The 104485-nt window shown below is 48.0% G+C and overlaps 5 protein-coding genes across 5 annotated transcripts; all 5 read left to right on the top strand.

The window, feature by feature from the left end:
• Positions 1 to 7065: 7065 nt before the first annotated feature.
• Positions 7066 to 7837, top strand: LOC308418165 (oligosaccharyltransferase complex subunit OSTC-like). The gene has a single exon (XM_080913525.1). It carries the CDS (start codon positions 7136 to 7138, stop codon positions 7586 to 7588), a length of 453 nt encoding a protein of 150 aa, XP_080769651.1. The 5' UTR covers positions 7066 to 7135; the 3' UTR covers positions 7589 to 7837.
• Positions 7838 to 12223: 4386 nt separating this feature from the next.
• CAPN1 (calpain 1) lies at positions 12224 to 34702 on the top strand. Its single transcript, XM_080913531.1, has 21 exons — positions 12224 to 12340; positions 13209 to 13476; positions 13611 to 13680; positions 13969 to 14087; positions 15746 to 15879; positions 15992 to 16160; positions 17783 to 17866; positions 18182 to 18267; positions 19251 to 19325; positions 19412 to 19572; positions 25306 to 25491; positions 28266 to 28503; positions 28582 to 28621; positions 29105 to 29170; positions 29259 to 29316; positions 30726 to 30790; positions 31179 to 31247; positions 31527 to 31605; positions 32888 to 33004; positions 33286 to 33344; positions 33943 to 34702. Exons 2-21 carry the CDS (start codon positions 13210 to 13212, stop codon positions 33967 to 33969), a joined length of 2169 nt encoding a protein of 722 aa, XP_080769657.1. The 5' UTR covers positions 12224 to 12340; position 13209; the 3' UTR covers positions 33970 to 34702.
• Positions 34703 to 36564: 1862 nt separating this feature from the next.
• Positions 36565 to 50897, top strand: LOC308418147 (solute carrier family 22 member 20; the record flags this gene model as incomplete). Its single annotated transcript, XM_080913504.1, has 10 exons — positions 36565 to 36939; positions 37023 to 37126; positions 37944 to 38098; positions 39648 to 39816; positions 40691 to 40814; positions 41922 to 42037; positions 48516 to 48730; positions 49617 to 49725; positions 49832 to 50038; positions 50801 to 50897. 10 exons carry the CDS (start codon positions 36565 to 36567, stop codon positions 50895 to 50897), a joined length of 1671 nt encoding a protein of 556 aa, XP_080769630.1.
• A 6497-nt stretch (positions 50898 to 57394) lies between these two features.
• POLA2 (DNA polymerase alpha 2, accessory subunit) lies at positions 57395 to 79803 on the top strand. Its single transcript, XM_080913501.1, has 18 exons — positions 57395 to 57615; positions 59754 to 59878; positions 61391 to 61482; positions 61635 to 61692; positions 64208 to 64314; positions 66855 to 67048; positions 67542 to 67630; positions 68936 to 69091; positions 69477 to 69539; positions 70140 to 70182; positions 72690 to 72814; positions 73442 to 73480; positions 74279 to 74352; positions 77057 to 77165; positions 77392 to 77498; positions 78273 to 78332; positions 78555 to 78681; positions 79315 to 79803. Exons 1-18 carry the CDS (start codon positions 57537 to 57539, stop codon positions 79468 to 79470), a joined length of 1803 nt encoding a protein of 600 aa, XP_080769627.1. The 5' UTR covers positions 57395 to 57536; the 3' UTR covers positions 79471 to 79803.
• A 13355-nt stretch (positions 79804 to 93158) lies between these two features.
• CDC42EP2 (CDC42 effector protein 2) lies at positions 93159 to 102026 on the top strand. The gene is made up of 2 exons (XM_080913521.1): positions 93159 to 93251; positions 100662 to 102026. The coding sequence occupies exon 2, from the start codon at positions 100978 to 100980 to the stop codon at positions 101620 to 101622; it is 645 nt and encodes a 214-aa protein (XP_080769647.1). The 5' UTR covers positions 93159 to 93251; positions 100662 to 100977; the 3' UTR covers positions 101623 to 102026.
• The last annotated feature ends 2459 nt before the right edge of the window (positions 102027 to 104485 follow it).

A 104485-nucleotide genomic window follows, 5' to 3' on the forward strand; every position in this document is an offset into this window, starting at 1 on the left:
GTGTATACCTGCAAACCAAGTGCTCAGGAGGCAGAGGCAGGAGGATCAAAAGTTCAGAGTACCCTGTGCTACATAGTGAACTTGAGGAACAGCCTGGACTATAAGGCACCTTGTACAAAAACCAACCACCGTTAACTGTTACAGTACAGTTCCTGCTCCAGAGACTCAATGAGAACCCCAAAGAGTGAGCAACCCACTGGGGGATAATGTCAGTGGCACAGCCCGTGCTGCACAGAGTCAACCCCAAAAGTAAATGTATTGTTAACGGGGAGGGAAAGGCTGCCTAGAGGGGGTGGCATTTAAGCTGAACATGGACACTCATGGAAAGATGCTCCCATGCCAGGTGTAGAAGCACCGCCTGCAATCCCTGCACTTGGAGGTGGCTTCTAGGAGTGAGTCCCAAGGTGCAGAGGTCAGAAAGCTTGGAAGGCTGGGACATTAGATGCCAAGATAAGGACCTTAAAGTATTTATTTTTGTCATTCCCTCCTTTTCCACTTCCCTTCCCCTCTCTCCCTTCTTTCCTCTTCCTTCTTCTCTTGCTCCTTTTCTTTCTCTTTTGTTTTGAGACAAGAGTCTTGTTATGCACACACTGGCCTAAAACTCACTATATAGCCCAGGCTGACCTTAAATTTACATCAATGCTGAAGGCTCCCAAGTGCTGAGATTACAGGTGTGTGTGTGTGTGTGTGTGTGCTACTGGGGCTGAGCCCAGGACCTTATGCATGCTAGACATGGTCTCTTACTGCTTATTTATGCAGCCAGCTTCACATGTACATTTTGAAGAGTCCTTTTTTAAAATATTTGTTTGTTTGATGTATGTGAGTACACTCTTGCTCTCTTCAGACACTTGCTGGGAATTGAACTCAGGACCTCTGGAAGAGTAGTCAGTGCACTTAACCACTGAACCATCTCTCCAGCCCCTGCCCCCACCCCCTGTGTGTGTGTGTGTGTGTGTGTACAGATCAGAGGGTAACTTTAGGTACTTGGTTCTCTATCTCCATCATTGGCTCCAGATCTCTAACACATTGTAAGACTTTTACAGCAATGTACCCAATTGGGAGGGGGTCACAGTGGCCCCTCATGAGTTTCTTATAACATCCTCTAGGGGAAAAAAAACCCTTAAAGATAAACAGCCACATATGTGTGTGTATCAGATATTGGTATGAGTGTAGTATATATATGTTATTCTCTGACTTTGTTCCTAACACACAGCTCCTAAAATTCACACAATTTTCTGTGTGATAGAATTTGTCCCTCAAGGAAGTCCTTGGATTATTCAAGGAGAGCATGTGGAATTCACACTAATGAGGTTACAGGGCCAGGGCTGCTTGTTTTAGAAAGGCCCATCTTGGGACTGGAGAGATGACTTAGTAGTTAAAGTGCACTTGCCCGGAAATTGAAAAGACCAGAGTTTAAATTCTCAAGGTAATAGGGCATGGTACCTTGCCTACAATTCCAGTTTTGGAAGGCAGAGATGGGATCACCAAAGCAAATTTCCTAAGGAAACTTGCCAGCCATTTGGTGAATGCTGAGTTTGACTGAGACCCTGCCTCAGTGGATGATAAGCTGGAAGAGGATTTAGAATGATTCTTTACATCAACCTCTGGCCTCCACATGCCCACAGTGAGATAAGCCCTCCCACATCAACCATCAGTCAAGACAATATCCCACAGAACAGTCTTTTAAAAATTATTTTTAATTTATTTTTCTCTCACACAATACATCCTATTGCAGTTTTCCCTCCCTATACTCTCCCAGTCCCCTCAGCCCTTGCAGGAGAGTCTTAATGAGGCATTTTCATAGTCAAGATACCCTCTTCCCAGTTGTCTCGGTTTGTATCAACTTGACAGAAACAGTCAGTCTAAGCAGACAGCAATTTGAGAAAGAATTGATTTCCTATATGTTTGAATAGTTGTTCCCCAGTTGGTGGAACTGTTTGGGAAGGATTAAGAGGTGAGACCCTGTTGGAAGAGGAGTGTCAAAAACCTGTTCTATTCTCAGCCACTGCTTCTGTGCCTTGCCTTCCTGCCTAAAACCGTATTCTCCACCATGACAGTCACAGACTCATCCTCTGAAGCCATAGCCCCCATAACTGCTTCTTGTCTAAGTTGGCTTGGCCACGGTATCTAATACAATAAAAAAGCAACTTTAGACATCTGTCCTTTGTTTTCCCCTCCCATTCTTCCTGCCTGGGATCAAGCCCAGAGCCTCATCTGTGCTAGTTTTTGCTGTTGTTGAGATAGGATCCTGAAGTTTCAAACTTGTTATATAGCTGAAGATAACTTGAATTCCTGATGCTTCTACCTCTGCCTCCCTGGTGTTGGAGCAAAAGAACACACCACCATAAAATTTAAGCAATTCTGAGCACTGGATGGAGGGTTTGAATAGTAGTTTGAATAAGCTTGGCCCATGGGGAGGTGCACTATTAGGAGGTGTAAGCAAGCACCAAATAAATGCCTTATTAAGAGTTGCCTTGGGGGGCTGGAGAGATGGCTCAGTGGTTAAGTGCCCCGACCCACAGGACAGTCAACGGGAACCCGGAATCACCTAGGAGAGAATTGGGTAACAAGAGGTGCAAAGAAGGCCTCCAAGTCAAATGGTCTGATCAAGCTGACAAATTTTTATTTTTTCATATGCTAGTTTTATACAGGTAGAAGAAGGAAGTAAGGCATGGGACTAAGGGAACTTCCTGATTAAAGGGTTTCTCACAATACCCTTTGTGAAGAATTACTTGAGGAGGGGGACAACCTAGGTGCAGGAGGGAATGTTCTTCCAAGCAGGATCCGTTTCCTGGGTGACCGTTCTACTCACCTAGCTACCTGGCCAAAGTGAGATCACCTAATTTCTGGAAAGCTGCCTTTACTGTGGGAAACAGGAACCTAGGCTGAGATCTGTGTAAAATGGTGTTACTCAGGCTAAGGGAATTTCTTAATTCTGTCAGCTCCCAGCATATCCTCCCTTTTTATTTGTTTTCATGACCCATGTGGATGTAGGTGAGTGGATATATATCCGTCTGGAGACGGTGGGCTTTAACCTGGGAGGGGAAGCATTGACCTGATCCTCCTAGATGTGTTTACATGGGGTCTTTTTGAGGAGGAGAGGGTCTAAGTATTCTTATCAGAGATTTGAGAATGGTCAAGGAGCACCTCTGAACACCAACCTCTGAGCAACCAGGTTTGCTTCCCAGGGGACTCAGAGACAGGATGCATGGTCCTCCCCTTACGGTGCTGTGCCTCGCACCTCTCACTGGTGCCCACGCTGCTCGCCATCAAGAGTGCACAGATCTGAGTTCTATGCATATCTGGTAGGAATCTTACTCACGGGCTCATCAAGACCACAATCTGCTAGGTCAAGTTGGTGGTAATGATCTTGTAGAGGTTTGGATGGCAGGAAGTCAGTTTTCTGACAGATGAACTTCATGAGCCTGTTAAAGGTCCAGGGTATCAGAAAACCTGCTAATGGGCCAAGAATGGAGGGGAGAAGGGTAGTAAGCTATGAAGAAATGGAAAACCAAGTTTTAAACCATTTTTCTTCTTGTTTTCTATGCTTTTTGCTTCATTCTAACCTTTCTCTCACATTGGACATACTATCTCTAGCAACTCTATTTGATCAGTGTAAAAGTAACATCCCTCTTTTAATTCTGCACAAAGGCCCCCCTGCTAAAGTGATATTGAGTGGCTGATGAGTGTTTCTTCTGTCTGGCTCACCACATGCCTGGAGTATTGTGGCCATAAGCAGCAATTGAGGCATCTTTGTTTCCTGTAAGAAAAGAAAATTTCTTCTCAGGGGCATTTGGTCCCCTGGCTAGATAAGGGTGAATTTAAAATAGGAGAATCTGCATATTTTACTAATCTTTCTGAGAGCCATCTGGTGGCACCTTCCTTGGCCCCATATGAGAGCTGGGTCAGGGCCATTCCATTTAAGGGGATCTTTCCATAAGACCGTGGCAAAATCTTTATTAGTCTCTGGGTGCCAAGAGTGATCTGCAGCTGATTTTCCATCTTTATCCAGGGTCAGAAAATTGAGTACAAACATTGCATGGATTAGGATGTTTCTGGGAGATTCTTTGATGGGGTATAATTCACCTTTTCTTTTTCTTTTATTTATTATTTTTAAAGCATTTTTTTAAAGATTTGATGTGCATGCTCAACAATGTCTTGGCCCTGGGGATTATAAGGAGTACCTGTGACGTGTTTAATTTGGAGTTGTGCACAAAATTATTGGAATTTTTTTTCAGTGTAACCAGGTCCATTATTGGTCTTAATTATTTTGGGCTTACCCATAACAGAAAGGCAAGTCAGTACATGAGCTATTACATTTTAGAGGCCTTTCCGGCTTGTAGGGAGGCAAAGATAAATCTATTAAAGGTATCAATTATAACGTGAATATATTTAAGCTTGCCAAATTCTGTAAGATGTGTAACATCCATTTGCCAGATCTCATTAGGGACCAGACCTTGGGGATTAACTCCAAGATAAGGCCTGGGCAACAGGGTTATACAAGCTGGGCAGACATGTAGAGGAACTGAACAGACATAACTTGACCATCTATAATATAGGCTGAAATCTCACTAAAGGAACCACCTGTAAATACCAAGCAGGCTTCAAGTAATGGACAGAGAGAAGTTATTTTGGGGAAAAAAAGGGGGAGGATGTATTTTGGCAAATTGAAGCAGTTTATCAGCAGGGTAATGGTTATCAGTTATCTCAGAAAAGAAAAAGCAGGCTACAGGCCATTCATTTGTAGTCTGGAAAAGCCAGTTTAACTGTTCCTTGGAATAGGAAACAATTGGTATATTTGGATCTTTACCAAAAAATTGGCGACTCTGTTCTTGTCTCAACATAATAAGTTTAACTACTAAGGAAGGGTAAGAGGCAAGAACTTCAGAAGGAGAGGCTGAAAGGTGGACCTGAAGAAAAGAGCCATCCTGCCAAAGCAATCCTGTGGAAATATGAACTGTAGCACATATAACAAACAAAAGCAGTTTATCATATGAAAAAAACTCCTGGATTTTAGATAGCTTTTTCAACCAATTTTAAAGTTTCTCTGGCTGTAGGGGGTCAAGATTCTCAGGGAAGAGGGACTAGGGTCACCTTTAAGAATATCGAAGAGTGGCTTAAGTTCCCCTGTAGTAAGTTTATGATAAGGCCTAATCCAATTAATATCTCCTAAAAATTTCTGAATATCATTTAAAATTCATAAGTGGCCTTTTTTTTTTTATTGAACCTCTTGAGTAATTATGGTTTAATGGCAAAATTCAAATCCTAAATAAAAATAAGGGTCTTTCAACTGAATTTTGTCTGGGACTATCTGGAGCCCACAATCTGTCAATCTATGTAACAAATTAGCATTCTCAAAAGCTAGAGGTTTTATGAAAATAAATGCTTTCTACAGCTCAACAAGCCTCTCTGCAGCATCAGTAAGGCAGATGATGAATTGCTATAAGGGTCATTAGGTCTTTGGAGCTGGGCCAAAAGACTTTGGGTTTTTCCCTTTTAGTTAGTTTTTTGTTTTTTTGTTTTGTTTTGTTTTGTTTTCCTCTCCTGTTCTTGGAGGAAAATCCAGGAGTAAAACTCAGATCAGCTAATTGTGAGTCTAACTCTTTGAGAGCCTGGAGAAGTTGTATTTGTTCTTGCCTAGTGGTGACCATGCAACGGAGTGAAACCAAATCTGTTGTTAATTGCCAATGGGTGGCAGAAATAGGCAGAGATCCAAAAATAATATCAAGAGTCCCATATCGGAGAGGTGGATTGAATGACGGAAAGGAAAAACCATCCCTGACTGGAGGAGCTGTAGCAAGGGCAATTATAGTCACTTTGGGCGGGTCTGGACCACCAGACTGACAGGCTGCAGCCTTTTCCTCCAGGTCTGTCTCACCCTCTGGAGAGAAATCACTGGGCCCTGGACCCAGTGTATTGTTTTCAACTGAAGGGTACAATCAATCGTCTTGGAGATGGCTTGGAGTGATTAGTCACGTGAGTGGGGGCTGAGCAGGGTCTGTCAGGCTGTGTATCTAGCATTCCCTCCTCCATCTCAATAATTACAGAGGTAGGAGGAGTCTCGGTTTTGCCTAGTCACTGAAGGGGGACTGGGAAGCAGTTTCTCTAACAGACTTTTCCCCTTCTGACACTAACTGTTATAAATCCGGTTACTCTGGGATAGTCCTAAGTATGTCATTAATAAGGTTCCAATAACTAAAAATGGTGACCAGAATCTTTTTTGGGACCAAAAGTTGAATAATGATCCTTAAAGCGTTGCCAACTCTCTGCCAAGCCTTTTCATCAATGGTGCCGTCTTATGGAAACCAAGGACATATGTTACCAACAAAGTCTAGAAATTTTTTGAGATCTTTTTTCTTAACCCTAATTCCTGGAGTCTTGACTTAAGTCCTGAAATAAAGAGGGACTTTTGAGAGAATGCTTGTCCCATCACCTTACCTTTAAGGATCTGTGCCGAGAATGCTTTTCCCTCCGAGCTGAGCTGAGAAGGGTAAATCATGTAATTGCTCTGTTATTCCCTGGAGAAACACAGAAGGCCTTCCTAACTGGTTGTGTGGCGTTCCCTCCTTAGAGATCACCGAAGGCCCCAAATTGGGCACCAGTTTGCCTGGACCCGAAGGACACAGTCAACAGGAACCCGGGATCACCTAGGAGAGAATGGGGGAACAAGAGGCATGAAGAAGGCCTGCAAGTCAAGTGGTCTGATCAAGCTGACAAATTTTTATTTTTTCATATGCTAGTTTTATACAGGTAGAAGAAGGAAATAAGGCATGGAAAAGTAAGGCATGGAACTAAGGGAACTTTCTGGTTAAAGGGTTTCTCACAATACCTTTTGTGAAGAATTCTTGAGAAGGGGGACAACTTAGGTACAGGGGAGAATGTTTTGCAGAGCAGGATCCATTTCCTGGGTGACTGTTCTACTCAGCTAGCTACCTGACCAAAGTGAGATCACCTAATTTCTGGGAAAAGGCCTTTACTGTGGGAAACAGGAACCTAGGCTGAAATCTGTGTAAAATGGCGTTACTCAGACTAAGGGAATTTCTTAATTCTGTCAGCTCCTGGCAGTTAAGATCACTGACTTCCCCGGGCGGTACAGGGGGCTGAAGGCCAGAGAGCTGGCCCTACTGCTGGGGACATGGAGACTGTGTACCGAGTCCCGTTCTTAGTGCTCGAATGCCCCAACCTGAAGCTGAAGAAACTGCCTTGGATGCACATGCTGTCGGCTATGGCGGTGTTCGCCCTGGTGGTGGTATCTCATTTCCTCATTACCAGAGGAATAATCTACGATGTTATCCTTGAACCTCCAAGTGTTGGCTCAATGACGGATGAACATGAGCATCAGAGACCAGTAGCTTTCTTGGCTTACAGAGTAAATGGACAGTATATTATGGAAGGACTTGCATCTAGCTTTCTGTTTACAATGGGAGGTTTAGCTTTCATCATCCTGAATCGATCCAATGCACCAAATATACCAAAACTCAATAGGTTTCTTCTTCTTTTCATTGGCTTCGTCGTCTGTGTTCTGTTGAGTTTCTTCACGGATAGAGTATTCATGAGAATGAAATTGCTGGGCTACCTCATGGGCTAGTACCTTTTGAGAAGAAATCAGTGAATCCCGGATTTGCTCCTGTTAATAAAGTTTTCAAGGCTGAACCACTCCCTGTGCAATGTGGAAAAGAATGAAGAGTAAACATTGCATTGAGCGACACCCGAGCAAGCACAGCAAAGCTTGGACTGGAAGTCATGGTATCAGAGACAAGTTCATTACAGTATTTTTCTGATGACCTTTCCCAGTGTACCAGCTATGTTAAATGGCATTTTTTCTTAATTTTTTTATTTTTTAAAGAAAATATACTCCTCCTAAAACTTTGATATTGAACAAAGTGATTATTTTTTACAAACCCGTCATCAGTTTTTGGACTTGATATTTCTGATTTTCAGAAATTAATGCAAATCGAGAAGTACATGATGAGAGCTGAGACGTCTGGACGACTGGCCAGTTCCTGCGGCGGTGCTTTGCCTTCAGACGGTGTGTGTGGTGCTCTGCCGTTTCAGACGCATATGGGAGACTTGTTTCCTGGACAACGTGATGTATGAAAGGAGCAGAAATAAATGATTTTTCTAATTAAAAAAAAAAGATCACTGACTGCTCTTCTAGAGGTCCTAAGTTCAATTCCCAATAATTACATGGTGGCTCACAGCCATCTGTAATGGGCTCTAATACATTCATCTGGTGTTTCTGAAGACAGCTACAGTGTATTCATATACATTAAATAAATAAATAAATAAATAAATAAATAAATAAATAAATAAATAAATCTTAAAAAAAAAAAAAGGATTGCCTAGGTCATGGTGTCTTTTCACAGCAATAAAACCCTAAGGCTTTGTGCATGCTAGGCAAGAGCTCTACTCCACTGAGCTACATCCCCAGCTCCATTTATTTACAGATTTGTTTTCATTTTATGTTTATGATTGTTTGTATATGTGTATGTGTGTGCACCATTTCAGGCAATGCTCAGAGGCCAGAAGAGGGAGCTAGAATCCCTGGAATTAGAGCTACAGATGGTTGCAATTACTCATGTGGGTGCTGGGAACTGAAGCACTGACTTGCTGCTCTTGCAAGAGAACCATGAATTCAAGACAAGTTAAAGCTACACAACAAAGCTGTGTCTCAAACTAAGAAAACTTGCCATTTTCCATCTTTTGTGCTCTGCTTGTTACAATTGTTGAAGCTGTATAGACACAATGTATTCCCTGATGTGCACAGTTCGCCAGCAGGCTCCTCCTTACTGTTGCTGATCTGGGGTTTACAGATGCAGTGCCATGTCGGGTATCCATCATGACTGTAACCTCTTGGCCTTGGAAATGTCCTGTGATCCATCCAGTCAGCCCTTTCTTCCCACATTCTGGTAAACACTTTTCTCTTCATTTTGTCTCCCTCCCCCCATCTTTTCCAGAAAGTCTAATGCTCAGAATCATTCAAGACACCACTTTCTTAAGAGGGTCTGTAAGATGGCTCAATGGACAAAGGTGCTTGATGCCAAACTCAATAACCTGAGTTTGATATCCGGAACACTCATAGTAGAAAGAGAACAGAAACATGGATACTGTGGCTTGTATGTGTAAATAAAATTACTTTGACTTTGCTTCTTTCACTTACCAAGATACATTTAAGATCCAATAACATCTTCTATAGCTTTCAGCCCATTCCCTCCTTTCTTTATCTTTCGTTTTTCCCTGGGGATTGAATTTAGGGCTTCATGCATACAAAGTAGTGACCTGGCATTGAGCTACAGCTCTTCCTGGCCTTCTAGATAGGGTTTTACTGTGTAGCCCTGTCTGACTTGCAACTTGATATGTAGACAAGACTGGCCTTGAACTTGGCTCTGCTCTAAATACTGATCATAAAGGGATGTGTCACCATGCTCCTCTGCAACTCAAGTTTTTAGGGCAGGGTCTAGCTAAGTGACTCAGGTTGGTCTGAAGTCCACTGATGCCTCTGACATGCTGGAGAAAGCTGGGTGTTGATTCCCCATGTGTATGACAGTCATGAACCATGAAATGGGAATTTCCTTAAATGGACAGCAATGCTTCAAGTCCCTGTAAAGGTCATCCATATTAGCTGGCACTGAGAAAGGCTTCAGGACCACAGCCTATGCCATTTCTCCCACCCCGAAGAAATGGGCAGCCTCTCTGAGAATGTCATCTGATGGCCATGGGGAAATCCAGAACATCATCTCTCACAGGCTGACACTGACAAGACCACAGTCGAGGCTAGCCCTGAACTGAATGAATGGGAAGCTCTCTGGGTGTCCCTCCTGTGTCCAACCACAGTATCGGGACCCTATCTGCTATCAAGAAAAAGTTGCGGAGTACGGTGACATCAGGAAAGTGGTAAGGAGCCAGGTGTGGTGACACCCACCTTTGATCCCAACACTTGGGAGGTAGATGCAGCCTGGTCTACATACTGAGTTCCAGGATGGTTGGGGCTATGTAGAGTAAAACCTTATTTCCAAAAAAAGAGAAAAAAAAGAGGGGGGGTGAATCAGTCCAGAGGGCAGTTCCTGTGGACCAGTTTGTTCCTGCAGCTTAAAAGACTTCTTACTCCACCTTTCATGCTGAGGCTGGCACTACCCTCTCTGACCATCTTGTCAAGTTCATTTCCTGGTGTGACAATGAATATGGGCACAGCACCAAGTGGTGGCACTTAGGGTCTACATGGCTTCAAAAGAGTAAGATCTTCTGGGGCTACCAGGTCAAGTAGGATCAGGAAAGGAAGAGAGAGCTTTATCTGCTGGGGTGTCCCTGCCTTGACTCAGCACCCCCCAAACACACAGAACCTCCTCTCCTTATAATACTGCACCATGGATCATAAATAACGTTCTGTTCCCATCCCTCCAAAAGGGACATCTGCCACCTTATTGGCTTGAGCCATCCTCTTCTGTCCCTGGATTTTAAATTTTTATTTATTTATTTTGGTTTTTCAAGACAAGGTTTTTCTGTGTAGCCCCTTTGCTGTCCTGGAACTCTCTCTGTAGACCAGGCTGGCTTCAAATTCGCAGAGATCGTCTGCCTCTGTTTCCAGAGTACTGGGATTAAAGGTGTGTGCCACCACTGCCTGGCTACAACATTCTTTGGTCTGGTTGCCCATTTCTCTTGTCCCCACCCTTATTTAACCTTTGCTTGTACAACTCTGAGCCACTTCCAATAGAATGAAATCTAAATTAGCAGGGCTTAGTAGGAAATTCTGCAATCACAGCAGTTGTGAGTCAGAAGGATTGGGAGCTGAAGGCCAGTCTCAGCTACATGTGTAAGAGTTCAGAACCAGCCTAGGCTACGTGGAACCTTATGTCAGGGGGAAAAAGAGCTGGAGAGATGGCAGTTCAGAAGAGCGCTTGCTCCTCTTCTAGAGGTGCTGGGTTCAGTTCGCAGCATCCATATCAGGCAGCTTTTGATTGCCTGTAACTCTAGCTCATGAGGGTCTGAAACCCTCTTCTGCCCTCTTGTGGTTACTTGCTTGCATGTGCACACATAAATAAAACAAATCTGAACCCCTGTATCTACCTAACCCTGTCACCCCCCCCCCCATTAAGCAATACTTGCTGCACCCCAGTTCCTCTACCTGCCAAGGCTTTTTTCAGGCACCACCCTACCCCCAGGCACGTACATCTCCCCATCCCTGCCATAGTTCCTGTGTTTGGTCAGAGCTTTTACTGACACCTGCATTAGATTAGGCTTCAGTCAGGAAAGTGTGTGGACCAACTCTTCCTCTCCACTGAAGGCAGAAGCCTTCACCATCTTATGCCCAGCTGAGCACAAAGCCTAGGTGGGAAAGTCAGATGCAGCCAACTCTTAACTTTTGGAGTGTCGAGGTGCCTAGAATCCCAGAAAAGGTAGACACCATCTATTCAGCGAATATTTGTCCATCTTATGTAGCCTGCATCGGCCATGCTGTGACCTCCATAGCTGTGAAGAGCCCTGAGCCTTGGGACCGTCCCAATCCTTCTGCATCCTTGGCGCTCCAAACTCTTGCTTGTAGTGCGCCCAGGGGAATCGGCAGGTCCTGGGTGGGCCTGCCCTAGTGTCCAGGGCCTCTGCTGCCCTCTCCCGGGTCAGGTGATCCCCACAAGGGCGCTGATCCCAGGTGGGTAGACCGAGAACTTGAGAGAGAATGCCAGAATGCTATACAAAGATTTGCTGAAGTCATTGTCCCTCTTTTTCTTCTGCATGTTTGGGGAAATCAAGGCACGGATTTACCTAAGGCCATGCAGGGAATGCGCAAAGACCGCTAGGGCGGAGTGCTAGCTCTGCAGGCCTGCTCCCTAAGGTGAGGGGGTGGGGAGCTGGCTCAGCCCTTACAGCGGGGCTGCGGCAGGGACCGGCCGGGGTGGGGCTACCGTTTGTCTAGCGTCCGGCAGAAGTCCGCTCTCCTACAGTCAGGGGCGGCTCCAGCAAGCAGCTGCGGCCGCTGGAGGTAATCTCTGCTTCGCGCCGGCTGGGCTGGAGGACAGCTGCGACCCAGGAGGCATGCGGGGGTGCAGGAGGCGGGTCGAGGGCTGTGGTGGCGGCGTCACCGAGCCCCATCGTCCCCAGTACCTTCCCGGAGGGCGACTTAGGGTGGGGCCCGCGGCTCTGCAACTCGAGCTGCGGCACTAGTTAAAAATACCCCTTGCCCTACCCTCTCTTTGGCCGGCGGTGCCCTTCTATCCCAGTCCAACCCTTCTCACCCGGATCAGCGACGGACTCCCTTGGGAGACAACCCTGCCTTTTACCAGTTTGTCCTCGCGCAGAGCTGGCTTAGAGCCTGCGGAGGAAGGGAGGGACTGAAAGACACCCCTAAGTAAGAGATAGTAAAAAATGTTGCGGGGAAGATAAGGGAAAGCCTAGAGGGAGCCGGGTAAGAGCCTCCGGAGTAGGTGGAGGACCACGGAGGGAGGGACCAGGGCCGAGGGGCGGTGGAGGAGGGCGGGGAGGAGGGCAGGGAGGAGCGCTCTTCCTGGTTGGGCCCTGCCCTGAGCTGCCACCAAGGAAGCCAGCCCCAGGGACCGCAGCAATCTCCCAAACTCCCCTTCCCCAGGTAAGAAGTTGGGTGTCCAGACTACGACTGTCTGACCCAGGCCACTGCTGTGTAGCTAGGGGGCTGTCGCTGATCGGTCCCCGTTTCAGGTCTTCTGCGTGCTTGCATGAGGGGTAGGGAGGGGTAAGGAAGCAGCTCAGCCCAGGCGCACAGCTCAACCTGTCCGCCTGGAGCTGGGCCAATGCCCAGTGCTCTGATGTTCAGCTTGTGGAAGGACATCAATGCCTGGACTTTTCAGTTCCTAAGCCAAGGAAAGGGGCAAGTGAACTCGATGCTTAGCAGCTTTGTGGAGGGGGCTCCGGCAAAGCTCAGAGATCTTACCTGGAGTACCTTTGCTCTCTGGTGCTGTGTCGGGCCTCCACCCAACACTGCCTGCCTGGACGGCTAACACCAAACTGTCATCTCTGGATGGTAGGAATGGGGGAAAGAGGGGTGGTGACCAGGATATCTAGAAACTGAACGCCCTTTTCCAGACTCTGGGAGCCTAACAAGATGGCTGAGAGTCCCAGGCTCTGTAAAGGGAGGCAGTGAACCATGTTTGGGGAGAAATGAGTCCAGGAGAATGCTACCAGGCAGTTGTGCTTTATCCCTGGGAAGGCCTGTATTTCTACCAGGCCCATGTGTCCCCCAGGATGACGGAGGAGTTAATCACACCTGTGTACTGCACCGGGGTGTCAGCCCAAGTGCAGAAGCAACGGGACAAAGAGCTGGGCTTGGGCCGCCATGAAAATGCCATCAAGTACCTGGGCCAGGATTATGAAAAGCTGAGGGCAAGATGCCTGCAGAATGGGGTCCTCTTTGAAGACGAGACCTTCCCTCCGGTTTCTCATAGCTTGGGCTTCAAGGAACTGGGTCCCAATTCCTCTAAAACCTATGGTATCAAATGGAAGCGTCCTACGGTAAGAGGCTGCTCTAGATGAAACTTGGTTCTGATGATGGGTGGGCAATGGGACTGGGGCCCCCATTATTAGTGGTGTCTGGGTGCCAGTTTCTAGGAGGGACTGGCCCAGGAACAGAACTGTGGGTCTTGTAGGAGCTGCTGTCAAACCCCCAGTTCATCGTGGATGGAGCCACCCGAACAGACATCTGCCAGGGAGCACTGGGTAGGCCCCCAGGGGTGGGGTTCTGGGTGTTTTCCCCATTGTGGTTCCCTGTTCCCGTTCCATTGGGCACTGCCCCAACTCCTCCCTCCTGCGGGCCCAGACAGGCTTTGACTATCAGCATAGGTGCTGGTTCACCCAGATTCCTGGGTCTTTTCTGTAAGTGAAGGGGAGATGAAGGGTACCCCACCCAGGGGATCCAAGGTGGTCCCCAGCATTCCGCATACACAGAACCTCCCTCCCCTGGGCAGATCCGAAGAGCAAGCCTGATGAGGGTCTTTCCTATCCCAGGGGACTGTTGGCTCCTGGCTGCCATTGCCTCCCTCACTCTCAACGAGACTATCCTGCACCGAGTGGTCCCCTACGGCCAGAGCTTTCAGGATGGCTACGCTGGCATCTTTCATTTTCAGGTGAAGGTCCCTGCATCCTCCCTGGGCCAGAGGCATAGCTGGCATTAGGGAGACAGGAAAGGATGGCCCACAGCACTGAGGCTGAGATGGCCAAGGCCACGCCCTATGGGGGAAGCACTCACTCTGGAAGGTATTTGGCCTCTCTGTGCCGCCTCTGGTCAGTCATGTGTGAACGGTTAGGCAGGTATTTCAGCTTGCGGCTTTCCTAGGTAAGGTTGTGCTAAGCAGAGAAAGTGTGGAAGGGGTGCTTTGGAGTTTCTTCACCCAGCCTCAGTTTCCTTATCTTCGCGGGTCAGTTCTCTCTTGTCCTAGTTTTCCAGCTTTGGCAAGCCTGACAGAGTGTAGGAGAAAAGACAGACTCAGCGCTTAAACCACCCCGTTCCTGATGATTCCAACATGACCCACTTTTTTCAGTTACGTTAGTGAATTCTCCAGGAGCTGGTGTTGAGAGAGGTACACCCCAAAAGTCTTGGTTGAGGCTTTCCTACCATGATGCTCCCAGCCTTGCCTGAGGGTCTTTGTGTTCATTCCTTCTGCCCAATTAGGCCCCACTAGCTCACTCTGCCCTGGCCTAGAGGAAATGGTGGCTGTTACTCTATGCTGAGCACCCCACACCTAGCCAGCTCTGGTCAGCTGGGGTGTAGACTCATTATCCTTTTCCCTCCTCCTTCCCTCAAATCTCCAATCTATTCCTCTTCCAGCTTCTAATTGACCCATTCAATACCTCTTCCCAAATCCTTCAATGGGCCTCTTCTTACCTCATTATTCTGGGCTTCCCCCTGCAACAATGTTTTTGTGCTTTCAGAAGCTTCTGTCCCTGGGCAGCCTAGGCCTGCATCCCTGGGGTAAATCCAGCGATTTTGGGAACCAGCCTGCCCATCTGTGGTTGAGGGTCTGAGTACAACATTTCATTCCACATCTCCCACTCACTTCCATACTGAGGCTTAAAATAGAGAGGCAGGGGGCTGGAGTGGCTCAGTGGTTAAGAGTACTAATTGCTCTTCCAGAGATCCTGAGTTCAAATCTCAGCAACCACATGGTGGCTCACAACCATCTGTAATGGGATCTGATGCCCTCTTCTGTCGTGCAGACTTAACAGAAAGACAGAGGACTTATATGTGTACATAAAAAAACATAGGAAGGCAACTAAGGGGGCAGGACCTAGGGTTGCTTTGAGGAAGAACACGGGCTGGAGGCCTTCTTGCCCTCACCCTCTCCCATATCTGAATGCAAGCCTTGTTCTGTACTTTTTCATATAAATTTGCTGTCAGGTTTAGAGGCTAACACCTATACCTCCAGAACCGTTTACATAGTCCAGATCTGTTTTTGTGAAATTGTTTTGTTTTTGAGACCTAGTCTTACTACTATGTCACACTACCTGTCCTGGAACTTACTGTGTAGACCAGGTTACCCTTGAACTCACAGAGATTACCTCCTGAGTGCTGAGACATCTTTAGGTACCTGGAGCTGAGGAGGGCTGATTGACTGCATTCTCTAGTAGACAAAAGGCATGCCTGTGTGAATATGTGATACATGTATGTGTTACACATGTACCTAGCTTACGGACCTAGACTCATGCATTTAGTAAGGCCAACTAAAACTAGAACTGAGGCCTGGGGGACCCCAGCGCAGGTGCTCACTTTGTTCCTTGCCAACAGCTGTGGCAGTTTGGGGAGTGGGTAGACGTGGTCGTGGATGACTTGCTACCCACCAAGGACGGGAAGCTGGTGTTTGTGCACTCTGCCCAGGGCAACGAATTTTGGAGTGCTCTGCTTGAGAAAGCCTATGCTAAGTGAGTAGGATCCCCAGGGCACATCTTCAGTCTCCCGGGGTGGAGGGGTTGCTCCCGGCCCCTCTTACCTGGTCCTGCTTGATGCTACTAACTGACCTGGAGCTGCCCACAGAGTGAATGGCAGCTACGAGGCCCTTTCGGGAGGCTGCACCTCAGAGGCCTTCGAGGACTTTACCGGTGGGGTCACTGAGTGGTACGATCTGCAGAAGGCACCCAGCGACCTCTACCAGATCATTCTGAAGGCCCTGGAACGAGGCTCCTTGCTGGGATGCTCCATTAACGTGAGTGATATCCAACTTCCTCTGGCAAGCCCTAATCTCATCCTCAGCCCAGGTTCAGCCTCAGACACACCCCTTCCTTACCTCATTTCCGGCTTCGAATGAGCCCTGCCCATCACCTCCTCCCTACCATCTACCTCCATGTGCACTCCCTGTCCCCCATTTCTCCCTTCAAACCTCTGGCCTCATCTGTGCCCCAACTTGTTCCCCAGCTTCCTCCTGCTTCCTTCCCTTCTCATTCTTTGTTTTTGTTTCATGTGTATTGGTGTTTTCCCTGCATGTATATCTGTGTGAAGGTGTCAAGTCCCTAGAACTGGAGGTACAGTCAGTTGTGAGCTACCATGTGGTTGCTGGGACTTGAACCTGGGTCTTCTGGGAGAGCAGCCAGTGCTCTTACCATTGAGCCATTTCTGCAGCAGCACATATTGGAACAACACAGAGTAGATTAGCAAGGCCCTTCGTTCTTAACGACTGTCCCATGTTCGGAGGCTACCACGGTCCAGTGCTTCAGCTTTCTGATGCAATCTCATTCCAATTCTCTGACTTCACCCATGCCTGGCTCCTCCTCCTTTCCCTTCTCCTTGCTTACCCTTGTCTGCCCCACGATTCCCACAGCCACTTCTAGATCTCCCTAGTCCTGTCCTTGATCATTCCACACCAGTATCATGGCTATCCTTGGCCATAAGCTGCTATGGAGCCCAACATGAAATCTCCAAATCTTACTTAAACCATTGTGATTTTAAAATCTGTGAATTGAATGAGCCACCCCCAAGTGTGAACTTTGTGAATGGCAATGCCATGCCACAATGTCTTAGGGTTGGAGAGATGGCTTAGAGGTTAAGAGTATGTACTGCTCTTGAAGAAGACCCAGGTCCGGTTCCCAGCGCCCACATCAGGTAACTGATACTTGCCTTTGACGCCCACTCCAGGAGGACCTGATGCCTCTGGCCGCTGAGAGCATCTGCACTCACATGCATATAGCAACCCAGAGTCACATGCAGAGAAAGTTACAGTTAACTAGAAAAGAAACCTTTAAAATAACTTACTTATGTTTATTTTATGAGCATTGGTTGACGTTTCACCTGCACACGTCTGTCCCCTGGAACAGGAGCTACAGACTGTTGTGAGCTGCCATGTGGGTGCTGGGACTTGAACCCAGGTCCTCTGGAAGAGCAGTCAATGTTCTTAACTTAGCCATCTCTCCAGCTCCTAAACTAAGCTTTTTTTTTAAAGAGCTATATGATTCTGCAAGTTCAGCCACACTGGATCTGTCCTTCTCCCTCCCCCATCCCCATTTGTCCCCTTGCTGAGTCCCTCTGGGGGTGCTCTTGATTATAAGTGTGTATATATATATATACACAGTCACAGTCTCTCCAGCCCTGGCCATCAGTACCATAGTGAGAGAGCATCCGTGAGGTATCTAAGCTCAGCCCTGCTCCCCAGGAGGAATAGCATTTGTGTGTAACAATGGAGCAGACAGGCGAGGAGTCTCTAACAGTTTCTCCCATCAGCTTTTGTGGGGGTTGGGTGTGCAAGGGAGTGAGGGGTGCTGCCTGAACCTCATGAATACTCCAAGAAGGGGTGATACTTTAACTTCTGACCACACTGCATGTTTCCTTCTGTAGATCTCTGACATCCGTGATTTGGAAGCTATTACTTTTAAGAACCTGGTGAGGGGCCATGCATACTCTGTGACGGGTGCCAAGCAGGTACTTACCTTGATGGGACCTGCCCTGTAGCGTGGTTCTTATCCCCATGCCTCCCTGACATGTGACCTGGGCTGTGGGAAGTGATTTCTCATCTTTTGACCCGGAATAACCATCTTGCGTACACACTGATGCTTATGCTTAGTGACTCCAGTTCATTTGTGCAGCTGCCTCACTGGGCTGTGAGTTGCTGGAGGTGTGACTGGCTTTAGAGTGTGTGGACTATGCTGCCCTGGTGTTTCTGGGTGAGGCTGTAAAGACAGAGGTCCCGGAAGGGATGCCCCAGGGCATGACACTGATGCACGCTCTGGGGAACAGGTAACTTACCAGGGCCAGCGGGTGAACCTAATCCGGATGCGGAACCCCTGGGGTGAAGTGGAGTGGAAAGGACCCTGGAGTGACAGGTAAGCCACGGGACAGTGGGCACTAGTTAGGGAGGTTTGGGGATCTCTGGAGATGTCCTTGACATTTCTGCCTGGCTCCCAGCATGCTGGATGTGGATTCTGAGTTGAGAAAGGGAGTCACATCTTGGGAGTTTGCCCTGACAGAGCCCACCCAGGCTGTGGGCACTAGGACAGTCTGTGGATACAACCAGGGCATCTGACTTGACCTTGATAAAAATATAAACCTGGCTGGATGTGGTAGTTTCTGCTTGTAATTCCAATGTTCAGGAAGCTGAGGCAGGAAGATCAATACAAATTTGGGGTCACCCTGGGCTGCACAGTGAGTTCCAGTTCAACCTACGCTACCTAGTCTTAAAGGAGGTGGGAATATGGTGGCATATACCTTTAATCTCAGCAGAGGTAGGCAGACCTCTGTGAGTCTGAGATCAGCCTGATCTATGCACCCAGTTCTAGGCCAGCCAGGGCTATTATATAGCAGGGTCCTGTCTCCAAAAAAGGAAAAAGAAAAACAAAAGGTGTGTGGGTGACTGGAAAAAAAAATGTCTAGGCAGTTAAGAGCTTGTACTGGTCCACAAAGCAGACCTGAGTTCAGGTTCCAGTGCTCACATTAGGAAGCTCATAACCCCATGTAACTACAGATGCAGAGGATCTAACACCCTCTCGTGGCCTTCACAAGTGCGCATGCATACACACACACACACACAATGTCAAAAGTGAAAATTGGCTAGCCCTTTAATCCAAGCACTCAGGATACATAAACAGGTGCATCTTTGTCAGTTTGAATCCAGCCAGGGCTACATAGTGAGACCCTGCCCCAAAAAGAAGAGGGATCCTTAAATAGGGGTCTAAAGGACCTCAAGAGGATGACCCTAGAGAAAGCCTGCTGATCTGGGCTCTGGAAACATGCCAGGTTGGACAGGACCCAGGGACAGAAGTTAGATAGGTCAGTGGTATCCAACCCTGGCAGTGCCTGCTTCCCACAGCTCCTATGAGTGGAACAAAGTGGACCCCTATGAACGGGAGCAGCTGAGGGTCAAGATGGAGGATGGGGAATTCTGGTAAGCAACATTTTTTTCTCCACTTGCTCCCCTAAAACCCAGTTCATGATGGAGACTGTGGTTCACCTCTGCCCTTGGGCCCTCAGGATGTCCTTCCGAGACTTCATACGTGAGTTCACCAAACTGGAAATCTGCAACCTTACACCCGATGCCCTTAAGAGCAGGACCCTCCGGAATTGGAATACCACATTTTACGAGGGCACCTGGCGCCGGGGAAGCACCGCTGGAGGCTGCAGGAACTACCCAGGTGAGTAGTTGGGAGACAGGGTAGGGGCGTGAGCAGGGCCACCTGGCTGAGCCTGTCCTGCCCCTTGGGAGACAGATAATCATGATTGAATGTTCCTTAAATTATCTTTAAGAATGGTAATAAAGGAACAAGCTAGACTGTCTGGAGCTCTGTAAGGAAACATTGTTATCCAAACATCTGCTGGTGACTCCTCATTCCCAGGATGTCCTTCTTACCCACTGACTGCCTGTCCCCTTACTGTCCCCTCTCACAAATGGTGACTGTCATGACTATTGTGGAATGGCCTCTCTGAGTCCCCCACCTCCAGCTTTCTGACATCAACCTTTTTCTCTACTCCAGCTCCACCCTGCCCACCAAAGAGCATTCTGTCATTACTCACTTCCTGGCATACATCTGCCCCTGCCCAGGCCTCAGTCCCATGGAATTAATTGACCCTGCTGACCCCCATTTTAATTACTCTCTCATTTTGCTCTATGTCTGTCTGTCTGTCTCTCTCTCTCTCCCTCTGTTTCTCTCTATTTTGTTTTGTTTTGTTTTTTGAGTTACGGTTTCATGTAGCCCAAGCTAATCTTGAACTTGCTCTGTAGCCAAGGATGACTTTGAACTCCTGCCTCTACTTCCAGAATGTCGGGATTTCAGGTGTATGTTACAACACCTGGTTTATGTGGTACTAGGGCTGGAACCCAGGGCGTGCCGATGCTAGACGGGCCCTCTGCCAACTGAGCTACAGCCCCAGTCCCATTACCCAGTCACCAATCAACATTTTAACATTTTTAAATCTTACACTTATATATTTTACAGGTGTGTGTGTGTGTGTATTCACATGCGCACATGCCACAGTGTGTGCAAGTGGAGGTCAGAGGACAATTTTTAGGACTGGTTCTCCCCTTCCACCATGTAGGTCCTAGAGGTCTGAGGTTGTGAGGCTTGCTGGCAAGTGCCTTTGTCCACTGAGCCATCCTGCCAGCCCTCTGTGTTTTCATCCTAACCTTGTCAACTGCTTCCCTGGTTTCTCTCTCTGTCACCCAGCACAACCGCAATCCCCACTGAACCCAGCTTTCTACTGACTCAGAACCACTAAATGTAGCTGGCGAGAAATCACACAACGGAGGCTGTTTTCTTTGTAAATTCACAGCCACAAACCTCTAATAAGCAGTTTGTGTGATTCCCACCGTTCCACTCTCCGCCGCCTCTCTCTTCCTCTGTTGCATCTAGAGACTTTGCACTTCAGTGAAAAGAAGCTGGGGGGGGGGGGTCCTATGACAGCTCATACCTGTCATTCCAGTGCTTGGGAGGTAGGGGAAGGAGGACCGGGAGGTCGAAGCCAGCTTTGGCTGTACTGCTAGTCTGAGGCCAGCCTGGGCTGCATGAGGCCCTGTCAGCAAACAGAGGAACAGGCAGGAGTGAAGGGGGGAAGAGAAGAGAGGAGAGATGTCATTACATAGGATGCCACCTCTGCCTCCCCTGTCTGTCTCTGATGCTGTGTACCTGTGTCTGCACTGGTTCCTCACTTGGGACAGTGGCAGAGGTGTCTGTGGCTCTGGAGAGGCCGATCATTCCCAGTCTCTGTTCTCTCTTCCCTGAAGCACTTTGCTTCTCAGCTCTCCTCTCATCTGTGTCCTTATGGAAAATCCCATCTTAAAACCTATAGCCCGGGCTGGAGAGACGGCTCGGTGGTTAAGAGCACTAACTAGTCTTCCAGAAGTCCTGAGTTCAAATCCCAGCAAGCACATGGTGGCTCACAACCATGAGATCCAATGCCCTCTTCTGGTGTGTCTGAAGACAACTACAGTATACTCACATACATAAAATAAATAAATCTTAAAAAAACAAAAAACAAAATCCTGTGGCCCTCTCGTGACCTCCTCACCCCAGTCCATGCCACTTCCCTCCTCTGTTCAGGAATTGGTTGCCAAGCTGCCTTTTCCTTCCTGATGGCATTGATGAGGTCCAATTCTCCCCTGTTCTGGCCTCCTGCCTGCCTCCCCTGTTCTGGGCTCCTGTTTGCCTCCACTTATGCTGGGCTCCTGCCTGCCTCCCCCTGTTCTGGGCTCCTGTCTGCCTCCCCCTGTTCTGGGCTCCTGCCTGCCTCCCCCTGTTCTGGGCTCCTGTCTGCCTCCCCCTGTTCTGGGCTCCTGTCTGCCTCCCCCTGTTCTGGGCTCCTGCCTGCCTCCCCCTTGTGCTGGGCTTCTGTCTGCCTCCCCTGTTCTAGGCTCCTGCCTGCCTCCCCCTTGTGCTGGGCTCCTGCCTGCCTCCCCCTGTTCTGGGCTCCTGCCTGCCTCCCCTGTTCTGGGCTCCTGTCTGCCTCCACTTATGCTGGGCTCCTGCCTGCCTCCCCTGTTCTGGGCTCCTGTCTGCCTCCACTTATGCTGGGCTCCTGCCTGCCTCCCCTGTTCTGGGCTCCTGTCTGCCTCCACTTATGCTGGGTTCCTGCCTGCCTCCCCCTGTGCTGGGCTTCTGTCTGCCTCCCCTGGCTGGGTTCCTGCCTGCCTCCCCCTGTGCTGGGCTTCTGTCTATCTCCTCACCCTTTTTTTCAGAAGCATTCTTCCCACTTCAACTTTTCTCCAACCCTGTAAGGACCAGTTTCCTGTACCACAGCTGAGAGGCCTGAGCTTCCCCCTGTGGCCTGGCTCCTGCTGGTGTACTGTTCCTGTGTCTTTTGGGTATTTCCAGCCCTGTATCTCAGCTTCTGTCAATTGCTCATTGATGTAATTGTTATGGATATGTTTATTTATTTATTATTTGTTTGTTTGTGGTTTTCAAGACAAGATTTCTCTGTATAGTCTTGGCTGTCCTGGAACTCACTCTATAGACCAGGCTGGCCTTGAATTCAGAGGTCCACCTGCCTCTACCTCCCTAGTGTTGGGACTAAAGGCATGTGCCACCACCGCCTGGTTTGGGTGTTTTGTTTGTTTGTTTGAGTTCTTCTTCCAACTTTTGTTACTTTTGTTACCTTTTCCCTGCCTAGAACACTGGCTGGAAGAGCAGAGCAATTAGAAGCCACCATTGAGGGAGTCCTGGTTCTCTTTGTCTTTTATTGCTTAATTTTATAATGTTTTCTTTACTTTTGAGACAGGGACTCACCCACAAGGTCAGAGTACACCTTGTAAGAGTTGGTTCTCTTCTTTGCCCCATGCAGGGCTTTCGGATTGAACTCAGGTCATCATACTTGATAGCATGCACCTGAGGTTCATCTCCCCAGCCCAGTGATAAATATTTGTTATGGGCTTCATTATTCCAAACTTTTGGGAGGTTGGGGAGTGGAAGGCATGTGTGGTTCTGTTGTTTCGTGGTGACAGAGGTCGAATCCAGGGACTTACATGTGCTAAGCAAGTGATCTGCCACAGAGCCACATCCCTACCTCCCCATCATCCCTCCCCTGTTTTGTGTTTGTTTTAAAAAAGTATCTGTGGCCTGGAATTCATGGTTGTCCTTCCTCTGCCTTCCAAGGGCCAAGTTGTAGGCTGTGCATTGCCGTGCATGCTTTGTAAGGTATTAAGGACGGGACCCAGCACTTTGAGCAGTGGGTGTTCTAGGAGGCAAATGCATCACCAACTGAGCTACATCCCCCACCTTGATAAAAGTTTTCTTTTAGTTCTATATTCTGTGTATGTGTGTAGTTGTTTATGTACTAAATATATGCCTGGTATTTGTGAAGGTCACAATTGGGCAACAGAGTCCCTGGAACTGAACTTACATATGAGTCACCATGTAGATACTGAGAATCAAACCTGGGTCCTCTAGAAGGGCAGCTAGTGCTCTTAACCACTGGGCCATCTCTCCAGCCCTTTGACTGAAAGTTCATACGGCAGTTTCTTTTTCTTTCTTTCTTTTTTTTTTTTTTTTTTTTTTTTTTTGTTGTTGTTGTTGTTGGTGATGGTGGTTTTGGGGTTTTACGGGACCTTGTTCCTTTGTGTAGCCCTGGCTGTCCTGGAACTCTTTCTGTAGAGCAGGCTGGCCTTAAACTCAGAGATCCGCCTGCCTCTGCCTCTTGAGTGTCAGTACTGCCTGTTCTCTGCTCACTCTGACCACACTGCTGTGGTAGTATCTTTCCATTAAAATATCCCCTTTCCCTATGTTTTCTTGGAGAGTTTGCACAAGGAGAAATGAGAGATGATTCACTGGGTGGAATGTCTGGCTGCTGGACCTGTCTTTCCTCTTCTGTTTTCAGTCCTAGGGCCGACACCTAGGGCCTTGTGTGTACAGAACCAGCCGAGATGTATCCTCGGCAGTCCCTCCCTATTTGTTGACATATTTATCTATTAAAGACTTTATTTGTTTTATATATATGATAAGTGCACTATAGTTGTCTTCAGACACACCAGAAGAGGGCATTAGATCTCATTACAGACAGCTGTGAGCCACCATGTGGTTGTTGGGAATTGAGCTCAGGACCTCTGGAGCAGTCAGTGTTCCTAACCACTGAGCCACCTCTCCAGCCTGCCTCCAGTGCTCTTAATTGCCGAGCCATCTCTCCAGCCCCATAGGTGATTCTATAATAATCTAGTTTGAATTTTTTCTTTTAAAAAATGACTTTTTTTTGAAGTGATGGGGGTTCATGTGTCACTGAGGCACAGGGAGGTCAGAGGATAACTTTGAGGGAGTTGGTTTTCTTCTACCATGTGGATCCTAGGGGTCAAAGCTCAGGTCATCAGACAGCAACCACCTTTACCTGCTGACCCACCTCACCAGCTTAACATACTAACGTTGATTTCAGTTTTTCCTTCCTTCCTTCCTTCCCTCCGCCCTTTTATTATTAGTGTCTTTTACTCTCTAATCTAGGTTAGCCTCAAATTCACAGCCACCCTCATATCTAGTAAGTTTTCCTCACTGTGGGTTTGAGCAGCTTAAGATTATGCTTAATGTGTTTTGTTTTGCTTTGTTTTATTGAGACACCAGGTTGACCTCGGCCTCCTCTTCCTGTCTCTACCTCTACATACTCGGATACAGGCTCAAGCCACCAGCCTGGTCTTACATTTTTGTGTGTGTTGTACCCAGTGTGCACGTGCTGTGCTTAGTTGATCTGAATGATGCAGAATTTTAGAACGTCTCCCTTGGCTTGCCCTCCCCTTTATAAACAGTTTTTGCTTGGCATAAGTTTACATGTTATCGTCATCATGTGAGCTGGATTTTCTGCAGGGTAATGATGATCGTCACGTTCTCAGACCTGTCGTCTGGCCTCACATTCTTAGAATGGGTCTTTAAAACTTGTGCTGGAGAGATGCTCGCTGGTTATAAAAGCACGCTGCTCTTCCAGGAGACTCCAGTTTAGATCCCGGTACTTTGGTCTGTGACTCACAGCTGCCTGTACCTGCAGCTCCAGGCGATCTCACGATCTCTTCCGTGGGAACTGTACTCACGTGCATATACCCACCCCCACGTGCATCATTAAAAACAAAACAAATGTGTGTGTGCGTGCACACAAGCATACATGTTCACGTGTGCCATCATGACCAGTCCGGATGACTGACTGGTCTAAGGCACCAGACTCAAAGCTTCTTGTAAGGGCACTGAGTTATAAACCTCCTCCCGCTTACTTTTCTTTGTAATAATCCTGATAATTCACCTACTTCCCCTTCTGGAAGAGGCATCTTGTCCATCTGCTTTCCTGTCTCCTGACAATATGTAGTCGCAGTATTGACTACATTTATGAATGAGGAGAAGCGAGGTGTATGGGAGAGGGTTGAGTCCTGCCCTGCTTGCCTCTGATCCCCCTCTCCTCTCCTCCTGAAGCTACCTTCTGGGTAAACCCCCAGTTCAAGATCCGGCTGGAGGAGGTGGATGATGCAGACGACTATGACAATCGAGAGTCCGGCTGCAGCTTCCTGTTGGCCCTCATGCAGAAGCACCGCCGCAGGGAGCGTCGCTTTGGCCGGGACATGGAGACCATTGGTTTTGCAGTGTACCAGGTTAGCCAGGGTGGACCCAGCTCGCCCCACTACAGTGAGCATCCATCTGGGGGGGGGGCTGAAAGGTTGACAGCTGAGGCTATGGTGTGGGAAGGAGCTCCTGAATCGGCCGCTGGGTCCTGCTGCTACTGAGAGGGCAAAGGAGTGGGTTGGCTCCAGGAAAGGAGGTTCTAGAGAAAGAGGCTGGTTGATTGCTAAGTGTGCCAAGCTTCTGGGGTCAGACTGTGGGCTCAGCTTTGTAACAAAGTGGGGCGTTCTGTGGAGCAAGGGTGTGAACAGAGGCCTTTGGAGCAGGTGGGGAAGGTCTGCCACCCAGCTACCCAGGAAGAAGCTGTTTAAGGACTTAGTACTTCTGCCTGCTTCTTCTTCTTCTCCTTTGCCTCCTCCTCCTCCTCCCTCTCCTCCTCCTCCCTCTCCTCCTCCTTCTCCTCCTCCTCCTCCTTTGTGTTTGTTTTGTTTTTTTGAGAATGGGCTCAGCCACACCCTGGCTGTCCTAGAACTCACTTTGTAGACTAGACTGGCCTCGAACTCAGAGATCTGCCTGCCTCTGCCTCCCAAATGCTGGATTAAAGGCGTGCTCCACAGCCCAGCCTCCCCTGCTTCTTATTTTTTGATTCAAGATAGAGATGGAAACTTCTCATCTTTCTTGAGAGAGTGGAGGAAGTAGTAGGTCTTGGCCTGCACCCAGAACCCCTGGCTGCAGATGAAATGGAGTCTCTGATGTCACTGGGCTTCATCACATTGTGATTGACCACCTGGCAGCTGTTTTAAGCAGCTTTGATTTAGACGGAGGCCCAGGTCACAGGTCCCTGTTCTTCCCCTGGGAAAATAGGTCTGTGTCATCACTGGCCCATTTCCTGTCCTCTGGGCTCCCTCTCTTAAGAACTCAGGACCTCTATGCATGTTTGTCCTAGCCAACTGGGCAAACATTCATTATTCTCTCTGTCTCTCTTGCAGGTCCCTCGGGAGGTAGGTGTGGCTCTCTCCGCTTACTTGGTTCATCAGCCCCTGAACTTAACAGCCTGATGGGAACAGTATGGTGAAGTCAGCGCTACCACACATAAAGTATCAGGAAATGTCACCTTGTCACTGCTTGAAAAATGTTTCTCCCAATTCTTGCTCATCAAGTAGGACAATCATAGCACACCTGAGGCAGGGGCAGGGAGCAAAGGCTGGATTTGAACCCCTATCCTCAGATCCCCACTCAGGCCAGGTTCTATCTGCCTTGCTGTTCACAGGGAGAAAATGCTAATCAGGTGTGGGGGTGGGGTTAGGAGCGACACCTGCATGAACCTTAGGGTTTGTATTGAGACATGGTACTTCCCAGATGTGCTTGGTGGCTCATGCCTGTAGTTCTAGCACTTTCAGGGGAAAGGCAGGAGGATGAGGTTATCTCTGGCTGTGAAGAGGGGTCAGGGCCAGCCCAGGCTACATGAGACCCTGTTTTAGTGGAAGAAAAGTAGAATAGCATTTCCTCTGGGGCCATCAAGATGGTTAGCAAAATGCCACCAGTCAGCGTCATGCACGGCACAGTGACCCAGCAAACACTCCAAGGGGTGATAATGGATCCATGGCATCTTAGATTTGTTTTTCAGTATGGGAGATTGAGCCTACTAGCTCTTCACATGTGCTATGAAGGCACCAAACTAGTGCCTCTGTGTGTGCGTCTGTGTGCATGTTGTATCTGTGTGTATGTGCATGTCTATGAGCATGTGTATGTGTATGTGTGTGTGTGTGTGTGTGTGAGCATGTGTATGTGTATAGTGTATATATATGTGTGTGTGAGCATGTGTATGTGTGTCTATGTGTGTGTCTCTGTGAGCATGTGTATGTGTATATATATGTGTGTGTGAGAGCATGTGTGTATGTGTCTATGTGAGGATATGTGTGTGTGAGCATGTGTGTATGTGTCTGTGTGAGCATGTATTTGTGTGTGTGCATGTATGTGTATATGCACTCATGTGTCTGTGTGTGTGTTGGTATGTGAGTGTGTGTGTGTGTGTGTGTGTGTGAGTGTGTGTGTGTGTGAGAGAGAGAGAGAGGGAGAGTAAGGGCCACATGCCACATCTTGAGTGTAGAGATAAAAGGGTGACTTTGTGGATTGGTTCTCTCTATCCTTCTTTGTGTGGCTTCCAAGGAACTTGGGTCATGGGCTTGTGTCGCAAGTGTGCTCACTTGTTGAGCCATCTGAACAACTCCTGCGTCATAGTGATTTGGAGTCCCTGATCTGCAGTCAGATTTTATTTTGTTTTGTTTAATTTCTTATTTATTTATTTTTAGGATAGGACTGTTGCACAGGCTGGCCTTAAACTCAGTATGTGGCGGAGGGTGTCTTTAAACTCCTAATCCTCTACTTCCAAATGATGGGAATTACAGGCATGTCCCATCATACGTGATTTAGTGCAGTGCTGGCAATCAGGGCTGGGGCTGGTGAGGTGTCTGTATAAAGGCTCTTGTCCCCAAGCCTGAAGATGAGCCGAGTTCAATCCCTAGAACCCACATGGTGAGAGTCAAGGACAGACTCCTACAAGTTTTCTCTGACCTCCACTCACGCCTTGGCATTCACATCTCCCTCCCCCAACCATAAAAAAATGAATGAATGAATGAACTGTGGTGGAGGTGGCAGTTCCTGCCACTGTCTACCTTTAGATGCCAGCCTAGGCACTCACATCCGGGTAAGTGACTCATCAGGTTCTTGCAGGCTGTGGGCATGACCTAGCAGGACTTGCAGCCTGGGCTCTGGGCCTGGGCTGACATCTAGAGGTAAAGGAGTGGACACTGCAGCCTCCCGCTTGCTTCTTTCCTCCTGCCAGCTGGTGGGTCAGCCTGTGCACTTGAAGCGTGATTTCTTCCTGTCCAATGCTTCTCGGGCACAATCAGAGCACTTCATCAACCTTCGAGAAGTCAGCAACCGCATCCGCCTGCCGCCCGGGGAGTATATAGTGGTGCCCTCCACCTTCGAGCCCAACAAAGAGGGCGACTTTCTGCTGCGTTTCTTTTCAGAGAAGAAGGCTGGGACCCAGTGAGTAGCAGACTCCCCATCCTCTCCCACCTCCCTATCTCCCCAGGCTTCTGACTGACCCTCTTCTCCACTCTGCAGAGAACTAGATGACCAGATCCAGGCCAACCTCCCTGATGAGGTAACGTGGTCCCTTCATCTTCCCTGAGTATTTGATGGGAGGTGGGCTCCCTCCAGATAGAAGTCCTTAAGAACAGTCCCTCGTTTGCCCAGCACTTTATGGTTCACAAAGGGCCCAGATGATGATAGACAGTTACTAAGCTCGGTCTGTGTCCTGCTTCATCAACATTACCTCATCTAGGTCCTCCATGACATCCCCCTCGGAATGGGAGACACAGGGCAGAGAGGCTGAGGAGTTTGCCTCAGTTTACACACAGCAGGGCCCCTAACCCAAACTTTTCAACGCCTAACTGACTTGTACCCATCATTTAAGCTACAAGAGTTATAGGCAGAGGGAAGATCCCATTTTACAGGTTAGAAGAGTGAGGCTCAGCGAGAAGGAGTGACTGGTAACTGTCGCTCGCACCCCACCTCCAGAGGCCAGTCCTTCCTGCAAGAGCTGGGCCACAGTGCCCTTAACCCAGTCTCTCTGCTTTGTGTACAGAAAGTGCTTTCTGAGGAGGAGATCGATGACAACTTCAAAACCTTGTTCAGCAAGTTGGCAGGGGAGGTACGTCAGGGCCTGGCGGGGATGGTAAGACGGGGGACCCCCTGTGTGAAGTGGGGGAACCCCAGGCACCATCCCTCTCTTCCCCTAGGACATGGAGATCAGCGTCAAGGAGTTACAGACTATCTTGAACAGAATCATCAGCAAACGTGAGGCTTCCCTCCCCAACCCCCATTGTGTTCCCAAAGCACTCTGATTGCCTTGCTCAGTTCCCACGCAGAGCTGAACCCCATGCCTGTAGACATGGCTGTTTCCATTACCTAGCCCTGTTCACCATTCCTATCCCAAACCCCTCACTAACCCCGCTCCGCTCCAGTCTACTCGCCGGGGCTCTGTGGCCTTAGCCAGACCAGGCCACTTGTCTTGGGAAGCAGACTAGGTCTCAATCCCAGGCCCTTTCCTGACGTTCCCTTCCCTCCTGGCTTTGGCTGCTGCATATGAACATCCGCCTGCTCTAGTGGCCTGTGGCCTGTTATGCCTGACCTCTTTCTGCACACCTCTCAGCCCAGGACTTCTTTCTGACCCTACCCTGCCAGTGAAGCTTTGTTTACCCTCCCTGGCCTGCAGCCAGCACCTGCTGGTCCCTCTTCCACCTAATCTCTGGTGTGTCTGCTTGGTACTTTCTTCCTTTCATTCTGGGCCAGTTGGTGGATACAGACCTGGCTTTTGAGACACAGAAATGCTCTGCTGTTTCTCACTATAAAAGCACCTCCCCATCACGCTCTGCGGGTCTCGGTACCCATGACTGGAGCCTCCCTATCACCAGTCAGCCCAGGGCTCCCAGTATGCTGGGTTCTGAAAGACTTCCTAGTTGAACTCCTGGAACTTGTTCCCTCTTTATTTCTGTCATCGCTCTCTTGGCAGATGAGGACATCAGCTGCCCTGCTCTGTCACCCTCTGCTCTCTACCTTGAGTCCGGGTCTCTCAGCCAGCGAGTCCCAGCAATCCTCCTGCCTCTGCCCTCAGATTTGTAGGAGTGTATGAGTGTGAGTTTGTGTGTGTGTGTGTGTGTGTGTGTGCATGAGTGAGTATGTGAGTGAATGTGTGTGGGGGATGTGTGTATGAGTGAGTGTGTATGCATATGTTCGTGTGAGAGTGTGTGAGAGTGTGTGAGTGTGTGTGTGTGAGTATGAGTGTGTGTGTGTGTGAGTATAAGTGTGTGAGTATGAGTGTGTGTGTGTGTGTGTTTGTATATGTGAGAGACTACCCACATGTTTTTATGTGGGTGCTGTAGATTTTTAAATTTACAAATTTAAATTTAAAATTATAATAAAATTTTAAATTATTATATTTTTATTTATTTATTTTGATGTTTTCTTTTTCTCCAGCCCTCCCCTTCTTTTTCTTCTTTTCTTTTTTAGACAGGGTCTATATAGCTGAGGCTGGCCTTGAACTCCTCATCCTTCTACCCTCTCCTCTACGGTGGCAGGCATGCAGCACCATGCTTCGTTTGTGTAGTAATGGGGATCAAACCCAGGGCTTCATGTGTGTCAGGCAAAAAATGTCAACTGAGTGATCTCCTCAGCCCCCAGAACTATTTGTTTGTTGTTTGTTTCAGACAAAGACCTGCGCACTAATGGCTTCAGCCTGGAGTCATGTCGAAGCATGGTGAACCTCATGGATGTATCCTTTCTCCTGCTTTTGTGTCTTGTGGAGTCTGGGGTTGAAGAAGAGGCTGTCAACCTACCCTAAAGCTAATAGAGCCACAAGAGTGTGCATGTGGTAAGGCCTCGTGCTCAAATGCCTTCCTGGATATCTTCCAGTTGGCCAGCAAAGGAAACTTTGAGTCAGAGGTCTTGTGGGAAATGGTCTGTATTTGGCCCTAAGGCTGGTACCATGTCTGCACCTCTCCCTGCTTCAGTTTATCTGACACATAGAACAGCGCTGGCTATGAGCTGCAGGGAACCGCAGGGAATTGCTCTTTCCCCTCAGCAGCCAGGCTCCCTTCCTCCCAGCTCCCACTTCCATGTCTGCTCTAAGCTGTGTAGTTTTCTTCTTAACATCTGCCAAGCGAGATGGCAATGGGAAGCTGGGCCTGGTGGAGTTCAACATCCTGTGGAACCGCATCCGAAATTACCTGGTAGGTGGTAGGAGGGCCCCTGGCTGGGTTCTCCTGCCCTCCTGTGGCCTCAGTCATGGCAAGCCCAGGCCTGGTGGCAGAGCCCAGGCTGGCTGTATAGCCAGTCTTTCCAACAGAACTTCCTTTCTGCATGTGACTCCTTTCCCATCCAAGCCCACTGTCTCTCCAAATGACCCCCTTCCTGGCCGTTCCCCTCCCCCCTCACTCTGCCCGGGGACAGGAGGCAGTGATGAGGACCTGCTGACTCACTCGGCCCCACCCTTTACCCCCGTCACACAGACCATTTTCCGGAAGTTTGACCTGGACAAGTCTGGCTGCATGAGTGCCTACGAGATGAGGATGGCCATTGAGGCTGCAGGTGAGGCCCGAGGCTGATGATCCCACTGCTCCTGACCCCCAGCCACCTCCCTGAGACTGGCCCGCCCGGCTGGCCCTTGTCCCTGGGGGATGGTGGTGATGCTAAAGGTCTTGTGGTTGCTAAGCTAAGGACTTTATCTGGGCTCCTCCCTTTCCTCTCCTTGTTGCTCACCAAGAACAAGGGCCTTTCATTAATTTTTGCATGTGTGTGTGGTGTATATGTACATACTATGTTTTTATGTGTGTGGACGCACATAAAAGCCAGAGGTTGGCATCATCTGTCTTCATTACTCTTGCTGAGGCAGCGCCTCTCACTGAACCTGGGTCTTACAGATTAGGCTAGTTTAGCTATGCAGCTTCCCCAGGGACTCCCATCTGCCTCCCAGTAAGGGCTGGGATGACTGGTGGACTTTCAAACTTCCTTGGCTTTTGTCCAAACTCTGGTCCTCAAGCTCTTGTGACAGATGCTTTATCCACTGAGTCACCAAACAGAGCCCTTTGTTTTCCCTAACACTAAGAAGAGGAAAGTAATTCTCAAAAGGAGGGGGCAGGGAGACGATGGGTGTTGTTATTTAGATTTCTTGGCTCATGCCTGGACAAACCACACTAAACCAACATGGTTCCACGTGGAGAGGTTTAATAGAACTGGGACCTGGGACAGGATGGGGTCAGGGTCAAGGGAAGAGAAGAGAAAAAGAGGAAGGAGGAGGGGTTTCAGTCTTTTATAGGGGTAGTGCGTCCGTCACTTGCTCCCGATGTCTTCTGGGAATGCTTTGGCTGTTTCCATGGTGATGGATGTGCCAGGTTCCTGTCACCTGTGGGTAGCGCCAGAGGAAGGAGTTGTCAACAGTGGGTGGGTACAGTGAGGCAGGTACAGGACTGTCCCACACGGTGTAAAACCAAGTCCAGGCAATTTTATGCAAATGTGACCAGATACCTAGGTCCTCTTCAGCTTACGATTTTTCTGGGGTGTTCTGGGTGTGATGTTCCCTGGGCCTGGCCCTCACTTGCCCTCTCCTTCCTAGCTTCTTTTTTTTTTTTTTTTTTTTAAGGTTTATTTACTTTATGTAATCCCATTAAGATGATTATGAGCCATCATGTGGTTGCTGGGGATTGAACTCATGACCTCTGGAAGAGCAGTCAGTGCTCTTAACCTCTGAGCCATTCTACAGTTGCTGTCCCCCACCACCAAGAAGTCTTTCAGCCCCTTTGCCCGGATCAGCTTCCCCCTGCCCTGGCTGCTCCTGCTCCAGGCCTCACCTGCCCTACCTCTCTCTGATCAGGCTTCAAGCTTAACAAGAAGCTGCATGAGCTCATCATTACCCGCTACTCAGAGCCCGACCTGGCCGTGGACTTTGACAACTTTGTGTGCTGCCTTGTGCGACTGGAGACCATGTTCCGTGAGTATCCCCAACGGACCCCCCTTCGCAGCAGTGCACACACTGTGTTCCTCGTGAGACACAGGGGGTGAATGGGGTGGAGACTGAAGGGGAACAGAGGACGCTTACATAGGTGCATGGAGTGTGTACAGAGGAGGGCCTAAGGAGGCCTCTTTGGACAGGAAGCTTTCAGATTTTAAGGGGCAACAACTTGGGGTGCATGGGAGATGGGAGGCGGTCTTGGCTGAATATTAACTGTCTGTCTGGTGTCCCGGATTTAACTCATCGTTTCTTGAACACAGGGTTTTTCAAAACTCTGGACACAGACCTGGATGGTGTTGTGACCTTTGATCTATTTAAGGTGAGACGGTCCTCTGTGTTCACCTGTCCCTACCAGCACAGGCATCCATAGCCTTGGAACAAGCCTTCAAATCTAGGCCCTAGTCTTGGAAGCCTTAGGAGAGGGGCTTCTAGAACCCAAGGGGGTGGGGGATGAAGAAGGGGAGGCCAGGCTTCTAGAAGTCGGTAGGACCCGGCAGCCTGGTATCCTGGAGCAGAGAAATAAGACAGCTGCTGGGTGTGTGGTGGAAACTCAGGCCTTTAATCCCAGCCAGAGGGGCGCAGAAGCAGGTGGATTTCTGTGAGTTTGAGGCCAGCCTGGTCTATAGAGTGAGGTTCCAGGACTGTCAGGAACTGTCCTTGTCTCAAAAAAGCCACACACACACACACACACACACACACACAGAGAGAGAGAGAAGGAAGGAAGGAAGGAAAGAAGGAAGGAAAGGGAGGGAGGGAGAAAGAAAGCATCCTTGTAACCACCAGAAGGACCCTTGAGGGCATAAGCCATAGCTGGTGAAGGCTGAGCCTGGGCTGGAGCCTGTCATCTGGCATAGGCGATGATGGGTGGCCGTGTGTCCTTCTGCTGCTCCCAGTAACCTTTCTGTCTTGCCCTGCAGTGGTTACAGCTGACCATGTTTGCATGAAGCGGGATTTGGCTTCATTTGCCTGTGTTCTTCCTTTCTTCCTCTGCCAAGCCACGCCTCCCTGCTGTGCCATACCAGACCACACCAGCTGCCAGTGCCTTCTTCAGAACAGGAAGGCACCCTTGTCCTCCTGTCCCCCTTGTGCTCCTGTCCTTTCACGTCCCCACTACTTCTGTCCTACTGCTCTGAGCAGAGTCAAGGGGGCCCTCCCTGCCCCTGTAGCCAAGGGCTCAGAATGGGCAGCCCTGACCCCTGCTCATGGCTAAGACCAGGAAGACAGCTCCCTGCTTATTCCTGCCTCTGGGGAAGGAGCAGGCATTCCTGACCCTCCCTGCCAGTGTCCGGATGTGTGTCTTTCCTAATCTGTGGGGGCTCTAGCCCCTTTCATCCCCTAGATCTGCAGACTTATAACCACTAGCTAGCTCCCTGTCTGCATCTGGGTGTTAAGCCTCACCTCACTATGGGAGCCCCACAGCCAGAATCACCTTCCTGTGCCTTCCTGTGCAGCAGCCAAGATCCCTCTGCAAACCAAACTACACCTCTCCTGCCTGTGTGCCCACCAGGAACTTCCTGGCCGGGAGAGTGCTCAGGCCCTCCTGATCCCCGCCCCCTTTTTTATATTGGTCATTTTCAAGGGACTGCTTGAGGGACTAGTGTACTGGTTATGGAAGACCAGGAACTGAGGGTGGGCTGGGGAGGTCCCCTGTTTCAGTGCAGTGGGAAAAATAAAATGAAATGAAATCTGTCTCTGGGTGTCATTTTCCCTGTTCCCTCGATGATTGTACCAGCAAGCCTTGGCCTAGGGACAGCTCATGCTGTCTCATGCCCTTGCCCACCCTTGCCGGAGACTGGGCATCAGGCTGTGGCTACCTCTGTTCCTGAGATGTTGAGAAGGTTTGGGCACAGAGACGTGGACTGGACGGCTCCACTGACAGCCAATCCGGGTGGCTTTTCTGGGTTTGCATGCCCTCTTTGAGGGCTGAGCACTTCCTCCTCTCCTTCCTTCAGTAAGGAAACACAAAATCTCTACTTAGCACAAATCTGGCCCCCCAGGGAGCTCCCTGAGGCACAGAGCCTCAACCTGACACCAGGCTGCAGCGAGACTCTGTAATCCAGCAGTTTATGCTAATGTTCTGCCTCTGTGACTCTCACCAGAGATAAGAGTGTATGAGGAGGAAAATGAGTTGCCCCAGGATGAGGACTGCAGGCAGCCAGTGGGCACCAGAGGAGCCAGGAAGGCTATATTTGGTTGGTAGAAGGTTTGACTAGATAGAGGCACAGGCAGTGGTGGCTCACACCTTTGGTCCCAGAATTCAGGAGGCAGAGGCCGGTAGATCTCTGAGTTCCAGGACAGCCCAGGGTTACACAGAGAAACTCTTATCTCAGAAAAACAAAAATATGTTAAAAAAAAGTTCAAAGGTCACACTATCTGACTACAAACATAAGGAGTCCCAGGACAGCCTGGGCTATATTAGACCCTATCTTGAGAAGAAAAGAAAAGAAAAATTGAGAGACCAGAGACTGCCCACAAGGCTGCATGTAGAAATGGAACTGAGACAGTTCTGATCATGAAAGAGAGCCAGGAACTGCTCACTGCAAGCCCTGAACTAAGTGGTCTGCAGGGAGGCAGGATGTGTGCTGTCTTGGATTCCTCTCTCCTCTCAGCCCTCAGCCACTCTAGAGTGGCTTTAATTTGCTGTTATGATTGGCCAGTGGGGATACTCTGAATGTACCCCAACCCCAAACTGAGGCTGCTTCTTGACTGCCCTACTTGGACTTCTTTGGTTTTGTTTCTGCATTATTTGTTATGGAGCTGGAGAGATGGCTCAGTTGTGTTTGTTTGTTTGGGGGAGGGTGTTTTGTTTTAATTAAATTTGAATGCCAGGTGAACAACTCTAGGGAGGCAGAAGCAGGCAGATCTCTGTGAGTTCAAGGCCAGCCTGGTCTACATAGTAATTTCCAGGATAGCCAGTTCTATGCAGTGAGACCCTGTCTTAAAAAATAAATAAATAAATAAATAAATAAATAAATGTATGTATGCATTTGTGTGTGCATCCACGTGCACACACAGAGGTATGTGTGCACACACTCATAAGTGCCATGGTACTTTGCAGAAGTCAGTGGTCATCCTCCAGTGTCATTCCTGAGCAGCCATCTTCTTTTCTTGTCTTTTGGATCTCTCACTGGGAGCTGACATTCACTGGTTAGGCTTGGCTATCTGTTCAGCAAGCTCCATGAATCTCTCTCGATTCCTGGGATTACAAGTTCATGCTACTATGCCTTCATTTTAAGCAAGTGTAGAGTTTCAATGCTTGTAAGGTACTGAAGCACTCTGCTAACCCGGCTGTCTATCACCCAACCTTCAGCCTTTCTAACTCAAGAGAGAGGATAGGAGAAAGGGCTTAGGGGAGGGACACCTACAGATGTAGGGACACTTAGGCCTCCTGTGAGGTGTAACAGGATCCCTCTGAACTGCAGTACAGAGAAGGCCTGTGTGGTCCTGACCCCTGGCCTGATCCTCCACCTCCAGGTCCCCTCCCCTGCCTTTTTTACATAAAGCCTGGGCAGGCTCTACCTAGGATAGGGCCCTTGGCCATGGCCTTCACAGACCTGCTGGATGTCCTGGGCGGTGTGGGTCGCTTCCAGCTTGTCTATACAGCCTTGCTGCTACTGCCCTGTGGGCTGCTGGCCTGCCACACCTTCCTACAGAACTTCACAGCTGCTGCGCCCCCTCACCACTGCCAGCATCCTGCCAACTACACAGAAGCTACCACCAATGATTCAGAAGCCTGGCTGAGGGCCACCATACCCCTGAACCAGCATGGGGTCCCTGAGCCATGCCAGCGCTACATAGAGCCTCAGTGGGCCCTCCTAGAACCCAACACCTCCTCCCATGGAGTGGCCACTGAAGGCTGCAAGGATGGTTGGGTCTACGACCGAAGCATTTTCCCATCTACCATTGTGATGGAGGTCAGAAGTGGGTGGGTGTCTTGGGACACTTGGAGGAGGCTACTGCCTAAGGACAAGGCTTAGCACTCCTCTCTCTCCAATAGTGGGACCTGGTGTGTGAGGCCCACACCCTCCGTGACCTGGCTCAGTCCATCTACATGTCTGGGGTGCTGGTGGGAGCTGCCTTGTTTGGTAGCCTTGCCGACAGGTGAGCCTTTGGGAGAGGTCCTAATCCGCCAGGGACAGCCCTTGTTGTTCACCTACATTCTGTCTTTTCTTTCTTTATTCCTTTCATTATTTGGGGTTTTTTTATTTTGTTTTGTTTTTGTTTTGTTTTGTTTTTCCAAGACAGGGTTTCTCTTAGTAGTCTTGACTGTCCTAGAACTTACTCTGTAGACCAGGCTGGCCTCAAACTCACAGAGATCACCTGCCTCTGATTCCAAAGTACTGGGATTAAAGGCGTATACCACCTGGCTATTCCTTCTTTTCTTTCCCTCCCTTTCTTTTTGTGTGCATGTGTCTGTATGTGTCTAAACGCAGTGGGTTTGTACATATACATACATACATACATACATACACACACACACACATACATACATACATACATACATACACACACATACATACACACACATACATACACACACACATACATACATATACACACACATAAATAGCTGAGAATGTTTTTCTTTTAATTTTTTTTAACTTCTGATTCATATGCCTCCACTTCCCAAGTGCTGGGATTATAGGCAAGGACCTCTTTTCAAACTCTCTATCTTTCCCCATCATACACTGAACTCTTAGTCTTTGATTTTCTTCTACACATGCCCATCTACCCCTGATCAGCCTTGGGCCAAGCAGTTGCATGTGGTAATTAGAGGGGTGGCTTTTACTGGGTATTTCATCTCCCCCTTGATTGTTTGGGTGTCCCCAACAAGGCAGAAATGTCAGATGTGGGCTTTGCTTTCTTGGTGATGTCTGACCACCTTGGGATTCCCTAGTCCCTCACTCTCTGGGTTCAGGTTGGGTCGCAAGGCCCCACTGGTCTGGTCGTACCTGCAGCTGGCAGTTTCGGGGGCTGCCACAGCATATGTGGGCTCCTTCAGTACCTACTGCGTCTTCCGGTTCCTGATGGGCATGACTTTCTCCGGCATCATCCTCAACTCCCTCTCCCTGGGTGAGTCCAGTCCAGGTGGGACCTAGAGGGGCTGGGGTCACACAACAAGGGAATTACAAAGTCACGGGACAGCCTTTTCAGTGTTGCTTTGTTCTCACCCAGAAACCGCAACTCAAAACCTCCTACCCAGGGGTCTGGATTTGGAAGACCCTGGTTGGCAGACTGTGACCCTGGCCTCAGTGGGAAGTGGTGGCCTTTCTTGGGTCTGGGTTTTAGTTGACTAATCTGTGAGCTGAAAGGGTCAGATTGATTTCACTAGAGTTACTCAACAGTACCTACTAATCATCTGTAAGGTGCCAGGCTTACGTGGGGTCGTATAGGTGACTGGGACACAGGTCATAAGATAGGATGGTGTCCAAGAGCTATGGTGGCTCACACCTGTCCTTAGTAGGTGGAAGCAAGAAGATCAGACGTTCAAGATCATTCTCAGCTGCACGGCAAGTTTGCAGCTTGCCTGAGCTACATGAGTCTGTAAATAAAGGGATAGCAGGGAGTTCACACAACCAAAAGACTTTAATCTGCCAACCCAAACTCCTAAACCTCAGGGCAGGGTGCTGTAGTGCATGAATATAATCCCAGCACTCAGGAGGCAGAGGCAGGAGGATCACACATTCGAGGCCCACCTGATCACCACAGTGAGTTTGAACTCCTGGGTGCTAACCAGATGGGAGTGTCACCCTTCAGGATAAGCCTGTAGGTGAGACCCTGGTGGAGGGCACTCTGAAGCGATATAGTCCACTCTGACCTGGGGCTACCACCCGCCTGTGCTGCTGCTTTAAACTTACTTCTCTTCTGAAGACGTCATCAGGCTCAGACACTACCATGGCCTTCAGTTGTCCAGAGGCAGGTGGGCCTTTGATTTCAGGATGGGAGAGAGAGAGATCCTGGGTCCAGAGAACCAGGTGTACAGACCAGTTCCTCCTTTCTGACTTATTCTGTCCCAGCATTCAGACATTGAAAGGTGCTAAGCATATATTAGGACCTCAGAGGTCCAGTTCCACTGACCACCTTCAGGAAGGGTCCCACCACAGCTTAGAGCAAATGCTGGAAATTCATCGTCCTATCATACCAAAATGGCCTCTATGCTTACTACACAAACATTTGTGTGCTGTGCTCACGTACACTCTTGTGTGCACACGCACACACTCACAGAAAGAGGGGGCATGCCACTCTCTGTCTCAGGAAATTCAACCTTACAATGAAGACTTTTGTTTGTGTGGTTTGGTTTGATTTATTTGAGACAAGGTTTCTCTATGTTGTCCTGGAACTCACTTTGTAGCCCAAGGCTGGCCTCAAACTTACAGAGATCTCCCTGTCTCTGCCTTCCAAGTGCTGGGATTAAAGGCATGCACCACCTTTCCACCCCCACCCCACCACCCCGGCTATAATGAAGCCATTTTAGAGTCTGGTGTCCTGTAGTGAGTGCCCTGCCACAGGCCAGGTGTCTATGTAGATCTTGGTGTGGCCACAGCCATGAGGAACGGGGAGGGGTGAATGAAATAACTATGTGGTAGATGAGTCACTCCAGCTGGCTGCCTTTTCTTCACAGTTGTAGAATGGATGCCTACCAGGGGCCGGACAGTGGCAGGCATCTTGCTGGGTTTCTCCTTCACCTTGGGCCAGCTCATCCTGGCTGGCGTGGCTTACGTGATCCGCCCCTGGAGGTGGCTGCAGTTTGCTGTGTCTGCTCCTTTCCTGGTCTTCTTTCTCTATTCTTGGTATGTCCAGCAGAGAGGGCTGGGATGGAGCATGTGTCTGATAGGAGGGGCATGGCTTCTTCTTCTTCTTCTTCTTCTTTTTTTTTTTTTAAGATTTACTTATTATATATGAGTACACTGTAGCTGTCTTCAGACACACCAGAAGAGGGCATTGGATCCCATTACAGATGGTTGTGAGCCACCATATGGTTGCTGGGAATTGAACTCAGGACCTCTGGAAGGGCAGTCAGTGCTCCTAACCACTGAGCCATGTAGAATGCCTGCCACATGCAGGTCACAGAACCGAGGCATCATGAGGGCCACACAGTCCCAGGTACTCAGGAACAGCTTTAGGGAATCTTTGGCCAGCCTCTTTCTGTGGCATGGGGCTCTGGAACACACAAAATGCTTTTGGCTAGATAAATTCCACTGTACTTCATAAAACCCATTGCATTTTGTAAGAGGGGAACTGAAGTACAGCCCAGACGGGGGCCACTAAGGGTATCTTAGTTTTGAAGGACTCTTCAGTGATTCTCTGTATGATATGCTAAAGAAAAGAGAAAGAAAGAAAGAAAGAAAGAAAGAAAAGAAAAGAAAAGAAAAGAAAAAGAACAAAGAAAGAAAGAGAGAAAGGAAAATGGATGAGCAAGATGGCTCAGCCAGTAAAAGCATTTGACCTCATCAACAATTAAAATTCAATTTCTGGGACCCACGTACATAACAAAATTTATATATATGTTATATATATATGTCTCAAAAACAAAACAAATAATAACAAGGGGATGTTGGTGACATGTCCTGCTTGTGAAACTGGGACCCTGACGCCTGCTTCTAGGGTCTGGTAGAATGAAGGTGTGTTGGGATTGCAGGTGGAAATGGTTCTTCTGCACCCCAGGTGGCTTCCAGAGTCATCCCGATGGCTCCTCCTTCATGGCAAGGCCCAGCAAGCTGTGCAGAACCTTCGGAAGGTGGCCATGATGAATGGCAGAAAGGCAGAAGGGGAGAGGCTGACTACAGAGGTGAGGCTGGATGGAAGGCTGGGGTAGATTTTTGTGATATTGACAGGGTGGGATGGGGGGAGGTGTGGTAGAGGTTTACCCAGAGATGAAGAAAAGAGATAGATGGGCCCCAGGGACTCACTTGCCAGCCAGTCTAGCTGGAATAATAAAGTCCAGGTTCAGTGACAAAACCTTGAACTTCAAAACAGATTTTTAAAGAAATACACACATCATTGGGTTTGGTGCTCCAAGCCGTTAGTCCCAGTAATCAGGAGGCAGAGTCAGGTGATTCTCTGAGTTGGAAGCCATCCTAGTCTACAAAGGGAGTTCCAGGACAGCCAGGATTCCACAGAAAAACCCTGCCTCAATAAAAAGAAACACACACACAGAAAACACACAGAAAAGTGATTGTCAACATTTGCCTCCACACTCCTCCCACATGTGAGTGCACCCACAAACACTAGAACACACCTACACACCACAGGAGGAGAAAGAGAAAAGAAAAAGAAACAAAGGGTTGGGGGCAGCAAGATGGCTCAGTGGGCTAAGCATTTGCTGCCAAGCTGATGACCCAAGTTCAATCCTCAGTACCCACACAATAGAATGAGGGAACTGACTCCTAAAAGTTGTCCTCTACCCTCTGCATACATGCTGTGACACGCATGTGCTCACACACAAAATAAATGAATGTAACACAAAACTGTAAAAAACAGAGTCACACTGAGGTTTGGAGAGGCCCAGTTTGCCTGAGAGGACATGGTGGGGCTGTGCAGGGGATGGGAGCCCGGCAGTGCACGGACAAGCACTAGCCCAGCGCTCTAACTACTACACTGCAGCCCAGCTGCCTTTGACCTCTATCTGCCACTGTGAGGAAGTTACTGGGAACTGGCGGAGAGTACCTGCAACGCCGCTGAACCTCATTATTGTTGAGGTGCATGCTACACACCGCCCCCACTACATCACAAAATTATGCAGTCTTTGGGGGCCTTAGTGAAGAGGAGGAGGATACAGCCAGATGATGTCATGCCAACAAACACACGAAGCACCGTTTTCTATGGATACAGAGTCCAACCAGGGGAATGGCGTCTCGGAACCCTCAATGCCCCTGATCACACATTCCTCTTTCAGGTGGTGAGCTCCTACATCCAGAATGAGTTTGCAAGTGTCCGTACCTCCAACTCCATCTTGGACCTTTTCAGAACCCCTGCCATCAGAAAGGTCACGTGCTGTCTCATGGGGGTCTGGTAGGTGATGGTTCAAACCTTTGACCTGAGGTGGGGACATGATTTCTGCTCTTATTAACAAACCTTGTCCTGAAATAGTCCTAATGCATGTGGATGTGGATTCAATCTCCTGTCATTTCCTTTCAGTCCCTGGCCCTTAGGGCTGGGGAAACAGCTCAGTGGCTCAGAGCACTTGCTCTGCAAGTCTGACTTCAAATCACAGAGCCTGTGTAAAGAAACTGAACATGGTCTGCTAGGCCTGTAACTCTAGCTTTGGTCACATGGACCTTCAACTTTAAGGGAATGAAAGGCATCAAACGATAGAGAAAGGGCTGGAGAGATGGCTCAGTGGTTAAGAGCACTGGCTGCTCTTCCAGAGGTCCTGAGTTCAATTCCCAGCAACCACATGGTGGCTCACAATCATCTGTAATGAGATCTGATGCCCTCTTCTGGTGTGTCTAAAGACAGCTACAGTGTACTCATACATAAATTTAAAAGAAAAAAAAAAGTTAGAGAAAGATGCCTGATGCCCTCCACACATGGATTAGCACATTAGCCCAAATGGATGCATATATAAGCAAAGGAGGGATGTGTGTGTGCACACACACACCACACCACACACACACACACACACACACACACACACAAAATTAAAAAGATCACCCCAAGCTGGGTATGTCAGTGCTTGGGAGGCAGGGGCAGGGGTGGGGGGAATCTCTGAATTCCAAGGTCAGCCTGGTCTCCACAGAGAAACCCTGTCTTGAAAAACAAAACAAAAGGTCAGGTCCCAAGGGCTGGAGAGCTGGCCCAGTAGTTTAGAGCACTTGTTGCTCTTACACAGGAGCCTAGTTCCATTACTAGCATCTACATGGTGGCTCCAACCCACCGGTAAATCCAATTTCAGGGGAATCTAATGCCCTCTTCTGGCTTCTGTGGTTATCAGACACCCATGTGGTGTTCATGCATGGAGGCAAAGCACTCATACATAAGAATGTTGTTGTTGTTGTTTTAATTAAGATTACAGCTAGGGGGAGGTGCACCACTTTGACTCCAGTACTCAAGAGGCAGAGGCAGGTGGATCTCTGTGAGTTCGAGGTCAGCCTGGTCTATAAAGCAAATTCCTGGACAGCCAGGGATATACAGAGAAGCCCTGTCTTGAGACAACAACAACAAAATTAAGGTTACACCAGCACATGGTACTCTCGGGTGACTTAGCATAGTAGGTGAGATATTAAGTTGATCTAGAGTGTCTACATTTGAGCAGAAGGTATTACCTGCGCACGTGTGATGCCCATAAACTCACACAGATACACACATACATGCACAAATAAAAACAAGTAAACAAAACTTTAAAAAAAGATTTATTTATTTTATGCGTATGCATACACTGTAGCTGTCTTCAGACACACCTGAAGAGGGCATCAGACCCCATACAGATGGTTGTGAGCCACGTGGTTGCTGGGAATTGAACTCAGGAACTCTGGAAGAGCAGCCAGTGCTCTTAACCGCTGATCCATCTCTCCAACACAACACAACAAAACAAAACAAATAATAAACTAAAATAAATAAATAAAAACTTAAATAAATAACTTAATACATTATTATTAAATAAATAGAAAAAAGGGCTGGGAACTTAGCCCAGTGGTAGGGCACTGGCCCAGCATAAAATGCTGGGGCCAATCCCTAAATGAAACAAAACAAAACAGAAAATCGGACAGTCTCATTAATTACATAGACGGGGAGGGACAGGCAGAAAGAAGATGAGCATCCGTGGTCTCTCCTCTTCATAGCCTACACATTAGATACTCAAAGCTGACATTTATGAGGCAGGAAGGCAGGCAGTGCTGTAGTTCTAATTGCTGTATGGGCCTTGTGAAATCTAGGATATCCCAAAAGCTCACGGAGGTGGACTGTAAACACCGCCCCGCCCCCGCCGCGCACGCTCCACCCCCACCCCGCCATCAATGGCCCGCCCTCCTGCAGCGCCCTCTGGTGTCCTGCCACTTCCTCACCGTCCTACTACTTGTAGAAACAAACTACCAGCTCCAAACTCTGAAAGTTAAAAGACCTCTTTTGGATCCTTCCAGAAAGAGTTAGCAAAGACTTGCTTTTGTTAAGAGGCAGCGATCCACAGTTTAGGCAGAGGTGGGGCCGTGGGTCTTCCCCAAAGGATTCTCCAAGTATCCAGACCCCCTTGAAGCCTCCTGGCTTGTGTAATTTTGTTTTATACAGAAATCTTGGCCGTTTTCTGGGCTTCCTTGAAGCCTTGGGGCCTCATTAGGCCCCATCTGGATCCAATTGCACCATGTCTGTGGTGTGGAGAGAGGCTCTCTAGGCTGGGCTCGGGTGGGAACAGGGACTTCTGGGGTCCCAGGAGGACTTGGAGGATAAAAAGGGAGAAGAAAACTGGTCATTTTGCACAGATGTCTCCAAACCCTGTTGTTTCCCTTTGTGGCTAATTTCCAAGTTACAAAAGCAATGCTTACTCAATGTACAAAGGAGACAGAAAGAAAGAAAGAAAGAAAGAAAGAGAAAGAGAGAGAGAGAGAGAGAGAGAGAGAGAGAGAGAGAGGAAGGAAGGAAGGAAGGAAGAAAGAAAAGGAAGGAAGGAAAAAATGAAGGAAGAAAGGAAACAAATAAATAAAGAGGAAACAAAGGAAGGAAAGAAGAAAAGAAAAGTAAAAAAGAAAGAAAATTAATTCCAGGGCTGGAGAGACAGTTCAAAGCCAGGCCGGGACCACATGAGACCCTATCTTAAAACAGGCAAGACACTGAGGAGCTGCTGGCTTGAGTTTTGATCTCAGCACCAGCATTTACTGTTAGATTCCGAATGTGTTAGCCTCTCTAAACCTCAGCTTCCCATCAATCATGTGACTTCTATAACACTTAGTGCTGCTGTGAAGATAAGAGTGAGTTACGGAGTAGGACTCCGGGGATGAAGGTGACTGATGGCTCAGTGGTTAAGAGTATTGACTGCTCTTCCAAAGGACCCAGGTTCATGGTAACTTACAACTGTCTGTAACTTCAGTTCCAGGAGATCTGGGGAGAGAGAGAGAGAGAGAGAGAGAGAGAGAGAGAGAGAGAGAGAGAGAGAGAGAGAGAGAGAGAGAGGAGAGAATGGGCTTATTCTTGTTCTTCCCTGGAGATTGACCCCATGGATGACAACACACACACACACACTACATACATGTGTGTGTGTTTGTTCCTATAAAATAGGTTAATACTCTGGTTCTGCTACTTTTTCTTAAATTAACTTAATTATATCTGAAATTTCATCATTAAATAAAGCCATAGCATATGGTAGATTTACAGTAAATATTTGATAAGACAGTGAATAATGAGAAAGTAAGGGATGGAAAGTGAGAATTTTGTCAGACAGAAAGGAATCATGGGGCTTATCATCTAGTCCATTCTCCCTGTGTTGGGATACAGCTTTACATGACTGCAGCCATCTTGGATGTGACCCCTGCCCCCGAGCACCATTTGCCAACCTTACACAGTCCCCCAGCATGCATCCAAACTCAGTAGGGTAAGCAAACTTGACTAGGTAGGTGGCCAAGCATTTAGTGCCAAGCACTGATAAAAAAGGACTGCTTCTTAAATGACATCTGATATGTAAATGTTTTTGAGACTGTTCAAGTACATTCCAGTTGGTCCCGATCCATCTTGGCATAGCTTAGTGTATCAACCTCTCTCTCCTGCCCCTTGGCACCAAGACATGCTTCCATCTGGAGGTCCACAGTAACTCAAAGCTTGCCAATCCTAGACTAGTCTGTCTCTTGGCACCTCTGTCTTTGGTAGGCAGCCAATCCCCCCCCCCCCCCACACACACACACTCTGTTTTTCGAGACAGGGTCTTTCTGTATAGCCTTGGCTGTCCTGGAACTTGGTTGCCAACTCTCATACACCGGATTTTTCCAGAATATTGCCAGTCCCAATTCCATGTGGATGGCACTCCAGAGTTGGTCATGGTCCAGTCTCTCTGGAAGGACCATTTCAGAAACAAAACCATTTCTCACTCTTTCCTGTTAGCTGTCCCAACAACATGCCAACAGAGTTAGGGATGCTTTGTCTAGCTGTTCTTTAACTTTCTCAAAGGCCATGCATGCTATGATTGGGGTTTTACTGACTTAAAGCATCCCCTACAAAGCATCAGTACCCTGTGCTAGGTCCTGCAAAGTGCTTACAAGGCTGAACAGAAGAAACCTGTGTAGCTCAGCTCCCTGGTAGAGCCTTTGGGAAAAAATTGGCTAAGTTCAACTCTCTGCAGCTGTAGGGTAGATGTCTCCACGGACCACTCTCAGTTCCAAGAGACCACCTACTTTCCTGACTAGGTAGCAATCTCCATTTTAGTAGAGACTCTCACATCAGATTGTTCTCTGTCTGGAAGAAGTGGCCTCAGCATGTAGGGAAGTAGAGACAGAAGAATCAGGGGTTCAAGGTTAGCCTCTGAAAAATAACAAGGTCAAGCCCAGCCTGGGCTATATGAGACTCTGTCTTGGGCTGGAGAGATGGCTCAGTCATTAAGAGCAATGACTGATCTTCTTGAGGTCCTGAGTTCAATTTCCAGCAATCACATGGTAGCTCACAACCATCTGTAATGGGAATCCAATGGCTCTTCTGGTGTGTCTGAAAACAGCTACAGTGTACTTATATACAATAAATAAATAAATAAATAAATAAATAAATAAATAAACTTTTAAAAAATAAAAAAGAGACTGTCTCACAAACTGAAAAACAATAAACTATTTTAGGCTCTGAATCTCTAACTCCTCATCCTTGACCTGTAGACCAGGCTTAAACACCTGGTGTGATTACATCAGTTTCTCTTACTTACCCCATTTGTCTTCAAGTCAGCTGATAGAAAACCTTCATCACACATGCAAAATCTTTTCAAAACAACAACTAAGACTGGTATTTGGATGCTAGGAGAGGGCCTGGGTAAACCCAGGGCAGAAATAAGGAAGTCTGTGTTACACTTGTGTCTGTCTACTGCCCATCTGTGTCTTCTTTGTTATTTCAGTTGATCGGGTCTAGTTTGTTTGTTGGAGGGAGGATGGAGTTAAGGCAGGGTTTCTCTGTGTAGCCCTGGTTGTCCTGGAACTTGATTTGTAGACCAAGTTGGCCTTAAACTCAGAGATCTGCCTGCATCTGCCTTCTGAATGCTGGGATTAAAGGGATGCACCACCACCTGGCTTGGTTGGTTAAGACAAGATCTTAGTCTGTAGCCCAGGCTGGCTTTAGATTGCGCTGCCTTGGGCTCTTCAGTACTGGCATTACAGGTATCCTCAAATTGAAAGCACCTACAGAAAAGTATGTGGTTCAGCTTGACAAAGTTTCATGTCTGATTCAGAAAGAAAACACAACTATGTGTTTGGCTCTTGCCTATAATCCCAGAATCTGGGATGCTGAAGCAGGAGGATTGCTGTGATAGTTGAGACAGCCTGGGTTACAGTGAATTTTAAGCCAGCTTGAGCTATGATGTAAGAGACTGTCAGAGAGAGAATAAGGAGAGAAGATCAAATTCAAATATCCTGTCTCAGAAAATAAGGCAATACTGAAAGATGGCTGAGCAGGTAAAAGCTTTTACCATACCTACCCCCACAACCTGCCATGTTCTAATCCTGGAACCCAAGGTAGAAGGGAAACTGACTCCCTAAAAGCTATCCTCTGACCTCCACATGTGCTACAGGTGCACAAACAATAATAATTAATTAAAAAAAAAACAGGACAGGGCTGGAGAGATGGCTCAGCACTTAAGAGTACTGACTCCTCTTCCAGAGGTCCTGAGTTCAATTTCCAGCAACCACATGATGGCTCGCAACCATCTGTAATGAGATCTGATGCCCTCTTTTGGTGTGTCTAAAGACAGTGTACTCATATAAATAAAAAGTAATAAAAATAAATAAATAAATAAATAAACAGGACAGAGAGTGATTGAGAGACAGCTGTTGTCAATGTCTCCCTTCCATGTCCATGTGCACACACGTAAGTGCACACACGTGTACACCACACAGTTAACACAAAAATAGTAAACAAAGATATAAATAAAGGTAAGGTTTTGAGACAGGATCTCACTACATAGCCCAGACTGGTCTCAGTCTTGTGATCTTCTTGCCCCAGTCTTCCAAGTGCTGAGACCACAAGCAGAGACTGGGATGAACTATGGTTGCTGTGTTCTTTAACCCCTGTCTGTCTTCTTCTGTTTTTGTTTTTTAGCACTGTTTTAACTCCAGCACTGAAACTGTATGACAGTGAAAACCAAAGATAACCCAGAGCTCAGGGGAGCAGGTGGGGGGAGCATGTGGGGCTGGGGGTGAGATTGGGATATAATGCGGAAGTGCTCCAAAGTCTGCGGCATGGGGGGCCCAGAAGGTGCTGCCTAAGGGATATAAACTCCCTGAGGGGGGATCCCAGGCCACATGTCCTGTGTCCCTTGCCTTGAGACCCAGACAGTGCGCTGTGGGGAGAAACAGTGTTGTTCCTCTGCCTTTTCCAGGTTCTCTAACTCTGTTGCTTACTATGGTCTGGCCATGGACCTGCAGAAGTTTGGGCTCAGCATCTACCTGGTCCAGGCTCTGTTTGGGATCATCGACATCCCAGCCATGCTGGTCGCCACCACCACTATGATTTATGTGGGACGACGGGCCACAGTGTCCTCCTTCCTCATGCTAGCTGGGCTCATGGTCATTGCCAACATGTTCGTGCCCGAGGGTGAGTGGTCACTGCTGCCCTGTCGTAGCCACATAGACATGGGGTCCCAGTGGGAGGCTCTCTGGAGGTCACCAGCAACACACCCATTATTCTAGCCCTTGGAAGTCCAGTGCAGGAGAATCATCAGTTCTTGGCCAGCCTGGACTACAAACTGAGACCCTGTCTCAAATGGGATAAAAGGAAACTTAAGTTACCATGCCAAAGAGGAATTGATGTCATAGGCAGAGAGCTGCTCAGGTGTGGGTGTCTCAGGGAGTCTCCTCAGCTGGTACACCTCAGGTAACACCAAATTCAAAGCAGGTACCACAATTTCTTTGAGCACCTCCTATGGGACATTTGACACAGTAGCAAGAAGTGCTGACTGAGCACCAAACACGTTGTACTGGTGACATGTTTCCACCTCATGACACTTTTGAACAGGCATGCAAAGCCATGCTAGTATTTCCCTTACTGGCAGGACCAAAGGGCTCAGAAATAAGATGTCACTGGAGCTAAGTCACTTACCTGGGTCAAAGCTAAGGCTTGAATCTAAGCTTGTTCCTGTCCTATCTCCGCAGTAGGCTTTGGTAACAGATGCAAAGGAATGAGCAAGTAGTCAGATGGAAACAGGGTCTTGTTATGTAGCCCTAGCTGGCCTGGGACTCTCCTTGTAGATCAGGCTGACCTCAAACAGATCTATCTGCCTCCTTCTCCAGAGAACTGGAATTAAAGACATGTGCACTAGCTCGCCCCTTCCTCTTGTACCTCTTCTTCTGTTTGACCTTTACCCTTTGCCTGACCTTTACCCTCTGGTCCTCTTCCCAATCCTCAGTCTCCCAGCCTTCTGTCATACCCCTGCTCCAGACTCTGCTCCTCACAGCCCCACCCCCCTCTTTTGCCTCCTTAGATCTGCAGACCCTGCGGACAGTGCAGGCAGCATTGGGCAAAGGCTGTCTGGCCAGCTCCTTCATCTGTGTGTATCTGTTCACGGGAGAACTCTATCCCACAGAGATAAGGTGAGTATGAGGAGTGTTGCCCATGAGGGGTCTCCTCTCTGACACCTGCAGGCCTGACTCTTTGGGGGCACAGTCCCAGCTGCTGACAGGTCTTCACTTCTCACAGGCAGATGGGAATGGGCTTTGCCTCCGTCAACGCCCGTCTCGGAGGCTTGGCAGCACCGCTGATCACCACACTCGGCGAAATCAGTCCAGTTCTGCCGCCTGTATTCTTTGGTGCCACTTCAATCTTGGCTGGAATGGCTGTCACCTGCTTCCTGACTGAGACCCGCAACATGCCATTGTTGGAAACCATTGATGCAATGGGGAGAAGGTGAGTGTCTGGCACCGTGGAGTGTAGGGCCAAATCCATTATAGGCAACCAGAAATGCCTGGAAATCAGAGGAATCTTCAATAGCTATGCATTAAAAACTTACTTTCTGGGGGGCTGGAGAGATGGCTCAACTGTTAAAAGGACTGGCTGCTCTTCTAGAGATCCTGAGTTCAATTCCCAGCAACCACATGGTGACTCACAACCATCTGTAATGGGATCTGATGCCCTCTCCTGGTGTGTCTGAAGACAGCTACAGTGTACTCATATAAATAAGATAAATAAATCTTAAAAGAAAAAGAGAGAAAAAAATGATCCTCTATGCTGACTTATCTCTCAGTCAGAACAGGTCCAACATAAAGAAAAAGCGTAAGAATAAAGCTAGACCAGGAGACATACGGAGGCTGGAAAGGCTCAGGAGGCAACACAGTGGTATCGTACTTGCTGAGAACACAGGAAACCCCAGCACCATATAAACTAGATATGGCAGCACGCACTAATTAAGGATTTGTAAGTCAGAAGTAGGTGGACCTCTGTCAGTTCAAGGCCAGCCTGGCCTACATAGTGACTTCCAAGCCAACCACAGATACCTATTGAGACCCTGTTACAAACAAAACGGAAACTGGAAAATGAACATTGAGATTTTTCTAAAAATGAAACCTGTTAAGACTAGGCAGGTAAGTGGGTGGGTCAGGAAATGACTAAAACGGGAAGATAACATAAGTCTCAAGAAGATAACAGGAGTTTCTATTTACCTTTGAGCAGAGTCAAAGAAGGCCATTCCAGAAGAGACAAGGAACAGAAGAATGAAGAAATTTCTCTTCAGCAGTTGGGGGCTTCTCCCCTCAAAGAAACCATTTAAGTTGCTGAGACCCTGACACTGAGCAGGCTGCACCTCAGCCTGTGCTAGGAGCGGGCACCCAAGTCCTGCTAGATCCTGGTGCCGAATTCCATGCAAAGCCAGAGGACATCACGGACTTTGCTGAGGACCCACACCCAAGCCCAAGCAGAATGTTCAGGAAGGGGAGGTGACCTATAGGGACCCAAAGAGATCATGCTGTCCACTGCAATAAAAGCACCACTGTCCAGGGCCACCAGAAATGCTGGGTCTTTTGCAAGGTCACAGTGACATCCGAGCTCCATGGTTTCCCTGGCCAATTTTCATGATCACCATCCCATCCCTGAATTCCAGAACTCACTGTGCTTCATTCCTTCAGACATTACAGGAGAAAGGCTTATTGTTCCTGGGGTGTGGTGGAGGGATGGACAGTCTCTCCGCAAGGGTGGTGTGATGCCTACAGTGGGCCTTAGAGTTGGTGTAATAGTTGATGAGTCAACAGTGAGTCAGGAATGGCATGGGTATTTCCCTGTTGTTTATGTTCAAAGCAGTCACACGTTGCAGAAGTGGGTTCTGGTCCAGTTTCCCAAAAGTCATAAAAGGGGCACGCCCCTGCCATTCATTCACAGCATCCCTCTGTCCTCAGGGCAGCATACAGTCTAGACTTTGGACATATTCCTGTATCCTTGACCTGGAATTTGCTTTGTAGACTAGGCTGGGCTTGGACTCACAGAGATCTGCCTGCTTCTACCTCCCAAATGCTGGGGTTGAAGGTGTCCAGCACCTTGCCTGGCCATATTTTAATTTTTTCTTATATTCCTAAAGACTCTATCTTTGAAAGTATAGCAGCCATCCAGACATGGAGGACATGAGTTCAAGAGACTGTCTGACTCAGAAGAATCTCAAGAACTCTGACCTCTGAGTGCATACAACAAATCCTTTCAAGGTAGCAGGTTAGACCACTGAGCATGATTCTCTCCCAGGTTCTATGTGACAGGACCTTTGTGGGACGTTTCTGGTTCAGGGTCTTTTCTGAGCCTGCTGTCTCCACATTGCCTGGATCTGCTTCACAACTGCATCTCTAACTCCAGCTCCAGGGGCTCTGGCATCCTCTTCTGACATCTGTGAACACTGCACTCACACAGATACACACACACATACACACACACACATATTACATTCACACACATAATTAAATATTTAAAATCACTCATGGTCATTTGCACCATAAAATAAATTACTAAGACTTGTTCCTGGTAAGAGGAAGGAAGTAAACTCTATTTTGAAGAGTGTGAGGGGGTGTTCAAGGAATCATATTTTTAAGCCATTATGACAGAAATTATATAATTAATTCTTTGAAAGCTGTACATGATCCCAGCACCCAGGAGGTAGAGGAAGGAGGATCAGGAGCTCACAGCTCCATAAAGAGTTCCAGACCAGCTTGGGCTATAGGAGACCCTGTCTCAAAACTAAAAAGAGAGACGGTATGGAAGCCAGGCACAGTAGTATATGCTTGCAGGCCCAGCTGTTTGAGCACAGCTGTAATCCCAGCACTTGGGAGGCCTGAGGTAGGAGAGTTACAGGTTTGAGGCCAGAATGGACTACATGGCGTCCCTGTGTGAAACATAAAAATAAAAAGAGAACTTACCTAAAGAGCAGGGTAATTCACCTAGTCAATGTGTGAGAAAGACCTATGCTTAATTTCTTCAACACATCCAACATATTCAGAAAATGATCATTTAAGCATGTCACTATTAAAAAAGAAGTCATCACTAGTATAACCTTTAAAAAAAAAAATCTTACTGTATAGGCCCTGGATGACCTGGACCTTGCTAAGTAGAAGAAGCTGACCTTGAACTCACAGAGATCTGCCTGCCTCTGCCTCCTAAGGACTGAGATTAAAGGTGTGTAGAGAGAACAACCAGAGACAGTAAGTCACTCGTCAATTAAGACACCCACACAAGATCTGTCTCTCGAATATTTTTGGTTTATTCTCACAAACGACATTTTTTAAAAGATTTATTTATTATATACAAGCACACTGTAACTGTCTTCAGACACACCAGAAGAGGGCATGAGAGATTCTATTATAGATGGTTGTGAGCCACCATGTGGTTTCTGGGAATTGAACTCAGGACCTCTGGAAGAGCAGTCAGTGCTCTTCACCACTGAGCCATCTCTCCAGCCCAGCATTCTTTATAATATACTAATGTAAACTTCAGACATCCCATTAAGTGGGGAGCTGTTGTTTGGGCAGAAATGCTACCACAGGGTCCAACTAGGGGATTGTTAGGATGCCTGCCTTGAAAGCTTTCAGGCTTGACCCACATCAGTCATGAAGTCCTTTGCCTAGCAGTCTGGAAGGATAACACTGATGACGATCTAGGAGGTCCTTGGGAGCCTAGGCCGGTGCTGACAGTGGACCCAATGGCGGTTCTGGGAGTTCAAAGTCATTGTGACTCAGGCTACACACAGAGTCTCCAGTTCTCTTGACAAAAGATATTAACAAAGAAGCTAGAGAGGCCATGTTCTGTCAGTGTGGCGGTGGGATCATAGAGACCATTCCCAATGTTCAAATCTTTGTATCATTTCACTGGGCAGTTAGCTTTGTGTTATCAGGGCTCACCGCTTGGGGCTGGTTCACATATCAACACCACCCTGGAGATAGTTCATCAGTTTTTTTAAGGCCTATCCCAGGCTAGGCTTCTATCTGAGCCTGCCAGGGTCTTGCTTCTGAGGCCTAGCTCTTATCAGCGCAACCTGATGGCAAGTTCAGGTATTGTGATTTCAAGTCCCATAAAATGGTCACAGATGCACACTACCATGCCTGGCTCAGTGCAGACGCTGTTGAGTGCTTCACATCCTCGTTATCACTCTCCTATGACACTTCCCGTAGAACTCAGGTTTTATTTTGTCTGGTTTTGGTGGAGAGAGTGGAACAAGGGATATTTTCCTTAATTGGTTACTTTACTTGAATTTCAAATGTTGTCCCTCCTTTCCCTCCTCCGTGTGAGCCCTCCCCTTCCCTGCTGCCTCTATGTTGGTGCTCTTCCACCCATCCCCCCTCTCCCTCCTCACCTCCCTAACATCCCCCTATGATGGATGGATGGGTCGTTAAGCCTCCACAGGACCAAGGGCCTCACCTCCTATTGATGCCAAATAAAGCCATCCTCTGCTACATATGCAGAAGAATCTTATGGCTTTATCTTTGCCTTGTTGGTTCTTGTGTGCACTCTGGGGTCTGCCAGCAGCCCCCACCCTCAGTTTCATAAACTAGGCCACAGAAGTACAAGGGTCTGATGACCCTGGGCTACAAAGGACTCAAATCCAATGTGAGTATGGGGGTGTGAACCTGTGCCCAGTCTGGGGAGGCTCTCCACTGGCTAGGGCATCCTAAGCTAGTTCCTCTGACCCCATTGATATGCATCTGCTGAAAGCCTGCCAGGAGCCCAGCAGGGAGTGTTCTGATGGAAAAATACCAGTCCAAACGTGAGCTGTGTGCAATCCCAGCAGGAATGAGGGAGAAGAAGAGGCCCTGGGGGCCATGCAGGATGACACTGGTAAAATGCTGCAGAGATAAGACAAGAGTTCAAGCTCCAGGACTGGGGAACATTCCAGTCGGGTACGGAGAAAAACAGCTCTGCAGCCATGTGACACACCCAGGGTTGAGAGGAGCTGGAGAGGAGCCTACTGGAAGGGGTTGGAGTTGACAGGATCATATATAAATTTGTGATAGGTCACAATGGCTTCATCAGGGACTGAGCTCGCAGAGGCTGGGGATGTGGCTTGGCAGTAGACTGCTCCCCCAGGGAGTTAAAATGACTAGGGGGGACACCCAACTGAGTGAATGCTGGTGATCCCAGCTGCAATACCACTCCCTCAGAGTTACTATCCCTCCCTACCTCTGGCCACAGGCCACAGTGCCTCTGAGGTAGCTCCATAAACTGTCCCTCCCTCTTTCCCTCCCTCCATTCCTCCTTCTTTCCCTCCCTCCATCCCCCCTTCATCCCTCTCTCCCTTCCTTTGTTCTTTTCTTCCTTTTTGTTTTGTTTTCAGCCTGGGCTTTGAGGGTTACCTTAAGAAACACTATTTGGGTTGGAGAGATGTCTCAGTGGTTAGAGCACTGACTGCTCTTCCAAAGTTCCTGAGTTCAATTCCCAGCAACCACATGGCTGCTCATGACCATCTGTAATGGAATTCAAGGTTCTCCTCTGGTGTGTCTGAAGACAGCAACATCATATATAAAAATAAATAAATAGAATCTAAAAAAAAGAAACACTACTTTGACCAGATGTGTGTGGTGGTGAACAACTTTAACCCCAGCATTTAGGAGGCAGAGGCAAGTGGATCTCTCTGAGTTCAAGGCCAGCTTGGTCTTCAGAGTGAGTTTCAGGACAGCTAGGGTTACACAAAGAAACTCTGTGTCAAAAAAAACAAAAATCAACAAAAACAAAACACAACAGCAACACAACAACAACCCTACTTTGGGGGCTACAGAGATGGTTTGACTTTTAAGAGACTTACTGTTCTTGCAAAGGATCTGGGTTCAATTCCTAGTACCCACATGGTGGTTAACAACTGTCTGTAACTCCAGTTTCAGGGAATCTGATGCCCTTTTCTGGCCTCCTCAGCATCAGGCATGAACACAGTACACAGACATACATAAAATCAAAATACTCATATGCACAAAATAATAAGATAAGAAAAAAAAAAAAACCCCACACGACTTTGCTTTATTTTTCCATTCGGCCATCCATTCATTTGAGACAGGGTCTTCTGTAGCAGGCTGGCCTTGAACTTCTGATGTAGCTAAGGATAACTTCTGTTTCTTCTGCCTTCATTCCCAAGTACTGGGATTACAAATGTTCCAACAGCTCCATCCATCAGATTCTGGGGGTCAAACCCGAGGCTTTATAAATGCCAGGCAAGACTCCACCAACTGTGCTACACTCCCGGTCTCTAGAAACAGGTGTTAACTGGTTCAAGGTTTGTGACTTTGATTTAAATCATTATCAAAAAGGCCATAGGCCCCAAACATTATGGGTGTGCAGCAGCTCGAAGTGACTAAACCATGGGATTGTGTGACCTTGCTGCCACCTGGTGGCTAAATTCCTGAAGCCCAGCACTCCTGCTACTTCTGTGAAAAAAAATCAGTGAAGTATTTTTGTTTTGTCTTTCTGTTGGATGAACTTATAATGTAGGCCAGGTGGCTGCAATCTAGTTTTAATGTACCACCTAGGCCTCTCAAATACTGACATTGAAGAGCCACGATGCCCAGTCAATACACACACACACACACACACAGTTTTTTTTTTTTTTTTTTGAGACAGGGTTTCTCAGTGTGACCCTGCTGTTCCAGATTTCATTCTATAGACCAGGCTAGCCTCAAACTCAGCGATCTGGCTGCCTCTGCTTCCCTAGTGCTGGGGCTAAAGGCATGTTTTTAATGAATGTTTGTGAGTACCTAAGTTTATGTATGTGCACCATGTGCATGTAGGAGTCTGTGGAGGCCAAAAGGTGTCAGATCCCCTGAAACTGGAGTTATAGGCAGCTGTGAGCCACCACCTGAGGCCTGGAACCAAACCCAAGTCCTTTGTGAGTTCAGTAAGCCTAATGGCTAAGCCCTCTCTACAGTCCTGTTTGGTATTTGTTTGTTTATTGAGACAGGGTCTCTCTGTATAACCTTGACTGAAACTTACAGAGATCAGCCTCAGCCTCCAAGTGCTGAGCTTACAGGTGTGTGCTACCAGGCCTAGTTTCAAGCCATTTTTCTTAAAGGCTCTGTCAGTCCTCCATCCCACTCTTATGGTGTCACAAGTCACTTAACTTAATGGCGATTTTGGTTCGAAAAATTAGTAAATGTAACAGGAAGAGAATGCATTCCCCCTTAAGTGACCTGCCCTCCCGCGGCCCACTTCGAAATCTCGGCCTGGAAATCCTTATTAGTCATCTTTCTACCCTGGATCCACCAAAATGTCACAAGCTCAAGAAAACGGGGCTATCCCCGTGACTGACAATCATAACAGCTATAATAACCACACTGCCTATGAAAGCCTTAGACCAGGACAAACCAAGGCACAGCAGGATGGAGATGCTGAGGTGGAATAGTTAAGGAGCTAATGTGCCCTTCCGGGGCCGTTCTGGGCACAAGTTTCAGTTACTGCAAGATACACACAAACAGCGTCTCCAGGCCAGGAAAAAAAGGGAGGGATAAACAAGCATCGCGGAGCTTAGCAGAACAGGCGACTACAGAAACAGCCACAGGACGAGGGCAGGTCTCTCAATTTCCGCGCGGAGTGACGCGCAGCGGGCGCGTTCTGCGCAGCCGCAATGGGAGGGCCGGCGCGTGCGCGGGGAGGGCGGGGCTGAGCCGGACCTCCCCGCGCAAGCGCGCGCTAGGCGAAGTGTTTGGCGGGTTTTTCCTGGCTGTGCTCCTCGCTGAGAAGCCAAGTTGTAGCTTTCAGAAGCAAGTTTTCTCTCCGGATCGAGACCTCTCGAGGATATTTGAGATATTTCTCTGTTGATCTGGTGGCTGGGGTCGTCTGAGGGCTTAGGCCAGGTGATCTTGTGACACGTCCCTGACACCTTCTCGCAAAGTGTCTGCAGGCGGACTTGAGCTGAGGTCGGAGCCCGGCGGCAGGCGCCCGGCCTCTCCTAGTCACCATGGCCGTGTCCACCCAGCAGCTGGCGGAGGAGCTACAGATCTTCGGCCTGGACTGCGAGGACTCCCTGATGGAGAAATGTGAGTCCCGAACCGAGGGGATGGCCTCCAAGTTCCTTATGCTCGTGGGGTACCGCTTAGGTCCTGACTAAACAACAGGTGACATTGCCAACAGGAGACATTGGGACCGTTTGCAGCTCATACCTAGGCATCTGTTGCTCAATGACTTTATGTGTCAGAATTGTTTTTTTAAAGACAGTCTCTCTGTAACCCCAGAACTCATTATGTAGACTACCGTGCTGGCTTTGAACTCCCAGAGATGGCCTGCCTCTGCTTCCGGAGTGCTGGGATTAAAGATGTACACCACTGTCCGGTTCATCAGAGTTTCAGTGGTCTGTACAAATAGCAATCCCTCTAGGTAGATCCCTAGACCTTTATTTTAGCTTTGGAAGAAACCCCAGGAAGCTTATTGGCTTGGAGACTTAACAACCTGATTGTGTGCCAACCCTGTCTCTTGCTCTGGAGTCCAGTGCCTCATCATATTGGTCCATAGAGACCAGTGGCAAAGATTTAAATCGCACATCTCCTGGAAGATGTGTGCATCAGTTTCAGAATAGCACTTGAAATTCTTATTGCAGGGAATAAAACCATAGTATAAGTGGACTTGCCTGTTATCCCAGCACTTAGGAGGCCGAGGCCAGGAAAATAATAAAGAATTTAAGACCAGCTGGGGCTAAATAGTGAGATCCTGTCTACTTTGTTCACAACTGTAACTCCAAAATCTGACATCTTCACAGACATACATGCAGGCAAAACACCAATGCGCAGAAAATAATAATAAATTATTTTTTTTAAAGAAGTTGAAATCTTTAGAAGATTCTGTGCCTTAGTGCTGGAGAGATGGCTCAGTGGTTAAGAGCACTTACTCCTCTTCCGAGGACCAACATTCACTTCCTTGCATCCAAAGGGATCAACTCCCATTCCAGGGGGTCCGGTGCCCCCTTCTGGCCACTGCATGCATGTTGTACACTTAAATGCAAGCAAATTACCCATGCATGTAAAATGAAGTTTAGGTGTTTTTAGGGGGGAAAAAAATTCTGTCCCTTTGAAGCTAGGAAGTGTGTTTCCTGCTTTTTGTTGAGATGAGGTCTCATGGTGCAGCTGAAAGCCACCGAAACTGGCAGAGGTGTGTCTTTGCCTAAAGTGCTCTGTTGATCCCACATCTGGATTCCCCCTTCCTGATTAGAACTGCCTCTTCAGAAGGGTTTTCCATACTTGATATCTTGAGCTTTCTTTCTTAAATTCCTCTGTATCTTTTTTGTCCTCCCAAATTCAGGAGCCTGCTGTTATTGGTAACTGATGACCTTTGTCTTGCCAAAGTGAGGGCTAAATCTTATTTCTTGTTTTTAATTATCAGCAGCATTTGCCACTGTTCATGGTCTTCTCTTTGTTAAAAACCTAGTCTTTTTAAATTAGGCTTACTTATGGAAATGAGTGTTTGTCTGAGACATACAAGTGCACCATATGCAGGCAGAACCCGAAGAGGGAGTCAGGTCCTCTGAGAGTGACTGCAGTGTGGGTGCTGTCAGGAGCACATTCTTGCTGTGGATTTGCTGCCACCACTCCTGGGCTTCCTCAGGTTTGCTCACCATCATTTCTTAGCCTTTAATGATGATTTTCATCTTCATGTGAATAGCCAGGACTCAGAACCAGGATCACTTCCTACTAGATTCATTCCTTCACTGTGGTGAGTCACTCAGTCTTCCCAGTCACTCCTTCGCTTATAAATTGAGGCTGGGTCTGTTCCAACTAATCTGGCTGGTTTGCTCCAGGATTCCCTTGTCTCTGCCTTCTCACAGGCAGGCCACCATGCCCACTGCACTCCTGTCTTCACACTGCTTGTGTGGCAAACACTTTACCTCCTGAGGCCTCTCCTGGCCTCTTTCTTTTTTAAGATAAAGTCTCACTAGGTAGCCCTGCTTGTTTCAAATCGCCAGCCTTTCCTGAGCTCCCTGATCCCTTCCCACCCCCACTTCGTTTTTTCTATACGGCTTCCTTGTTCTCTCAACCTGGATAGTATCATCCTGTGAACAAGAGCTCTTTGCTGACTGCTTCGTCCCCAGGGCCTGTGGATGCTGGATAGCAGAGGGCTGTCTCACCTCTCAAGATGAAAGCTAAGGATGAGCTAGGCACTCTCTTGTTCATCTTTATCCCTGCAGTGGCAGAGCTGTGTGTTCTGTACCGACAGACTGAGGAGGGAATGGTGAGCGAGCTTATCGCCTTCTGCACCAGCACAGGGAAGTCGAGCCTCACTGTAGAGATTCTGAGCTCTTTTGAACACGAGGTAAGAGGAGATGTGAGTTTACTGGCATCATCCTGCTGCATGGAGGTGTCCGTGGATGAAAAGATGAAGCTTTGAGGTCCCAGTGTGAGCGTGGCCTGCCTTTTCCTTTCTTCTATCATAATGTCTTTCAGTTCTTTACATTTATTTAGTTATTGTGTGTATATATGTGCATGTGTATGCACACCTGTGCTATAGAGAGAGGACAACTGTAAAAAATTGGTCCTTGCTGGATGCCGGTGGTGCACACCTTTGATCCTAGCACTCAGGAGGCAGAGGCAGGTGGATTTCTGAGTTTGAGGACAGCCTGGTCTACAGAGCCAGTTCCAGGACAGCCAGGGCTGCATAGTGAGACCTTGTCTTAAAGAAGAAAGAAATAATAGCATGGAGATTATTTACGAAGTCAATCAGATAATGTGGAGATTAAAGATAAAGATTATGCTGGTGAAGGAAAATGCATATAGAGTTTAAAATCAGTATGTAAAATAAAAATCTGTAAGTTTTAAGTTTAAATTAGGATAGCTATTTTAGTGTATATATTTATTTCTGAGCCTTGGGCTTTTTTCTTCTTCTGTTAAGTTCTAATAACCTTTGTTTATAATGATTGTTGTAAAAATTAAATGAGGGGGACTGAAGAGATGGCTCAGTGGTTAAGAGCACCGGCTGCTCTTCCAGAGGTCCTGAGTTCAATTCCCAGCAACCACATGGTGGCTCACAACTATCTGTAATGGGACCTGATGCCCTCTTCTGAAGACAGCGACAGTGCACACACATATATGAAATAGATAAATCTTTTTTAAATGAAAAAAATTTTAAATGAGGATGCACATGAAGCAACTAAAACTGCCTGATATATGGTTGGTTGGGAATTAGTATTATGTGTTGTTGGTAGACAGTTATGAGGAAGATTTTTAATATTTATTTTCTAAAATGTTTATTTGTATTATTATTCTAGTTATATATGTGTGTGCGTGAGTGCAGATACCTGCAGAGGTGTCAGATCCCCTGGAGTGAAGTTACAGGTGTTATGAGCTGCCTGATGTGGGTTCTAGGAATAGAACTCAGATCTTCTGAAAGAGCACTGTGTCATCTTAACTACTGAGCCATCTTTCCAGCTCCTATGGGAGAATCTGTGTGTGTGTGTGTGTGTGTGTGTGTGTGTGTGTGTGTGTGTGTTCCTAATCCTCCTGTCTCCCAAATGCTAGGATGACAGGCATGTTCTACCATGCCCAACTGTTTGTTGGTTTTAGCGACAGGGTCTCACTGTGTAGATCAGGCTGGCCTTGAACTCAGAGATCCACCTGCTTCTGCTTTGTAGTGCTGTGATTTAAGGTTGGAGTTGGGTGATGCTGGGATTGAATCCAGAGCTTTTTTGCATGCCTGGCAAGTGCTATCTCTATCAACTAACCTTTCTTTGCTTACACCTTGAATGCTGTGATTATTTCAAATGGGAAATGCCCCCTACCACCACTAGACCTCGGAATAACATTCATCATCTTCTGTTCCATTCTTCAGGTTCTGAACAAAAAACTCTCCAAAGCCTGGCACCGTGCCTCCAAAGACAGCGGGCATGCAGGATTCAGAGACATTGTCTCCATACAAGAGCTGTATCCTTCTCTGCTCTAGGCTTTGGCTAAGCCACACATGTGTTAGAGTCTCTCAGCTGCATGTACACTTTAAAGACAATTTTTAAGAAATACCTGACATTCAGCTTTTCATTTAATCTCATGTAATTGTTCTCCTTGACCAGTGTTTTCAGAATTGAAGCAGAGGAGGAAGAGGAGACCCTTCTGAGCTCATACACCACACCCTCCAAGGTGAGCATGCAGTGTCTGGGAATTGCATCCTACAGATGATATTCTTAAGAATATCACAGGGCTGTGCATGGTGCCACACCCCTTTAGTCCCAGCGCTTGGGAAGCAGTGACAAGTGGATATCTGTGAGTCCCGGGACAGCCTGGTCTCACCAAACATAAGTTCATGTTGTGAATTAACTTGTGTGAGGAGAGGGTGTGTCTGAACTGGTCCTGCCTCGGCTTTGTCTCTCCACTTCTGGCACACTTGTTGTCTTGCTTGGTCTTCAGGCATATCAGATATACACTCACCCTGTGGCCTCTTGTCAAAGGAACCAGCCTGTCTGAAGTAGCAGGTTCCTGCCTCTTTCTCTTTCCTGTGTATTTTCTGCCTTATCTTTCACCATGGATCTTAATCTTGGTTCATCTCTCTCCGTTACAGACGCTCTCGGGGTGTGGGTGCTGCTTCCTTTGCTGTTCTTTCCCTAGAGCCTGACCTGTAGAGGAGTCTTTGAAAAATAGATGGAGGAACCCTAAAGTCATCCTTATTCTTTGTCTTAATCATTCTTCCTGGTGAAAGGTTTCCTGAGATCTACAGTGTAGCCCAGTGGGTACATGTTTAGTGTCTCCAAAGCCCTGCAGTCAGTTCCCGGTGCCTCCTAAAGACATCTGAGGAAATGATGCAAATCACTCGCTGATGCCTGATGGCAGCTATAACAACTATTTATAATGACAAAAATTAAAAATGACATTCTACCAAGGAGGCATGGAGATTATTTACCAACTCAGTCGGATGATGTGGGGATTAAGGCTAGAGACTGTGCCGGTGAAGAAAAATGCATATAGAGTTTAAAATCAGTATGTAAAATAAAAAGCTGTGAGGTTTAAGTTTAAATTAGGATAACTATTTTTAGTGTATATATTTAGTTGAAAGACGTTAAGATACAATTAAGAAATGCTCAAGAATGGTTATTTTAGCCTTATTAGTGACACATGCCTTTAATCCCAGGACTCTGGAGGCAGAGGTAAGAAGATCTCTGTCTACATAGTTCCAGGACAGCCAGGATTACACAGAGAGACTCTGTCTCAAAATAAATAAAGTGATTGAGGAGGAGCATCGGTGTGTAAAGTGGTCATCTTAGAGGACCTGCCTTCCATCCCCAGAACTGACTTAAGGTGGATGGAGAGGGTCAGCTCCATAGCGTTGTCCTCTGGCTCCGTACTTGCACCAGGGCACCCATGCCCACACACATTATGCACACATTCAAACAATAAGTAAACATAGAAATTTTTAAACTTAAAAATCTAGTTTGTAAGCCAGGTATGGTGGAGGCACATCAGGAGTTGGGGGCCAGCCTCAGCTACATAGTGGGTTCAAGACCAGTGTGGGCTTTAATACCTGAGACTGTTTCAAATGAAAAATAACACAGGCTGGAGAGCTGTCTCATCAGTTTTGAGCACCCACATCAGACAGCTCATAGCTGCATGTAACTCCAACTCCAGGGGTCCTGATGCCTCTTCCGACCTCCCCAGCAACTTCACCTCATGCACATGCTCGCACAAGTACATATGAATAAAATAAAATCTTAATAAAACCACAAATATTTAGTTTCCAGTGCAACTTCTTCATTTGTCTTTTTGAGTCAGGGTCTCAGTGTGTAGCCAAGGCTGGCCCAGAATTGGATGACCTTTGCACTGCAGCTCCCAGAAGCTAGGATTTCATGTATGAGCCATCATGCTTATCTTAGTGATGGTTCTGAGTCTGTTATCACCTTGGGCCCCACAGGCTCTACCAGTTGATAGTTTGGTGGCATTTCCTTAAGTGCACCAACAGGGGGAGCCCTTGAGTCAGAAAAGTTTGTGTATCTGATATGGCATGGTTGTCTTGGGCAAGACATTGTCTTTCCTGCTAATCTCCCATTATCCTAGGCTTTTGGGAATGTTAGGGTCCTGTGATTGGGTTTCATCCTTAATTCTGGACTTATGGCTTCATGTTGATGAGCAAAGGAGAAGAAAAGAAAAAATAAAACAAAACAACAGCACAAAATCCCTAATCAGATGTGACCATTAGTGAGGTGTTTGCTGACTACTCTTTCCAAGTATGAGCTCAACCACCTTATCTGCCTGGAGTTATTCCAGAATTTAATTGGGAAAATGTGTGGTAGACTTGGCCAAAAGAAGTGTAACATGGTCCCATCCCTTCTCAGGAGAATGTGCACGCAGGTCAAAGCTATGCATTGCCAAACTCCGGACTTTCTAAATGCAGAAAGTGTGTGGGGGAGCAGGGAGGGTGAAGATGCATGTGTGAGTTGGCAGGTTGGGTGGCCGGCTCCTTTGGGGAATGTTTGCATCATGACAGCCTTCAGAGTGCAGATAGTGTCCCTGTGGTGTGAGCACACTGGAGATGGTTCCTGAGGCTCCTGTACCTGCCCTCTGTCCCTTACTGTACCACTTTGTCCTTTCTAAGGAATTAAATCTAGACTTAATTAGCAACTTGAAGCCAGAATGACTGGGATCTCACTTTTTGTCTTGTTTCTAGGGTCCTCACAAGCGAGTTAGCAGCACCCCAGAAACCCCCCTAACCAAAAGGAGTGTCTCTACTCGAAGCCCACATCAGCTTCTCTCACCGTCGAGTTTCTCCCCGAGGTATGTATCATAATCGATCCATGCGCCAAGAAAGCCACACCTCTTTCCCTGCTGACAAGTTGAATTGCTAGTAGCTTATTAACCGCCATGGGAGTGGGCTGTCTACTTCGAGCTGGCTGGAAAGCCTGAGGTTCTCTGCCTTGTGGAAAATTACTGTTTTGTACAGTAATTAAGGAGACTTGCTTTCTACCCACTTCTCTGGGGCTCATTTTTTAGATAGGAGGCTGATATCTCCTATTGAAAACAGCCCAGCTATTCAGAAAGCCCAGGCGTCTGGCGGGTCTGGCCAGTCAAGGCAAATAGACTCTTACCTGTTTCTACTCGCTTGCATTTACTTGGATTTCTTTTTGTAATCTGATTTTTTTTTTTTTTTTTTTTTTTTTTTTTAAGGAAAAGTATGTGTCTTTGTTTGCAGCATTGCATAACCTGTTCATCCCATGCTCAGGTGACAGCTGGTTTCTGAGCATTTTCTTCTCGTCACTGAATCTTCTTTCAGCAGCTTAATTGATACTCCTCATGGTTGCAGCCACTATGCATAAGTCTGCAGACATCCACAAATGAAGGTCTCCATTACAGAGACCCACAGATGAGTGTTTGACTGAGGAGACATATCTGTAGGGCTGTCACACAAGGATGGGGCTCAAACAGCGGTTCAACTGTGTAGGGAAATACCAACATCTGGATCCCTTCTAAACCAACCAGAATGTAGGTTTCTCAGCTCTGCCTGTATAGAGAGGCAGCGACGGGGGCTAGAGTGGTGAAGAGCACTTGCTGCTCTTGCAGAGAACACAAGTTTGGTTCTCAGCCTCTATGCTGTGTCTCCACAAACCATTCCTAAGTCCAGTTCCATGGAGCCATGAGCTCCTCTGGCCTCTGCAAATACCAGGCACACAGATGGTACACACACATAAACACAGGCAGAATTCTCGATGCACATAAAACACTGGTCTCAGAAAGCAGAGAGGCAGAACCTCTGCAGCATTGACCGTCAGTGGTCATTGAGTCATGAAGGACAGTTTGGCTTCACTGTGGTCCACCAGGTCTGGAGAGATCTCAAAACTGCTTTCAGAGTGAACTTTCTAGATTTGAAAGGGCATCTCTGGAACCTATGGAGTTCAGATAGTTGTTGCAGAGCCAGTGTGAGAGTTACACTCTCCAAGCACGAAGCCCTTTCAATTTGTTTCTATGGCCATGTTGACAGCTGTCCCCTGTAAGCATCTGATGACAGTAGAGGGCTGTGACGCATGTCCCTTCATGGGTCAAGTTCAGAGAAGCTGGTAACTTCCCTGCCTGGTCACTTTTTAAATGTACAGTAAGAAAGCTGACATCGGAAACTCATTTAAGTTGAGGCAACCCGGGAGATAAACATAATTGAGCTCATTTTCTGTAGCTTATCTGGAAAGAAGGAGTGTTGGCAACAGTTCTGACCATGCCCTTTGTGAAGTGAGTCCCACAGAGTCAGCGTGCTGAGTGTGGCGTTCTAGACCTCCCCATAAGCAGTGTTCACAACAGGAGGACTAGAAGTTTCCAAATGCCACCATCCAAAGAGTACACATGGATGGACCTGTGGCTCCAGCTGCATATGTAGCAGAGAATGGCCTTGCTGGGCATCAGTGGGAGGAGAAGCCCTTGGTCCTGTCAAGGCTTATTGCCCCAGTGTAGGGGAATGTCAGGGCAGGGAATTGTGAGGGGGTTGGGGGGGCACCCTCATAGAAGCAGGGGGAGGGAGGATGGGATAGGGGGTTTCTGGAGGGAAAACCAGGAAAGGGGATAACATTTGAAATTTAATTTAAAATAATATATATATAAAAAAGTTTTCAAGTGGACCAGCAACACCCATGTGTCCTTGGAGGTGTGGTTTACAGTTGGGATGGACACAGAATTCACCAGTGCAGGTGAATTGGGGTGGGGTTGAGGCTTGCTCCCTGTTCAGTGTTTATTCATTGCCTCTCCACCTCTCAGAGGCAAGGGGAAGGTTCATTAATTTGTTTAGTGTTGCTTGTGCTTTGAACTGTGAGGTTTTGTTTCTGTTTTGAGGTTGGGTCTTATGTAGTCTAGAATATCCTCAAACTTGGCTGAGGATGGCCTTGAGACCCTGTCCTGCCTTTGCCCTCAGAGTGCTAGGATTGCAGACCTCGCCACCGAGCCTGGTTTCAACTGCTGTATTGTAGGCTTTTATGTTTGCTCGGCAGTCTGACCCAGTCACCGTTTCAGGATCAAATGGCAGTGAGTGACTCACAAGAAGGAAGGAAAGTACTTGAAACATGCTGTTCAGTCAAGTCTAAGTGCATTTTGTCTACTTCATTTAGTTTTGGAGAAAAGCGTTTTTATGTTTCCATCCTTAAACTTGTAAACTTTTGTGTTCTGGTGTTCCTCAACACCTCATTCCCGAGATTCCTGAAGGGTCAGAGCACTCCAGCCCCGCCACGTCAATAACTCTATATGACCGCTTGCTTTTTCTCCAAGCCTTGTCCTGTTGTGTTTCTTAATCAGGTAGCCAGGCAGTCACAGTAATTCTGATCTGTTCTGCTTCCCCTCAGTGCTACCCCCTCCCAGAAATACAGCTCCAGAACCAACCAGGGAGAAGTGGTCACCACCTTTGGCTCAGCACAGGGCATGTCTTGGTCCGGGAGAGGAGGCTCTGGAAGCATCAGTTTGAAGGTCATGGGGTGCCCAGAACCACTCACTGGCAGCTACAAAACTATGTTTCAGCAGCTCCCCGATATTCGAGAAGGTACCTGGTTTTCTCTGGGACAGTCTCATGGCTTACAGCCCTGTGGGAGAACTGAGAGAAGCGAAGTAACACTGATTCAGCTGGTGGCCTTTGGTTGAGAAGTTGGTAGATGACCTCATGGGTGTTCTGAATGAAGTGGGAGGACACTGGGCGAGGCTGTAATTTCCCAGGTCCTTTCAGCTACCCTAGTCATGCAACATGAGCTGTGAAAGAGCTCAGCTCTTGAATTGTGAACATGCAAATGCTCCAGGTTATCCTTGAGTTCCTTGCAATCTAGTGAGGACGAGGTGCCCAGTGATGCTGTGGGACTGTGCCGTGTTGATCTCCCCAGAACCAGATTTGTAATTGTGTCAGAAAATAGACCTGAGGTTCAAACTGGACAGATGTCCATGCTTCTCGTTCCTATAGCATGACTGTGATGTTTGGCAGTGGGTTGTCTTTCCTTGTCAAGTGACATGTCTAATGACAGCACCCTGTCGCCTTTGGATTGCAGTTCTGACCTATAAGATAGAAGAGCTGGGCAGCGAGCTGAAGGAGCATTACAAGATCGAGGCTTTCACTCCTCTCCTAGTCCCTGCACAAGTAAGACTCGTGTGATACGTTCTCGATAATTAGAAATACCCTTGCTTTCTCATAGAGCAGGCTGGCCTTGAGCTGAGAAACCAGCCAGTCTCTGCCTCTCGAGTGCTGGGATTACAGGTGTGTGCCATCATGCCCAGCTAATGCTACTCTCTGAAGTCAATAAAGAAGTCTTTTTCCTCGCCAGTGCTGTGCTTCAATATTAGTCTTGGTTGGCTCCTGACGAGCGCACCCCTGGCTGGCTCACCAGGCCTTTTCTCCTCTCTTGGACTTGGTCTTACCAGAAGCAAAGGTTGAAACCTTGTTTTCTGAGTGGTGAGGCAGGTTGTCTTTGGAGAGCCCCCGAGGGTAGGTTTGTCTAGGTTTGTAAGGTGAGAGCAACAGTGTAGGAATTCTACTCTCCTTGCCTGGTGGTGACCACTCTGGGTTGAGGACTCTGGCAGATCAGTGACTGCCTCTGGCATCTAGAGTTACATCATGCTTCAGTTCTGGTGTGGGTACTTTCTCTGGAGCATTGCTAATCTTCCAGATGTGTCCTATATAATCCTTGAATGTGCCTTTGTACTATGTTTGTTTCCGGGGAAGAGGGACCATAAATAAACTTTGTCCTGTAGGAAGTTCTAGAGAAACTGAGAGGAAGCATGGGGGAGGGCCTCACATGAGGGAAAGATTAGACTTAACCCAGTTTGCTCCCAAGAGTGGAAGCCCTACCCAGGAAGCCACTAGGAGAGATTTCAGTTCCGTCTATGACTAACTTCCTCTGGAAGTGGCAGTATGCTATCCTGTGCGGTAGGGCACTTGGGAACCCGAGGCAGGAAGACTGAGAGTTCAAGGCCTGCGTGGGTTATGTAAGGAGACTCTGGGGAGAGGAAGAGCATGAGAGGTCCAAGAGGTGCTGTGCATTTGGCTCTGGGACCAAACTTTTGACCTTTGGAGCCAGGCTTCCCCTATTGTTTGACCGTAATGAAATTGTCCTGTGGGTGCTGGGCGTTGCCATCTCTTCCTTATAGTGGTTGTGAAGGTCGCATGAGTTAATGCGTATCAGCTGAGAACAGTGTGCGGCGGGCTCTGTGAATGATCTATTAATAGCTGTGGTTTTCCAGAAGTACAGTGGGCTGCAGGGCTCGGGGGAAGTCCTCTGGGTGGGAATGCCCACCCAGGGAGCCTCTCAGCACACCTGGTAGGCAGGTGGTGGCCTAGACACCCTTGAAGGGTCCTTCCACTTTCAGTGGCGATGCTGGGATCACCTCAAAAAACATATGCCATTTGGGGTTTAACTGTGCCCCTTATGTTGTATTCTTCCTTTAGGAGCCTGTCATCCTGCTGGGTCAGATTGGCTGTGACAGCAATGGGAAGCTGAACTGCAAGTCAGTGATTCTCGAGGGAGACCGGGAACACTCCTCCGGCACTCAGATCCCGGTGGATTTATCCGAACTCAAAGAATATTCTCTGTTTCCTGGACAGGTGAGACTGGAACCTGCTGGGCTGCAGACCTGAGCAGCAAGCTCTCTGTTGCCCTGACATCGGGATTTTTTTTTTCTCCTTAACCCTGAGTCCAACATGTATCACACGTCCACCCAATGAAGTGTGTGACTATGGGCAAGGTACTTGACCTTCAAAGCCAAGATGTCTTCATCCATAAAATAAAATAAAAATTCTTACCTCATGGGATTGTTGTGGGAATTAGGTCATTTGTGTGGAGCATAATTGTAACTGATATGTTACAAAAGAAGGATGCCCTTTATTTGTTTTCTGGAAACTGCCCCATGTTTATAATTACCAAAAGGGATTATCTCAGACTTCTCATTTACCTCTCCTACTTAGCTGTCTTGTGTTTCTTGTCTTTCAGGTTGTAATTATGGAAGGATTCAACACCACCGGTAGGAGAGTTACTGCCACCAAGCTCTATGAGGTACAGGGTGGGCCCCTCCCCCACTCCACACTTGCTTCAGGTTCAGTATGCTCAGTTCTGGTGAAAGAAACTGATCCTTTTCCATCTCTGGACACTCGTTAGTCTTTTCTGTTTCCTCCAGAGAGCCAAGGAGCAGGTTTAGGCTATGAGACCTCACATGAGTCTGTGTCATTACACTGACAATGCAAACACATGGCTGTAGGGAGTCCCATCTAAACTTCATTTATAAAAATGGCTACAGCCAAATTTAGCCTCACCTCTGCCCTCCACCACAGTCCTCCAGAGAGTCCCATAGGATGCCAGGAAGTAGCTGGACTCCCTTCTCTTCCACCCTTGCCTGGCATGCCAGAGGGTTAGACACTGCTTTGCATGGGGTGGCCTGGTCTATCAGTGACTTCCCATTGCCTGATCTGTGTAGTCACAGTGAGAAAAATGGCAGATTCTGTGGGCTCTGGGTTGTAACTCCCAAGAGCAAGGCAGAGACACATTCTCTGTCCTCCTCCTGGTCTTCCCACTGCACACCTACAAACACCTACAAGCCACCCCTTACCAAAGCAATGGCAGGAGCGAGACCTCAGCTGAGCCCTCCTTCTGTTTCAGGGTGTGCCACTTCCATTCTACCAGCCCACTGAAGAGGAGGGAGGTGAGTTCTGGTTCAGAATGTCTCTTGCCAAAGTGGGGGTGATGGACAAAGTCCCAGACAGTAGCTGCCCGGGCTCAGGGAGCAACAGAAGCTCTGAGAGAGGCATCTGAGCAGTAAGGACACTGGTGAGTGGGCACATAGGCCCTCCCTTCACAAGCCACTGGTGGGTCTGACCCTCGAGCACAGGTAGTCTCATTATCTGAGCTCTGACACAGTGTGAGCACCTGCAGTCCAGACTGCTGCTTAGCAAGCATGGGAAAGATGCACACGTTAGGACACAGACTAGGTGTTTAGATGGGATCCTGGAGGAGAAATGGACACTGGTGGGAAAACCTAGTTTAGTTTTCAGTGACACCAGAGGTAATTCCAGCAAATGTGCTCTGGAGGAAAATGTTAATATCAGAGCTCTGGGAAAAGACACACGGAAGCCTGTGCTCTCTCTGCAAGTTTATGCAGTAATTTCTGGCCAGGCATGGTGAATCACCCAAGAGGCAGAAACAGGTGGATCTCTACATTCAAATCCAGCCCGGTCTACATAAGTGATGCAAGACTTTATTCCCAGTACCTGGGAGGCAGAGACAGGCAGATCTCTGAGATTGAGGACAGCCTGGTCTATAGAGTGAGTTCTAGGACAACAGCCAAGGCTACACAGAGACATCTTTCTAAAAAAAGAGATCAAGTAATCTGGAGAGAAAATGCAAGGCAATAAAATAAAAAATAATATATATATTTTTTAATTTCTTTTGAGTTAACAAAACTTTGTTGTGAAATATTCATAAACTGGGCTTGAGTGTTGCTCAGTAGTAGATGGCCCGTGTTTAGCATGTGTGAGGCTCTAAGTTCAATCCCCTGCTACCACAAGGGGAAAGGAGAAGGGAAGGTATTTCTAAACATTTTTTTAAGCAAAGTAGAACAAACATCAGTAAAGATTTCAATAAATCAATGCTGGCATGCTGCCAGTACCCACACATTGATGTGTGTGCAGGCATCTTTGGAGATGACCTGGATTCAGGAATGGAAATCGGTTGTTGGTGATGTACAGTCTCACAGATCTGTATGAGGGAGAAAGGTAGACTCTCCCCAGTCTCAGGTCATGGTGGTACTCTTGTGGCAGGCTGAATAACACATCCATGATCTTGTAAACTTGTAAGTATGCCACTTTATATGGTCAAAAAGACTTTGCTCATGTAGCTGGGTAGTGTGGTAGTGTGTGCCTTTAGTCTTAGCGCTTAGGAGGCAGAGGCAGGCAGATCTTTGTAAGTTCAAGTCAAACCTGGTCTATATATGCCATATAGCCCGGTCTGTATAACCAGACACTGTCTCAAAAAATAAAATAAATCCAGTGGTTAAGAGCACTAGCTGCTCTTCCAGAGGACCCAGACTCAATTCCCAGCACTCATATAGTACTTCAGAACCATGTAACTATTCCAGGGATCCGACACCCTCGTACAGACATAAAAACAGGCAAAACAGCAATATACATAAAATAAAAATAAATTATATTTAAAATAAATAAGTCATCTTTGGGGTGAGATTATTCAGTGCAATCACATAGGTCCTTATGAAAATGGATGGCCGAGAGATCAAGGTCAGGGAACAGAAACTTGAGGCTGCTGGCTTTTAAGATGGGGCACAAGTGACCTCTGGGAGCATGGCAGCCACCGATAACTTTACTTCTGGACTTAACAGTGTACAGAACTTTAAGATAGTAAATTGCTTTAAAGCCACCAAGTTTGGAGTAATTTATTTACTTTTTTTCAGATTTATTTGATTTGTTTGTTTGCTTATATGTGTACTGTGCGTGGCTATGTGCACTTCTGAGTGCAGATACCTGTGGAGAAGATGGTGTTAAGTCCCCAGGGCAGCAGTCATAGACAGTTGTGAGCTGCCTATGTGGGTGTTGGGAACCAAACTTGGGCCCCCAGGAACAGCAAGAGTAAAGTAAATACTACATATTAGAAAACGTGGAGAAATTGGGAGGTTTCTTGTATCAACCACAGGAACTAGATCAGACTTTATCTTTAAAAACTTAACAAAGAACTGGACAGGGCTTAGAAACCTGAGTTTGGGGTGGGGACACAAGCCTGGCAGCTGTAATGTCCAGGTAGCAGGAAACCACAGCAAGGTCGTTCAGTGTCTGGCCCTCCAACAGAGCCTGCCATTGGGCCTCAACTCCCCACATTGTCCCACGTACTGAACCCCCAGATGATCCTTAGCTTCTCCACTGTGTGAGTACATAATCCCTTGATTCTTTCCTGCCTGCCCATCTGCTTGCACTGCCCAGGTGCACTGCCGCTGTAGCTCAGGGGCCTCCCTGCCTGTGCTGGTTCAGTGTTCTTGAGGAAGGGGTGAGGTCCTCACCTTGAATTCCCCAGACTTGCACTCATGGGACTTAATGAAGCAAATCCTGTGGCATTTTCCCTCGGTGGCCCTGCTCCCTCCACTGCTTCCTCCACTCAGTGCCTGTTCTCTTTCTCCTTGTGACCCTGCAATGCCTTCTGTCTCAGATTTTGAGCAAACTATGGTGTTAGTTGCCTGTGGGCCTTATACCACCTCCGACAGCATCTTATACGAACCCCTGCTTGATCTGATCAACATCATCAATCATGACCGGCCAGATGTCTGCATCCTGGTAGGTCCCCTGTGTTCAGGGAGGCAATGAGGGTGGGAATGAGATGGGCCTTAGAAAACTGGTTTTGGTGCTTTTGAAGTTTTTGGGAAACACCTGTCTGTCCTTTTACAAAGAGTTTGCTTTGTTAATTTTTTTCCTTTGTTTTCTTTTTGTTTTTGAGACAGCACCTCACTACATAGACCAGGCTGGCCTTGAACTCACAGAGATCTGCCTGCCTCTACCTCCAAAGTGCTGGGATTTTTTAAAAAAATCTGCACCTGTAGAGGTTTCTACCCACTCCATAGTTGTCACTAAGTCCAGAGGCCCATCATTCGTGTCAGCCTCTGGTTTTACAAGATTCTTGACCTGCCTTGGTACTAATCTTAAACTAATCTCTTTTCAATGCTAAAATACTACTGGGAACATAGTGGTCTGTTGTTCTTGCTAGGTGTAGAAGACAGGAAAGAGCCAGTGTTATTTGGGGTGACCACAGGGTATCTAGGGCCTCCTGAGAGAACAGTTGACCCATTACTAACTCCCCAAGTTCTCCAGGGAACAGGTGGAGCCAGGCGGGGAACTGTTCTTAGACACTTTGGGTGATTCTGATTTGTTCTTTGGGTGCCTTCTCCCCACCTCTGTCATTGGCAGCTCGGACCTTTCCTAGATGCTAAACACGAACAGGTGGAGGTAAGTGCCTGGGGGAGGGGCTGGGTACTTGCACTCAATCTAGACTCTTAGTTTCCTCTTCGGGAGTTTGTGACATTGTACTGGCCATGTTTAATAAATGTCTTGCATTTGAAAGCTCTGTTTCACCAGCACACCAGACTCTCTGTTACCCAGGGAGAGAATTAGAAAGGAATGGTTCCTTTTCAATACCACTTAACTGCTCAGGCGCAAAAGCAGTAACAAATGCAAATGTGTCTGGGCTCTAACTGTCCCCTACGAGACTGGTACGCTACCTACTGCCCTAAGGAGGCAGAGATGGAAACCTTGTGGCTCCTGCTTTAAGCTGGTAGGTTGTATGTTAAGGTCCTCTGATACATAAAGCACAAATGGTCCTTCCTGGGATCTTGGTCAATGGCCTGGGCCTCCTATCCTTGGTTGCCAAGTGTTTTTCTCTTCCACAGAAAAGATTTCAAGGCAGTCTTCATCCCAGACTCTCACCTTGTGTGCAGAGGATTCATTCTTTCCTTATCTATACTCCTTGCAGATGAGCAGCCCTACCCCATCCCCCCCCCCTTTTGTTTGTTTGAGACACTCGAGCCAGGCTGGCTTAGGTTTCAGTCTGTACCATAGGTTAGTCTGGAGCTCCTGGCAGTCTGCTTCACCCTCCTGCATTCTGGGTTTGCAAAGCACAAGGCTGTCTCCCGTCTTTCTCCTTGCTACCCTGTATCCACTCTGAGCCCTTCAGGGTCATCCTCTAAGCTTTAGCCGGAGCAGAGCCCAGCTGTCAGCCCCGAGTGCACCTCCTTTCCTTTCTTGCAGAACTGTAAGTTGACAAGCCCTTTCGAAGACGTTTTCAAGCAGTGCCTGAGAACAGTTATCGAAGGAACGAGAAGGTTAGCATTCCAGATGCTGGACAGAACCTGGAGCTTTCTAGGTTCTTCCAGGACATTACCAATAGGAAACTGAAACTGCTTTAAAGTCACAGTTCCTGTCCCTTCTGTCCTTTTGAACTCAGAGATCAGATAGAACCCTTGAACTTGGAGCGGACAGTGGGTAAAAAGGCGGTTTGTGTAAGTCAGATAAACAAACTTGAAAGGATGAGCTTCACATGTTCTTCCTTCCATCTCTTCACTTCCCCTTCTCACTTCCCCTTGTGTAAGCAGTTATTCCATGGGAATATTCCCAGGGTGGGGAGGCATTTGATTGGCAGTGAAATCCTGAGAGGCCCTGAGCCTCTCCTTGCACGAAGGGAATGTTTCGGGGTAAACCCAAGTTCCTTTTCTGAGTCAGTGCTCCCCATGGTGGTGGATGGCTGCCAATGGCTAGAGTGATGGGTGGGGGACTTGAGTGAGGGTGGATATTGAATCCTCAGCATAGCCTGGAAGACAGGACTGAGAGGCCCCAGCACTAACATAAAGCGCGTGGTTCCAGTGTGGGCCTCACAGCTCCAGGAAGAGTTTAAAGCTAGAAGCAGAGTCACTGGAAGCTGACCCTCAGTTCTGACCCTGTCCTTTTTTTCTTGGCTGGGTCAGAAAGAAAATGGAGTGGTGGGCGGGCTCCTGGGATTTGCTTTCTGTTGCTGAACTCATAGTAAACAAACACCCTAGGCTGAGCTTTAAAGCAAACCTGTAACAAAGGTGGTTTTTAAAGGTCTTCCTTCCGCCTTCTGTCCTGAGAACAGATCCCAGGTTGATTAGTTGTAATACAACCGTGTGCTGGCGTCAGGCCTAGAGCCAGGAGACTTGAGCCTTTGGCTGTTTCCGTCCTCCTCCCTTCCAAAGGGAGGGTTACATATACCTCCTCTCTTGTCCCGGTTGAGTTCATGAGCAGCACCCAGCACTGGCTGGTGCACCCAACATGAGGCTGGATTCTGATTTGGGTTCCTCATCCCATGTGCTATTGATGGCAGTGACATAAACAAAGAATAGATAGAGCATTGTTACCCTGGGGCCAGCGCCCAGCGCCACCAGGCACTTTCATCTGTGGCTGGAGTGAGCTGCAGGGCAGGGGAGCAGCCCCACCCTGCCAGGGTAATATAGAAATGGTGCTGGGTCAGAATGCAGGACCCTAAGCTCTCAGAACATGGCAGATGTTCGAGAGCTCCCTTGTAGCAGCCCAGAGCCCTGGTGTGCCTCACTGTTCAAATGACAACAGTGAGACCCTCCCGCCATGACTTATGAAGTGAAGTTGTGCGATGCGGCACATAGTTGGAATTTTCTTCCTGGCCCCTCCCCCTGTAGCTATCTCCAAGCCAGAGGGAGGCTGTTTCCTCTTTAACCATTGCTCTCCTGAAGCTGGTTCTGAAGAGCAGCTCAGTCCCAGGAGGCCAAACAGCTGCCTGCCCCGCCCCACCCCTCAGTCCTTTGTACCTTTAGAGCTCCATTTTTGGAGACTTGGGACATATGTTGCTCCTTCCTACTCCCTCCCTGTCCTGTACACGTGGGGGACTTGGACAATTGCAGTGAACTTCGTGACAGAGATTGTGAGTGATATGAAAGGTACCTTTGGTCTCAAGATTCTGATGATCTGTTATACCACAGTACCTGGTGGCATGTCAAAGGTCCCTCTGGAGTGGGAGTTTGGTTCTCAGAACCACATCAAGCTGCTCCAAACTACCTGTAACTCCAGCTCCGGAGCATCTGTACCTGTTTTGTTGTTAAAGCATGAGGAGGAAGGAGCTACAAGTGAGAGCTCTTGGCTGCTTCCGGGCATGTTTTCACAGCAACAGTTTACACCTGTTTGGTTTGCAGTGGCCCTTTCTGCCAAGGACAACAAGGGAACCAAAGAAGCAGGTTTCCCTTTTCTCTTTTGTGTGGTTATAGAAACAGATGGCCCCGGGAAGCACAGCTTTTTTTTTCCACTGCATGTTGTAACCCTAGAGACTTTCCTGTCCCCATCAAAGGAGCAGCTGCCGCTGTGCAGTATTTCGTTAACATCAGTATGCTAAGTAGAATGGCATCACTTCCTGACATGAGTGGGGAGGTGCCTGGCCTCTGACAGTCTCTGTCTTCAGTGTCCAGTAGACCTGGCTTAGCCCTTTAGTGATGGGAAGGTTTGGGTTGATCTTCAAAGTGTGAGGTCAGCCTCAGGATCTAACTTGTTTGCCTTGCTCCTCCCTGGCTCTACTTGTACGACCCCAGCCATGTGTCGGGAGAGCATTACTGCCTGTGAGCTGCCTGTGCCCTGCAGAGTGAGGTCAGACTTAAGCTCCAGTTCCAATCCTGAGGCTCCCCCTCACATAGGGTCTCACTTCAGAGCTCAGACTAGCCTCAAACTCCTAAGACCTGGCTGTCCATGCCCAGCTCTAGGTCTCATGGTTTTCCCTTTTCCCACCAGACAACAGTTCTCTGTGACGAGTGACACAAAATCAAGAGACAGTGTACCCTAAGCTATGCACTAGATCTAGATAGATGTGTATGCACCAGGAGGTTGCCGTTCCCTCTTAGAGTCTTGGGAGATAGTGTCTGTTCAGAATGGAGCGCCATCAAATCTCCCTGGAGGACTGCCAGGTGAAGGACATGCTCACACCTTGAGCCCATGGCCCAGGTCTGCTGACTCAGTCCTGGACCCTCTTGTGCTTGTGTTTTTACCAAGCAGCTCCGGCTCCCACCTTGTCTTTGTCCCATCTCTGAGGGATGTGCATCACGAGCCAGTTTACCCACAGCCACCTTTCACCTTCTCTGAACTGCCTCGAGAGGACAAAAAGGTACCAGTGCCCTGCCTCTGGCCAGCCAGTAGTGGGTGGGGTAAAGACAGCCCTGGGAGTGAGAGTAGAGAAGCCCTCTCAGGAGTGAGCACAGCTCCTAAATCCCCAACAGAGATGTCAAAGGTTGCTGCACTTGGTTGGTCCTTGGTGGTCCGCAGGCCCCAGCTTTGGCAGGGAGGAACTCTAGCTGTTGGATGTAAGTGTTCATGTCAGCTCCTCCTTTCAGCGAGTGCAGTTTGTGTCAGAGCCCTGCAGCCTCTCCATAAATGGAGTGATGTTTGGTTTGACATCCACGGACCTGCTGTTCCACATTGGGGCTGAGGAGATCTGTAGGTAAGAAGACAGCTGGCCCCCTGCATCCTGTCCCTGTCATCACCAAGACACTGCTCCCGACCCATGTCTCCTGTGCTACTTGACAGTCTTGAAAAGGAGTTGTGAGAGCAACACTTAAACAAAACAAATGTAGCCTTTCTGTGTCTGCTGTGGGTGGCAAACAGATGTGTTTGTTGCTATCACTAGTCTACCATGTCTGAGGCCCCAAAGAACCAAGTCTGTTCTATCAGATGGAAACACCCAGGCACTGAAATTCATATTTTACCTTCCCAACCTGAGCGTTCGAGTGTTTCTCTGTAGGTTTGCCATGGATTTAGCAGAATAGTGAATGTGGGACCCTCAGGTGGATGCCACCGGACCTGGTGTCTAGGCTGAGCAGTTGGGTTTTCTATCAAACCTTCCTTGCCAGGATAGAGGGCTGAGCTGGGAGGTCAGAGGTTAGGTGTGTGCTTTGGCTGGGGTGTGAGACACAGGGTTGCCTGGCTGTGTGTGGCTTTGTGGTGCTAGACTTGTCTTATGTGAGACAGTGCCATCCCCAGCGCTAAGGCCTCTTATATCCTGATTCCTAGGATTCTTTCCCTCTAAGCCCCTTGCCCTGTTGCCGTGTCCTGGGAAAGAGCCAGCTGCTTGCAGTGTGACTCCAAGCTTCCCCAGGAGTCGTGCCCTTGCTGTTCAGCTTCTTTCTAGTTGACCTGAGTGTGAGGGTCCTCCTTGAAGAGGACTGACTAGGAAACTTGATTTCCCCCTCCCTCCGTTGCTTTCTGCCTTTCCCAGCTCTTCCGGGACTTCAGACAAATTCAGCCGAATCCTCAAGCACATCCTGACGCAGAGAAGGTGAGTGTCCTGCCAACCCTAAGAGTAACTGGATCAGAGTTGTGGCATATTTGACTGTCAGGACCCTGCACAGAGCCACCAGGAAATTTCACCCTGTGGTGACAAACCTGAGTTCTGTCCCCTCAAGTGGAAGAGCAAAAGCCAGGCCATACTTAGGGGCAGTGTGGAGGCTAGGAGTGGAAGCCTCACCTAGGGTTCCTGAATGGGTTCCTCCATCTGCAGCTACTACCCACTCTACCCGCCCCACGAGGACATGGCCATAGACTACGAGAACTTCTATACCTATGCCCAGCTGCCGGTCACCCCTGACGTCTTCATTGTTCCGTCAGAGCTGAGGTACTTTGTGAAGGTGAGTTTGAACTGGCTTTGTTCCAGAGACATCAGAACCTGACTTTTCCTTTCAGGTTACCTGGCACTTGCTCTAACTGGGTCTACTGAAAGGGACAGTATCCTCTCAGGGACTAATTGCAGAGGTCAGGGGTGGCAAATAGTTCACAGGTAAAAGGAGACGAGCAAGTAGCACACACCCACTTGAGCAGAGCCTAGGTGTCAAAGAGTGAGGGCTTTGGGCCATATCAAGGTGACCTGCCTGCCTTCCTCTGAATTTTGAGTTGACCTCCCCATGGGCTTAGTTAGCAGTATCTTAAAGAAGATCTTAATCTACAGGCCCAACTGCCTCCCAGAATGTTCTGGAACTCTTGGCTTGTCCTGCCTCGGCCTCTTGAGTGCTAAGATTACAGTATGTGACACCCATTTCAGCTCCTAGATATTTCCTTCATGTGGGAAAACAACATGCTGGGATCAGCTCTGTCCCCAAGTATGGGAGTTCCTTCTCCCAAGAGGCCACTGCATTCTTTATTCTGCCCCAGACTCTCCACTTACAAGTGAACATGTTTGCCTGCGTGGTTGCCTTTGTTTCTGTTTTCTAAAACTCATTGTAAGATTCTGACAGCCTCTAAACCCACTGTTCTTTCTTTCCTAGGACATCTTTGGCTGTGTCTGTATGAATCCTGGGCGTCTCACCAAAGGACAAGTGGGTGGCACCTTTGGCCGCCTCTACCTCAGGAGGCAGCCCAAAGCCATAGACAATGAAGCCAGGCAGGGCCTGAGTGTGGCTGCGCAGGTGGTCAGAATCTGAGTCTTCAGCCTGGGTTGTCTGGCCTCACAGACACCAAGAGTCCAGATATGACCCTCTGGTGACCAAACTGTCGGGGGTACCTGACAAAGATCTGGCCACGGGGACAGGACTGTAGGGCTGCACTGTCTAGTCGAGGCCCCCGCTGCTCCTCACCCCCATGCAGCTGAGCCTACATCTGAATCATGCTTCTTACCTCTCTCCTTGCCTCACAAGGTAGATGTTCAGAAGCAAACCATCTATGGAGACAGCCCATCCAGAAAGGCAGGAAAACTTCGTCATTTTCTGTATGAAGCAAGCACAGTGTGTGGAGAAATAAAAATTTTTTTATTATAACTGATTTTAATCGTTTTTTTTCCCCTGAGTAGTGTCATAGGAATGTTGTCTATTTGACCTCTGTCCAGAGAAGGCAGAGCTTTGGTCCAGCCCTTTGGAACTCTCCCAGCCTTACCCTGCATCCTCCCAAAGTCCCCAGGCTACAGTTGCTGAGGAGGAAACTGGGCTGCAGAGCAAGCAGCTGGCAGCCTGCCTGGCTCTCCCTGTGCCGTCTCATATACCATGTCTCACATTGCACGCTGTGGTCTCTGGTCAGTCTCTGCCAGACTCAGCAGTAGCTTGGACTTGCCTGTGGCCTAGAGCTCTCAGGTAAGATCGGGGTTCCTGGGACAAACCGTGTCCATATGTTCTGGCATCTGGGAATAGACTGCAGAATTAAGTTTGGCACAGATTTCTGCCCCATATAAGCAGCTTGTCCTGCCTCATAGGAAAAACCCAGGCCCTAGAGAGTTGGAGAAGTAGCCTTGACTAATAGACCTTACAGAGCTAGCCTGTGCTTCTCACATATGATGGGAGGAGGCATCAAGGAACAGGTTGCCCACCATGAGAACTGCTTCCTTTCACTTTTTGTGAAAGTGTTAGGCTGGGCATGGTGGCTGCGCTGGCTGGTCTTGTGTCAACTTGACACAAATTAGTATCGTCTGAAAGAAGGGAACCACAATTGAGAAGATGCCTCCATAAAATATGGCTGTAGGTAAGACATATTCTCTTAATTAGTGATTGATGGGAGATGACCCAGCCCATTATGGGTATTGCCATCCCTGGGCTGGTGGTCCTGGATTCCATAAGAAAGCAGACTGAGGAAGCCATAGGCAGCAAGACGCTAAGCAGCACCCTTCCATGGCCTCTGCGACAGTTCTTGCCTCCAGGTTCCTGCCCTGTTTGAATTCCTATTCAATCTCCTTCCTTTCTCCAATGATGAACATCAATATGGAAGTATATGCCAAATAAACCCTTTCCTCCTCAACGTGCTCTTTGGTCATGGTGTTTCATCAGCAATGGAAACCCTAAGACAATGCTGTATCTCTTTAATCCCAGCATAAGGAAGACAGATGCAAGCAGATGACAGAGTTTGAGGCCATCCTGGTCAACATAGCTATATAGAAAGTCTCTGTCTCAAAATAGAAAAAGAAAGAAAGAAAAGCCTTCAAGGAAAGACTTAGAAACAAGCCTTGAATTGAGGAGCCAATAACCCTTGTTCTCTGACTTCTAAACAGGAAGCATTTAATGGTCCACACTACAGGGTGACTTGTCAACCTCAGAAATGGGATGCATGCATGGCACATGAGCCTTGTGTTTTAACCAAGCCAAACGTGAGCTCTCCACTCAGCCTGCCCCTCCCTTGCCTTTGGAATAGCCTGGGAAGATTAAACCACCAGGCCATGATAAACAAGCTCCAGCCTGTTTATCCCCACCCTGCTGCCCTCCCACTTAGCCCTTATCATGGGAGTCCCTGAGGCTCTTCTGGGGACACTTAGATTGCTGTGTTGCTTCTGACGGTTTGTGGGGAATAGTGATGTCCTGCTGCTGCCTCACAAAGGACAGAGTCCAGACTCTCCAAAGATTTGGAGGCTTAGGAAGAGATGGAGATGTGGCAGTGGGAGGGGCTGTAGTGAGTCTAGGGGAAACGCAAGGACTCTGTCACTAGGCATGAATGGAGGCTCCGGACTGTTGCCTGGATACAAGTCAAATGGGGCTGGAAATGATCTGGGAGAACCCTTGACACGATCTCAGGGAGAATTGATGGCTTTGCTTCCTACCGAGGCACTTTCTTCACTGGCAGAGGGAAACTGCTGCCCTCTGCCCTTTAGGGGTCAAGCCCCTTCTCTGGGAGGGCAGAGCTGCTGAGGAACAAATCCCTCACAGTTCCTGTTCATGGGAACTCAGTTGACTGCCAGAAGCAAAGCTACGGAATTGGAGCCACGAGGGGCACCCAAGGGTGGGAGGGCTGGGCCCATGCCAGGACACTGGTCCTTAGATCCTTCCATCTGCCCTGCTTTCTGGAGTCACCCCGGGTGTGGTTTCCTTTCCTTGGCCCCACTCGCTTCCCTCACCTTGCTGACCTGGGCCTGGCCGAACCTTGTGACAGTTCTGTACATACACATCAGCTCCTCCCACCAGTCCAGAACTACTAAACCTGCCAGAGAGGTCTTGACTAGGAATGGTGGGGTTTTTTGGCTGGTTTCTGTCTTTGTTTTGTTTTCAAGACAGGATTTCTGAGTGGAGCCCTGGCTATCCTGAACTCACAGAGATCCACCTGCAAACTTCAACGTTTAAAGTTTTGAGAGTATTTGTCTGATGTGTGTGTACCTGAGTGCTTATGTGCATTGTGTGTAGGTGCAGGAATCTGCAGAAGTCAGAATGATCCGATCTCCTGGACTTACAGATGACTGTGAGCTGCCATGTGGGTGCTAGGAGTCACCGCCTTAACCCTGAGCCATCCCTCCAGCCCTCTGGTTCTTTATTTCTTCTTTGGCTGGTTGGTTGTTTGGTTTTAGTTTTCTTGAGACAAATCCTTGCTCTGTATCTCAAGCTGGAACCGCACATGATGAATATACAAATCCAGCACATACACATAAAATAAACATTAAAAAAAAAAAAAAAACAAAATTGTGGCTGGAGAGAAGGCTCAGAGGTTAAGAGGATTGCCTTCTCTTCCATAGGTCCTGGGTTCAGTTCCCAGCAATCACATGGCAGTTTACAACTGTCTATAACTCCAGTTCCAATACCCTCATACAGACACATGCAAGCAAAATACCAACGCACATGAGATTAAAAATTGAAAAATTGAAGTTTGTTATATGTCCCAAATAACAACTTTATAGTTTTAAAACTAACCCACTGGGCCAGGTGTAGGTGTGGTGGTGCATGCCTTTAAGCCTAGCATTCAGGCAGGTGGTCTACAAAGTGAGTCTTGGAAGGGCTGTTACACAGAGAAACCCTGTCTTGAAAAACAAACAAAAAAACTAAACCACTGGACTAACAAGGTACAGCGGCATGGTAGCTTACTCTGTAATCCTACATAGAGGAAGATCAAGAGTTTGGGGCCCCAGGCAATAGTGGTGCAAGCCCTTTACCCCAGCACTAGAGGTGGAAGCAGGTGGATCTCTTTGAGTTTGAGGCCAACCTAGTCCACAGAATGAGTACTAGCACAGCCAGGGCTACACAAACCCTGTATTGAAAAACAAAACAAAAACAAAGGAGATGGGACCAGCCTCAGCTACACACTGATTTCAAAATTGAAAAGGACCTTCTAAGGACCTGTGGGTTTGCTTAAATGTATAAAACTGTAAGGGGTTTGAGGTTCTAGAACAGTGGAGGCCAGGGGGCTGGGATGTGACCCATGAATTTGTCTCAACCCATCTGTCAGACACCAATACACTCAGCCAACCCATGAAGACGACTTGAGTCTTGGCAACCAGCCCAGCCCTGTGCTTGAGAGGAGAGAAAGGGAGGCACATGGGCACGCTAGGAACTGCGATGTGGTTACTGGTCAAAACTCAGCTTTGAGAGGCTGGCAGAGGTTGGGGGAGGGGGTCATACTATAAATTCAGCCATAAAGAAAGCATTGAACAACATTTGAACCCAAGAGTCACAGGGCAAGGGTCAGGATCAGATGGGCATGGTGAGGGTCTGGAGCAAGGTTCTGACTGGGAAACCTCCAAAGATGTCCAAGAGGACAGACATTCAAGATGGGCTCGATCAGCTGTGTTCAGGCAACTGGTCACCTCTCACATACCCTCAACTGTTCTGCTCCCTGTGGGATGCCCTGGAAATGCCTAGGGTCATAGAGTAGCCTGTCCTCAGACCAGACTGAACCAGCGCCAGCTCCACATTCTCAGCCCCACCCTCCTCCAGCCCCAGGCTCCTCCCAGCCCAGAGCCTGCCTGACAGCTGAAGGCCTGCAGCTGCCCTGGTGCAGGGGCTCCTCAGAGGTCTCAAGGACAGCTGCTGCCCATGACCCCACTGACCCTGGTTCCTGGACACTTCTCTCTGACAGCCCAGCCAGTCCTGTCTCCACTGCCCACTCCACATTCCTGATGATGCTTAGAGCCTCCAAGGCTGTTCCCACACACAACAGGAGCACAGACATGATGGGAGAGCCAGCAGCAGGAGCTGTCAGTCCCCAGCCCTTGACTCTTCACAGGAAGCTTTTCCACCCGGCAGGAACAGTACTGGGGAAGGGAGCTGCCCTCTGGCCCACTTATTGCACTGACCCTATTCCAACCACTCTCCAGACAGCCAGAGGCGACCTCTCAGATAAGCAGAGATGGACAGGAAGGTCAGTCCTGACTCCAAGCAGATTTCTCCTAAAGCCTGCTTTTCCCATGCTTGCCTGAGGCCCCCTAGAACTTTTCTGATAACAGAAGTTGCCCCTAGGGATATATTTCACAGGGTTTGGGGTTATCTCCATATCCTGTTCAAACTAAATATATAGCTGAGACTGGCCTTGAACTCCTGCTCCTCCTACCTCCTGAGTGCTGGGATTATATGGGCATGTCATTTCCCCAGCTGAGCTACATCACCAACCTTCTGGGGTTTTTTACATTTATTTATTTATTTGGATGGAGCATGCGTACCACAGCATGCATATGGAGGTCAGAGAGTTCGATTTCTCCTTCTGTCATGTTGCTTCTGGGGACTGAGGTCAGAGCATCAGATTTATAGGCAAGTGCCTTTACCTGCTGAGCCATCTCACCAGCTCTTTTTATTTAGCTATTTATCTTTATTATTGTTCATTTGCGTGTGTGGGGGACTATGTGCATGTGAGTTTGGGTACCTTAGGAGGCCAGAGGTATCAGAACCCACTGGAGCTAGAGTTACAGGCCATTATGAGCCACCGTTATGATTGCAGATGCTGAGGACTGTCCTCTTCAGCCTCATCTTATCCTTGCCTCTAACAACAAACATAGTCACAACTTTCTTGGCACTGTATCCCTGAAGTGCTCCAGAGTGTGTTCCTTGTGTTATTCACTCTTGATCTCCAAGAACAAGGACAGTCTTGTTCACTGTTGTCTCAGTTTGAAGAGAGTGCTGGGATCACATCCTCACACCACCCTGCCTGGCTAGAATTAAAATTCATCATGGGTGTATTCAGGAGATGGTGTATATCCAAACCACAGCAAGCAGTCTACAAAATATATTGCCAACAGAAAACAGCAGAGGCCTCTTAAGAGATGGCTTTCTCCACCCCCTTTAGAGTCATCTGTCCTCTCAGTGCCTTCCCTAGGACTTCCATTAGTCCCTGCAGGATTTGGGGGTTCAACTTGTCAAAATATTTTGTATTTGGGTAAAAAAAAAAAAAAAAGATGAGAGGGGATTCATTTTGTTTGTTTGTTTGTTTTATGTATATGAACACACGAGCTGTCTTCAGATGTGCCAGAAGAGGGCATCAGATCCCATTACAGATGGCTGTCAGCCACCATGTGGTTGCTGGGAATTGGTCTCAGGAAGAGCAGTCAGTGCTCTTAACCTCTGAGCCATCACTCCAGCCCGAGAGGGATCTCGTTTATTTACAGTTCTGGGAGTATCTGTAGAAGCTGATTATGCCATCATTTCTGGGAGAAGTGGGTGCTTGGAGGTCAGGGGTGACTGGGAAACTGACTCTTGATGTGATTGAGTTTTGGGCCACAGGAAAAGATACCTTGTTAGAAAAAAAAGAAAAAAAGAAAGAAAGAAACAGGAATCTGGATTGGGCATGGGAATGCAGCCTGCAATTCCAGCATTCAGGAAACAGTCAGAGAGTTAAACACAAGTTCAAAGCCAGTCTACATGGTGAGTGTCTGTCTTACTTAGTTAGGGTTTCTATTGCAGTGGTAATGACACACCATGACCAAAAAGCAAGCTGGAGAGGAGAGATTCTATTTGACTTACACTTACATATCATCGAAAGAAGTCAGGACAAGAACGGAAACATAACCGGAGTCTGGAAGCAGGAACTAATGCAGAGGATATGGAGGAGTGCTGCTTACTGGCTTGCTCCCCATGGCTTGCTCAGCCTGCTTTCTTATAGAACCCAGGACCACCATCCCAGCCCAGGGGTGGCTCCACAATGGGGTCCCCCATCAATCACTAAGAAAATTCCCTACAGCTGGATCTTATGGAGGCATTTTTCCAATTGAGGTCCCCTCCTTTCAACTAACTCTAGCTTGTGTCAAGTTGACATAAGACCAGCCAGCGCAGTGAGTTTGAGAGCAGGCAGAACTACAGAGTGAAACCCTGTCTCTAAATAACAAAAAGAATGCTTGGTGGTGGTGGCACACACCTTTTAATCTCAGCATTTGGGAGGTAGGGTCAGTTGCATTTCTTTGAGTTTGAGGCCAGCCTGGTCTATAGAATGAGTTCTAGGACAGTCAAGGCTACACACAGAAACCCTGTCTGGAAAAACCAATAAGGAGGGGAGGGGAAGAGGAAGAAGAGGAGGAGAGGAGGAAAGGGGGGGGGGAGGAAAAAGAGGAGGAGGGGGGAAGAGGAGGAAGAGGAGGATAATGAAGAAGAAGGAGAAAATTCTAATTGTAGCATACCCCTGTAGGACACCTATTGTCATTCCCAATACATTCAGCAAATGTCAAGGCTCTCTGGTCTTTAGTTACTCAGTAATGAGCCTTATCAGTGGCAAGTGACAGAAACCAAACACAAAGCAAACACTGGAATTTATTATCTAATATAACGAAGATGCCATGGGTATGTCTGGGACCAGGCACATATCAATCTCATAGACTAATTTTCCTGGCTCTGTATTCTTTATTTGGAGGGAAGGTAAAACAAGTTTTGAGTAGTCTAAGTTAACCTTGAACTCACGCCAAGGCTGAGCCTGGCCTTGAGGTCCAGATCTTCCTTCCTGCACTTCCTGAGCATAGGATTATAGGTGTGCACCTACACAGGAAGTGAGGAAGTGCCTCTGCTTCTCCCAAGTTGCTCTCATTCTCCCGCAGGCCCTTCTCTTGCAGCCACAGAACTAGGCACCCGCATCCCTCACAGTCCCAGGATTTCCAAAGTTCATGTTTACTCTTACCCATTCCCACCTGTGAACTATCACCATGGCTCAGACTAGCCAACTACAAACCTCAGCCATTTAGAGATTGGAGTGTGGGGTCACTCACACTGGAGACCAGAAAGTTAGGACTATAGCCAGCTAGATTTCTCTACAGCCCAGACCATACCTGCTGAAGGATGGTGACACCCAATCAATAGTCACAACAGTTTCTGGCATAGTTATAGGCCAATCTGAGAGATTCCTGATTTGATGCTTCCCAGGTAATTCTGAGTTGTATCAAGCTGAAAAAAGTAACCAGTGCACCCCTTTCTGTCTTCTCTGCACCTCGCTCTATTGTATGTCATGTGTCATCTATGGTCACACTCTATATGTGCCAGGTCCTCTTGATCTTAATCTCTCCAGGCTTCCCCTTTCTCCTGCTAACCCTCTTTTTTGTTTTTCTATCCCGGGCAACAAATTTATCTCTGCGATTCTTTTTTTGTAGTGTGTGTGTGTGTGTGTGTGTGTGTGTGTATGGTACACGTGTGGAGGTCAGAGGATAACTTTTGAAAGTTCTTTTCTTTCACCATCCTCTATGGTGGGTCCAAGGTATTGAACCCAGGTTGCTAGGCTTTGCAGCAAACACACCTGTTTTCACTAAGCCATTATTTCGGGGGCCCCTCTTTTGTTCTTTTAATTCCCAGCCACTGACTAAATCTTCCTGGCGGTGATTCAGAGCTTGATGCTGTCCTGGGGACTACATGATGTCACATCCAAACTGGTTTTGAATTGATATTTATGTCAGCTGTTCCAGAGGTTGGGCCTAGCTTGGCCACTGTGTCTTTTCTAGTCCATCAGGTCCTGAGCTAAAGATCACATGCAAAAATGGTTTTTCGACCAGGCATAATGGCTCATGCTTTTATCAGTGCTCTAGAGACAGAGGCAGGCAGCTCTCTGTGAGTTAGAAGCTAGCTTGGTCTATACAGTGTGTTGCAGGGCAGCCAGGGCTATGAAGAGAGACCCTGCCTCAAAAAACAAACCAAAAAGCCTTCCTTTTAGGATGCCTGTTGGCACACATCTGCAACACCACCACTCAGAGGGAGGTGGGAGGGCTGGGAGTAAAAACTGATTGGAAGGTTGTTTCTAATAATGATGAGGTACCTAGGATGTCCTAGGCCTGGGAAGTCCTGAAGGCAGCCCCTGATGACCCTTTCATTTATTACCAATGGCAGCCATGGGGCCAAGACACTCCCAAGGCTTCTAGGAGGAAGTGCTTGTGCTTGTCCCTACTCGGACAGGACTGTCACCACTTTGGAAAACCCCATGGTAATGCGCTAGAGGCCAAAACTCAAACCTAAAGGAAAGTCCCCCAAGAAGGCCCTACCACTCAATTCCCAAGGAAGGCTCCAGGGCAGAGGCCACAATCTAGGGTGACTCCATGGGTGACAGCTCATGTGGAACCTCAGCCTTGGATTTCAAGTTCTCTGAAAGGGAATGAAAAGGGAGGAGGGAAGGGCAGGGCCTGGCAGGAATCCCAGGGAGGAAGGAAACACAAAACAAGGAAAAAAAAATCCAGCCCAGCCTGGGGTGGGCTCAGGCCACAGGCACTGCAGGCCATGCTGGGCTGGGACATCAGAGGCTCCCCAGGGGTGCACACAGCTCCTTCACCATTCCCAGAAGCCCTGTGACCCAGAAGGGGTGCTCACACACACCTCTTGAGAGACCTTCATTACCCCTCCCCAGTGTCTTCCCTGGATGCCCCCAAGATGACTGTCCTGGCATCCTGTCTACTTCTCAGGGCCCTGTACTTCCAAGATGTGGACAGCTGGCTCCAGCCCAGCTCGGAGTAGCCAGACTCCACTTAGTCTCTTCACTCGGTCTACCCTTGGGGGAGGGACTTCTGATTGTATCCTCTAGGGCCCCGCAGAGGTCAGGGTCTGGGAAGAGGGCAATTTCCAGGAAGAAGTGGCAGGGAGGGGAAGGAAGGACTGAGTCAGTGTGTGTGGTCATCTCCGTGGGGAGGAAGCATAGGGCTGGACCTTAGTGGGCCCGTCCTGGGGCAGGGAGGCTAAGGGCTGAGAATGAAGCTGAATTCCCTCCTCTCTCGGATCCATCATGGATTGCACTGCTTTTCTCTGCGCCTTCTGGGTCCTACTCCTCAGCCACAGTGATGCCCCCAGAACCCTCACATCATATCCCAACTGAGATGTCCAACCTGAACACAGGGTCTAGGCTGGGAGCTGTCCCCAAAGAGTTAAGCTAGTCCAGCTCCACCCCTACATACACTTAGGTCTTTACATAGAGCCTGGGGTGAGTGGAGAGAGGCTGTATAAAAAGCTAGGTTAGTAACTGAAAATCTTATTTTCTTTTTCTTTCGGTTTGACACAGGGTGTTGCTCTGTAGGCTAGCCTGGAACTCAATATGTAGCCCAAGTTGGTCTAGAAATTATGGCAATCCTCCTGTCTCAGCGTTTTGAGGGCTGGGACTAAAGGCACATACCACAGTGCCCCAACTAAAAATTCCATTCTATAAATGATTAACTGTGAGACACCAAATGGCAATGTCAGGTATGTCTGTACAATCCCGTGTATGCGTGATCCCGCCCACCGGGACTCTCCTCAGAGGCTCTGAGTTTCTAGCCTGTGCATAAGTGGAGGAAAAGCTAAGTGTCCTCTCAAACACTTGCACAGGACAGAACCCAGGGCCGTTCTGGGTGCAAACCATGTCATTATCTTGCTCAGGATAACTGCAAGAGCCAAGGAGCCATCCAAGCCAAGGACAGCTCTGAGCAAAAGCTTTTCTCATCCAAGGTGACCGAAAACCATTCCCAGAGTGCTCTGCAGCTCCCTACATGCCCTCTCCAGCCCCGCCCCACCATCCACCCTCTACAGAGACTGCCCCGAGCAAAAAGCCCTGAGCTGCCCCAAGCTGCTTGCTACGGACGAAGCCCTAGGCCTTGGAGAAGAGCTTATGATCCCCCAACCTTCCACTGTTATAACTTCCTGTTTTGTTGCCAGTTCTGATCCCAGAGGCTGGAGTCTGAGAACATCTGGATACCAGCTGGCATCTGGTGAAGGTCCTCATATGGTTTCATCCCGTGGCAGAAGACAGAAGGGAGACTGGGTAGGTGGGGGGAGAGAGAGAAAGTGGGCTTTCACCCCCCAACCCTTCATACTTGGAACTAAGAAGGCTTAGAGCCAGGGCTGGAGAGATGGCTCAGTGGTTGAGAGCACTGACTGATCTTCCAGAGGTCCTGATTTCAAATCCTAGCAACCATCTGTAATTAGATCTTATTTCCTCTTCTGGTGTGTCTGAAGACAGCTATAGAGTACTTATAATAAATAAATAAATAAACCTTTTTTAAAAAAAAAAAGGTTTAGAGCCCTCTGACCTCAACAGCCCCCACCAGGCCCCATCTCCCAACACGGTTGCTATGGAGTAAATTCCCAACGTATCTCTTCCGGGGACATAGTCACAGTTTACCTCCACCCTTACCACAGTGTGGCCCTGGACTGTCCTTAGTTTTTTTCTAAGCCAGCAGGCCAGCACTGATATGCATCCTGTGGCACTTCCAATCTTCCACTGGCACACAGGAAGGCAGAGGCAGGTGGACCTCTGTGAGTTTGAGGCCAGCCTGGTCTATGCAGAGGTCCAAGTCAGTCAGGACTACGTAGTAAGACACTTTCTCAAAAAAAAAAAAAAAAAAAAGGCAGAAAAAGATTAAATTCTCAGCTTCCTTTATTTCATTTTCCAATGATAATGGAACAAATTAACACAAGTTTAGCAGCTTAATACAGCGCAGTGGGCTGGAGAGATGGCTCACTGCTTAAAGTGCTACTCATGCCAAACAGCCACGCATGGCTCCCAGAACCCAGTGTCAAGAAGTTCACACCCGCCTGGAATAAGGTCTTCCAGGTGCCCTCAGAGGCTACCTGCACACATTCCCACAGAGGCAGACATACGAACATAACTTAAAACAACAACAGAACCACAGAAATTCATTAGCATGTAATGTAGGTCAGAAGGAAGGTCAGTGAGGCTAAGCTGAAGGTGTTAGCATGGCTGTTCATTCTGGAAGCTCCGAGGAAGAATCTGTTGGAAGGATCAGAGGTTCTCGGCCCTCAAGCCCTTCTTTCACCTCTAAGAACAGCACTATGGTATCTCTCTGGCTTGCCCTTCCTTTCACTTTACGGATCTGACTTACTTACTGGTATGTGTACAGGTTGGCGGAAAGCCTGTAGGAATGGGTTCTTTCCTCCCGCCATGTGGGTTCTGCGGCTCAAACGCAGGCCATGAGGCTTGGGGATAACGTGTTTAGTTTACAGAGCTTATGGAGCAGGAGTGAAGAGCCCGCGATGGTGCTTGTCTGGAATCCCAGCACTCAGAGAGTGAGCCAAACCCTTTCACGGTGCCCCTCTCCCCTTCTTCTGACACAGGGTCTCATTATGTTGTAGCCCTGCCTAGCCTGGAACTCACACTGGAAGGAGCTGCCATGCCTCTGCCTCCCCAGCTCTCTAGCCTTGGGTCACAGGCACCGCTAGGCGGCTGCTGCTACTTCTCTCATTCTCTTGCTGGTTTATTTTTAAGGGTCCTTCTAATTAAGTTTGACCCATTCAGGACAATCTTTATTCCTTTTCTTCCTTAGGGGAAAAAATTTACACCGAAAGCAAAGGTAGGTTGATCTTTGTGAGTTCAAGGCCAGGCAAGGCTACATAGTGAGCTCCGGGTCAGCCAAGGCTATGTAGAGAGACCTGCCTCAAAAACTAAGAGACACTGACCTTTGTGGAGGTGGGGAGCACGCGTGTGCCACGGAGTACATGGAGATCAGAGAACAACTTTTAAACATTGGTCGTTTCCCTCTTCCACCATGTAGGCCCCAGAAATGAAACTGAGGTTGCAAAGCTTGGCTGCAAGCACCCTTATATAATGAGTCTTCACGTATAATGGTCTTCTTTTAGTTTAGGGCTTGAGTTTACTATACAGCCAAGGAGAATAGTTTTGAACTCCTGATCCTCCTGCCTCCACCTTCTGGGATTACAGACATACGCCATCACACGCTGTTTACAGATCAGTGCTGCCAACAGAACCCAAGGCATCACGGGTGCTCCATTCGTGCTCTATGAATTAGGTACATGCCTAGCCTGGGATAATCTCTATGTTAGAGTCAGCTGAGCAGGGCGTGTGGCTCACATCTATAGTCCCAGCTCTTTGGGGGGTTGAGAACCTCCTGAGCCCAGGAGTTCCATCAATCAGAATTCCTAGTCATTGAAATTCTCTTTCCCCACATAACAAAACAGTCCCAGAGGTTAACACGTGGAGCTCTTGATCTAGTGGTGCATGTGTGTGAGTGTAAGAGTATGTGACTGTGTTTGTGCACGTGTGACTGGGGATTAAACAGAAGAATTGACATACAGGGAACTCACTGAGCTGCTCCGAGCTGTACTGCCTGGCCCCGAAGATGGTCATCTTTAGGGCAGCATGTCTCAGTCCTTCCCACTCTCCCCACCCCCTTTCTGGCTTGCCTGACATACTCCCCAACCCCAGCATTCCTCCCTTCTATACACACACCCCTTTCCACATCTGCTATCTGCAAGCCAAACTTTCTGATTTCTCTCCTCCCAAAAGTGTTCACCTCTTCTTTCACCTCACTCCTCTTAGCACTTATCCACCTGAAAGGGTATCAGTCTGTGCCTGGAACCTCGAATTTCTTGGGTCCTGACCCTTCAGCTTCCCTAACCACGAACACTCAACAATTTAACTCACAAAACAGAGCAATGAGAAGTTTCCCTCGGTTTATCTCAACAACTTTAGGACCTGACCTTCAATAACTGTTTCTAATCCTGTCCTAAACCACCCACCTCAGAAACCACCTAGCACGACAGCAGACTTAGGCAAGTTCAGTCTGTGTCTCTGTCTCTATTTCTCTCTGCGTCTCCCGACCCTGAATCTTTCTAGAACTCTTAATCAGTCTCTCTCCTAGGTTAGGGTAAACTCTTCAAAACGCTAAGTTTGTAAGGCGCTTTCAAAGCCCAATTCATTCTTGTAGAGTCACAGTGCGGGTGCCTCCCGGGTCTCAGTCTTTCCTTCCAAGGATGCTCAGAGATTTCTCAAGAATTCTTTCTTCCGGCCTTTGTTGGCTCAGTGCTTCCAGCCTAAAGTTTTTATTCCAACACGAACAGCTGGCGTCCTCGTGTATATCCACCCTTGTTACCCCTTGGCGATCGCCCTCAACGGTCGGAGGCTGTCTCTGGACTCTTGGAATCCCGCTCTGAGCCTCTGCAGAAAGGAGAACCTGGGCGGTGCCGCGGTGGGCGGGCATGTGTGGGGCGGGAGTTTGAGAAGAGCGGCCCGGGATTGGCTCCTGGTACTGGGGGCGTGGCTTAGGCCCAAGGTCTGCACTGTAAGTTCCCAGGCCCTCCGTGGTCCTCTATCCTGGCCGCACAGCTCTGCAGCTTGGCCCGCGCTCCTCAAGGTGAGTTCTTACTAGGGTTTTGCAGGCCTCCCCTGGCTCCCTGGAGAGTGCTAGGCAGGCGGTGCTCTGTTCTGGCCCAGATCAGGTCCATTACCTGGGGTCTGGGTCCCTGCTCCCTACCCATGACCTCCCGCAGAGCTCAAGGCGCTGCGCTGTCAGGCTTGCAGTCCTAGCTACATGTCTATGTCAGCCGGAGACCGGGGACTAGGGAACATCCTCTCTTCGGCCCATGTCCCCGCCTGGGCTGGAGGCCGTATTTTTAGCGGATGGTGAGGTGTCCTATCTTTAGCTGCAGTGTTACTGAAATGGATCTGGGCCATGCTGGGCAGCGCTTGAGTAGGGACCTGGAGGGGTCTGCACGGGAACACGAGCCAGGGTTGAGCAGCGGCACTCGCGGGAGGGCGGGGGCCTGCACGTCCGAAGTCTGGCAGTGCGCCAAGCAGACCTTGAGACTTCGCCCAGGCCGAGAAGCTCAGGCAAGGCCCCTTCCAGATAACCGAGTCTCGGACAAGGTCCCCGATAATTGCAATTCTACCCTCACCGTGATCCGATTGTACAACCCCGATAAAAAGGCCCTATGGGCGATCCACCTCGGGTACTGGAGCACGCAGTTCCTCGGTGGGCGTTTGCCTGGAGCGGGTAAGCTCGGTGGGACCCTAGAACGCAGTGTTATAGCAGGGGCGCGCGCGCCACCTAGCGACTTTGTACTACAGAGAGATGGCTGCAGGAGAACAAAATTCTAAGCTGTCCCTGTCAGGGCTGGTTGGAGGGGGACTCAAGTATGGGAGGGAGAAGGGTTTGGGTTTTTGTTGCTGTTGTTCTTGTTGAAACCACTATCTGAGAAAGAGAGCCAAAGTGCTTGAGGAAAGCCCTGCAGATATTTGCTGAAAGTCCTTTGACACTGACTATGGATTCATCTATTGTGCAGAGGCCTCTTGTTTCCAGTATGGCAATAGGTTAGTTTATTTTAAAGATGAGAAGGTGAGTCCAGTCCCAAAGAGGAAAAGTTCCTTGCCCAAGGTCACAGAGTCCCATAAGGAATTAGATTTCACACCCTTCCCCTAGGGCCGGCACGGTGTCTCAGCAGAAGCCTCTTGCTGAGTGAACTTGGAGATGAACACTTAAAGATGGACTTCACAAAATATTCCTCTGACTTCCACACACATTCCGTATTACGTACACACTCGAGAGGGTGCACACGCACACATACACACACATGATATACTCACAAATAAGAATAAATAAAAATGTTTAGTTTTTTTCCTTTTTTATTTTTAGAGGCATTTTTTGTTTTGTTTTTAATTTTTAGAAGTAGACAGATCTCCAAGTTAAACTTGCCTGTTCTATAGAGTGAATTCCAGGACAACCAGGGCTACACAGAGAAATCTTGTCTTGAAAAGCCAAAACCATAAAACTTTTCAGTAAGCCTTTAGAGAAGGGGCAAAAGCCACACCGAGAACTGGGCATGGTGGCACACTTTCTTTTACTTTCTTTTTTTCTTTTCTTTCCTTTTTTTTTTTTTTTTTTTTTTTTTGAGACTTAAATGTTTAACAAGGTCTCACTGTCCTGGAACTCACTATACAAACCAAGCTGGCCTTAAACACACAGAGATCTGCCTGCCTCTGTCTCTCAAACGCATCGTCACCATGTGGTACAGTTTTTAATCCCAGCACTTGGGAGGCTGAAGAAGGCAGATCTCTGAATTTGAGGCCAGCCTGATCTACACTGTAAGAACCTGTATTTTTTTTTTTTAAGAGTGGTGCGTTCGGAAGCCCATTAGTTTTGGAGTGTCTATGTAGGGAGGGGGATTTTTTATGAACATCCAGAATGAGCAGGGGCTAAATATTCTCCATGACCAGAGGTGACGGTGATTTGCCTCTAGGAAGTCATTTTTCTCTGAGGGAGGCCCACGGTTGCTGTCCAGGGCAACCCATAGAACTAGGATGGCTTTCATCTATGCCTCCCATTGCAGCCTTGCCCTACTCAGAGCTCCTTTTAGTGCTGCACCATTGCAAGCTGGGAACTGGCAGCCAAGAGATATGACTATGTGGATGATGCCTGGAGACTTGATAGCTTCTTTCCTGTTCCCCATTCCTATCACCCTGGGTATGGTCCCTTGCCTTGGTGCCACATGGACTAGTCTTTGTACCAGAGCTTTTCCCTTGTTAGTTTGGTGACCTTGGTAAAGTTCCTTAATATCTCTGTGGTTCCACCCCAGTGGCTATCCAAGACAGAAGTGGCACCCACCATAACATGCCTTATAGAGTTAACATGTAAGGAACTCCATGGCAGGCTAAAGCCCTGGTCCTGCGGTGGCCAGATCTTCTATTTAGAGTTGCTGGTTGTTCTTCCCAGCTTTCTCCTGGGTGGTTGATACAGGCCCCACCCTTCCCTTTAGCCTCTGTTCTCACATCTGGATTTGGGTGGGAACATCTGGCTCAGAGTGGGACAGCTGTCAGGGACGCCCAGTTTGCTGTGGAAACACCCAAGCTGTCCTGGAGATCTAGTGTGATGGAGTGAGGGTAGGGAAGGACCTGGCTCAGGCTCTCTGAGGATCCCACCAGGCATTGCCGCTTTCCCTCAGTGGAAAGGAAGGAGAAGCCACCCAGTGCTCACACCAGCAAAGTGAACAGATTAGATATTGTCAGCAGGCTTCACACTTGGTGTGGTGGTCACAAAATTCTAAGACTTAGGGTGTATCTTCAGATAGTTTCTCTAGACAGCTTCTAGTTGGTAGAATCCACTACTAGAAAGTCATTCCTTTGTTTCCTGTTGGCTGTAGGTGCTCTGGGGGTTAGAAGTGTTCGGCTTCCATGGCTTGGCATGACCCTGGAATGTCTGGCCTTGGGGCAGGGTTTCCTGAGCAGGTCCTGTGCTGGGATGAAGACAGGACTCTGCCCTGCCCTGCATCCTGCCGCCTCCTTCCTGCTCTTCCTGTTCGCCCTTAGCCTAGGCAGAGGAAATGGTAGATGCTCAGGTGTGGAAGAGGATGGGCTCCTCTGGCAGTCCTGGTCCTGCCCCTAGCTGCTAAGTGAGCCGGACAAGGTTTTTTTTTTGCCTTTTGTACAGGATTCTTCATGTAGACTTAAGTGAGCTTGAGGGGACCAGTCAAGCCCTCCATAAGCCAACCCCTTCCAAGGAACTGGAGGGTATACCCGCTCCACGTCCTTCTTTGTTAAGTCAGCATGACACCCATTCACAGTGCATTTTTTTCCACCTTAAAAATAGTTTTGTTTTTTCCTGACTACATAAATACTTAATACTTATTAAGAAACCAGTGGCTGGGGTGTAGCTCTGTTTCTTGGGTTTTGCTTTGTTTTTGTTGTTGTTTCGCTTGTGTGTGTTTGATTTGTATTCGTATTTATTTTGTTTTGTGTTTTTTTTTTTTTTTTTTAAAGGTTGTGTGTGCCAGTTACCTTGTTTTTTTTTGGTCTTTTTGTTATTTTGTCTTTTTTTTTTTTTTTTTTTTTTTTTCAGAGCTGAGGACCGAACCCAGGGCCTCGAGCTTGCTAGGCAAGCGCTCTACCACTGAGCTAAATCCCCAACCCCTTGTTTTGTGTTTTTAGACAGCATCTCAAAAAAGAAAACTGCCTTTATATAAGACTCTGAGCACACCACGCTGTAGCAGCACACACACTAAATCAGACAATGCAGAGATGGACAGTGTGACCCTGTGCAAGGATGACACATTTGCGAGGCATCACACTGTTGCAGGAAATAGTAAAAAATAAAAAAATGCTTGTCTCTTTACCAGCCCTGAGGTCTCACTGCTCAGCCCCAACCCTGATACTGAGCCGCCGCGGCCCAACTCGTCTGCACAACTCCCTTCCCTGGCGGTTTTCCACTGCCTGTTCTCTGCCTTTGTCCCCAGGGTGTTTTCTCTACCCCAAAATCCCACATAAACACAACTCTACAGTTTTTCATACAGGTTTATACGTTCAACTCTCTATCCAACAAGATTACATCAAATAGACAAAGATACAAACTGCTCTTCTATATGAGATATTAGACCTGTAAACTCCTTAATGTTCATAGCTATTTAACGCCAATTAATATCGCCTGGGTCCAGCTGGTCCTTGGGAAACTCCATGTTCCCATGACCTTCACCCTCTGTCCTCTGATCTCACACCTCTCAGACCTCTCCACCTCCCTTGTCCGGCCCAGTCACTGGCTTTCCTTTATTTACTAATTAAAATGGGAAGGTTCATTTGGAGTCCTGTGACTAGGCAGCCCTTCTTGGGGAAGTGGAATTAACATTAAAATACAAACAGCTTCAGGACAATCTACATTATACATTCTTTTTAAAAAAGATTTCTCAAGCCTGGCATTGTTGGCTGTGCATGCCTTTGACCCCAGCACTAGGGAGGCAGAAGCAGGTAGATCTCTGAGTTTGAGGTCAGCCTGGTCTACAGAGTGAGTTCCAGGACAGCCAGGGCTACACAGAGGAACTCTGTCTCAAAACACAACAACAAAAAAAACCAAACAAACAAAGATTTCTAATTTTATTTATGTGTGTAAGTGTGTATGAGTCTCCACACCTGTGGCATCAGATGCCATGGAACTGGAGTTGCAGATGGTTGTCAGGAGTTGCCATGTGGGGGCTGGGAACTGAACCCAAGTCCCCTGGAAGAACAGTACATGCTCTTAACCACAAAGCCATATTATTCAGTGCACCCCATTGCCTTATTATTATTATTATTATTACTATTGTTATCATTAGTCTGGGTATGGTGCCGCACACCTTTAATCCCAACATTCAGGAGGGGGATACAGATAAAAATCTCTGAGATCTAAGCCAATCAAAAACTACCTAGTGAGTCTCAGTCCCCCAATAAGGTCTAAACAATAGAGGAAAAGTCAATCTGAAATGATAGCACTGCAACCATTCACACATGAACTATACATGTGTACTTTATTATAGCAATGGGGCAAAGTGTAGCAGATCACTCAGCTACTGGGGACAACTTTTCTTCCAACTCAGTGACCATACACCTTCTCTCTTTCAACCCACAGGGCAACCTTCCTGGTTCTTTCTCATTTCTCAGGAGAAGATAGGATCCTATGGGGCTGGAGAGATGGTCGGGGGCTAAGATGGATCTGGGTTCAATTCTCAGCACCCAAACGGCAGTTCACACCTATCTATAACTCCAGTCCCAGGACGTTCAACACACAGAGTATACAGACACACATGTAGACAGAACACCCATAAAATAAAAATAAAGGTTACAAAAATGAAAGGGAGGCAGAGACAGGAGACTTCTGAGTTCAAGGCCAGCCTGGTCTACAGAGTGAGTTCCAGAACAGCTAGGGCTACACAGAGAGACCCTGTCTCAACAAAACAAACAAAAGATAGAAAGGACCTTATCCAGGCTGGCATATATGGAGGTAGATGGTAGGCATGTTGATAGTTAATACTTTTAATACATGGCACCCGCTCAGGGTGGAGAGATGGCTCAGTGGTTAAAAACACTTGTTGCTTTTGCAGAGGTTGGGTCCCCAGCAACCACATGGTGGCTCCCAACCATCTGTAATCTCTAGTTCCAGGGCATGCAGTGCCTTCTTCTGACCTGTGGGAATCAGCTATGCATGTGGTACACTTATATACTTGCAGGCAAAACATATAAATCTAAAAAAAAAAAAAAAAAAAAAAAAAGAGGTAATGGCATTCTTTCTTTCGACCATATTTTCCTGTGGGAACCCAAAATGTAGCTGATGCTTCTCATTTGTCTCATCTCTCTTCTCTAGCTAGTCATGGGCTCTGCCAGGAGCTATGCGGCAGCCCATTTAATGTTAGATGGGGATCACAGGAGGGTTGTAATAATGTGTTTGCAAAACTCTCAGCAGAATGCCAACCACCCAAAAATTATTAGTACACCCTACTTCATCTCTCAGCGCTGGGACTGGAAGGAGATCCAGGCAGATTCCATTAGACTCAGCCTCACTGCTAAGGACCTTACCTGAGGGAGGAGGAAAGGGAAACCTCCAAATGGGAAGTGATGGACTGGGACCAGGCAGGAGAGGCAGTTTCCAAACTCCCCACCCTCAGCTGAGTAGGGAATCAAGAGCAATGGTGAGACTCCCACACAGTGAAGCACTTCCCGTGTGGCAGAGTGTGGCTGGTGGAGGTCAGGGATGTGAGGGAATCCCCGGCAGGAGCAATAAACAGAGCGAGGGACCAGGGATAGGTGTCTGTAGAATCTACCATTCAGATTCTGGGCCTCAGCTTCCCCTCAAAAGAGACTTGAGGAGGGGTATAGGGGCTTACATTTTAATTGCAGCATTTGAGAGGCAAAGGCAGGTGGATGTCTTTCTGTTACAGATCACAGTGAGCTCTAAATCAAACGGGGCTACAGAGTGAAAGGCTGTTTTTAAAAAAACAACAAACAAAAAAACCCCCCAAAACCAGAACAGGATTGGGAGGCCTGGCATTATTCTGTAAGACACCATGGCCCTATGAAGATAAGTTCTTTTTATGGGGTGTCCCCTAAAGAGAGCGCTGATACAGGGAAAGTAGAAATGGAAAAAAACAAAACAAACCTCAGGAGAGCTGCCTTTTTCTTCCTGAGACAGTGCTTGTTTGTGTAACCCTGAATGTCCTGGAACTCTTGCTGTTTAGACCAGGCTGGCCTTGAACTCACAGAGATGATCCTGGCTCGGCCTCCTGAGTGCTGGGATTAAAAGCACTCAAGGCCTGGCTTTTTTTTTTTTTTTAAGATAAAGTTGTACTACATAGACCAGGCTGACCTCAAACTCAAAGGTCCATGTGCCTCTGCCTTCCTTGTGCTAGGATTAAAGGCGTAATACACCAGGCCCCACAGGAGAGTTGGCATTTTTTAAAAGTTATTTTTATTATTATTGTGTGTTTGTGAGTGTGGGCACATGTCACGGCCTGCATGAGGAGGTCCGAGAATAACTCCCGGAACTCAGCTCTCTCCCACTGTGGGTTCTGCAGCTCAGACTCAGGTCCCCAGGCTTTACCAGCAAGTGTTTTCCCCACTGAGCCATCTCACCTGCCCCTTTCTGCTCATTTAGTTTTCTCCATCCCTTCAGACAGATCCCTGTATACCCTCAGCTTCACAGCCAGAAGTTGGGACGTAGTCAAGGATGACCTGGTGCTCTTGATCTCCTTGCCTCTACCTTGCAAGTGCTGAGAACACCATGCATGTGTTTATATAGTACCGGGGCTAAGCCTGGGCTTCCTGCACATTAGGCAATCACTGTAACTGAGCTATATCCCCAACTCTTCTTCTTGTGTATTTTGAGGCAGGGTCCTATGTAGCCTAGGCTGGTCTTGAACTCCTGATCCTCTTATCTGTGCCCTCTACCTTATTGGTATATACATACCTCACTTCAACTTAACAGTTGCTTTGTTGTCTTCCTCTTCCTGATTTATGTGGTTCTTCCTTTCAGCTTCCCATCTCTGGACAAAGAGAATCTTGGAACAAGAGCAGAACACATCGCTGCTGAGGAGGTCTCACCTTTCTGCCTCCAGTTCTGCAAAAGCATTTTCATCCATTTGGGAAGAAAGTGGAGTGTATTCACTATCCTATCTTTGTTGGCCTTTAACCTTTTCTGATACCTTGGTCCAACTTTGATCACATCTCACCTCCTAGTTTTTGGTTTGTTTTTGCAAGAGTGGACATTGGCCATCTGGAGCCTGTTGTGGGCAGAGGGTGTTGAGAGGGTACTGAGGACTGAGCATCCAGGACTGTGTGCTGAAGTCACCATGTCCACCAAGGTCCCCATCTATTTGAAACGTGGCAGCCGAAAAGGCAAGAAAGAGAAGCTTCGGGACCTGCTGTCCTCAGACATGATCAGCCCGCCACTTGGGGACTTCCGTCACACAATTCACATTGGCAGCGGTGGTGGCGATGACATGTTCGGGGACATATCCTTCCTGCAGGGCAAGTTCCATCTCCTTCCGGGAACAGCTGTGGAAGAGGCTGAGGAGGATGGCAGCTTCGACCTTCCCTTCCCATTTACACGTACTGCCACAGTGTGTGGACGAGAGCTCCCTGCTGGGCTGTCACCTCTGCTCAAAAATGCCATCTCCCTTCCTGTAATTGGTGGCCCCCAGGCCCTCACTCTGCCCACAGCCCAGGCTCCACCTAAGCCTCCTCGCTTGCACCTTGAGTCACCACAACCTTCTCCAAAGTCTTCCCCACAGGAGGCAGAAAATTCGGACACTTGGAGGATTCCAGAGGCTGGCTCACCCCACAATGGGATGAGCCCTGAGCCAGAGGCCGAGGAGCCCTTCCTGTCCCATGCCAGCTCCCTGCTGTCCCTGCATGTGGACCTGGGGCCCTCTATCCTGGATGATGTCCTCCAGATTATGGATCAGGACCTAGGCCCTGTGCAGATCCCCACATAGGACCCTTGGCTGACCAGGCAGGTCCCCCAGGCTGTGGTGATGGCTGGAGACATCTATGGACAATGGCCCTGACCTAAGAGTCAGGATCCCAGGCCACACCTATGGGTGCTGGCCAGTGACTGTCATTTTGAGCCTTTGTTTTCTCTTCTCCCAATGGACAGAGTGTATCTTTGTTTTCATCTAACAACATCCACAAGGGACCCATGCAGACCTTGCCCTAGAGAGTCCTGAGTCTCTTTGGTCATTTGACCTTCACTGCCGATTGACCCCTTTCCCTCAGGTCCCTTGTGGGGAAGACTCTGTACCCTCCATATCAGCATCGTTGGGTATGCTTCCCACTGTTCTGGTCTAGGAGCATGGCATCCATAAAGCATGTCATCTCCTGCCCTGTGCCCTCTTCTATCCCTTCCTCACATGACCAGGGGATTCTGGTTGCAATAAAATGTGCTGCTGCTGTTGGCTGAGCATCCTGTACCCTTTTCCCGGCTTCCTCCTGAAGGTGGGCCAGTCTCCATGAACAGTGGGCTCACTTGGGAAAGGCCCACCTTAGAAGATTCTGTGGAGGTTGTGTCTTCCCTCCAGGGGGCTGTGCTTCAGTCTGCACCCACATGAGAGGGAAATAGAATAATCTACACTAGTTACTTAGTTGCTATGACAAATACCTGATGAAAACAGCTTCAGGAAGGTTTCTCTTGGTTCCTGGGTCCAGTCCAGTCCATTATGTGGAGAAGACATGAGAGCAGGAGCTTGAGGCGGCCAGTCACCTTGTGTCCACAGTCAGGAAGCCAAAAGTGATGACTGTGGGTGTTTTGATTACTTTCTCTTTTATTGAGTCTGGGACATGAGCCCATGGAATGGTGCCGCCCACAGTTGGGGGGGGGGGTCTTTCCAGCCAATAACTAGATCTAGAAAGTCCCTCACAGATACCTCCAGAGTCTTCATGGTGAGTCTGATTTCATTAAGTTGACCACCAAGACTAACTACCATTCAAGCCAAGTATCAGTGATGGATATTGGACATTGATTTAGGTGTTTGACAGAGAGGGGCTGGAGAAATGGCCCACTAGATAAGAATGCCGGCTGCTCTTACACAGGGACTGGGTTCAGGTGATGTGGTGTTGTAGACCGAATCCAGAACTTCTTGAATCTTAAGTTGGCACTCTACTAACTGGGCTATATGTTTGCCCTTCAATTAATGCTATGCCATAGTTTTTATATTGCAAAAGACTAAGATGAGCTGATAAGGGAATGACCACAGGAATGGGCAGAAATTCTGTACTTGTGATAAGACTTTCATGTTTTTTGACAAAAAGATACATATCCTGTGTATCTTATGGGTTCTACATTCATGAATTGGGCAAACCATGGGTCAATATGCTTTTTTAAAATTGCAGGGGACTAGAGATGGCCCATTGGTTAAGAGAATTGGTTCCTCTTCCAGAGGACCAGGGTTCAATCCCCAGAACCCACAGGACAGCTCACATTCTTATGATACCCTCTTTGACCTTCCTACCACACCACCCCCAGCACCAAGCACATAAGTGATGCTCAGACACACCAGAAGAGGGCATCGGATCCCATTACAGATGGTTGTGAGCCACCATGTGGTTGCTGGGAATTGAATTCAGGACCTCTGGAAGAGCAGTCAGTGTTCTTAACCTATGAGGGCTGGAGCAATGTCTCAATGTTTAAGAGTATTTGTTATCCTCTACAGGACGCATACAGAATACATTCACACACGCACACAAAGTAACTTTTTGAAACAACAACACACAGTAAATGCCTGGCAGTGGTGGCCCATGCCTTTAGTCCTAGTACTTGAGAGGCAGAAGTGAGTTCAGGTACAGCCAGGGCTATGTAGACAGACCCTGTCTCAAAAATAAAAACTAAAAACAAACAGAAAAAAAACAAAACACAAAACAAACTTTAAAAGAGAGTGCACTGTAGCAACACTTGACATCCTTACCTGTCCAATAAACACTTATGTGTTCTTTGGAACTTTCTTTTGATTATGGTATTTGAAGGTACGGTGCCTAGACAAGCTACTGAGGGATGGTCCTTCTTCTAGCTACCTCAGTGTAAGGAGTACTGAGGTCAGTGAGTTCAAGGCTTCGAGTTCCCACTCTGACACAGGAGCTCCATGTGTGGCTGGTGTCTGGCACAGGGATCTGGGAACCCAAGGCAACAATGTCCTCCACCTGTGGCTCCTCTAGCCTCAGCTTAGGTCCAGTGTGAGGCTGGATGAGTGAGAATGTACGAAAGGTGCTTCTTACCCTACCCCACCCCACCAAAAGAGAGGTTACGTCAGTACGGAGGCTGAAGAACGTAAGACAGCCCCCAGCTCCCTGAACTCTGCATCTTTACAGGTTTGGCCAGGGCCTGCAGTTACTACATGCAGTTCGTAGCCAGGTGTAAGCTTTGAGGGGGGTCTATGGTGGTTTGAATATGGTTAGTTGGCCCAGCAAGTGGCCTTGTTGGAGGAGGTGTGTCACTGTGGGGCTAGGCTTTGAGAGACCTTTTTCCTAGCTACCTGGAAGCCAGTATTTTCCTGTTTGTCTTTGGAACAAGATGTAGAACTCTCAGCTCCTCCAGAGACATGCCTACCTGAATGCTGCCATGCTTCTTGCCATGATGATAATGGACTGAAATGAACCTCTAAAACCATAAGCCAGCCTCAATGAAATACTGTCCTTTATATGGGTTGCCTTGGTCATGGTGTCTCTTCACAGGAATGGATTAAGATAGGGTATCCATAGTAGGTCAGTTACAGACAGTTCTGAGCCTCTGTGTAGTGTAAGCTTAGGTTTTTCAAAACCTACTTTAGGGTTCTCTAATGCTTCAACCTCCCTTTTAGCTCACTGACC

The sequence above is a fragment of the Micromys minutus genome (assembly GCF_963924665.1).
Source record: "Micromys minutus genome assembly, chromosome: 2".
NCBI lineage: Eukaryota > Metazoa > Chordata > Mammalia > Rodentia > Muridae > Micromys > Micromys minutus.

Excerpts from the sequence above, each read along its gene's own strand:
- LOC308418165 (XM_080913525.1), top strand. The coding sequence starts at position 7,136 with ATGGAGACTGTGTACCGAGTCCCGTTCTTAGTGCTCGAATGCCCCAAC.
- CAPN1 (XM_080913531.1), top strand. The coding sequence starts at position 13,210 with ATGACGGAGGAGTTAATCACACCTGTGTACTGCACCGGGGTGTCAGCC. Across the intron at positions 14,088-15,745 it reads CTGGCATCTTTCATTTTCAG|CTGTGGCAGTTTGGGGAGTG; the intron begins GTGAAGGTCCCT and ends CCTTGCCAACAG. Across the intron at positions 17,867-18,181 it reads CTGTGACGGGTGCCAAGCAG|GTAACTTACCAGGGCCAGCG; the intron begins GTACTTACCTTG and ends TCTGGGGAACAG.
- POLA2 (XM_080913501.1), top strand. The coding sequence starts at position 57,537 with ATGGCCGTGTCCACCCAGCAGCTGGCGGAGGAGCTACAGATCTTCGGC. Across the intron at positions 67,631-68,935 it reads CTCTCCTAGTCCCTGCACAA|GAGCCTGTCATCCTGCTGGG; the intron begins GTAAGACTCGTG and ends TTCTTCCTTTAG. Across the intron at positions 77,166-77,391 it reads TGCCTCGAGAGGACAAAAAG|CGAGTGCAGTTTGTGTCAGA; the intron begins GTACCAGTGCCC and ends TCCTCCTTTCAG.
- CDC42EP2 (XM_080913521.1), top strand. The coding sequence starts at position 100,978 with ATGTCCACCAAGGTCCCCATCTATTTGAAACGTGGCAGCCGAAAAGGC.